Source organism: Anastrepha obliqua, chromosome 6 (genome assembly GCF_027943255.1).
Source record: "Anastrepha obliqua isolate idAnaObli1 chromosome 6, idAnaObli1_1.0, whole genome shotgun sequence".
Lineage (NCBI taxonomy): Eukaryota > Metazoa > Arthropoda > Insecta > Diptera > Tephritidae > Anastrepha > Anastrepha obliqua.
The window spans coordinates 49429590-49573768 of NC_072897.1; the positions used below are offsets into that span (position 1 = coordinate 49429590).

The window sequence follows — 144179 nt, forward strand, 5'->3', positions numbered from 1 at the left end:
CTCCGGCGTTATCTGGCTGCGGCCAGTCGAGGCCTGATCAGTCTTTCAAGGAGCTTGCCTGCTGTGTTGAGCATTCATAATGGCCGGTATACTGATGGGTTGCCTTTCCCCTTGCTTATTAGAACAATATGCTGCTTTTTCCAGATTTCTGGGAAAGTTTCCTCTCTTACTCAAGCGTTGTACATGTCTAGTAAGACTTGTGGTCGTATTTTTGTGATCTCCTTGAGGACTTCTGGCGACTTCAATCTGGTCCTGGGGCCTTGTTGTTTTTGAGTTTGAATAGTGGAGGCTCCTGTGTTTGTGTGGTGTTAACGAGTGTTGGGAGGACTTGTGACCATTCGTTTCGCCTGGTATGCGCTAAGTGTGGCCACAATAATAGCTCGTATAGCTTCGGTTGTACTTTTTGCGGCACTATTTTTTGTTCCTTTTTCTGCCGTCATCCAGTTTCGACGGTAGCTGCCAATGATATCGAAAATTTCTTCCAATTCTGAGACTGCGTCTTTTATGTCTATGATGACGTTCTTTTGCTTTAGTAACGCAAGCTTGATTTGATTTATTTTTTGTATAAACTCCTAATTCTTAGAACTGAGAGAGCACGACAGTAGTCCTTTGCCTTTTTGGACGATGAGCCGTGCTCAGGAATCGCAGCACTCTGCTGCTTCTTTTGAACACGCCTCTCTCGTCTACGCTTTCTTTGTTAATGTTTTGTTGTTATTGTTCCATTGTTCCATTTTTATTTCATAGGTCTCCCCTTCAAGCAGCTATCTTCGCATGTGACGTAGCATCGAACATACTTGAAGACCTGCCAGGGAGTTAGCGGGACATAGGCAATTGTAGCATTAACTTATCAGCCATTTCGGTGAGGTGTCACCCTCCTGTTCTAGAAAGCTACTTTCACCAGCCCTTTTCCAATATACCATAATCAGGACCTTACCTGCCGCTGGAGATTCTTGGGGTGTAAGAGGAGTTTTAAGCCGAGCACCTTCCTCTTCTGCCGAATTTTAGTCGCTTTACGACAGGCATGTCTTACCGCGGGTGTATTCTTTTTCCCGACCCGCTATTTTTTGAAATGCAAATATTTGAATTTCATTACTTGTTCTATAATGTTCCGGTTAATTTCCAGTTTACACCTTATTGGTTCCTTTTTCGTGATTCAGGCTTTATTAGCTCTTGTTGAAGATGTATTCCGCCATATTTCAACACCTCATTTGTGATGCTGTCATGGCCAGGTGCTTTTCTGTTCTTTAAATCGCATATTCAGTTTCATTAGGCGTTACAACTTCGCTTTCAGTTTCATATTCACAGCAAGAGTCAGAAGTTGTCATGGTGTCGTTTTTGTATAGCCTTTTTAAATACGTGTCCCATTTGTCAATATTTATTGGATGTAAATAATTTGTCAGTTTAATTTACTTCTAACTTCCTGTTTCTTAGCATCTTTCATGTTTTCTTTTTCTTTTGAAAAGTCTTCACAGTATGATTCCTTTATTTCTCTTATTCTTTTATTTGTAGCGTTTCTTTGATCTTTGCAGCGTTGATTACTTTTTCAGTTTTCCTCGACTTATACTCGAAGTATAAGCATTTTTCTCTCATTTGCTATTCGTTGAACTTCTTTCGTGAACCAAGGCGTTATATTTTATCCTGTTTTAGTGGTAGTTATTCTTCTTTTACCTGCTTCCAAAATATTTGTTTTGATTTTTTCTCTAGCTATATTTGGACTTTGTTCTTCATCCAGACTTCTTCCCTCGATTTTGTTGGTTAATAAACCTTCTTAAGTAAATATTTTATAATATCGTGATCAAGTAACTTTATATTATACATTTCTTGTTTACCACTCGGGTTTGAGATATTTCTAGCCCATTCTTACCATTTACATAATAGAAGTGAGTGATCACTTCCTTCGTTGGATTTTGAAACGTATATTTATAGATATTCAGCATTTATAGAAATTCAGCTGGTTTTGCAGATTTGCATAAAGTTCAATTCGTTTTTCTATAGGTTTTGTTATATCTAGCGCATACACGCCGAACAGGTTGATATCGTTTGGTGCATTTTTAAGCTTAACATGAAGTAAATGTTCATTCATGTATTATATTTTTTTCATATTCGATTTCAGATTTTTATGTAGCAGCAATCCTACTCCCGCTTTTGCTCTAACTTTCTTACTTCCTCCACTATATATCAAGATATAATCGTCGACCACAATGTTGCCCTTGCCTTTTTTCTTAGTCTCTGAAAGCCTACAAAGATTAATCTCTTTTCTTTCGACTCTTCCACTATTCTTGACCTTTATTTATCCATGCCTTTATGTTCCATTAACCGATTGTCATGATGTTTTTATGTTTTAATCTTTTAGTCTTTTGACGTCGACGGGTCGATACCGTTGATTTATTGTCATTGTATCCGATCTATGTGTAGTTCTTTGAGTAAGAAATTTTTAATGTAGTAGGTTGCTAGCCTCGCTACTTAGGATTTGGACGGGTTTATTGGCTCGCAGGAAGTATTTGATTTTAGTTTTCCACCTGAGCTTTCCCCAGTCCGCCGATTGGGGACGCGGCCGATGCGAGACTGTAAAACTTGTGTGTTTACTAAGTTAATTTCTTTGTTCGTATTTTTATTTAGAGAAAATGTTTATGAAGGTTTTTCAGTCATTTTTTGTTTTTTTGAAGAGGTTGTTGAAAACATCACAAACTTTCTATATTTTTTTGTTAACTATTTTACTTTGTGGTATAGACTGAGAAATTATGATTTGGGAGTAGATTTGAGGAAAACAGTTTTGTAGAGCTCTTGGCTTGTATTCTTTGTTGCTTCGCGAATGCTGAATTTGTCTATTTAAATTTTAAGAATTTCTTTGGTTTCAACAAATTTTGGGCAGCTGTTAGCATTTTATGGATGCTTACCTGAACAGTTTGCGCACATTGCTCTGGTACATTCGATGTTCAGGAGGCAGACTATAGGTTGTACAGATGGGGGATTTTTGAAGTGCTTCAAGGATTTCGAACTGAGAGCTTCCATCAAGCTACGTCGATTTCTTCGGAGAGTCGAAAGTTAGTAATAAGGCTCCTGTTGGACATAGGGTGTCGTTAATTCAATGTCTAATATAGTTTAGCACGATATCGCCGTTTTGATGTTTTTCGCGTATGAAGTGGTGACGTACATCTATATGTTTTGTACGCGAGTGATAAGCGCTGCTCTGCACTAACTTTTGTGCACTTTCGTTGTCATTATAGATCATAATCGAGCTATCCTTTAATCCGGTTTCCTTTAGTAGTTTACGCAGGTATATAACCACTCTCGTTGCTTCACATAAAGCCATATACTCGGATTCAGTGTTCGACAGTGAAACAGTCCTCTGATTGCGTGCCTTCCTCGATATTGCTACTCGATCGCTTATCAGCCATATTCGTGCCCAAATCCGCGTCAGCAATTGCATACAATTTTGCATTTCCTTCTTCGTAGAATATGCCGTAATTTATTGTACCTTTTAAGTACCTTAAAACACGTTTAGCTGCCTTCCAATGAGTTTTGTTGTAGTTCGAATTGAACTGGCTCAAAAAATTAATGCTGGAAGCCAAGTCAGGACGCGTTGTAACAGCCAAGTATAATAAGGCACCCATCACACTTTGATATGGATATTTTTTCATTTCATTTTCTTCACGTGCAGCGGGTTTTTCTAGTTTAGCGTTGAATTCTGGTGGAGTTTTAACTGATTTGTAGTCCTCCATATTAAAACGTTTTAAAATTTGTTCTGCATACTCACGTTGATTTAGAAACACACTGTGCTTTTTGAGATCTTGGTGAAATTCTATAGCCAAACAAGTTTTTACTGGACCTATATCCTTCATCTCAAAGCTTGCGGCGAGAGACTGTTAGCGACTGATCATTTGTAGCTTTTAATGAATCGTCCACATAAACGGTAATCAACGCAAGACTCGAATGCGCAAGAACGCATATTAAAAAGGCATGGATCACATTTAGATGAATGAAATCCCATTTCACGTAATTTAGTGCTCAATTTGTGGTACGACTGAAAACCAGATGGTGTTAAGCCATAAAGCGATTTTCGCAATTTGCGGGGTTCTTGTTTTCGGATAAAGCTGTCAACAATTTGTCTGCTATATGTCCGGAATCTTACCTGAGATGACCTTTATGAGAATCATTTCCAAATGATCACCATTCAAATAAGCGGTGATGACATCCATTTTGTGTATCTGAAAATTCATTTCCGCTCTCAAAGTGACCATTATTCTAATTGATGTCAATCCCGTGACTGGTGAGTATGTGACGTGGAAATCCTCCCCTCCTTTGTTCGAAAAACAAATCGATTGCCAGCAATCTTTCGCTTGATATGTTGCTCCACGATGTTCCATGTTTCATTCAAAATCTGTGCGATGTACTCATTTTCTACAGCTACTTGCCATGCTGCTGTTTTGTCGTTGCTAAATGCTTCTCCTAGTGTCACTGGATTTTCACACGTTGCCATATTAAGATTTTAACATATTCACAATCTTCAAAATCAGAGCTCGATTTTGACACACAGTCATTCGCTTGTTCGTTTGTGTGACTGACGGCTTTTTGATATATCTTTTGAGGTCGTCTCCTTAAGTCAATTCTCATTAATCTTGGCCTACCTTTGTCGTATCTCGATTTCAAAGATGGAGATGTTTCTTCACTTTCGCATTCACCGACTGATTTTTCAGCAATTTCTTCGCAATAAGTTTCGTTTCTAACAGCTTTCAATTCCAATTCTATTTCGAAATCTTGTTCCTCGTTATCAGATTTGTGAAACATTTCTTGAAAGATCTTGAGATTACTACTCACCAGAACTTCTTGCTTTTTGGAAGACCAGAGTCGATAAGCTTTGGCCTCATTTGAATATCCAACAAAATACATCGTGGGTCAATGTTACCGCTTTGGTTGCCTTTCATCGAAACGTAACACTTAGCACCGAGCGGTCTGAAATGATCAGCTGTGGGGGTTTTCCCCGACCAGAGTATCAACGGTACCTCATTTTTAAGAATATTCCTGTAATAGATAGTTCGCTGTGTTAATTGCTTCTTCCTAAAATGCCGCTAGTAGATTCGCCTGCGCCAACATGCATCTAGACATTTCCAAAAACGTTCTATTTTTTCGTTCTGCGATGCCGTTTTGCTGTGGTGTATAAGGCATACTCGAAAGTTACCGTTAATATATTATATTCTAAACCGTTGTCCGATTGGAGCAACTTTATTTGCTTTCCTGTGAATGTTTCGGCAAAATTTTTGAAAATTTTAAACATTGGCAGTACGTCGGACTTTCGTTTTATGAAATGTACTTCACTGTAGCGAGAAAAATCGTCCGTAAATGTCACAATATATTTCGCACCTGAGTGTGAGCAAGTCCTCATAGATCCACAGACATCACTGTGCCCAATTTCGAGCAGTTCTGTGGTACATTGCTCACTTTGCTTAAGAAAGCTCTCTCGTGTTGGCTTTTGGCCAACACAAATCTCACAAGTCGCTAATTTTTCATTGCTGTCAAAATGTATACCATGTGCCATATAGTCCGGGAGCCAGGGGTCATTTTGACCTCATCATTTCATGCCGACTGATTTTAATACTGCGAAATGTGTCAAAAAAAATTTTAACAACTCATTTAATATCGACTGAATTTTTTTTTGTGTATTGTTGACATTTAGTAGAATAAAAAAAAAATAGTCAGCTGCGCCGTAAAGGGGGGAACTTGTAAAATAAATTAAGAAGTAAAACTACTTTATGCCGATTGAAATTTTTTTACTTAATTTTGGACACATATGAAAATATAATAATGATGGTCAGCTGCGTTTATAGCGGTGGAAAGACCGTCAGCCGAAGCACTGAAAATTCCGCGCGCCGCCGAGATGTATGAACGCAATGATACATTTCAGCCGGAATTAAATGAGTTGGTAGAAATTTTTTTTTCGACACGTTTCGTACCCTTCCACAATCACACCCACCGCGGGTGCACCAGCTGACGTTCACTTTCGTTACTCATGAAAGCTAAATCACAAGTATAGTCAAGAATTTAAGGGTATAAAAACGCAGTCCAAAATCGACCCCTGGCTCCCAGACTCATACCTGTGGCACGTTTTAAACTGGTTCCATTGAAATGACCCATACGAACATGCCAGGTGTTAAGTTTGCTGTCGACTGTGAACTTTTAGTATAATACAACCCACCAATGCGTGTGGCAGTAAGTACTGATTTACCTTTCTCTATAATGAGTGCCTTATCTCGCTTAAAGATTATTTCAAATCCCTTTTCTGTAATCTTCGAGAGTGGAAGTAAACTTATTCTCAAATCTGGCACGTACATAACTTGTTCGAATTTTATCGGTGCCTCTAGCCCTTCTTCGTTAATAACAACACTGACGTTGCCCATACCCGTGATATTCGCTGTGTCGCTGTGTGCCAAACTAAGCGTTTTGCTTATTTTTTTGGAAGTTTTGTTATTTTGTTTTGATCGACAATTTCCCGAAACTGACCGATCTCGCCGCATTTATAGCAAGTTCTATGATCAACAAATTTCGTATTGAATTTCCTTTTCGTTTATGATTACTGCTAGTATTTCAGGTTTTGCTTGTGAAGATTTTTAAATTTTGGTTGAGGATTGAATACGTTCTGTTCCGCAGCTGCCTCCTTTGTTTTTCGCGATTGTTCGTCCTCCAGAATCTTTACACGAAGAACATCCGGCTTGGGGAGTTCATCAAGTGTCTCCAAGGCGCAACGAAAGTTCTCTAAAGAATCAGGCGAACTATATACAAGCAAAATTGTCAAAAGATCATCACCCACAGAAACGTTTATTTCTTTCAGCTTATTCACAACTTCAAAAAACTCATTTAAATGTTCACGGATATTATCCCCTTCCTTCATTCGTGCGAGGGCTGTGCGTTTCAAGAGTGTTGCTTTTCTTGCAGGACCTTTTGACTGAAAAGTAGACTCCAATTTCCTCCACATATAATACGACGTTTCACATTCGGAGATCAAACCGTGGAAGATATTACAAGAGTTATATTAGTACACGTCTTTTGGTCGAACTCTGTCCACCTTGGTGCATTCTCGCCAGTTGAAGAAGCTTTCTTTCCCGGTGCGTAGCTCCACAGGTCATTCTTTATTAGAATACCACGCATGTGCAATTTCCAGCGGACGGGCTGTTAAGAAAAAATTCTCGGATAGTTTTATCCAACGTAACTTGAAAATACTTATCTTAAAAAAATTACCAGTCTAACGGTTAGACGCGAAGGTAGTGAAACCTTCCGTAAAACAAACTGAGAGAGAATGAGATGAAAGCAGTGTTAGGAGCGGGATAATTATAGGTTCATTATAATATTGCTATAAAGTTCATATTTTATTTTCTTCATTTTATTATTATTCATTCTCAATGTTTTCAATTTCAACAAATGATACGAGTGGCTTATGATAGCTAAAATATGATAAAAATGCTTTGGTTTCGATGTTGTCAACATATCTTTGAAATACCGCGTCAATTATTGTTTTTGGTCGTGTTGTCGATTCAGTGCGATTGTTATACATTTTTAAATTGAATGTTGTATTGAGAAAGTCAATTAAAGGAACCGCTGTGTCCAATGCAAAATTTACGTTAAAATCGCCACTTAAAATCATTGGAACTTTATCGTAATCTTTTCTAAGTATCCGCGATACTTCTGGTGTATACTTTATTAAATTTTCGTGAATGAATTCCGTGATGCTATTTATTGATTGATTCGGTGAAACATAAATTGCCACAATTAAAACTGTTTTTCCATTGCTCAATCTGGTTTCGCATGCACATATTTCTCCCACTTTAGAGAGCTGAACAGACAGTGATTCTAGTTGCTGTGCATTCAGATCTATCTGTGGAGTTAAAATACGAGCACCGTCATTTTGATTGTGGTATATTGCAACACCGCCTGCAACTGCGGTAAATATTTAAAAATGAAAATTTTTACGAATATAAAAATACGGACGCAATACAGCACACGCAGCGTCGTAACGCGTATATTACACAGACGTACTAACATACACACAAACATTCGTAGGACGCTTGGTCTAAGCAAGTATTAGGTAGTGTAGTATAGGTATACATAATGCCTTCTCGCTCACCGTTGCTCCGTAATACGCAGGTGCGCACACATACGTACTAGCATACATGCACATACGTATGACGCTTGAACTAAACACCAAAGCAAGTAATAGGCAGTCAATTATAGATGGCGCAAGGACTCGCATACGAAATTGCTTTGTATTGTTACATTGCCCAACAGTGCTATATATAGAAGTAATTTTATTTTAATATTTATCTCAATATAAAAGTAGGTATTTTTGTACTTACATTCAAACATGTACATACATATTCGTATTTATCCATAAATGTTAATAAAAATATATGCCCCTTATTAATTATTAATGCAATGTCTAAATACTTGGTGGATAAATCAGCTTCGATTGAGGCATTGGAAGCCAACATTACTAAAGTTATTCACGAAATACCGACCGAGTTCTCCAGCGAGTCATTCAAACTTGGTGTTTACGGATGGCCGAATTACGGCGCAATTCCGGCTAATATTTGAAAGGGATTATCTTTAAAAAATATAGGACATGAAACGTTCTTTATCAAATTAATAAAGATTGCCCAATCAATTCGAATTTTCGTTGTTTTATTTCAATTTTATATCCGATACCTCTAAATTGGTCACCCTTTACAATAAAAAATATTTGATGCATAAACGCAAGCGCACATTGCGGCTTGTCAGCCACAAGAGTAACCATGACATCGTGTCCTTTTACACTCACTGATGTTACCATAGTCCCTGTCCTTTTGTCGTGAGATACACAAAATTGAGCAAAACTTGAGTTCGTAGAAAACCGCTGCTTTAGTGTGTTACATATTTACACAATACATCGGTTTGTTGGGGTTTATGTTTGGTTATATCGACACAATGTTGCCATTCATATTTTTGCATACACACTTCTACCCACATCCGCGTTACCAGTTACTATTTTTCATTGTATAATAAACCAAGCCAAAAACCAACAAATGCAAATAGTTCATTTATCTACATATAACTAACATTATTAAGCATCGTTTGTAAATTTTATTAAATTTCATAAACATTTTAATTTTTATAAGTTTAGTTTGTTAATGTTGGCAACAGTGTGTGGTGAGAGAGCAATCAGCTGACAGGTTTCAATGGAAGAAACCAAAATTTTTCATTTACCACGTCAACGATCTACGATACTACGGAACGGAACGGTGGTGATTTTCCATTTACATGGAGTTCTCATAAGGTTTTCGTTTCAGCGACATGGAACGTACGTTTACGTTGGGGAGTGTGAGCACCAATACACGATTTACGATACAACATAACGGAACGGTGGTGATTTTTCAATTACATCGGGCTCTCATTAGTTTATTCGTGTCAGCTGACACGGAACGTACGTTAACGTTGGTGAGTGTGAGCACTATAAGCACGGAGGAAGCCTACGGTAAGCGTACATATTGATGTACATATATTTATGAATATATGGCTTTGTACGGACAAATGTAGCGTAATTGAAGCTATGGCTATTTTTATTTTTGTGGAGTTTTATATACAAAATTTAATAGTTCTTTTATTTAAATATTTCTGCCACACAAAAGTTGCTAATTTTATACCTATTTATTACAATATTATTATACTATTATCATTAAACGCTATGGTCCAACCAAGAGTTAGTTATGTATGTATGATACACAGCTGCCAAGCTGGTTGTTTAAAACTAGTTCTTTCATAAACGTAAGCTCAAAGTAAGACTTGTTTATTCATAAAACGAACTGATCACATCTTTCTTCACGCGCCTGGGTCGTTATTAGCTTATTTTTTTGACGAACACAAAAATATTTGATGAAACGTGAATACAATACGAGGGGGGTTCGATAAGTGCCTGTGTTAAAAATGAAGACACCATTTTTTCAAATAATTTTTTTTATGCTTTAACATACCCCCTTCTAGAAAGATACACTTTTCCCAACGCTCCGGCCATTTTTTAACCCCTCCAAAAATAGGATTTGTCGAACTCTCCAAAATACGCGTCTGTCTCGGTAATGACTAAATTTTTTCCCGCCAACCATTCTTTAATGTTAGAAAACAAGAAAAAGTCGCAGGGAGCCAGATCGGATTAATACGCGGGGTGCGGCAGCAATTCATAACGCATTTCGTGCAGGTTGGCGGCGACAACTGCGGATGAATGTGTTGGTGCGGGATCGAGATGAAACAGCATCTTCTTTTTCGCCAAATGCGGTCGCGTATCCTTCAATTTTCTGTGAAAGCGGTTCAATAACTCACTGTGGTATTGCCCAGTGATTGTTCTTCCTTTTTCTTAACACTTCAGGAGGATGACGCGACTGTCTTCGGCTTCTTTAGAGCAGATTCACCGGGAGAAATCCATTCTTTTGATTGTTGCTTAGTTTCTGGTGTGTATGTTGAATCAACGTTTCATCAACGGGGACAACTCGACGCAAAAATTCATTCGGATCTCGTTTAAATTGCTCCAAATACTGCTGGGAAGTTAACAGTTGCAACCGCTTGTTGTCCACGTTTAAATTCGTTGAACCAATATCTAATTGTGGTCATAGATGGCGAAGTGTCCCCACTGACAGCATCCAACTGTGCTTTTATCTCCTCGCTTTTTTCCCATCCAAAAGCAAAAAGCGAATTACCGAACGATACTGTTCTTTTTCCATTATAGCGAAAATAACTAAACACGTTTTACTCGAATAGCTGCCAAATCCAAACTAACCCATCAATTAGTCTGAAATTTGTTTTGCCGTGGTTTAATAGATGGCAGCACACGATACTAAACCAACTTACCTCAGGAACGCCCTCTATCATCAAACACGGGTACTTATTCAACCGCATTCGTACATATATACCTAACTATATATTTGGGACAATAATTTTTTTGATTTTGGCCGCTCGGAAAGCACTATGCGAAGCAGCGAAGTAAGACCGAGCCGGGCGCATAGAAATTTAACACGATTCGGTAAAAATTCTCGAATTCGTTGCTATAAGCAAAATGTACATGTGAACATAGATACAAAAAAAAAGCAGAAAAGTGAATTTCTAGCTTCACGGCTATATTACTTATTTCATCCGGTTTTTATAACTGGGGAATCCCATGCGTAAAGGTACATATGTATTAATTAAATATTTATCCACTATAAGAGAGCAGAAAGCAATGGACTCGAAATTTTCAATAGTACAAACTGTTGAAAACTTAAGCTTGTTCTAAACTAACGGCGGCTTTGACACACAGCTTACATAGTACACTAGCAAACCCGGCCCCCTTCGCTGGGCACACTAAAATAGAATAGATATGGTTTAGAACAGAAAATATATGATTTTCATATTATTTATTTCTTTATTCTTTATTCAAGCGCTTTGGCATAAACAATATTTTTTGTTTTTCTATTTGTTTTTGAGTAAATATAAAATATAAATTGAAAATCAGGAAAAAAAAAGATTTTAAATTTCAAATCAACGCATATGAATAAACAATCGTCTTTTTTCCTAATCATCCATGAATTTTTCGTTTCAATTTATATGTTTTATTAAGCATTGGAGCTTTTTTAACCATTATCCATTTATATTTTTCAAAAAAAAAAACGAAAAAAAAATTTTTTTCCACGAACACATAATTTCATTCGGATTTCACATTAAATTCTCAAATTTCGTAAGAAATTCTTCACTGTTCCAAAATCCACTCCAAAAAAATTCACAAACAATTTTTACATGTTGCACTTACGTTTTTTCCATATGGCATCCAAATCAGAAAGAAATATTGACACATTGTAACTCACACTGTCAATTTGACAGTTCAGTTCCGCCCCAAGAGTTAAAAAAGTAAGCGACATTACGGCTGGTTCAAAAGAACGCTGTACCCGTTGCCAGTGCTCCGAATTACAACCAAACTTTACGAAACCCATTTTCAATACTTACTTAACAATGTGCGTAAGTTTGGTTTAATTCGGTGCAAAGACACGGCGGGTCCACGTTTTGGCATATATTTCCAGACCCTAGTCATCAATAGGTATGAAAATTACCCCGTATTAAAGCACTTATCAACAGCTTTCATTTGATACCCATATTGTACATACACAACCAAAGGTTACCCGGGTCCACGTTTTGACCTATATCTCGAGATCCCAGTCACGGAGCGGCATGAAAAATACTCTGTACTAAAGCATTCACCAACAGCTTCAATTTGATATCCATATTGTACAAACACATTCTAGGGTCCACGTTTTGGTCTCTATCTCGAGACTCTAGTCACGGAGCGGCATGAAAAATACTCTGGACTAAAGCATTCACCAACAGCTTCCATTTTATACCCATATTGTACATACACATCCGAAGGTTACCCGGGTCCACGTTTTGACCTATATCTCAAGCCCTATTTCCAAAATCAAATATAATCCATGTTACTCGTGAATGATGTAGCTTTCGAATGGTGAAAGAATTTTTAAAATCGGTCCAGTAGTTTTTGAGCCTATTCATTACAAGCAAACAAAGTTTTCCTCTTTATAATATTAGTATAGATATATAAGTATATACACCACACAAAAAAATAAGACCAACAATATGAAATCGAAATAAAAAGCACTTATAATAAATACAAATTCAACATTATAACTTACATTGTCAACTTTTAAATTAAACCAAATGCTTTTGGCCTTATAATTATTTAGAACTAGTATTTGCGCGTTACTAAAATACCAGCAATAAAGCGGAATATTTTCCGTTATGAAATTCCGTTTTAAACATATAATCAGCGAATTGATATTGGAACATTTTCTCATTATTGGTTAAGTAGATATCATCATAATCATTTTGGTCTCATAATTTTGGGAGTCTGGCCGAGATCTTCCTGCTGTTTGTGAACTCCGAACGGCAAATACTTTTTATGAGGAGTTGTTTCATGGCCGAAGTACGCTCGGAGGTTTGTCATTGCCTGCGGAGGTGCGACCGCCATTAGACGAAACTTTCCTATCATTTTGGTGTTTCGTGCACGGAAGTACGGGCCTACGTACTTCCCAAAGGTAGCCACGCAGCCATCCATTCGACTGCGGCGTCCGCCCACTTAGAAGACTTATTTATGTATGTACATACAGTTTGTCAAGAACGAGTTTTGACATTGAAAATAAAATCAGTTTTTCAATTTCAATGGAAAAAATATCATTCTTTATTTATCTTTGACTTCTTTTTTGTACAGATTCATGTTTATTCAAAGGATTTAAAGGGAATTAACAAAAATTAATAAATTCCTCCATTATTGCAGTTTTTAATACTGCTGCATTCTTGGGATGTCTATTAGCAACTCTTCTTCAAAAACGCCTACCAAGTTTCAATCACGTTTATGTCGGGACTCTAAGCTTGTGGAGTTATAAGTTTACCGCAATTGCATCTGCATATTATGCTCCTTATGCTTTGAATCGTTATTTTGGTAAAATCTAAAATTTAGTTTATTCTCAGCCCACATTTTTAGCACTGACGACTAAGTTTTTTTTTTCAATATATATTATTTATATTTTTTTTGGCGTTCATTGTCCCGTCAATTAACACCAAGGCCCTACTCCTTTACGTGAAATGCATCTTCAAACCATAACGGAATTTTTTTCCTAATTAACCATGGAAGTGTTATTTCGATTTTGTAAAGCCTTGAAGGGCTTACGCCATACTCTAGCCGGTCTATCGTTGTGATACAGAATTATCTTTGTCTCGTCGCAAAATATAACGCCGTCCCAATAATCTTCTGGTTCGGAAATGTGGTTCAAAGCAAAAGACAAGCGTTTTCCTACATTTTGCGCAGACAGCAATGGTTTGCGTTCTGCACGTCCAGTAAATGCTATTTTTTCTATTGAAGTCGAAAAATTAAATTTATTTTCTATCTCAAAACTAATTCTTGGCATACTGCATGCATATGTTGGCTCTTGCCGTGACAAAAATGGACGATTCACCAAATATTTTCTTGTCTTCGTCAAGAAAAATAGGCGTATGGGCGTCTCAGGGCGTGAGGGAAGATGTGGTGGGCTCGTTTTATCAATCAACGAGCTTTGCTTTGATAAATATGCGCTGCATTTATGAACGAAATAGTCTTTGTTGTATTAAAGGACATTTTAGAATGATTGGTGGCGAGTGGCCATCGCACTACGCATGGTTCTTCTTTTGTTTATGTAAGTGCAATATTGAATAAAGGGCATATATTTAATTTACATATATGGATTAAGGCAAATATGTATGTACATGTGTGGTAAGTATAAAGATACATATGTGGTAAATATGATATAAAGTTAAGTGCCATAAATATTTAAATATTACAAAAAACTTACAAAAAAAAGTTAAGAGAAATCTAAATATACCAAAGATTTAAATATGCCACATTTGTGCGTACAAGCAAATGTATGCATGAATATATGTATATGTGTACGTTATACATATATACGCAGACGTATACGAGGTAAGCGGCAGGTAAAGAGACGATACTTGACAAAGAAATATACTCTTAAGTCGATTTATAACAAATATGGTGGGAGGGGGTGGACAGGCCCAACTGGTGTGGCTTCCTTCGGAAATAAACAAAACTAGGGGAAGATTAAAGTACCTGCAACTTTTGACGGACTGCATGTGAAGAGTAACTGACGTTGAGCCTAGTGCTCAACCGCCTCCCGACGATTTACTTAACGGTAGTACCGGAAGGGGATCGATACGTTGACGAAAGGAGTTTTGGTTCGGGTTAAAGTCCCACACTGACGGGGTAAAGGCTTTCGATACTTCCTCCACGTAAAAAAAACAATGTACGTTTACAGTCCGCTTGCTCAGTATTTAGACAAAGACCGCACCGCACTTGCTTCAAGTCGATGTAGTTTTGTGTATATAGTACAAACAAAGGCATCATTCTTGCCAATTACAACTCGTCATGATGTTTTCCTTCCTCTTATTTCCACCCGATCGACCCGACCGTGATTTGTATAGTCAGCATAGTGATTGTGACACTATCTTATTATTTACTAAATGGTTCCACTTAAATATGTTTTGTGCACCTTTTTTATAAAGTAAGAAATATGAAATGAAGAGGAAAATGGATGTATTTTGATAAAAGTGTGTTCTTTAGTGGTCTACATTACGCTAAATCCTTTATATTCAGGTTTTTTGGCAACGAAGTAACTCAAGAGTAATCTGTGTTGTATATCACCAACACAATCTCAGTTTTTTCGTGAACAGGCTGCTGGCATGACCCCGGTTACGTCAGCCAATCAACTGATTCCCTCAAAATCACTGAGGGCCGGATAACGGTTTGATGTTGGCCATACCTCTGTATTGTGTACATCGTAGGGTTTGGTAATTAGACTTCGCCGTTCGCCTTAATTTTTAACAATTCACTCTATTCGATGACACTTCTCAAAATGAAACATTCTTTGCATGCAACTCGCAAAAAGTCAAAAACTAGAGAGAAAATAAAAGTTGTTGCCAGTTACTGAAAAATAAAAATATTTAAAACTGAACAAGTTTTGCTGTCATAGGCCTATATATATTTTTTCAATATTTTAGTATAAATTATTTGATTATAAAATACAAATTATGCAAATCCGTTATTTTAGGCGTCGTGCACTGAGAATATCTGATGGCATCGAACATATGGGCAATATTCGTTGGGAATTAGCCGGCACGTTGTTACTGGTATGGATTTTGTGTTACTTCTGCATTTGGAAGGGAGTCAAATGGACGGGCAAAGTTGTTTACTTTACAGCACTTTTTCCATATGTCTTGCTTACTATACTTCTTATTCGAGGCATAACACTGCCTGGAGCTTTCGAAGGCATAAAATTCTACGTCATACCACACTTTTCAAAGCTAACCGAATCAGAAGTATGCAATAAATATTACGTACATATATTGAACATGTTTATTAATGAAATGTTATAATAGGTATGGATCGATGCAGTGACTCAAATTTTCTTTTCTTATGGACTAGGTCTTGGAACATTAGTTGCACTGGGAAGTTATAATAAGTTTACAAACAACGTCTACAAGTATATCACTGGCTTTTTATCTACTATGAGCGACTATACAATAATAATGTATTTATTTTATTTAGGGACGCTTTGATTGTTTGTACAGTCAACTCGAGCACAAGCATGTTTGCAGGATTTGTGATATTCTCAGTTGTGGGTTTCATGGCGCACGAACAACAGAGGCCGGTAGCGGAAGTAGCTGCATCTGGTATGATTACAGAATTAATTAATTAATTTCATTATCTTTGTACATAAAGAACACAAAACTAGATTTGGGGATATGAGACAACCATACGCACGTGAATCCTTTTAGACGTTGGACTATCACAAGCTCTCATTCGTGTGCACCAACCACCATCCCTCAAAGAGCTTGAGTTTTTCCTTGAGGTCCCCATGATACAAGATAATCTTCTAATTGTCTAGAATATACGAGTACGACAATTGAGGTAGAGCTTAGCTACAAAAACAACAGCAATATCACCTGTTTGGGCTATGCCGAGCCAAAATGGCAGCGACGTTACAGAACAGTGTATACAAAGAAGTTCCTTTGGGATTTTGAAAAGTTGAAGTTCCAGTGCAATAACTGTGCCGACCTGGTTAATATAGTGTAATTTATGCTTCAGGTACTGCGGTTCAGCGAGACATTTTTTTTTAAGGGGTAACACCACTGTAGAAATTTCAAAAAATTGATTTTTTTTTTATAAGCTTAAAAAATTCTTTGAACCTTTTAAAATACAGAACAAAAAGTTTTATACGTTACCGAAGTCTATTTCATAAATATTTTAAGCGTTTAACCAAGCGTTAGTGACTGCTACCTAACGACTTCTCCAAATTTCCAAACTTTAAACTCGTTTTCCTCAAAACACGTTTTCTGAAATTGGCACGCAGCATAACTCAAACAATTTTAAATATTTTTAATCAGGTTTTTCATTACGTCTGTATAATAACCTTCTTAAGAGAAGAGCGTAGGGGATTTTCGATAGATTAATTTAAACGATTGTTATAATTATTTAAGTGCCGTTTTTTTAGTCCAAAATAGAGTTTTTTCCTTCAAATGCTTGCTAATTCCACAAAAATAAATATTTTTTAAATCCCCTACGTGTTTCTCTAGCTATTCTTATCTAGATTAAGAAAAAAAATGTTTCTTTGTTCCAGATTAAAATTTGCACCCTCTGTGCTGCGTGCCGCGGAGCTCCTTCAAGAGAAACCACATTACAAAAACGTCTCCAATGCCGCCATTTTGTAAAATTTTTCGAGCAAACTTTGTAGTTTTGTATTTTAGTATATAAGTAATAACTTCCCAAATCAGAGTGATTGTTTCCCCTTTCCTTCTATACAAAAAAATTCTTTAAAAATCGTGTTTATTTTACGCGTGTACAGTGGTGTTACCCCTTAATAGTTTATTCAGTAAAATTCAAAATAATAATGTTTCATAGTTACTCCGTCTAATGTCATATCTAGCAGTATTATTATACAGTGCTTTGCATACACAATCACAAGTAGTAAACAATTCTGGACCGCATAAGGAAAGTATCGTAATCAGGTGACTTTTGACAAAAAGTAGTCGAAATTTCAAACATAGGGACCATAGCATTCTAACGGGTGATTTTTTAGCTGTTATCTTTTTAAACAGTTGACGCACGTTTCGTGTTTTGCTTCACTGTCAAACATCTTCAGTTTGGTCTATAATTTAACCATGAATCGTCTTACAAACGAACAACGCTTGCAAATCATTGAATTTTATTATAAAAATGCCTGTTCTGTTAAGAAAGTTTATCCCGCGCTTCTTCCATTTTATGGTCAGTTTAATCGACTCACTGAAGCGGCTATTCGAGCTATTGTGACTAAATTTAGAACCAAATTTACATTATTCGACATTTATCCACCAACACGCTTACGTAGAGTGCGAACTGAAGAAAATATCGCAGCTGTATCGGGCAGTGTTAATGATGACCATCAATTATCGATTCGTCGTCGTCCGCAGCAATTGGGCCTCTGTTACTCAACAACGTGACAAATTTTGCGAAAGAATTTAGGTGTGAAGCCTTTCAAAATACAGCTGGTTTAAGAACTGAAGCCGAACGACCTACCGCAATGCAGAATTTTTGGTGAATGGGCTCTTGGAAAGTTGGGCGAAGATCCACTTTTTTATCGAAAAATTGTGTTCAGCGACGAAGCTCATTTTTGGATTAATGGGTACGTAAATAAGCAGAATTGTCGGTTTTGGAGTGAAGATCAGCCAGAAGAATTGCAAGAGCTACCAATGTATCCAGAAAAGGTCACAGTTTGGTGCGGTTTATGGGGTGGAGGTATTATTGGACTGTACTTCTTCAAAGATGCTGCGAATCGTAACGTAACTGTGAATGGTGAGCGCTACCGTGAAATGATATCCAACTTTTTTTTGCCCAAAGTGCAAGAGCTTGACTTGCATGACTTGTGGTTTCAGCAAGACGGTGCCACATGCCACACAGCACGCGTAACAATGGACTTGTTGAGAGGCGAGTTCGGTGAACATTTTATTGCACGTTCGGGACCTGTCAATTGGTCACCCAGATCGTGCGATATAACGCCTTTAGATTATTTTTTGTGGGGCTATTTTAAAGCTCATGTCTATTCAGACAAGACTGCTCCAATTAACGCATTGGAAGACAACATTAAAGCATTTATATGTGAGATACCGGCCGAAACATTGGAAAGAATATGCTAAAATTGGACTAAGCGGAAGGACCATTTGAAGCGCAGTCGCGGCCAACATTCATAAAATAATCTTCAAACATTAAATTATATGGCCTGCACTAACGATTTAAATAAAAAGTGCATGCATTTTTCTGAATTTTGAGTTGAGTTACTTAATATAACTTGATCATATCTCCCGTGTTGGAGGTATTTCTTAAATGTAACGACGCACTTAAATTTGCCCACTCGTTGACAGAGTTATTTAGGTTTTTAAGATTATTTAGGATACATCTATTAACGGAGTCAGGTAGCAACTGGGGTATGACTGCGCGTCACGAACATATAATATAAGTACAGCCTGTCTAATTGAAACGTAACCGCCCTAACCTGAAAATTATTTGACAAATTCGATTCTAACAAACTGTATTGCTTGAGCTTATAACATTGTAGCGATCTGAGAAATTTCGCGAACCCTCTGGTAACAATACCGAGCGAATGAGATACCAAAACAAAAACTTGAATTCGCCTTGACTCCAGAAGGCTAGACAGAAATCGCTATAAGATACGAGTTGCTACATCTAGAAATTACGATAGTTATTAAACAAATGTATATAAACAGAGGTGCGCGCATAAGGCATTCGGTCTTAAGTTAAAAGCGTGAACGTGCAAATGAAAGTACTAAAGTTATTTAATAAAGCAACCAAATTGTGTTGCATTAATTTGTGACTTTTATTTATGGTAAGGGGAATTATTGTTAGATACATTATTTCGGTAAAAACGTAGCAAATAAAAACGAAGAGAGGTAGAGGGGGTATTCTACTTTCTAAAAGTGAAAACCTCATTTCAGGGCGGCTTATAGTTTTTAAGTTATTTGATTTCAAAATTTGTAAAATTGCCCAAGAATCCTCCTATTTTGGTTATTTCAACAAGGCGAAGTGCTGCCAGACATCGTATTAATAAACAATTTTAGAAGATAATAAATGAATAAAAATACAAAATGTTACAATTTATTTCTATATTATATACGTCTATTCATATATATATATATATATATAGGTATATTTATGGATATATATATATTTATATACATATATATATTAATGCTTGATTTTCAGTAAAGTATGCTTGATTGTATGCATTTTGAGTTTACAGATTTGTATTTGGTGGGTGTATTTAGATTTGTATTCAAACTAAAAAAAAGTTATTTATTAAAATTTCATACATATATATGTTGTATTTGAAAAAATATCACATATTAATATTTGATATATATATATATTTATACATATATTTTATTTTAAACAAAAATACGTCATAAATATTTAATATAATATATATATATTTTATTAAAAAAAAAAATAGCGCCGTAGGCGAAAATTTAGAATTAAAAATCACGCGATTTTTTATTCCAAATTTTCACTTTATTTTGAATATATGATATATATATATGCATATATATATTTTATTAAAAAAAAATAGCGCCGCAGCCGAAAATTTGGAATAAAATATCGTGCGATTTTTTATTCCAATTTTTCACTGCATTATGAATATATGATATATATTCTTTTTTATATATTAAATATCTATATATATATAAAAAAGAATAATTAAAAATTTTTGCGTAAAACTTTTTTCTGCGTAGGCGGCCTTCGGCCGCACTTCAAAAAAATAACCCTTAATAGTCCAACACCGTCTCCGCTGCACACAGGAGTTTTACGTGAAGCAGAACTGTATTTCGAAAATCATATCGATATTGTATTTATATATATATATATGAACACAATATATACACCTTAGAGGTTTTAAACCTCTATTCCCTCATTATTCTAACAAAAAAGAGTGTGTGGAAATTATGTTACTATGTTGCTTCGTTTTGAATCGCATTCTATTTTGTTTTGCTTCTGGCAGCACTCCATTCAGCCATGCTTTTCAGTTATTGTTAATTTAGCTGGCGCGTCAAGAGTTTGCAAGTTATAAATGCACTTTAAATTGTTAATTTATGGTATATATAAATTAAAAGTGTTAGAAACGTGTGTGTATGTTAATGTAGTTTGAATAATTATTAAAATAAATGTGATAAGTGCACTTATTGTATCAATATTTAGTGGAGGTAAAACACAAATTTTATTAACAAATAACTTAAAAACTATTATTAACCGAACTAGCAAACCCGGCCTGCTTCGCTGGGCACACTAAAATAGAATAGATATGGTTTAGAAGAGAAAAGATATGGTTTTCATATTATTTATTTCTTTATTCTTTATTCAAGCGCTTTGGCATAAACAATATTTTTTGTTTTTCTATTTGTTTTTGAGTAAATATATAATGTTGTTGGCTTCCCAACACGTGAACAGCCAACGTATAGTTGACCATGGGTGAATACTGGTTCTTCTAAATTCATCCCGCATATTTCTAAAGTTTGTCCTTGTGATTTATTGATAGTTATTGCAAATGCTAAACGAATGGGCAGTTGCAAACGCTTGAACTCAAATGGCAATTCAGGTGGAATCATTGGAATTCTTGGTATTAGAACGTCTTCATTCTTGAATTTGCCAATTAAAATAGTTGCTTGGATAACATTATTCATCAATCGTTTGACTACTTCATTTTGTTCTTGACGTTCTTCTGATGTCGCGTTATTCCGGGCATTTCTCATGCGCCTATTATTATTTGTCGAACGACCAATATGATTATGTGATTGTCTTGGCATTTGTACTGTAATAAACATGATTGTAATTATGGTATTCTGAGATTTTAAAACATGTTTTTTTTTTCAATTTTGTGGGCTATATTTTCGATGCATATGTGTTTAAAAGCCCAAGTCCACATGGTCAGGATTATTTTATTTTGTTGTGATTTTCTTAAATCATCTCTTTTCTTCTGAAAATTGTTGACAATTTGCATTATAAGACTATTAATTTTTTCATCAAAGTTACGCATTTTTTGGGCTCTTCTTTTGCATCCTTTAACAATTTCTTTGGTTTTTTCATTTTTTTTACCATTTTTTCACTCATGGTGTATCGTAGCTTATCGCATATGAACCGAAAAAATAAATCCACAAAACATAATTTCATGTGAACATTCGGATTTCACATTAAATTCTCAAATTTCGTAAGAAATTATTCACTGTTCCAAAATCCACTCCAAAAAAATTCACAAAAAATGTTTACACTTTGCACTTACGTCTTCTCCTTATGGCGTCCAAATCAGAAAGAAATATTGACACATTGTAACTCACACTGTCAATTTGACAGTTCAGTTCCGCCCCAAGAGTTAAAAAAGTAAACGACATTATGGCTGGTTCAAAAGAACGCTATACGCGTTGCCAGTGTTCCGAATTACAACCAAACTTTACGAAACCCATTTTCAATACTTACTTAACAATGTGTGTAAATTTGGTTTAATTCGGTGCAAATACACGGCGGGTCCACGTTTTGGCATATATTTCGAGACTCTAGTCATCAATAGGTATGAAAATTACCCCGTATTAAAGCACTTATCAACAGCTTTCATTTGATACCCATATTGTACATACACAACCAAAGGTTACCCGGGTCCACGTTTTGACCTATATCTCGAGACCTCAGTGACGGAGCGGCATGAAAAATACTCTGTACTAAAGCATTCACCAACAGCTTCCATTTGATATCAATATTGTACAAACACATCCTAGGGTTACCCGGGTCCACGTTTTGGCCTCTATATCGAGACCCTAGTCACGGAACGGTATGAAAAATACTCTATACTATAGAAACCATCAATAGCTTCCATTTGATATCAATATTGTACAAACACATCCTAGGGTTACCCGGGTCCACGTTTTGGCCTATATCTCGGGACCCTAGTCACGGAACGGTATGAAAAATACTCAATACTATAGAAATCATCAACAGCTTCCATTTGCTACCCATATTGTACAAACACATCCTAGGGTTACCCGGGTCCACGTTCTGGCCTATTTCTCGAGACCCTAGTATCCGATTCTTAAAATTTTAAAACACAAACCTTCTCCACATGTGTCTCTTCAATGTGGCAAAGTTTGGTTAAAATCGGTTCAGCCATTCTCCGTAAAGTTCATCACAACGCGAAAAACGGCTGAGTTTTTATATATTATATATTATACAGTACGTTCTGTTTTTATGCGGCGTTTTTTTATGCGGTTTTGAAATAGTGCGGTTTTTTTTTAAATTACAAAATGTATGTCGACCTATCGGGAATTGTACATATAAACAAGATTCTAAACCAGCTAAGCAAAAACTCATCACAGATTACATCAGAAATGCTAACCCTACAAGTATGGAACCGCCTGCATAGCTATCTAGATCAGACGTGTACATTTCCTCAAGTGACGAAAGTGATTTTACGCCAAATCCTAAACGAACGCGCAACATGTGGGTATTGTCTGATTCTATTTCTGACTTAAATTTATTTTTCGATTCTGACGTTTCTTAAATAAAGATATAATTTTCAAAAATACAATATTTTGTTTATGCAATTTTATTTAATTATTTCAGATTCATGCGGTCTATGGAACGTATCTATAGTTATAATATGGGACTAGTGCCCTTTTTTATGCGATTTTATTACATTATTTCAGATTTATGCGGTTTTAGCACTTTTGAAACGTATCTATAGTTTTACTATAGAACTAGTAGCTTTTTTTATGCTGTTTTTTTTTTATGCTGTTTCTTGCGGAACGTATCTACCGCATAAAAACAGAACCTACTGTATATATAGATAGTGTTGGTGCTAGTTTTAGCAAAATAAGCACGAAATCAACATCACCTGTGAATTTCATTGGAAAATTCGTTATATTTCTCCCAAAACAAGTGAGGGGGCAGTGCAAGGAGTCCTAGCCCAAGGAACTCCATCATCCAGTCAGACTCGGTAAACGGTAATTTTTAAGCATAGGTTGGTTACAAGCTTCAGACAGCTAGAGGAGAGAGAGTTACGGTTTCCTGAAGGGTAGTGTGCGAAAACGTTATTGCAGCTTTGCCAGGAGTTCACACATTGTTACTTGCCGAAATCATGGATGAAGCAATAATGGGTGTGGATTTCATGCTGCTGCACGGATTTACTTCGGATTTGGGTAAAAAGATTTCTGTTGTCTCAGAATATAAAGATACCCCTGAGCAGCCGGAATGAGCGAAGTGTACAGTCTAGAAAGGTAACCCTAAGTCACCGTCAATGGATTCCGCCAAAATCTGAATCAGTCATAGGAGCTAGTGAGGAAGAAGGCTAGGGGACAAGCGAAGCGTGGATCATAGAACCTGCTGAGAAGACGGCGAACATAATCTTGGGAAGAACACAAAGGGAGACGAGAAAAGACAGAAGGGTTCCAGTAAAGGTACCAAATAATTCTAAGTCACCTGTTATTTTGGATAAAGGAGCAGTAATTGGGAAATTTCAGGCTACAAAAGCCATTATGAACTAAGACGGACTACATCAGGAAAATGAAGAATTCCAGGAAGCAGGAAAAAGGCTCCCGATCTCATAAGGACGTGATTGCTTGGAGTAAGAGGACTAGAGAAGGCGAAAGCAAAGAGATTGCTCGAGTAATACGGTTACCTATTTAACGGCGATTGTGTGAAGTCAAGGAGAACTGCTATCGTGAAACATCGAATAGATACAGGAGATACAAAGCCAATACCTCAAGTTCCAAGTCTAGTTCCACTAGAAAAAGGTAAAGAAGCAAATCAGATAATCCAAGATATGCAGCAAAGTAGATTTATTGGACCATCAGTAGGCCCATGGAGCGCACTAGTTGTGCTGGTCAAAAAGAACGATGGAAGCACGTGACTTTGTGTGGATTATAGAATCTTCATTCTGCATTCCGGCGTGAAATGGTTTTCCACTCTTCATTTAAAAAGAGATTAATGGCAGGTGGAAATTGAAGACTGCAATCGGGAGAAGGCAGCATTAAACATATGATTATGCAACGCCCTAGCAACCCTTGAGCGAGTGATGGAGCATGAGCTGAGGGAACTCCTCTCGAAAACGACTTTAGTCTACCTGGATGACATCATCATCATTATAGGTAAACGTTTTACTAACCATCTAAAAAATTTGGAAGAAGCACTTCAGTGAATTGCTTCCGCGGGATTGCGATTGACTTCCAAGAAGTGCTTCTTGTTTAAAACAAAAGTTATCTTGGGCAAAAGTTGATAACCGAGGGTATCAAGACGGACGAGGAGAAAATAAGAGCAGTAAAAGATTGACCACGATCAAGATATGTGCACGAAGTGTGAAGTTTTGTACGATTGCGCACTTATTACCGTCGTTTTGTTTCAGGATTTGCAAATGTCGCCCGGAGTATCCACAATATTACTAAGAAGAAGGACGGTTTTGTATGGCACAAAAAACAGGAACAGTTCCAGCAGCTGAAAAGGCTTCGTTACAGGTTACGTGGATACAGGTGCTAGCGCATACACAATAGGAGGAGTACTATGACAGATCATCAATGGGAAAGAAAAAGTAATCGCATACTATAGCAGAGTCTTCAGAAAGCCGAAGATGAATTACTGTTTTTTTTTTCTTTTAGGCGTTGTGGTAGCGCGCTACCCTCAAGTGGCTTGTTTCTCTCCATCACCTCCCGCCGCGGGACAACCGTCAAGTATTACTTCGCGGGGAGGGATGGCGATTAGTCGCCGTAGCTGTGTCGCAGTCTTTCCAGACGCCTCATCTCTTTCATAATCTCGGCCACTAAGTCGCATGCCACATTCCACTGTTCCTTCGAGCGCAGCGTGATACACGAATGTTTCCGGCGAAGGAGGTTCTCCAAAGGTTCTATAGAGTCTTTCTTTTCAGAACGGAAGCGCGGGCATGCGAAGTATATGTGGTGAACGTCCTCTAAAATTTTTCCATCCCAGTAGTTGCAATAAGGTTTGTCGTCGTGGTTAAACCTGTATAGATATGCTTTGAAACATCCATGTCCACTCAAAAACTGGGTCAGGTAGAAGTCCACTTCTCCATGTGGCCTCTTTAACTAAAGCTTTGGGTTGGGAATGCATCTGTGCGTCCAACGGCCTTTCACCGAGTTGTCCCACCTAGTTTGCCACTCGTCGATGCAATTATCTCGTAATGCGGCCCGAATAGACGGACTTATAGGTCGCTGTGCTCTCGCTATTTGGGCAGTTTCCATTGCTAATATGCCTAGCGGGTACATGCCAGTTATTACTGAGGCTGCATCGTCAGACACTGCTTTAAATGCGTTACATACTCGTAGTGCGCACAACCGGTAGGTAGACCGTAGATCTCGAAAGTATGATACATGATCCGTTTTATTCGCCCAAATTGGAGCACCATAAAAAGATTGGCTTTTCACGACATTAGCCAGAAGTTGATGTTTTGGTCCTCGTACGTTTAACATCAGCCTCGACAGCGCCGTCGTGGTGGTGGATGCTTTTTGACGTGATAACGTCTTATAATTCGATTTAGCCGGCTGCACGCACGAAAAAATGTGTCGTTACCTTGCTCATTTGTCGTTACCTTGCTCATTAGTGTTACCTTGCTCATTAGTGTTACCTTGCTCATTTGTCGTTACCTTGCTCATTTGTCGTTACCTTGCTCATTGCCGTTACCTTGAATGAACTGCAAGCGAAAGCGCGGAACGAACAAAGCAAACGAATGGCAACGTTCGACATCTTGCTCTCTCCTACTTAAGTGAGCGTATATATGTATGTATATGCGCATATGTACATATATAAATTCACGTATTTGTATCTGCATATGCCTTCTTATTGATTATTATGAATTTGATTTACTTGAAGAATTTAAAATAAAACCAAAAAAAAATAATTTTTTTATTATATATTTTTATATACAATAATATATTTACCATATACCTTATAAGATATGTTGTATACTAATATATGTAATATATATAAACATGCATATACATATACAATTTCGCGCAATTTTCAAAAAGAACAAATCTATATGTAAAGATGTGTACAAGTCATATGGACATATCAAATATACGAATCTATTCCGTACGCAAGCAAATGTAAGCTAATGTGCTTGAACTGCAAGCGAGAGCGCGGAACGAACGACAAAGAGCACAATCGGCCCCCGCGTTCGGCAACGTTCGACATCTGGCTCTGTCCACTTGAGTGAGCATATGTATTTATGTATATGCGCATACATACTTGTATTTGCATATGTCTTCTTCCTCTGTGCATGGTAATGAACCATTTCTCTGTTGAGAATAGGACGATGATAGAAAAAGTAGGAAATGAAAGGGAGTGTTTCGATTGTAAAGTGTCTTGAACAAGGCAAATCGATGATGGTGCCTCTTAGTGTTGTTGGCTTATTAACGTCTGATGCACAATCGAAATTGAAGATATCTTTCATGAATTTGATAAATGTTTCGTCATTTTTCACGTTTGTGTAAATGTAACTTGACCTATTCCATTGCCATTTCATTTACCTCCTCCTCTATATCCATACAAAATATCTATCAAACAAATAAAATTAAAATTTTGTTTTGAAAATTGCAACCATTCCATTAACATTTTCTTATGACGTTGTCACGTTAAACTATCGTCAGTAAACCGACTTTACAGACAACCTCTTTTTTGTTGGCATAATCGAAGTGTGCTTTGAAAGACAGCCTTTCGTCTATCATTATTCCCAAGTATTTGATTGCGGGAGTGGTCGTTATGTTGAAGTCTCCGATTCTAAAAGAGATCTCTTCTGGTTTTTTTCTGTTGGATATAAAGATTGTTTCGGTCTTTTGTTGCGCTAGGTCTAGCTTATTTTGAGCTAGCCGAGATTGCACGCTGAAAACCGCCTAGATCGCATTGTTGCGGATATCGCCTAGATTTTTAGCTGTTACCACAACGGCAATGTCGTCGGCAAAGCTAATTATCTTGGTTCTTTCTGGGACCCTGACACGGAGAACACCGTCGTACATTCTATTCCACAGCAATGGCCCGAGAACCGACCCCTGTGGAACGCCACTTGTTATTTTAACTTTTTTTCGTCCCTTTGATGCACTGTACCATAGAATTCGGCCATCGACGTAACTGCGCAATATTCTCCTCAGGTACATGGATACCCCAATTCGCTCTAGGGAGTCAAAGGTTTTCGCCCAGTTTGCAGAATGTATTTCTGACGTATAGGGTGATAATCAGGTAGTACTCTTTGGTGCCTCTATCGTTGACTTCCCCTTTCTAAATCCGAATTGATTTTCGGACAGGCCTCCCTTTGCTCTGACTTCCGCGTCTAGTCGATCGGATAAAATTCGTTCGAGCACCTTACCCGCAGAGTCGGTTAGACATATTGGTCTGTAGCTCGACGGCTCCTCCGCTGATTTACCTGGTTTTTGAAGCAAAATTAAATTTTGGCATTTGGTGCCCTCCGAAAGGCGACTACTACTTGTTGTTCGATTGCTAGCTTCAATCATTTATTTGGCACTCCATCCGGTCCAAGGGCTTTTGAGTCTGCTAAACTGCTTGTAGCCCTTATTATTTCATCCTCTGTAATGAAGTCGAAACTGGTTAACTTGGTGTGGTTGATTGGGGACACCAAACGTTTATGTTTTGGAAATAGCGTATCCACGATTTTAGCCATGAAAGACGGGCACATAGGCGCTGCGGATTTGCTAAGCTTTTGTTACTATCCTGTAGCGGAACCCCAAGGGTTTCTTTCGGCGTCATCGCAAAGTTCCAAAAAGCTGTTTCGCTTACTCTATTTTATAGCGTTTTTAAATGCTCTTTTTGCTGCTTTAAAATTTACCATTCTTTGTAGAAAGTTTACTCTCCCTCTAGACCTTTGGAATTTACGCATTTAGCCATGTTGTTGGCGGAACCCAAACAGGAAGCGTTTTGTAGCATTATCTTAAACACTTTAGTATCAAGCGTGTTGATCTTCCAACCAGATGTCTGCGAGTGGAGACTGAATGTTTGTTGCTAGTTTTTATGTCGCAAATTATCGCTTTGGGTGAAAACATCTTTTATGCTGAACTAGCAAACGTTAGATCGATGATCGAACCAAATCCGTTGCGACTAAAGGTGTGCTACGTACCAGTATTGAGAAGGGCTACGTCTAAACATGATATACTTTCGAGAACGATTTTCCCTCTAGGGCTTGCTCTTGGGCAACCCCATTCCTGCGCCCAGGCATTGAAGTCGCCAGCAATAAAGAATTTATTCCTACTCTCAGCGTCGATAACCATCTTCAAAACAGTCTGCGTATAGGTATGAATCGGAGTACTGGGTGACATATAGACACTATAAATATATAGGTCGTTTGCTTTGGCGCAGATAAATCTCGATTCCCTAATCTTGTACGTCATGGTATTTGTCTGGTTTTTGCAGCACCAAATAGCTGATTTTCCGCTGGTGTCTTGCAGCTAGTTTGATGCCTTTGGCTTGTAGGGCTCGCTGAGTACCGCTACATCAACGTTAAGTTACAAGACGGTTTGGCTTAGGAAGTCTTGAGCTATTCGTAATGATTTAAGTTGAGTTGTAAAACTCTCATTTTTTCCTAAGATTTTGTAAGGCTTCGAGATAAATATTTGCTACTCCCAGTGTAATGACCAATTTGGCTAGCATTATTTTTAATGCATAATATGCATTTTGGGGGATTGGTGCATTTTTTAAAAAGGCGACCTTTTTCACCGCATTTAAAACAAGCGTCTTTGAAATCGTCATTGCTCGTACAATATCTCGAAGTGTGTGTATTTTCATAAAAACGTAGGAAATTCATAACAATATTTACCATACGCAATATATTCATTAAAATGTATAGTCACCACCAGTAGCTATGTATAATGTCTTCACATCTTCGAGTCATACGTTTTTTAAATTCTGTGTAAGCTGTGGAGGTAATGGGCTCCAAATCTGCCGCGTTTGCCTTGACAACTGTTTTACCGTCCATATTTTTTTTCGATTGACTGCAATTCCATTCTGAATTTGCATAGGCCACACGTTTTTTTTTTCCAATGCGTTATGATGAGAGCAGCGGTTTTTCATTCGAGTATTTGAATACATCAACACCACTTTTCAGTAAAATAGCTTCAGCTTCACGCAACGACAGGTTCGGCTTTGTCACAAACAAACCTTGCTTTGGAAAGGCACTATTTTTGTTTGTTTTTACCTCATCCGCGGAAGTCGTCAACGTTTTTAACTTCGGTATAACATTGCACTTACAGTGGTCACACAGTTTATTCGTACAGCCTGGGTAGTACGTAAAAAATGTTAGCTTTGCGCAAGCTATGTGAATGAATATGAAAATAAAAACTCCCGTTATTTCAACTCACTCTGAAGGGTTCCAAGGAAAGCAGGCAGGCGTAGCAAAATGCTGCAAAACATTTATTCCTACATTTTCAACTCATGATAATTTGCAAATTGCATTATACGCTGCAAAGTGTAATTACTAATTATGTTAATACTGGTAAATTGGAAGCTAATTACCACCAAACCGGAAGGTGAATAAATTTACCCCATGTGAGGACGCAACATAGTAGCATAAGTCACGCAAAATCCAAAAATAACCTCCCCGATATTATACCGAAATATTCAAGAGTCTGTGCATAAAAACGTAAGTCCACAAACAGTCTGTAATTGTCTGCATAACGCTGGTTATCATAGTAGAGTGGTACGCCGCAAACCCAACATTTCAGATATTAACAGAAAGCATTCGTCAAATGCTCTAAAAATGAGGTAGATTCTTTTTGGGAAAACGTCATATTTAGTGATGAGTCGAAATTTAATGTTTTCGAGTCAGATGACCCCCCAAAAGGTTGGTGTAAAGAAAATACAGAACTGAATGAAAAAAATCGTATCCCTACCGTTAAGCATGGAGGAGGGAATGCTATGGTTTGGGGGTGCACAGTTGCATCTGGAGTAGGACAAATGGTTTTCATTAACGATAAAATGGGCAAACATCTGTATTTAAGCATTTTGACGAAAAATTTACATAGAAGTGCCGTTAAAATTGGACTGAATACTAAAGAATTCTTATTTCAACAAGACATTGACCCAAAACACTCATCTTATCTCGTGCAGCTTAAAACCACACCTGAATCACCTGATCTGAACCCAATTGAGTATGTCAGGTAGCTCTTGGAAAGAAAAGTCAGAAAACGTAAAATAACATCGTAGGCGTCATAAAAGACAGGTATTGGTATGAAATATGCATCGACGCGTCGACGTTTGGAAGCAGTTATGAATACTCGTTTTTTCCATCATTTTTTTAATAAAATATTCCTTATATGGCTATGTACGAATAATATTTTTGCATAAAATTGTGCCTTATTTCAGAAGTGTTTATTACTTAAATATTAAATAAAAGTGTTATTTTTTACGAATATATTACAATTTTGTTTTTTTGTATTCGAGTGTACGAATAAATTGTCTGAGCCCTGTATGTATTTATGAACGTTTCCGAGTTCTTCAAATGTTTTTTGACGCCAGCGCTGCGAGTCGCATCGTATTTCTAGAATATTTATTTACTGTACAAATAACCCAACGCCCGCAAATTCTACCAGAAAGTTGGGTGGCTTACAGAAGGTTTCAGACCGGGGCGTTTTCTTGTAAGAACAAAGACGGCGATCTGGTGACTGACATCCAGAGCATACTTAAATTATGGAGGGAACACTTTTCGAACTTGTTAAATAGCGTTAGCTGCGCATGTCACAGAGAATGTTAAGATCCCGATACCCCAATAGTTGAGGACGGAACTGTCGTTCCGCTACCCGACCATGGCGAAGTGAGAATAGTGATAACGCGGCTAAAGAACAACAAAGCCGACGGACTGCCAGCTGAGCTATTCAAACATCCCGGCGAGGAGCAGATAAGATGCATGCATCAGCTTTTATGCCAAATTTGGTCGGATGAAAGCATGCCCACCTTAACATCCGCGCTGTTAGTTCTGCCTTCTCCAAAGCGAAGAAAAGCGTATGGGTGAACGAGGACAAAACCGAGTATCTCCTGTCTTCAAACAAACAGTCGGCGCACTCGCGTATCGGCACCCACGTCACTGTTAACAGTTATGATTTCGCTTATTTAGGAATCAGCATTAACACAGATAACAATGTCAGCCTGGAAATCCAACGTAGAATCTCTCTTGTCAACAAGTGCTACTTTGGACTAAGTAGGCAAATGAGCAGTAAAATCCTCTCTTATTAAGCTCGGCCAAAATCGCGTAAGCGGTTATCGCGCCAATTAAGAATAAGAAGAGGTAGGGTTTAAAATGCCTTAGCACTTACAGCGACCGTCGTCCTCTTCGTCGGGTGGTGTGGCCACTAAAACGATTCCTCTTCTCCTTCTAAGGAGACACCCTTCCAGGAACTGCTTTCTATATTACTTCCAATGTCCCAGAACGGCATCCATAAAGGACCAATTCTATTCACCCACGTGAGCTTTCATGGTATAGACTCGTCTTTTTGTGTCTCTATCTGTGCGGCTTCGCTTTGTAGCACTGTGTCGAGGTCCATCTTGTTTTTCCGTAGTACGTTCTCGATGTATTTCGTTACCGCGTTCCAGCTGTCCTCGCGTTCGAGCATTTTGCTGATTATGTTGCTCGGTGCGATCTCGCCAATCTGCTCCCTCAGAGTATTTCTTTCCGTGAGCCATCTGTTACAACTAAAAAACGTGTGTTCAGCGTCATCGCCCAGAGCTTCGCAGTATATGCCCTTGGAATTGGTTACCTTGCCCATACGGTATAGGTATCTTCGGAAGTAATCGTGGCCCGAGAGGAACTGAGTTAAAAAGCAATTCACTTCCCCAAAGTTCCTTGGGACCCATTGGTCAATTGATGGAATAAATTTCGCCGTCCATCTGCCATCTACTTTTTGGGTCACTAAGACGTGTCGCCTACTTGCATGCTGACCTCGGTCATAAGGATGACTTCGGTCTATCGAATGCACTAGCACAGTTGCGCGACATATGTCCATATTCTAGACATCTATAGCATTTTTGTAACGAGAAACGTTCGCTTAACCGACAAACGACCCATCCAATTTTGACTTTGCCAATTTCCATTATCTTTTTGGCTTTAAGAGCTGGCAGGCTAATGGTGGCCGTTTGAGTGCCCGCATAGGCTGGTCGGAGTCCAGTTATATCTGCCAACTCCACATCGCCAAAACCAGGCAAAGATTTAATCGCATTGTGCACCTCTTCCTTGGAGATCACTTCATCGATGTCCTTGCATTCTATTGTGATGCGATGGATAAGCGCCTTCACTGTTGCTTCGCTACCTAAGATGGCACCCACGATAGTTTTGAAATCGTTAGATTTTTGGCACGATTTCGTCAGTTCGATTAAGAGATCGCCGTTTTGGGTTCTTCTTATGTTCGATACTGATTCAGCGAAGTTTTTGAATTTTTCGTTGCTTTTCACTTTCTTTAAATTGTCAGCGTAAGAACTAAATAGTACCCGTTGTTTTGAATTATTATGGCGTCGTGTCTTACTCTTTCCCGTATTTTTATTACTAGCTTGTTTCGCCTTGTTTCTAGGTTTCGCTTGGACTGGGTGAGAAGAAGCTGGTACATGAACCTTTCCCACTGGTTGCATTTTACCCACTGCTTCTGCTTTTTTTGTTTTGCATGTCGAGGAAACCTCACTGCCAGCCTTTTGGCGTCTAAGCTCCGTGGTAATTCTTAGCCTGGGAGATGTCTGCTACTCTTATGGCAGGGTATCCTGCTAGAGTTGCAACGACACATTCCTCGGCAGCCCGGTGGTAAAGGGATTTTATGCTAAAAATAACGTCCCTTATAGGTTGATGAATGGTACGGCGCTTTCCTTCGATTTCGTTTAGGATGTTCACGAAGGCTCTTATTTGTTCTCCCCAGCTAAACGAGTTTTCTGTTTCCAGATCTTGTTTCTGCGATGATCTTTTAGCGGGTGAGCCAGCACCCGTAATGCTCTGTGGCTCACCGACTCGGCAAGCCCAACCCGTGGTAGATCTTGCCGGTGAATGAGCCAACCGTGAACTTTTCCTGAAGGGATCTACGTCCTCCGAGGCAAGCATATTTTGTTTTTCTTGAATGTTTTGTTCATTATTCATCATTTGTTTATTACCAACTAAAACTATAGTAACTGAAGCGGTATGCAGACATAGATATTTAATGTAGAGTATAAGCTGCTTTAGCTACTTTTCCTACTGGGATGACGTGCACGATTCCTACTGGGTAACTCGGACAACAGTTCGTCATTAACATTGACTGCTCAAAAAGAACAAAAAATTACGTTGAGGTAAACAATAGCAAATTTTGCTAATGCCCGGTTCAGCGAGAGAAGTGAATTTAGAAATAGAAGTGACCGCTTAATTGTGCCTTTCTTTTGCTGAAAACAGTGAACGACGTAAACGCAGTCCCCTGTCAAATTCCTTCCTTCCGTATCGTACATTTTATTTCACGATATTTAAAAATTCCCGTAATACCCTGTCAGCTGATTGCTCTTTCACCACACAGTGTTGCCTAGCAGTAAATTTCGAAATCATTTACAAAATAATCTTAGAAAAATTATAATTTTTATTAAAATAACTTAAAAACACTGTTGAATAATGTTAATTACACTGTGGTACAAAAAAAAAAGTTGCAAAAAAACTTTGGATCGGATATGGTGAGGGTTGTAGCTTATGAAAAACTGAAAATAATGGTATAGTTGAAATTTCCAATACACCCCCAAAATCTCATTTTATGGCCATAAAACCGTTTTTCAGTAGGTTGATATGAACAATCACTCCTAACTTCGCCAATTTCCATCCGATTTCGAATTTGCTTTTTTAGTTCGAAAGAACAAAAACAAGCCTTTTTGACAGTGTGTTAACATTTTTTCTGAAATGACAACTGACGAGACTGTAGACGGAAGTATTTGGAATTTTTTTATTTTTTCTCTATTTTTTCGACTTTGACATAATTTTTACGATATTATCCGATATTGAGGATTTTTTTTAGTACACTACTGTTATAGTAAATTTAATTTTGCGTCAAATGAGCTATATTTGACTGTAATTGAATTAAAATTAATAGAGTTGTGTGGGTTTTAAGATTTTTTCTTTTTTTACTACGAGATTTGGTATGCGTTTCGAAGCATGAAAATAATAACAAGTGTCATTATAAACGCATAATATTTATTAGAGTATTGCGCAGTGCAGCACTGTACGGTATGGTACGGTGCAGTACACAACGGCACTGGTTCCAAACTTAAAAATGCATTGGAAACGGCCCTTTGGAGTTTAGTATGGTACGGTACATTTGTCATTTCTTCATCAGTTTTGAATACTTCTCTGTAAGAAATTCGATCATCATCATTCATCTGAAGTCGTCATCAACTAAATTCCATTGTTTAAATCGAGAAGCGAGCGTTTCAGATTGTCTTCCCGATAGAAGTATGTAAATCAGGAGAAAGATCCTGAAAATCTGAATTTGATACAATGTCTCGTTCTGAAAACTTAGAACCAGACGGAAAGTACTCTTCATTATCAGGTTTATTGTTATCAGTTTGATCATCATCAGCAATGAGATGAACTTCCTTCAGTTCATGACCTGCAGTTGAGTCAATCATATCGTCCAAGACTACGGGGTTCTTAACAGTTGCAACATCAGCATACTTTATGTGCTTTCGAGTTTTATAATGATGACCGTTTACGTCCGTTTTACAAAAATAACAATCATCTGGTTTATGATAAGGCTGATGATGCCATATCATCGGAGAATATTGAGAAATTTGACTTTTCTGGCAACGTTTTGATTTATATCTTTTGAATTTCAATGAAACAAACAATAAAACTTTGACGTTTTAATAAGGTTAAATTATAATAACAAACTTCTTTTGTTAATCAATGTACAGTGTGAACTTTGGCACACTTGGGAGCTTTTCCATATTTCTATTGAAAAAAATTTGCTATAATATGTCAGATATTTTCGTAAGTTCTAACCAGTTCTGTTGTATGCAGTACAGTGTACTCTTATGTATTCATATATACTCCAATAAATATTACGTATCTATAATAACGCATCAAAACACGTCCTTATTCCCATTTAGCGTAAGCTATACCAACATTCCACATTAGTAAAAAAAAAAACAAAAAATCTTAAAACTCGAACAACTCTACTAATTTTAATTCAATTACAGTCAAATATAGCTCATTTGACGCAAAATTAAATTTACTATAACAGTAGTGTACTAAAAAAAATCCTCAATATCGGATAATATCGTAAAAATTATGTCAAAGTCGAAAAAATAGAGAAAAAATAAAAAAATTCCAAATACTTCCGTCTACAGTCTCGTCAGTTGTCATTTCAGAAAAAATGTTAACACACTGTCAAAAAGGCTTGTTTTTGTTCTTTCGAACTAAAAAAGCAAATTCGAAATCGGATGGAAATTGGCGAAGTTAGGAGTGATTGTTCATATCAACCTACTGAAAAACGGTTTTATGGCCATAAAATGAGATTTTGGGGGTGTATTGGAAATTTCAACTATACCATTATTTTCAGTTTTTCATAAGCTACAACCCTCACCATATCCGATCCAAAGTTTTTTTGCAACTTTTTTTTTTGTACCACAGTGTTATAGATAAATGAACTATTTGCATTTGTTGGTTTTTGGCTTTGGTTTATTAAACAATGAAAAATTTTAACTGATAACGCGGATGTGTGAAAGTGTGTAAGCAAAAATATCAATGGCAACATTGTGTAGATACAACCAAACACATACACACCCAAACCGATGTATTGTGTAAATATGTAATTAAAAGAACGCAGTTGTTCTCAGATGATGAGTTTTTGTGTTCGTTAGGGGCTGCAGTAAGGGACTGCGTAAGTTTTTCCCTGTTTTTAGCATTTATTTTCCACCGTTATGCATTCTCTCAGCACTGAGAAGGCTTTTGGCGATGAAATAGAATTGAAATAGATAACATTTCGATACAAAAACAATTTAGAGGAAACAAATGGCAAAGTAATTTTAAGAGATATTTATTATAAGTACTTAGCTTATTTTGTTTCCATATTTTAGCTAGCTCGCTAATGCACACTAGGATGTCCCGAAATATTTTTTTTAGTTTTTCTAAACGCAAGACCTCTTAAAATTTGTGTAATTAATTGTAGATTTCAAAAATAATTTTTAAATAAAAATGAAATTATATCTTCAGGTCTCTACCGATCTTCAAACTTTAGAATATTTTACCTTTTTTTGTAATTTTTCGCATTTTTTAATTTCGCTGAACTGAATTGAATATACAAAAATATTAACTTTTTTATTACTTTCAAGTATAATATAAACATAATATTTTAATTCGCATGCATTGACAAGTTCCCAATCACTAAATCTTTGCTAGGTTTCAACCTGCAAATACCCTCAATTTTCAACATAATTCGAAGTGTTTCTTACCTTAACTAGGGAGTGTTTTCTTCAAAGCCACTCAGTTTCTTGTGTCGTTAAAGTGCAGTTGCGATTGTTTTATTTTTAAAAGTGGATTAAATAATGAGTTTGAGGCGTAGTGAAACTACTTGTGCTATATTGGGACCTTACGAAGAACTTGGCGATCGACAGCTGCCAACCATAAAGGACGTCATTAAATATATTTTATTCGTAAAACACGATCTAAAATTGAAGTACAATGGAAAAGATCCATCAAATTCAGATACATTTGCGATTGTTTCTGAAAAAATATGCGATATTTGGACCAAAGCTTCGATTCCAATCGTAACAAAAGAAATTATTATTCAATTACAAAAACAACATTTCGAAAAATATCTCCATTTAAAAAGATACCCCAAAAACAAAAGAAGTGATAGCTATGAAAATAAACTGAAATGTTTCTCAGTGTTATCAGAAAAACTCTTCGACGTTGCTGCTTGTAAATGCACTTCTTTCAAATTTTGTTCATGTTTAAAACCTAAAAAAGTTCCCATCAATGAAAGAAATTTTATGTTGGATCAGAGAAATGACAGGAAAATGGCTATTGGCGGAATTGATAAGAAGGAAACGACTAGATTAATGAAACGACAGCAGAGACAAATAGAAGAATCAACAAGGGCAACAAAAAAGTTCTGTTCTACTCAAGAAACCTATTCGGACTCAGTCTGTTATGAAGATGCGATGAGTGAATCTTTCCTGGAAATAAATCCGATATTAGAGGGATCATCGACCAGCATGCCCTCAGTAGAGGCGCCATAAACTTCAACGGCAAATCGAAACACACTGCCGTTGCCTACCGTGGCTAAGGTCTGTGACAGATACGGCTTATCGTTGCGATCTGCTGCGGCTGTAACTTCGGCGGTTTTGGCAGACGTTGGCTTGGTTTCTACCAAAGAGTTAACTCTGGTTATTGATAAAAACAAGATCCACAGAGCGGTATCTAAAGCCCGGACCGAAGCCTCAAAAGATATTGGAAGCACCGTTATAAGAAGCATTTACTTTGATGGACGTAAGGACAAGACTCTGATAAATGAGAAAATAGGGAATCGCTACCGTCGCAAAGAAGTTTTAGAAGAACACGTCTCAGTTTTGGCTGAACCTGGATCAATTTATTTAGGTCACACAACGCCGAATCGTGGGACTGGGAAGGAAATTCAGATTTCGATCACAACTTTATTAGAAGGACAACGTTGGAAGTTAGATGACCTGATTTGCGTGGGATGTGACGGAACTGCAACTAATACCGGTTGGAAGGGTGGCGTGATTCAAAATTTAGAGCAATATTTAAAACGGCCACTCCAATGGTGTGTTTGTTTACTTCATGCTAAGGAATTACCGCTTCGTCTTCTATTTTCTACTTTAGATGGTCCCACTTCTGGGCCTAAAGAATATTCTGGACCTATCGGAAAGCAATTAGTTGGCTGTGAAACTAAAACCCCCGTGTCTTTCTGTGCGGTGGCTGGTAATTTGCCTGACTTGCCGAGAAATGTGATCGATGATCTTAGTACAGATCAAAAATACCTTTATCAGATGAGTAATGCTGTATCAACTGGTTTCTGTGCTCCTGAGCTGGCAAACCGTCAACCTGGAAAAATGGCGCACTCGAGTATACTGCTAATCGTATACTCAGACTTTATATAAGTACTCTTCATCCAACAGAAAATTTGAAACTGCTTGTCAATTATGTTGTTAAAGCATACGCCCCGATGTGGTTCCTTATCAAGCAACAAAGTTCTTTTAAGGATGGCGCGAAGCATACTTACCAATTGACTCAGTACTCTCGATTTCTGCCAGAAAATTTGAAATCTGTTGTGGATCCTGTTATCGAAAGAAACACCTTTTATGCGCACCCAGAAAACCTACTTGTCAGTATGTTATTTGATGAGAGGGATCACATTCGGGAGCTGGCATTACAGAAAATAATAACAGCTAGAGAAAATGAATCTTCAACAAAACTCAGAATATTCAGGCCACCAAAACTTAACTTCTCGGCCCGAGATTACACTGAAATGATTCTATGGGACGAATGCCTAACTACAACACCCCCTGTTCTTCGTCACATTTCAGACGAGGAGCTAAAAAACATGGCAAAAGATAAGATCTTGGAAATCGATGACTTTCCTTGTCATACACAATCAGTGGAAAGGTGTGTAAAACTGGTAACAGAGGCCTCACAACGTGTAACTGCCGCAAGCTCTAGAGATGGTTTCATTAGAACCAGGCTACAATCTCGAGCAGAAATGCCAAATTTTGGGCACAAAAATCTTTTTAAATATTAAGATTCTTTTATTAATTGACCGCTTTACTTCGTTTATTTTATTTTATTGTTCTGTAGTTCACTAATTTGGATAATAAACCAGCTTATGAATTTAACTTTTGTTTTATTTTCGGCATATGGTTCATTCTTGTAAAAATGTAAGATTTAATAAACTTTAACGTTCTGTAGAGCCCTCAAGATAATATGTAATTCAAATTTTCTTATGATATTCGTAATCTGTGTAAAATTACGCAAATTTTGACAACTCTTGCGTTTGGATATCTTGAAAAATAAAAAATTTCATACATTGACGGGACACCCTAATGCACACTTAGATGTATATTCGCACCATTATTTCTTTAATTTCAGCGTTCAAAACCAATGAAAATTTAAAAATTAAAGCACCCCTTTCACATTCACGTCCACTCGCGACCATAACCTCGTAAGTATGTAGCTAAACGGAATTGTTGTTTTAAATTTTGCGTTAAAAAAAAGTTTGAACATTTCTGTAATAAGGTTGACCTTCTGAACAGAGTTAGAAACTTTAGAGATTGGTGGAGACTAGCTAATGCTCTGAAAAGCCGTTCGTCAACGGTTAATGGTAGCCTTATAATATCTGACTTTTATGAGCATTTTAAATCTTTGCTTTATCGTACAGGGGATGGACCTTGTATACATTGGGCAGAGCCTATGTTGCTGGCCCCTTTTCTTGACTCACCGTTTGGAATGCGCGAATTGCAACATGTACTCGAAGGGCTCAAAGACAATAAATCACCTGGAAAAGATCACATTGCTTACGAATTCTACAAGTACGCTCTGGAGTCTTTTCTAACTGAGTTGCTGAATAAATTTAATGTTATTTTCCTAACAATTTTCGTAACGCCATTATTACCTGCCTTTTTAAGAAAGGTGGTCCTTCCATGCCTTCAAATTATCACGGACTTTCATTGCTTGATACTAGTTACTAGTTTGCTGGCATTTTATTAAACCGTATAAAAGCGTGGTTAGAATGTAATAATGTGTTAAGTGAATTTCAAGTGGGGTCTCGTTAGAATTCCCCTACTAGTGATAATTTGTTCAATCTGACTAGTATCCATAACCTCAATTTTTGTGCAAAAAAGAAAACTTTTGCGTTCTTTGTAGATTTTTAAGTGCCTTTGACACATTTACACGTAATATGTTTTTTCATAAACTAATATGTATCGACCTCTCCAGCCATATAATTTCGATTATAAGTCTTATTTATTGCGACACCACGAATCAGGTCCGCTATAACGGATGGCTCTCTGACCCTTTTCTTGTTAATCAAGATGTTTGCTGAGTCATACCTTTTTTCCTTGTATCTTTATGACCTAAGTGACACTTTACAATGCGGTATTAAGGTTGCTGATATTACGGTCAAAGTACTGCTGTACGCTGACCGATATCTTTCTGCTTGTAGATTCAGCGACAGATCTTCAAAAAATGATTGCTGATCTTCACACTTATTACACACTATATATATTAATCGTCAATTAATATAAATATCTTGGTATTTTGTCAAAATATAAACTTAGTTACATAAAACCTTTGGATAAAAAACTTTCAGAAGCAATACTTGCAATAAATGCTACGTGGGTGAAATACACAATCAACCTGAGGACAAATATTTCCAAAAAATTGAAAATTTTCTACGTTCAGATCGATAATGTTTTATGGTGCTCAGATATGTTAAAATTCTACCTCCTAAAATACCTAACTATATGCTCCATCTAGAAACAGGAATGTTACCGTAGTTTTTCAATACTCTCTATACTCATATGACTTTTATTGTACGGTGCCTTAGTCTACCAGAAGGAAGCAATAAGACAGGGATCGCATTGGGTTAAGAAGTGGACTAAAATATAAAATGGTGTAGATATATATCTCCCCCGAAATAATTATTTTGTTCTTTATAAATACATTAGTAATTGTTTAAAGTATAGGGAAAACAAACAAACAAATCGGAAATTTACAAATTTAAACAGTTTAATATACGTAAATAGTTATATATAATAATATAAATAATTAATTCAAATATTACACATGCATATACATATGTATGTAGCCGCCGTAGCCGAATGGGTTGGTGCGTGACTACCATTTGGAATTCACAGAGAGAACGTAGGGTCGAATCTCGGTGAAACACCAAAACTAAGAAAAACATTTTTCTAATAGCGGTCGCCCCTCGGCAGGCAATGGTAAACCTCCGAGGGTATTTCTGCCATGAAAAATGCTAAGTGTAAGCACTTATGTAGCTGCGAAATCCCTTCAGCGACTGTCTTATAGTAAGCGGCTGTTGCGTCAGCGTCTGACTCAGAACGAGCGGCTGAACCACCTTTTAAGGTTGACTAAAAGTAGTCAAAACGGGCATTTGACGACCTCATGCTACAACAATGGATACTGGATTCTGAGCCCAGTAGGATTCTAGTATTATTCCACTGGAAGACGATTTGAATTGATTATGTGAGATGGCAACTGTAGTGGCTGTGCCAAAAGTAATATATGTGGATTGAAACCCCACAGAAACTGCGGTATAGATATTGCTGCAATTGCTCCCATTCCGGTAAAACCAATGCAGACCTTGAGGTACGTTCTCAGTTCGTCGCCGTAAAGTTGGTGGTACAGGTTAGGTTGAGCTTGCTCCCTATTAACGCTAACCCGGCTCTGAACACATGCACTCATAAGGTCATGTGTCAACCCTCGCGTCGGCCTCCCTGCATTGGAAAGATAACCACGGGGTCATGAAGGTGACTGTACGTACGAACTGGGATAGCGGCCTCAAGGGGGGACCCAAAAACCATGAATATTTTAAAACAACCATACAAGAATAATCCTCTGAAGCAAACAATGGCGCACCTAACTTAAGATATCGAGGTAACGTCTCCATTTTAAAAAGGCACAAAAACAGCCAAATCCCCTGTACGTGTAACCGAAAGCAATCCAGAGGTGGAAGTTATCATCGCGAAGACACCGAATACGATTGCTGCCTCCACTAGAGAATGCTACACTACGCCAAGGAGTACTCACATTGACAGCTTTTTGGGACTGTGTCGGGTATGGACGTCAGAGTTGAATTGGGCACACAACAAGATATGGAACTTGCATAACCGCAGCACAACCAGTAGGAAGTGCAGCCCTTATCCAACCGCACACGGTGACCCAGCAGCCCCAATTGATAAAAGCACGCTTAATGTCTCTAGGAAGAGAGTTGCAGAAGCTCTGCACATCGCAGAGAAATATGCGTAAAGATGTAATCAGGCGGTGTAGTATCATCAAACGACTTCATACTGAAGTCATACTGGAGATGGACAAAGGGGAAATGCGTAAGGGGTTGGAATACTTCAACATAAGAGAAGAAGGCTCCCTTTGCAGAATGACTAGTAGAGATCACCCAATACGCTAAGAGAGTCAAGACGAAGTCTAGCCCTAAGGAAGCAATAAAACTAAATCCTCATCTGCTAAGAAGCAAAAGTCCCTTGACGCGGAGACGGAGATAACCCCAAGGATAAGGGACGAGAAGGAGGAGTGGATCAAGGTTTAAAAAAGCCCAAACAGAAACCCTCGAAGAAAATAATTCGGACGAAAACTGATGCAATCCTCATTGCGACTAAATCAGAAAAGATGTCATATGCTGATATCCTACGGGCGGTCAAAGCCAATGATGCCACAAAGTCGCTGATTGAAGAAGTCCGTACAGTGAGATGCAGCATACATATCGCTCCCTGCAGAAGACGCCAAGATGGTTCTAGACCTAAAACATCTCCGTGTAGTATGGGTCCGGTGCTCACTGTCGGAAGCAACATCCCCGATTAATTGCTACATATGTTGGGAGTATGATAGATCAAACCTTTGCAGAAGATGAGGTGAGGTGGGAGACAAAGGTGAAACATTCAAGAACCTTGAAAGATGTGCACTTTGCTGTGGTGCACATAACGAAGGGAGCACAAAATGTTCTAGATTCCAAGAGGCAGTTAATAAAAAGTGCGCATGAGGATCGTACAAATTAACATAAACCATTGCAGAACTGCTAAAGATATATTGTGGAGGAATATGAGTGAGCTTAAAGCCAACATCACTCTAATCTCCGAACCATGTTCTGCTATTGACATCTATAACTGGTTAGCTGATGGAATATACGGGGCTGCGATCTGGATATCGGGAAATAAAGCGCTGCAACGCAAGCTAGATGGTTCGCAGAAAGGATATACATGGGCGAAAGTAGACGGCCTATTCATTGGAAGCTGCTATGCACTACCGAGAATGACCTTAGAAGAATTCGCGTATATGTTGACGCGGATAGCAACGGATTTCCGACACAGAGAATCTAGCATCATTGCAGGTGACTTTCGTGATCGACTACATGGGAAAGCCTACAGACCAACCGCAGAGGAAGAATACTGGAAAAAACCTTTGCTAGTCTGGATCTGACGCTTCTTAACACGCCAGGAGCCCACACGTTCCATACTGGTACTAGACGATCAGTCATACACCTTGCCTTCTCCGATCGATCCATGACAACTCGCGTGCAGTGGCATATTTTAAACATGTACACCCACATTGATCACCATGCAATCATAAAGCACCTGTACACAACTCGCATGTCCAAGCCGACAAGAAAAGTGCAAAAAGTGTCTTGAAAAAGGAATGATTTTGACGCAGAATCTTTCCTAGCGATCTGGAGCGGGGCATGCCTTGTAGCAAAGCGATTGGAAGAAGCCTGCGATGAAGCGATACCAAGACGCAGAGGAACTTCAAACCGGGAGCCTGTATATTGGTGGACAGACAAAATCGCGAAACTCCGAAAACGCTGCAATAAAACTCCCAGAAGAGTTCAAAGAGCGCGTCGCTGCCCATCTTGTCCTCCTCAGCAAGCCCTTAATAAAGAAGTCCGACAGGCGTTGCAACAGGCAATACAGCAAAGCAAAATCCGTTGCTTTATTGAATTAAGAAACTCCGCATACACAGACCCATGGAGAAAGCATATCGAACAGTTACGAAGAAATTGAGGGGATCAAAAATCTCCCAAACCACATGTCTTGCTGTGCTCCTTCACCTATTTCCACCCCAGGGCCCTGTAAAAGTGACGGATTTACATCATTTCCCTGCCCTATTAAAAGGACGGGTGGGGCATCCGGCTCTATGAAATATTGCGCTGTAATAACGCTGGACATAGCAAAAGACTTTGCAGCAAATTGGACGCTAATTCTTTCAGCACTGAGTGGTCTTGGAGTGCCTTCGTACCTGCTTGGGATTATCCGGAGCTACTTCGATGGCATGATTCTTTAATACGACACCGACGACGAACCTCAGAAATACACAGTGACAGGCGGAGTACCGCAAGGCTCGGTTCTCGGCCCTACTTTGTGTAACGCAATGTAATATGACATCCTTAAAATTGAGCTGCCCATGAATGCGACACTGGTAGGATACGTAGACGATATTGCGCTAGTTGTAACGAGGAAACAGGTAATTGATGTGGAACTCACCTGCAACGATGCGATAGCGAGGATTGAGCGCTGGTTATCCAATGCCAAACCCCAGCTAGCAGCGCAAAAAACTGAAGCAGTATTGTTGAGCAAAAAGAAGAAGAGGGAGAGTTTGATGGTAAATATAGGAGGTCTCTACATCCAGCCCAAGCCGGCTATACAGTATTTAAGGGTTATGATTGACTCGCACATGACTTTCAGAGAGCACGGGGTGAAAGTCAGTACGAAAGGCCCCGTAGTTGCAAATGCTATAACACGGTTACTGCCGAATATTACTGTCATCCTGTTATATGGTGCTCCCATTTGATCTCAAGCCCGAGAACCCACCTACGAGGGGCCGATTTATAGAATGAGTACTTTGCGAGTAGTCTGTGCATACCGTACAGTATCGGATGATGCAATTTACGTGATTGTGGGAAAAACTCCACTGGATATCCGAGCACGTGAACTAAACCGTCTCTATCCAAGGCAAGTTGCAAAACCAACAAGGGACCAAAAGTTGGCACAGCGAATGGCGTCACTTGACGAATGGTAGCGAAGATGGGATTATTCTTCTAAAGGCCGCTGGACGCACGAACTTCTCACTAGCCTTGACACGTGGTTACGGCGAAGACACGGAGAAGTGGATTACTTCCTCTCCCAGAAGCTGAGCGGGCACAGGTGCTTTCAATATTACCTGCATAGGTTTGGTCTCTCCGCTTCAGTACTTTGCCCTACCTGCCCAGAGGAGGTTGAAGACGCGCGACACGTACTCTTCTACTGTCCAAGAGGACGTAAGGAGATAGCCACTATCCTTGGAATACAGCCAAGGGAGACTAATTTAACTGGCAGTATGTGCATTTTAAAACATTGCTGGGATACTGCATCCATGTTTTCCAAGCAAGTATTGGGTACGCTACACAAGCAGGATGAAGAAAGGAGAACAATAAGCTGTTTCAGTACCGGCAGTTAGACCAAAATAATATTAACGCCCTGTGTCGCGTCTGGTCACACCGAACTTCCCGACAAGTGGCAAAGCTGACATAAAACAGTGTTCCAGAGGAGGTCGACTCGGACATACCGACAACAATTACGGACGCTTGAGTTAACGACTCACGACCATATCATACGCAGATAAGACCGTAATGCACATGACATAACCGCACACTTTCGAAGTTCCATTTACTTCTTAATGGAGTAATGGAGACTATCAGCGACGTATAACCTCCATACGTCATAGGCAGAAAGCCCGGACGCAGGTTTCTTTTGTGGTTGTTATCCACAATCACGGCTCCACCCTCGATGTAGTGCAAGTGCGGTCCCGGGGTGGAAGTCAGCCGAAGAGTGGGAGCATGCCCCACATATCATTGGCGCGACGGTATCAATTGAATGTTTCTAACGTTCTTATCCTCCCCTACCCAAAACCAAAAAACAAAAACAAAAAAAACCAATTGGGGTCGTGCCACCAGAGTTTGCAGTTCAGAATTTTCGTGGGCTTGCCAAATCTGCGGTATTTTCATGGTATTCGACACGAAGCCAGCTATTGATTTGAAGTTTTTGTGTGATTTTTTGTTTATCCACGATAGAACTATAGTCGAGTCCGTCCAAAAATAGTTCCTATACTGCTCTAAGCTTAATTGGAGTATGGTAGTGTCCATAAGATTAGCTAGTTTACCGTCTCCACAGAGTTCTTTTGATAATAGATATACGCGTTTCGACATTCATTGCAAGAAATTTTTGGCATTATTGAATAGATTGTTTTTTTTTTGCAAATTTGGCATTAGAATAGAATAGATTTTTTGAGAAAATAGGAATTTTTCTGTTCGGGTATTGGGTTTTTGGAAACGTTGACATGAAAACTGTTATATCGTTTTTCATCGCATTTCTTTATTACGGTAATTTCTTACGGGTCAAAAAACTATCGAAAGTTGCCCATGAGGATATTGTGGAGTTATCTTCGAGGTGGTATTCAAAGAATTCTAGGGTTTTCTTAGGTAATTTTGAACTACAAAGGCATATTAGGACCTGCTTATTGTGTCTATCCCGAAATTTGTTAAGTTTGTTAAAGAACTGTTAACTGGTCAACTACATTTTTCCATGCTTGTATGAAAGCATCATTCTTTAGGGGTGCGCCTCTAATTGCTTTTCGTGCTTAGCCTGAAGTCTTTTGGCTTAAGTGGAACCTCTGAACATCTCTCCTTGTTTGTTTCGGTGTTGTTAGAGTTCTGTAAAATGTCCACATCTTTATTTATTGAAGCTAAACAGTTAGGGACATCTAATAGCATTTTTTATGGATGGTCTCGTAGGCGCTATTAGCAGCTCTGCGAAATGCTTTCTTCAATTTATCGTAAAGAAAATCGAGTTCAACTCTTTTTATTGCCAAAGTGTAAACTGACTCGCTTTCTGGAAATGATCATACACGAATTCGATGAAAGCAGAAATTGTTAATTTGAAGTCCTCCGTTTGAAGTCCGAATTTCGTTTAATATTTAGAGGCTAAAGTTCGAGGGAACTCTTCTATTCGCCACTTCTCTGCTCGCTATCTCTCTGCCCGACTAACTTGACGAAAAATTTGTATGCGAAACAACAACAAAGTTATCGAGCAAGATTCGCCGCTTGCGAGTTTGATTATACTTCATAAAACTAGTGTAACCCACTATCTTACAAACACATGTAATTTTAGGCAGCTCTATTCCAGTGTTGCCAAGATATGTTCATTTATACCAGTTGCTTCATCTATTAGCCACTTACTAACGCTTGGCGAAAAGAAGAGGCCTATTGTAGATGTGGTGTTTATTGTAGGGCGTTGCCAGCTTCTGATTAAATGTGCGAATGCTTCTGCTGTTGAATATTATTAGTATATTATATAAATAATGATCTGCCGTTCGAAGTCGGCTTGAAACTGTAGGAACAACATCGAGACGCACGCCACAAATAGGAGGAGGAGCTCGGCCAAACACCCAAAAACGGTGTACGTGCCAATTATATATGCCATATATATAAATACCTATTTACGTATATTAATCTGTTGAAATTTGTAAATTTCCGATTTGTCTGGGTAGGTCTGGGTGTTGAATTTATGTTGATATTTTCTTCTTGGATATCTTTCGGCCTAGTTAGCTTAAAAACTAAAAACTTTGTACGAGTACTGATTTTGGCGCGGTTATTAATTCCTGCATTGTCCTTCTTACGCTTTTCAGAATTTAAGAGGACAATCCAGGGATGTGTTTGTTTGGAATAAACAGTTTTTTTTAGTATTCAATATAATATGGAATAAATGTACGTTTCTGAAAAATGAATAGTATATAGAGTATCCGATTTAATGAATAATATTGAAGAGCGGCTGCGCACTTCTCTCCACAGAGATAGTTAAGAAATAAAGGGTGTTTTTTTTAGAGGTTAGGTTTTCAAGATGAAATAAAACGTATATAATTTAATGTTATGGCCAAGAATTTAGCTTTATTATAAAGATAAGGGTTTGCCATTATGTTTTAAAAATGATTTCGGGCACCTGGCCGCCGCGGCTGCCTCGAATAAATTCCAGTCGAGAGGCCCAATTTTCGACCACTTTTTGCAGCAATTGGGGCCGTATGTCAGCAATAACGCGCCGAATATTCTCTTCCAAGACGTCAATCGTCTCGGGCTTATCTGCGTAGACAAGCGACTTCACATAGCCCCACAAGAAATAGTCCAGCGGTGTTATATTGCACGATCTTGGAGGCCACGCCACAGGTCCACGGCGCGAGATAATGCGCTCTCCAAAAGTTTCCTTCAATAAATCGATTGTTGCGTTGGCTGTATGGCATATAGCGCCGTCTTTTTGGAACCAAAGGTCGTCCACATCAACATCGTCCAATTCAGGCACGAAAAAGTCATTAATCATGGCTCTATAGCGCTCTCCATTGACTGTAACATTATGGCCGGCTTCATTTTTAAAGAAATATGGACCAATGATTCCCTCTGCCCATAAAGCACACCAAACAGTGACTTTTTGAGGATGTAACGGCGTCTCAGCAATGGCTTGTGGATTATGTTCACTCCAAATGCGACAATTTTGCTTATTGACATACCCATTCAAACAAAAGTGAGCTTCATCGCTCAACAAAATTTTCTTATGATGCGTCGCGCGAACCGAACCATTATTTTCGTAATAAATTTGCACGATTTGCAAACGTCAATTTATGGTTGGAATGCAAAGCATGATACAGGATCTGATTAGAAATCAAACCATTTTAATGCAAACCCTTTTAAATAAACCATAATGTACACAATCAAAATTTGTCATTGGAACGCAAACGGTCTCACCAAGCACAAGCTCGAAGTCTATAATTTGCTATTATCAAATAACATTGACATTATGCTTATATCTGAAACTCATCTTACAGATAAAAATTATTTTAGAATTCCGGAATATCTTTTCTATGATACAAAACATCCTAGAAACATGGCTCGTGGTGGCACAGCGATATTAATAAAAAAACGTCTAAAGCACAGTGTACTTGAGGAATTTAATGAAGAATACCTTCAGTCCACTATTATTCAACTGCAAGAATTTTCCAGTACAATGGCTATCGCAGCTGTGTACTGCCCTCCTTCTCAAATTATAACCGAACAACAGTTCAAAGATTTTTTTGCCAAACTTGGGCCAAAGTTTATGGCTGCAGGGGACTTCAATGCCAAGCACCACTATTGGGGCTCTAGACTGGTCACACCTAGAGGGAGACAACTTTTTAGTTGTATACTAAGATCAAAACTTGATGTTGTATCTACAGGACAGCCAACATATTGACCATCTGACCGCCAGAAGATGCCTGACCTGATTGACTTTAGTATATTAAAGGGTATTGATCGCAAGATTGTAACAGCGTCCTCATCCCTGGAATTGTCCTCCGACCATTCTCCGTCTATTATAACCATGGAAGGTAGTCCTTGCACCAGAACAGCGGGTAATCATCTCCCCCATCCCAATCTCATAAACTGGCTTAAATATAAGAAATACATTAGCACTCATATAAAAACCAATGTTCCTTTAAAGAATGATATTGATATCGATAGGCAGATATATACATTGACTGAACTAATGCATGGAGCTACTAGGGCAGCAGTGGCCACAAATAATAAAAGTCGTGTTAACTCTCAGCGAAACATTGATGAGACTATAGAAGATTTAGTTAAAAAGAAACGAGAGCTGAGAAGGTCTTGGCAACAATATCGTTCTCCAAAATACAAGAAACTATTGTATGAATACACAGTTAAGTTGCGTTGCGCCCTTAAAAAAGAAAAGGAGAGGCATCTTCATGATTTCCTTTCTAATCTTACTCCGACGGACCAAACAGATTACACATTGTGGAAAGCCACAAAAAATATAAATCGGCCCATACAGTACGAATCACCAATTCGGCTAGGAAATGGTAATTGGCAAATGGCACGTACGGATTCTGAAAAAGGGTGTGTATTTGCTGAACATCTGCAATCTGTCTTCACTCCCAATCAGTCTTCTGCAACTACTTGCTTACCACTAGACATATTGCAACCACCAAAAAAGCCAATAAAGTTTAAAAAAAATAACATAGTCTCAGTTATTAATCAACTTAAACCTAAAAAAGCACCAGGTTACGACAAAATCACCCCAAAAATGCTAAAAGAGCTTCCCAATATTGCCGTTCTTCATATCAGGCACATATTTAACGCCATCTCTCGTACTGCCTACTACCCAAAAGCTTGGAAATTATCTCAAATCATTATGATTGGTAAACCTGGGAAATACTTAAGCCAAGCATCCTCATATCGGCCAATTAGTCTATTGTCCATACTTTCAAAGCTATTTGAAAAGTTGCTCTTGCAGAAAATAATGCCCTTTATTCAAGATAACAATATTATTCCTCAACACCAATTTGGATTTAGAGCAAAACATAGTACAACTGAGCAAGTTCATCGCATTGTGTCATTTATACGAAAGTCCTTTGAGAAAAATCAGTACTGCACTGCACTGTTCTTAGACGTAGCACAAGCATTCGATAAGGTATGGCACCGCGGCCTAATTCACAAAATTACTAATTTACTGCCTACGAATGTACACCTCTTGCTGCAGAACTATATCACTAATAGAGAATTTGTTGTAAAGCAAAAAGATTTTTTCTCTCGGCATTGTAGAATAGACGCTGGAGTTCCACAAGGCAGCGTTCTGGGCCCTATTTTATATGTATTATACACATCTGATATGCCAACGACGAGCCAAACAATGACATCAACATTTGCCGATGATACTGCAATACTTTGCACTCACACAGACCCAAAAGTAGCAACGTCTATATTACAAAGGCATATACTTGAAACAGAAGTATGGCTTAAAAACTGGAGAATAAAGGTTAATGAAACCAAGTGCGTGCATATTACTTTTACTCTAAGAAAAGAAACTTGCCCTGCAGTTACAATAAATGGTCAGAATATACCACAGCAAAACGAAATAAAATATCTTGGAATTCACTTAGATAGAAGACTCACATGGCGGAATCATATTGAAAAGAAAGTGTCGAATATCAAGCTTAAAATGAAAAGCCTATATTGGATGCTTAATTCGAAATCAGCATTACCTCTAGAGTACAAAGTGCTACTATATAAAGCCATGCTAAAACCAATATGGACATATGGTATAGAAATGTGGGGAACGGCTACGCCCTCAAATATCGAAAAACTTCAGAGAGTGCAATCTAAAGCCTTGCGGATAATCACGGGAGCGCCATGGTATATAAAGAACGTTAACATTCACAGAGATATTTGCATACCTCATGTAGCCGATGAAATAGTACGGTTGAGCAAAAAATACCTACAAAAGCTAGAAGACCATCCCAATAAACTAGCGCGAAATCTACTTTTAGATGAAGGTCACACAAGATTGAAAAAAAGAGACATCTTCAAGTCTGCAGTATCTTAATGATCTCATCTCACGCGAGAGTCCGTCCGCAACTTCCTCCAACCACATCTATCACATTCGAAACAAAAACAACATCATTTTCACAATCGACATGAGAGACAACGGAAGCTCTAAGGGAGACTGGAAACTAGGCCTTTCCGGCTCCCAGCTACGAAGAATCGGAGACTGGAAACCCGTCCTTTTCAGCTCCCAACTACTTTTAGATGAAGGTCCCACAAGATTGAAAAAAAGAGACATCTTCAAGTCTGCAGTATCTTAATGATCTCATCTCACGCGAGAGTCCGTCCACAACTTCCTCCAACCACATCTATCACATTCGAAACAAAAACAAAAAACAACATCATTTTCACAATCGACATGAGAGACAACGGAAGCTCTAAGGGAGACTGGAAACTAGGCCTTTCCGGCTCCCAGCTACGAAGAATCGGAGACTGGAAACCCGTCCTTTTCAGCTCCCAACAACTTTTAGATGAAGGCCACACAAGATTGAAAAAAAGAGACATCTTCAAGTCTGCAGTATCTTAATGATCTCATCTCACGCGAGAGTCCGTCCACAACTTCCTCCAACCACATCTATCACATTCGAAACAAAAACAAAAAAACAACATCATTTTCACAATCGACATGAGAGACAACGGAAGCTCTAAGGGAGACTGGAAACTAGGCCTTTCCGGCTCCCAGCTACGAAGAATCGGAGACTGGAAACCCGTCCTTTTCAGCTCCCAACTATGAAGAATTGGAGATTCACAACCGATTTCATCATATATGTAAATATATGTTCATTTGAGCAAATAATTCGTTTCTTAGCACTGGCAAGGAAACATATTACTCTAGTATATAAGATTTGTAAACTTATTGTTAGTTTCTTATAAAAGAAAGATTCAATAAATAAAGAAAAATGGAAAAAAAAAAAAAATTTGCAAACGTTGTTCAGGTGTAAGTCTTTTCATTATGAAATGACAAACCAAACTGAGCATAAATCAAGTGACAGCTGTCAAAAAGACCATCTACGAAACAAGTAGTGCCAACTTGAAAACCTAACCTCTAAAAAAAACACCCTTTATTACAGAAAACTCCTTGAATGATTAACTCGATTGAAAATTATAGTTAAGATTTCATACGATAAAGAAGACATTTTTCTTCATAAGAAATTAATATTATCAAATTTAATGTTTTGCTTATTTCTATATTGTCTTTGTTTTACAATTTAATGGTGCATCTCAGGACCAGGACTAGCATTTTTAGTGTATCCTTCTGCCGTACTACAGCTGCCTGGATCACCATTATGGTCCTGTTTATTTTTCTTTATGCTACTTCTCATTGGACTCGATTCGCAGTTCTGTACCATGGAAGGTTTCATTACTGCCATTATTGACGAATGGCCACAATTGTTACGCAAGCGTAAAGAAATATTTATTGCCGTGGTCTGTTTACTCAGTTATCTAGTGGGACTTACTTGTATATCCCAGGTGAGTATCTTATACAAATAGTGCAAATAACTAATTATATATGCAGAAAGCAATAAATTATCCTTAAACTTATCATTTTTAACATAAACACGTAAATGTATATTTAGCAAACATTTAACATCATTTGTAAACATTAATTAAAATGTTTAGGGAGATAAGCATTTTGGCAAGTTGTAGAACTAAAAAATTTATTGGGTTTTAAAATTGTATTTTTTTGTCAGCAACTTTCCGCAATTAAACTCTGACACTTAGACAACTATTTCATAGTTTTTTTTTTTATCAAACACAAGTTTTAAGAAAGTCTTTGTTTGTAAATCTCTGTAAATATCCGTAGATGAAGAAAATGTGTAGAAACTCGAGTAAGTAATAATGTAGAAGGTCTTCTTTTTTCGCCAAGGTCTTCTTTTAGCAAGTGGCGAATAGATGAAGCAACTGGTATACATACATGAACCTACGAGGTGTGTTCAAAAAAAATGGTTTCATATTTCGCGGGCTACGTACATTCGACATTCGACATTCGACTTTCGATTATTTTTTATTTTTTTTATGTTGGTGCACTCGTCTCGAAAATATGTTCACGGCTTAACATTATAGCATGTTTAGTTTGTTCGTGAGAGGTATACGAATTTTTCGAAAAAAAATGATCAAAGAAGTTGCAACAAATTTTGAATAAAAAATAGAATTATGTGCTAAAAAATACTTGAAATGTTGATAGTGGTATACGATAAGAGTACTTGAGTAAAAAACAAATATTAATAATATTAAATATAAGCTTTTCACAGAAAGTCGAGAAGCTGTGAATGACGACACTCGCTGTGGACGCCCCAGCACAGCAACAACCGATTAAAATGTTGAGAAAGTGAAGAAAATTGTTATGGAGAATCGTTACTCAAAAATTTGGAAATTTTGGGCATGAAGCGTGTGGCAGCGAAATACGTTCCAAAATTGCTGAATTTTCATCAAACACAACGTCGCATGAGCATCGCTCAGGAATTGTTGAATGACGTTAACGATGATCCAGATTTGCTTACAAGGGTCATAACTGGTGACGAATCATGGGTATATGGTTATGACATCAAAACCTAAGCCCAATCGTCCCAATGGAAGAGTCCAGGAGAGATAAGACCAAAAAAAGAACGCCAAGTTTTATCAAATGTCAAGGTTTTGCTCACTGTTTTTCTTACCACAAGGTCGTACGGTAAATAAGGAGTATAACCTTGAAGTTATGCGCCGTTTGCGCGAGGCAATACGAAAAAAATGCCCGGAATTGTGGAAAAAAATGCATAGCCTTTGCATCATGATAATGCACCTGCTCACTTATCTTTGCTTGTGAGAGATTATTTGGCCAGAAACACCACCGTGATCATGCCTCAGCCACCGTATTCACCAGATTTCGCCCCCTGCAACTTTTTCGGTTTCCCAAGATTTAGGAGATCCATGAAAGGACGTCGTTTTGCGACTTTAGATATCGCAGAAAAGAAGAGGAAGGACATCGCGACGAGCTGTAGAGGTGATCAACGATGCCTTTGCTCGTATACACAAAATGAATGCGTTGTCAATTTGTCCTTGTTTAGGCACTATCGAAGCTTACGGTAAACGTATGCACTTAGTTGTGCCCTAAATTCTTTGACAAATTTTGCTATGCATGCGGAGAAAAATTCGCAAAAAAAGTTCAGAGGTTTTTGCTTTTGTTCGTATGGATTGTCTACTTTTAAATTATACTTATTTTTTAGGAAAATTTCGTTTATTAACAGTGGAGTGGGGAGTTGAGGACTATCGTATTGTAGTGATTGCATTTCAAAAGTGTGGTAAAAGTGCATGGGAGATTTACGAATTGCTGAAAAAACTTATAATATTTCGAGAATGTTTGTTTACCGCACGATCAATCGTTTTTCCAAACGCCTGAAGTGACAGAAAAAGAAGTGGTCGTCCTCGCGTGGTTCGAACCAGTGCAGCCATAAAAGCCGTTGGCTGCAGAAGAAGATAATTAGACTCCACAGATGCATAAGAAATATTATTTTCACAGATGAGAAAATGTTTACGGTTGAAGAAGTATTTAATAAGAAAAATAACAAAATCTATGCCAAAACTTCTAAATATGCAAAAAATGTTGTTCCAAGTGTTCAGCGTGGCCATTATCCAGACTCCGTAATGGTTTGGTAGGGAGTGTTTTGTAAAGGCTTTACATCTCTTTATTTCTTTCAGAGGTTAAGACCGCGCAAAAGTGTACCAGCGGGATGTCTTGGAAGGCATGGTGAAGCAGTTGAGCAGTTCTCCCTTCAATGGAGAGCGTTGGATCTTGCAGAAAGATTTCGCTCCTGTCCATAATGCAAATACCACCCAGCAGTGGCTAAAAAACCATATTCCGGGTTCATAGCCGCAGGAGATTGGCCGTCTGGAAGTCCAGATCTGAATCCATTGGACTACAGTTTGTGGTCAGCATTAGAGAACATAGCCTGTCGAAGACCTCACAGAAATTTGGAGTGTCTCAAACAATCTTTGGTTCGAGCAGCGACGTCAATATTCGTGGAAATCGTGCTGCAATAGCTGAATGGCCTAATTGTTTAAAGGATTGTGTAAAAGCAAACTGCAAATGAAAATGAAAGTTTTTTTTAATATTTACATAATTAAATAAAATTAACTTCATTAAAAAAGTATTATTATTAACTTATTAACATATTAACTTTTGGCAGGACCGTACATTACAATGAGAGGTCCTATGCTCCAACTAGGAGTTAGAGAATCTTATGTATACACATACCTATTTGCATTTATCTATAAAGATTAATAAAAAGATATGCCCTTTATTTATTATTTCATTGTGCAGAAATTCGCCGTCCCCCAGTCAGCATTCCAAATATTGTATGATACTTATAAAATACCATCATGGGCTCACGAAGCATACTAAAATTTTCTTTAATACAACAAAAACTATTTCATTCATAAACGCAAGCGCATATTTCTCAAAACAAAGCACGTTCATTCATACAACGAGCCCATCATAGCTTCCCTCACGCGCTTGAGCTACCCATTTACCTATTTTTCTTGAGGAAGACAAAAATGTTTGGTGAACCGTAAATTTTTCCGTGGAAAGTTCTCGCATTTTCATATATTCATTTATGTACATATATATATACAGATTGTCCAGAAAGAGTTTTGACATAGACAATGAATTCAATTTCCCGATTTCAATAGAAAAAATAACACTCTTTATTTATATCTGACATCTTTTTTGTATTGGTTCATAATTATTCACAGCATTTAAAGGGAATTAACAACAAAAACTTAAAGTTCTTTGGGAAAACAACAACTTAAGCATTAAAATTAAATAACACAATATTTTGTTACAGTCAATAAATTGTTTTACAAACTTTAATAAAGGCTTTGTAATTAAATAGACAATGTGAATACGTAATTTTTTAATCATTTAATATTTGGTATGATAACTACAGCATTATTGGATGTCTTTTATGGTCTCTTTTCTTCAAAAAGGCCCACAAATTTCATTGTATTTATAACTTTAACGCAATTGTAGAGAAGCCACATCTGCACATTATGCTCCTTATGCTTTGGATCGTTATCTTGGTAAAATTTAAATTTTGTTTATTCTCAGTGATAACCCCAAATATTTTAGCACTGCCGACTAAATTTTTTTTTTATATATTTAATGTTTAATATATTATATTATATTTAAACATTATTTGAAATACTCTATGTAACTATGTAAATTTCTTCTATAAATCCTGGACAGTCGTAGCGAATGGTAATTGTTTTAGCTACTGTGCACCAAGTGCGCGCAGGCATACATTCTTCTTAATTGGCGCGATAACCGCTTACGCGATTTTGGCCGAGATTAACAAAGCGCACCAGTCGTTTCTTTCTCGTGCTAACCGGCGCCAATTGGGCACACCAAGTGAATCCAAGTCCTTCTCCACCTGATCTTTCCAACGCAGAGGAGGCCTTCCTTTTCCTCTGCTACCACCAGCTGGTACCGCATCGAATACTTTCAAAGCCGGAGCGTTTGTATCCATTCGGACGACATGACCCAGCCAACGAAGCCGCTGGATCTTTATTCGCTGCGCTATGTCTATGTCGTCGTAAAGCTCATACAGCTCATCGTTCCATCGTCTGCGATATTCGCCGTTGGCAACGTGCAAAGGTCCAAAAATCTTACGCAGAATCTGTCTCTCGAACACTCCAAGCGTCGCTTCATCGGATGTTGTCATCGTCCAAGCTTCTGCGCCATACGTTAGGACGGGCATGATGAGAGTCTTGTAGAGTGTTAGTTTTGTTCGACGAGAGAGGACTTTACTGCTCAATTGCCTACTTAGTCCAAAGTAGCACTTGTTGGCAAGAGAGATTCTACGTTGGATTTCAAGGCTGACATTATTATCGGTGTTAATGCTGGTTCCTAAATACAGGAAGTCTTTTACAACCTTAAAATTATAACTGTCAACAGTGACGTGGGTGCCGATACGCGAGTGCGCCGACTGTTTGTTTGAAGACAGGAGGTACTTCGTTTTGTCCTCGTTCACCACCAAACCCATTCGCTTTGCCTCTTTATCCAGTTTGGAGAAGGCAGAACTAACAGCGCGGTTGTTAAGGCCGATGATGTCAATATCATCGGCATACGCCAGCAATTGTACGCTCTTATAAAAAATTGTGCCTGAGCGATTAAGTTCTGCGGCTCGTACGATGCTCTCCAACATCAGGTTAAAGAAGTCACACGAAACCTCGTTTGGTATCAAACGGCTCGGAGAGTACCTTCCCAATTCTGACGGCGCTGCTGGTGTTGAGCAACGTCATCTTACATAGCCGTATTAGTTTTGCGGTGATACCAAATTCAGACATAGCGGCATACAGGTAACTCCTTTCCGTACTGTCGAATGCAGCTTTGAAGTCGACGAAAAGATGGTGTGTGTCGATTCTCCTTTCATGGGTCTTTTCCAAGATTTGTATTCGTATTGTGAATATTTGGTCGATGGTAGACTTTCCAGGTCTGAAGCCACACTGATAAGGTTCAATCAGTTGGTTGACGGTGGGCTTCAGCCTTTCACACAATACGCTCGCTAGAACCTTATAGGCGATATTTAGAAGACTAATCCCGCGGTAATTGGCACAAATTGCAGGATCGCCCTTCTTATGGATTGGGCAGAGCACACTTAAATTCCAATCGGCAGGCATGCTTTCATCCGACCATATTCTGCATAGGAGCTGATGCATGCACCTTACCAGCTCCTCGCCGCCATGTTTGAATAGCTCAGCCGGCAGTCCGTCGGCGCCCGCGGCTTTGTTGTTCTTTAGCCGTGATATTGCTATTCTCACCTCGTCATGGTCGGGTAACGGACCGACAATTCCGTCGTCAACGATTGGGGTATCGGGATCTTCACATTCTCTATGACATGCGCAGCTGTCACCGTTTAACAGGTTCGAGAAGTGTTCCCTCCATAATTTAAGATTGCTCTGTACGTCAGTCACCAGATCGCCGTCTTTGTTCTTACAGGACAACGCCCCGGTCTTAAAACCTTCTGTAAGCCGCCGAACTTTCTGGTAAAATTTTCGGGCGTTGTTCCTATTGGCCAGCATCTCAAGCTCCTCGCACTCACGTATTTCGGCCTCTCGTTTCTTCTGTCGGATAATACGTCTCTCTTCCTTTTTCAGCTCTCTGTAGCGATCCCACATGACTCGCGTTGCGCCCGATCGCAGCGTGGCTCTATAGGCGGCATCCTTTCTTTCTGCGGCAGCATGACATTCCTCGTCGTACCAATTGTTTTTTCGGGCTCGCCGGAATCCGATTTCTTCTTCGGCGGCGGTACGTAGGCAACGAGAAATGTTGCTCCATTGCTCGCGCATGCCGGTTTGTTGGGCAGTGCTCTCCGAGAGCAGGAGTGAGAGTCGAGTGGCGAATCTTCTAGCTGTCTGTTGTGATTGCAGCTTTTCGATGTCGAACATTCTTTGCGTAAGTAGATGTACGTTTTTTGCTGCATAGAGGCGGGTGCGCAGCTTGGCTGCAACAAGGTAATGATCCGAGTCGATGTTGGGTCCTCGGATCGTGCGTACATCTAATACACTAGAAGCGTGTCATCCATCTATCACAACATGATCGATCTGGTTTCGCGTTTTTCGATCAGGAGACAGCCAGGTATTGAGGTTGTAAAAGACTTCGATTATTTGCGAACCAGCATTAACACCGATTACAATGTCAGCCTTGAAGTAGAACGTAGAATCTCTCTTGCCAATAAGTCTTTCTTTATACTAAGTAGGCAATTGAGTAGGCAAAGTCCTCTCTCGACGCTCAAAACTAAGGAGCACTACTAAGGAGCACCTTTTTATCAAAATTTATAAATTTTTGCTTACTGTTTATATGGAACGTTGACTCGTTGTGTTTATAAGCAATGCCATCTGAAAAAATCCTTAATCTTTTTGAAGAATATAAATTTATTACTTTGTCACTTTATTTGGAGAGTGCGCGAATAACAAAAAATTGCCTGGTAATACTTCGTTTAATAAGACGTGCGCGTTCGGTTATACTTTTTTAAGTGTGTTCTTTATTTTTTACTTCATGTTTATATAGAATTTCTTAGCCTATACTTAACTAACGGATTATATATATAATTAAAGGTAAAACTATTATTTATGTATGTATGTTATGTCACGTTATGTTATATATGTGCCTTTACATATTGTACATTGTGGTATTATAAATTCCACAGTAAAGTAACATATAATAATGTTTATCCTTAAATTATTATATATTACAAGTAAATTATTATTAAAAAGAATTTATAATTAATTATGAAAAAATAACTAAATGAAACGCCATTTGGCGTAACACCGGCCACCTTGACAGGATCATGAACCTTCAAATGCTGATGGCAGCACGGCGAGCTTATGAACGGGGTTCTTAACTACGCCCGCTTTGGTTGCCACGTTTGGTACGTGGACCTTGCCGCCTTGGCCTGGTACAATTGCGACGATGCTCCAAGCACCCATTGCTGTGGTGGTGTGTTGTGCTCCTGGAGCAGGACGAGGTCGTCGAGCTCGAGGTTGCGCTTCCAATGCAACTACTTGTGCCTCTGTTGAAGACACCAAGTAGTTCTTGGACCACAGTCGCCAATACTGTTCCTTGAGAAAGCAAATAAGTTTGCATCTGTCGCAGCAACGCATTGGGTCCATCGACACTTGCGCTGGCGGCAGCGCTCTAAAAGGGCACCCTATTAGTAGGTGCGCTGGTGTTTGGGTCTCTCCGTCGTTCGGGTCCTGACTCAGTGGTACCAGGAGTCGTGAGTGGTCACCTCAACTTCGACGAGCAGAGTCTGCAGTTCTTCGGCGGTGAGCATCGCGTTGCCTTTTGCGCGCACGAGATGTTTGGCGAATTTTACTGGTGCCTTCCATAACCCGCCGACGTGCGGCACCCTAGGTGGTCCTTCCACCGTTGCGTAATTCTCGATTGCTGTTTGTTGGGCCATGAATGCTTCCCTCAGCTCGCGATGCTTGCGATCGGCGCCGACGAAATTGGTGGCGTTGTCGCTGTATATTTTCTGCGGCATCCCTCGGCGTCCAATTAACTTTTTTAGGGTGAAAATAAAGCAATTAGAAGACAAGTCTGTTACTAGTTCTAAATGTACTGCCTTGGACGTGAAACAAACGAACTTTGCGATATTTGTATCTTTTTACTGGGGGTCTACCGCATATTTTTAATGTAGTATACACGGGACCACAAAAGTCTACTACACATATTAGAAAGGGTCGTAGTGCAAGAAGTCTATCGGCAAGCAAATTTCTTATTATTTGGGCTGGCAGCTTCGGCTTATAATGAAAGCAAAGTGCAGTTTCGAACGGTACGACCACAAGCTTCTCCAGTATTGACCAGCCAAATGCGGTTTCGGAGAAGCGCTACCAATGCTTTTGTCCCAGCGTGGTGATTTCGAAAATGTAGGTACCGCAAGTATGTGGTAACGAAGTGCGAGTTCTTGCTTAAGAGCAATGTTAACTTGGCATCATAAGGGAGAGGCGACAATTCCGAGTAGTTGTGCTAAAACGTATTTAGTTTTTGCAAACTTGAGGTTAGGTTGGTACTGTTGGTGAGTTTCGTAATTTTTCACAATATTCAACATGTAAAACCACCCAAATGTTGTTGAGGAAACTCAATTTAAGGTGCTCAGCCGTCAGTACTTGTGCAAATGTCGCATATGGGTCTCTTATGAGTCTGATCCATCGTAATATGTAAGCGACAATAAGAAGCAACTCTCTTTCCCAGAGTTCCATAATTGGATGCGATTTATTCTCTTGAAAAAATAAAATTGTTGCGTTTCGCTTCTTCTCTAATACTTAGACATCTGGAGAGAGCTGGAAGTGGGTGTTTGTCGGCCATAACGCAGTGTCTTCTTGGAGGAACTATGGACCGCTAAATCAGATAAAATTATTCAATTCGTTCACGTTACAACCGCGAGACATTTGATCCGCGGGATTTTGGTTAGTGGGCACATGTCGCCAAGTTGCTTTATCCGTCAACTTTTGGATTTCGGACATTCTGTTTGCAACAAAAGTGTGTAGTACAGATGGATTCGTTTTGATCCAATGCAGAACGATTTCAGAGTCTGTCCAGAAGTTTATATTTTCGATTGGACAACTCAGCATTGGCGCTATTCGTGACCATAATTTGGCCAACAGATGGGCTGCCGAGAGCTTTATACGCGGAAGAGATTCAGTTTTCATCGGAGTCACTCCAGACTTTGCAGTAAGCAGCGTTCATTCCGTTCCGCCAGCCAATTTGGTTACGTATGTATACGCAGCAACCAAACGCTCGTATTGTGGCATCAGCGAAGCCATGAATTTGGCAGCTTACACTGAACTGTATGTACAAACCGAAGAATGCTTACTGATTGTAGCTGCAGTAGATTGGCTTTGAAATTTCCCCAGCTGGTGTCGAGGCGCAATGAAATCTGTTCATCTCAATCTAGCTTTTGAAGCTAAAGCTCTTGTAATAATATAAGATTTTTGGTTTTGTAACTAGTGGGTCAAATAAACCAGGAGAATCGAAAAGACGAACCGAAACTGGCAATATGTTTCGCTGATTAACTCGCAAACTGGGAGATGTTGTCATCTAAGACAAACCGGAACAAATCTTTCTTCGGCAACCAATGGATTCCAAGTGTTTCTGTGGAGTATATGTCATTGAAGTTTAAGGCCTTCTCAGAGTTCTCACAATCGAGAAATGTTGGTGATTTCAAAGCCACTTAGATAATTTGAATCCTTCCGAGTTTAATATTTTAACTAGCTGACTTCTAATAAAATCTAAAGACTCGAAACTTTCGGATCCTGTAAGCAGGTCGTCGACATAAAAATCTCTTTTTATGGCTCTTGAACCGAGTGGATACATATTTGCATTAGCATCGCCGAGTATTTGTAAACACTGTGTAGCGAGAAATGAAGCAGGCGCAGTGCCTTAAAGACACTACGGCAGATGTTGCCCTCTCCGCATGCAAGTGGGGTTTCTGTATGCTGTGACTGATTGACGCCTTTAGCCTCGACGTTGAGGCTTATTCGGCAGATAAATGTTGGTAGCGTTTATTTAATGCTACCTCACACTCACGCCATAACGGCAGCTTATCACAATCCAACTGTTCTTCTCACTTCGACCGAAGTTGTTATGTTTATATGTTTATTGTTGTAAACACCAGACACTGTATCAATCATTGTGCGCAATGAAAGTGCAGATGGCTTTGGGGTCCTTGGCAGCTCAAAAAGTTTGAAAATTGTGTCGAAAAATTTTAATCACTTATTATCATAAACTTTTTGAGACTATCCAACGCCTTCGAATAATTGTCGTTCGATATTTGAAAGCCCTTTACCGTCCCCAAAGCTTCACCAGACAGAAAGTTAACCAAGTGATGAAATTTCTCGATGTCTGGGATTATAGGATCGTTGTGTACTAAACTCTCAAACAGACTCATACAATTTTTAAATTCCGAATATTCTCCTTTGAATTTAGGTAGGGACATTTTCGGTAGTCGTGAGTGTGAGGTGCTGTTTCGGCGATTGACGATTTATTTCTTGCCATAATAGATTGTACGACGGACTTAGTTTCCACTATTACGTCCTCTAACTCCAGTTCGCTGGCGCTTTATTGATTTCAATTCCATCATCTCCCTACTTACAGATAGACTTGGAATTGCTGTCTTCGGCTTGCTAATTTTAAATTAAATTATGTAAAGTCCCGAAGAATTTGCTCAATCTCCATAGAAACGAAACAAATATCTGTGAAAATTTGTGGTTGAAAAAACGAAAACGAAAAAGTGGCTGAATAGCTTCACAAATCTCAATCAGAAAAACGAAAAATAGCTATTGGACAAGACTATAGATGCTTTCCATTTCAATTCAACCGGGCTATTCGGGACATGTCCTTCGATTTCGATGTAACTCAGATAAGTTGCTCTCTGGTCAAAAAAATGAGACACGTATTTTTTCGTTCGCCCGAAAAATTTTTTTTCAAGACTTATCGGCAATTTTTTTTCGCCTCAAAATCGATTTTTTTTAATTAATTATATAAGAAATTTTTTTTCAAATGTTCATAACTTAGTCAAAAACGAACCGATTTTAATGGTTCTGGGTTCAAAATAATCGTAATTACTTGCACGAGCGACTTCATGTAGAAACAATTGCACAAAAGTGCTACTGTGCTTCTTCTACTTCTATGAAAATCGTTCCACAAATTAGCGAAAATCGTGTATGGTTATATGTATATATCTATACTATAAAGGTGAATGTCTGTACGTTGTCCGCGCATCACTACGAAACGACAACACCAAATGACGTAAAAATTTTTATACATTCATATTTTCACCCAATGAAGGTTATAGGCAAGTTTTTATGATGGAACTCCCTTCACACAGCCCCCATGCTGCGCCATCACTCTCATTCGTCAATAATAATCGAATATTTGCTTAAATTTAAACTAAAAAATCGTAGTTTTTCCTATTTCCCACTATTTATAGCACACTCTAGACTTCATAATCCGCATAAGCTGTTCAATTATGAGCCAAATGCAAAGTTAAAAAACGGTTTCAGATAGAAAATTAATAAAAATAATTTTGCTTAATATTTTTCTGATTGGTTGTTTTGATTTTATTCAACGAGGCATAGCAACGGATGCCGGGTATTGTTATATTATTGTTATTAATAAAAAATTATTTTCTATGAAACTATTGTTTGTAATTCTTTTTTTTTTTTTTTTTTTTTTTTAACGGGCTTTTAAAACTTTTGTTATAGTATAATATTTATAAATTGTACTGCCTTATTTTTGGCCGAACACTTGTACCACTGTTTTGTTTGGCCGCTAGCTCTATGTATTTTTATTTACCTTCACAGTTCAGTTACCTTGCAGATCACTTAACCACAAGCTTATGTTTTATAACACTTTTTCATTGCAACTGTTTTATTATGTATTTATTATGTATTTTTGCTGCTTATAATTTTATGTGTTTTGTTTTCAATATATAATATAATTTAAAAACATATTTTTTGTTTTATCAACCGCACTGTGTCCGTTTTCTAATACACACCACTGTTCGGTAATACCTCTTTTAATTTTATGTGCTTACATTTAGATATTATCTGCATATGTATGTATGTACTTGTTTTCTATACTTAACCCTTTCGCGATATTGTTGCCATATGGCAACAGTAAATTTTAAAAGGCCGTCAACACTCTCTTGTAAAAAATATTTACTTTTTTGTTAGATATTTTCAAAAATTGAAGTTTAATGGTTAAACAGAAATAAAATAAATAAAACGCCCATTATATATCGGTAATACAACATTTTTAAAGAAAGCCTTCTGACATATAGCACTTCACTCTGAAATTTGTATTTTGCATTTTTAGATTTTTGAGGCATTTTGGGCAAATGTTTTCAACAATTTTTGAATAAAGTATATTATATAGAAAAATGTTCAATCTGTCATTTGGCATATAAATATTTTTTTGCTCGCAGCTTTAAGAGCTGTGCTAATTTTTAAAACTAAGCTTGTTGCCATATGGCAACAAATTTCTCGTAAGGTGTTCACTTGCATTAGATTGCAGAAGAAGTTTATTTGCGATTGAAACGAATACAAAACATTTGTTGCCATATGGCAACATTAAAAAAAAAGCACTTAACAAAAAAAATAAAAAATAAAATTTATTTGTATTGTTATTGGTCCTAAAATAAATACTCAGACAAAAATTTGGATTTTTTGGATGGCGCAATAAAAAGATGTAGCGAAAGGGTTAAGTTAGTCACTGAACCATTTTCTGTGAGGGTTGTTTTTATGTTAGTTTGTTTGCTTTTGTCACTGCACTTGACGCGAAAAAGGACTTGCAAATAACACGCGCAAGCAATTGTTTTTGTACCATTACCATAACATTACATACACTTATTGTTTTTTATATGGTTTTTGTTTTTTGTATTGTTATTTGGCATTTGGAAATAATTTCCGTTTGCTTATGTTAACAAAATTGTTATTTAGCACCAACTGGTTTATTTATTAATTTTTTATTATTATAATTATTTTTTATTTTTAATGCACTCCCCACTCGGGCGCTATGAAAAATCCTTAAGCTTTTTTAAGAATATAAATTTATTACTTTGTCACTTTATTTGGGGAGTGGGCGAATAACAACAAATTGCCTGGTACTACTTCGTTTAATAAGACGTGCGCGTTCGGTTATATGTACTTTTACAAGTGTCTTCTTTATTTTTTACTTCATGTTTATATAGAACTCCTAAGCCTATACTTAACTAATGGATTATATTATATATATAATTAAGGGTAAAAATATTATTTATGTATATACATATGTTTTGTTACGTTATGTTATTATATATATGTACTTTTGCATATATAGTGTTATTTTAAATTCCACAGTAAACTAACGGCAATATTAAAATTTAAGGTAAATTATATTAATATTCAATTATTATTAAATTAAATTTATAATTAATTTCGAAAAAATATGGAAAAAGTATAGAAAAATAACTAAATGAAACGTCATTTGGCGCAACACCATCATTGGTCGCCGTTATTACTCGACACGATGATTTGCATATCATCTTATTTTTATAATCCTTACTTCATGTAAAAAGAAGGCGTACAGTTTATTTGAGTGGAAATGGGGTGCCCCACATGCAAAATAATTTTTGTTCGAGATTGTGACTCTATCTTATTTCTATTACTTTATCTATTACTTGCTCAATAGTTCCGTTTTTTCGAAAACAAAAGATCTAGATGTTAGAGTTTGTATTTTTTTTTATTTTTTAGGCTTAAAATAGCGGAGTATGAGTCTAGTCTAGACAAAGTAAAAATTATCCCACTGGAATGGACTATGATTTTGTTTTTAAATCAAATTTTAAATTAAAAACAAACTCAATTAATACAAACCATTTTTTCCTAGGGAGGTATGTACATATTCCAAATATTAGACTCGTATGCAGTAAGTGGATTCTGTTTACTATGGCTCATATTTTTCGAATGTATATCCATATCGTGGTGTTACGGAGTTGATCGTTTTTACGATGGTATCAAAGATATGATCGGTTACTATCCCATCGTGTGGTGGAAGTTTTGTTGGTGTGTTACAACTCCTCTTATCTGTTTGGTAATAAAAAAGATTAGATGACCTACCTACCTATATACATACATCTAATTTTTCATTTATTTCGAAGGGAGTGTTCTTTTTTAACATCATACAATGGAAACCAATTAAATATTTGGATTACAATTATCCATGGTGGGCACACGCGTTCGGTTGGTTCACGGCGTTGTCGTCAATGCTTTACATACCAGCCTACATGTTTTGGTTGTGGAAGCGAACACCTGGCGATGCAGGCGAGGTAAGTGGTGTAAACTTTTATGGCGTGATTTTTTCTGAAGTTAATATAATACTCGTATTTATAGAAAAGGAGTTAGCTATTATGGCTTATCCAAATTAAAGTATTCTCATAAGTTTTAATTATTTAAGTTTCAACTGCACCTGAAAAATTTACTGAAACTCTAGGAAAATTACAGTAGATATTTGTGGAAAGCCTTTATGTGGATAAATCGTTATTGGAATGTTATAAAGGAACTGCAAAAGTTTCCCAATTGAACTATGCGTAAATAGCAAAATTATCGGTTTTGTTTAGAATGGAGATCATATACAAGTATATATAATATATTCTTTCGAACAACTGCAGGAGGTTTAGAATCACGATTTCTGACTAAAATATGGGTTATTACGGTTCATTTTTGTTCTCCTTTCGGGATTCAAGAGCAGCTTGAGTGAAGATATACAGTTATGGTAGTATGGTGCCTCCATTAATAGACCGCATATACTAGAGGTCCAATGACTGAACTTCAAATAGTTTCTTCGGGCCACAATAGAAGTTGATGGATGGCTCATTGGTGAAATGCAATGTACATAAATACGGATGTTTTCAACGAAAAATGGGCAGGAATTATAGGATCCTACAGTGAACTGGAAATAAGTACGCCATTAGTGACCCCTGATAAATTCAGTTCCTTTCGAGCCGAAATCTTAGTTGTAAAAATTACAGTAGAGCTAAAAACTAATTGTATTATAGAAAGCCGCCGTAGCCGAATGGGTTGATGCGTGACTACCATTCGGAATTCGGAGAGAACGTAGGTTCGAATCTCTGTGAAACACAAAAGGAAGAAAAAGTTTTTAGGCGTCGATGGACGAGCGAGAATATATATATATACATATATATATATATACATATACAGTAGGTTCTGTTTTTATGCGGTTTTGAAATAGTGCGGTTTTTTTTTTAATTACAAAATGTATGTCGACCTATCGGGAATTGTACATATAAACAAGATTCTAAACCAGCTAAGCAAAAACTCATCACAGATTACATCAGAAATGCTAACCCTACAAGTATGGAACCGCCTGCATAACTATCTAAATCAGACGTGTACATTTCCTCAAGTGACGAAAGTGATTTTACGCCAAATCCTAAACGAACGCGCAACATGTGGGTATTGTCTGATTCTATTTCTGACTTAAATTTATTTTTCGATTCTGACGTTTCTTAAATAAAGATATAATTTTCAAAAATACAATATTTTGTTTATGCGATTTTATTTAATTATTTCAGATTCATGCGGTCTATGGAACGTATCTGTAGTTATAATATGGGACTAATGCCCTTTTTTATGCGATTTTATTACACTATTTCAGATTTATGCGGTTTTAGCACTTTTGAAACGTATCCATAGTTTTACTATAGAACTAGTAGCTTTTTTTATGCTGTTTCTTGCGGAACGTATCTACCGCATAAAAACAGAACCTACTGTATATAATTGGTGCGTACACCCTTTTTGGGTGTTTGGCCGAGCTCTTCCTCCTATTTGTGGTGTGCGTCTTGATGTTGTTCCACAAATGGTTTCAATCCGACTCCGAACGGCAGATATTTTTATGAGGAGCTTTTTCATGGCAGAAATACACTCAGAGGTTTGCCATTGCCTGCCGAGGGGCGACCGCTATTAGAAAATTGTTTTTTATTAATTTTGGTTTCACCGTGATTCGAACCAACGTTCTATCTGTGAATCCCGAATGGTAATCACGCACCGACCCATTCGTCTACGGCGGCCGCGGACGAGCGAGAATGGAGAGTAAAATTTCAAGGCCATGCAACGTTTTGTGCATTTTCGTTCCGCGAGAGAGAAAAAAGGTATAACGTAGAGGAAAAGGAGAGAGAGAGCTATACCTTATATATATCTTAGATACACTGTAAGCTATTTTTCCTGAGTTTTTCCTTGTGGTTGCTAATTTCTAGTGAGAAATAGCACTGCCTACTTTTTGGCGCTTGTTTGTTGGTGCAAGCTTGAAGGAAATATATTTTGGTGCCTACTTTTTGGCGTTATATTTCCTTGGTGCCTAATGTTTTGGGTCGTTTTTTGGTCCCAATTTTTTTGGCGTTTGTTTTTTGGTGCCTACTTTTTGACTCTTTTTTCCGTTTCCTGGCTAGTGCACTATAAAGAGCTATCCATTCCGGCGTTGGATTTATTGGTATTGCCTTGCGGTAATTTGTGCCGTTGCTGCGGTCCTGGAATCGCTGCGTTTGTGAGGGTGATAAACGCTTGGAGGAGTGCGTTTGCCATGGTTTGTGTCCGGCGTTTACCTACACCGGGGTACCCTTCTCCGTTTTTGTAAATTTTCTCTATTTGTATTCTCTGCAAATGTTGTGAATTTATTTAGATATATATTCTTTCTCTCTCTCATTCTCTGTCGGGTCTCTCCCTATTTCTTTGCCTGGCTCGAAAGTTTCTCTTCAGTTATGTGTATTACGCTACACGCACTTTTTTTCTAACAGCGGTCGCCCTTCGGCAGGCAATGGCAAATCTCCGAGTGTATTTCTTACATGAAAAAGCTCCTCATAAAAAAATATCTGCCGTTCGTAGTCGGCTTGATACTGTAGGTACCTCCAATCAGTGGAAGTTTAAATCCTTTAATAGAGTATCGCACGAGTTGTATATGTATCTACACATTTAGCAGGAAATTGGAAGGAAGACAGCTACTGACAAACGGCTAAAGGGATTGCTCTAGCTCGCCAAGGGACAGCAATGTTATTCAACATAGCTTCTGGCTCATGAAAAAAGGTTGTAATATCCTCTGGAAACCTACACTAATATTTCTTTTTGGTTCAATAGAAATTTTTTTTTTCCATTTTTCTTTATTTATTGAATCTTTCTTGTATATGAAACTAACAATAAGTTTACAAATCTTATATACTAATTAGAGTAATATGTTTCCTTGCCAGTGCTAACAAACGAATTATTTGCTCAAATGAACATATATTTACATATATGATTAAATCGGTTGTGAATCTCCAATTCTTCATAGTTGGGAGCTGGAAAGGACGGGTTTCCAGTCTCCCTTAGAGCTTCCGTTGTCCCTCATGTCGATTGTGAAAATGATGTTGTTTTTTGTTTTTTTTTTTCGAATGTGATAGATGTGGTTGGAGGAAGTTGTGGACGGACTCTCGTGTGAGATGAGATCTTTAAGATAGTGCAGACTTGAAGATGTCTCTTTTTTTCAATCGTGTGTGACCTTCATCTAAAAGTAGATTTCGCGCTAATTTATTGGGATGGTCTTCTAGCTTTTGTAGGTATTTTTTGCTCAACCGTACTATTTCATCGGCTACACGAGGTATGCAAATATCTCTGTGAATGTTAGCGTTCTTTATATACCATGGAGCTCCCGTGATTATCCGCAAGGCTTTAGATTGCACTCTCTGAAGTTTTTCGATATTTGAGGGCGTAGCCGTTCCCCACATTTCTATACCATATGTCCATATTGGTTTTAGCATGGCTTTATATAGTAGCACTTCGTACTCTTGAGGTAATGCTGATTTCGAATTAAGCATCCAATATAGGCTTTTCATTTTAAGCTTGATATTCGACACTTTCTTTTCAATAAGATTCCGCCATGTGAGTCTTCTATCTAAGTGAATTCCAAGATATTTTATTTCGATTTGCTGTGGTATATTCTGACCGTTTATTGTAACTGCAGTGCAAGTTTCTTTTCTTAGAGTAAAAGTAATATGCACGCATTTGGTTTCATTAACCTTTATTCTCCAGTTTTTAAGCCATACTTCTGTTTCAAGTATATGCCTTTGTAATATAGACGTTGCTACTTTTGGGTCTGTGTGAGTGCAAAGTATTGCAGTATCATCGGCAAATGTTGATGCCTTTGTTTGGCTCGTCGTTGGCATATCAGATGTGTATAATACATATAAAATAGGGCCCAGAACGCTGCCTTGTGGAACTTCAGCGTCTATTCTACAATGCCGAGAGAAAAAATCTTTTTGCTTTACAACAAATTCTCTATTAGTGATATAGTTTTGCAGCAAGAGGTGTACATTCGTAGGCAGTAAACTAGTAATTTTGTGAATTAGGCCGCGGTGCCATACCTTATCGAATGCTTGTGCTACGTCTAAGAACAATGCAGTGCAGTACTGTTTTTTCTCAAAGGACTTTCGTATAAATGACACAATGCGATGAACTTGCTCAGTTGTACTATGTTTTGCTCTAAATCCAAATTGGTGTTGAGGAATAATATTGTTATCTTGAATAAAGGGCATTATTTTCTGCAAGAGCAACTTTTCAAATAGCTTTGAAAGTATGGACAATATACTAATTGGCGATATGTGTATGCTTGGCTTAAGTCTTTCCCAGGTTTACCAATCATAGTGATTTGAGATAATTTCCAAGCTTTTGGGTAGTAGGCAGTACGAGAGATGGCGTTAAATATGTGCCTGATATGAAGAACGGCAATATGGGGAAGCTCTTTTAGCATTTTTGGGGTGATTTTGTCGTAAGCTGGTGCTTTTTTAGGTTTAAGTTGATTAATAACTGAGACTATGTTATTTTTTTTAAACTTTATTGGCTTTTTTGGTGGTTGCAATATGTCTAGTGGTAAACAAGTAGTTGCAGAAGACTGATTGGGAGTGAAGACAGATTGCAGATGTTCAGCAAATACACACCCTTTTTCAGAATCCGTACGTGCCATTTGCCAATTACCATTTCCTAGCCGAATTGGTGATTCGTACTGTATGCAGTGGCGTAGATAGCTTTTTGTGATGGGGGGGGATATAATTTGACAATATCTTTTTTTTTACATTCAATATATTTTTATCGGGTTTCTTTTTTTATAATCATTGGATGCCCTCAATATGCAAAAAATTCTTGCATCAATTAAAGAAGAAAATCAAGTTTTCGGGATTTTTTTGATAACTCATCTATGACTTCATCAGCTGTGATTGGAATATCATGATGAATAGCTAGAGCAGTCAATCCGTTCAAGCGATCCTACAATAAAAAAAAGAGACAAAAATAAATGTCTAATTTTGTAATAAAATTTATAGATCTTAGAGAAAAGATTAAGATCTTAAAGAAACTTACTTCTTTTGTCGTGTTTCTCAAAATCGTCTTTATCCGTTTCAAACTAGAGAAAGTGCGTTCCGCAGTAGATGTTGATACTGGTAAAGTAGCTAATATCCTTAGCAACACATTGATATTCGGAAAATTTTCTTCTGGACAATGATCAAGTGCATCCAATGAGTTTCCAGGTTTGATATCGCCCTTACGAATTACATATCTCTTCCACACTTTTAATTCGACAAGAACATCATGTGGCCCCGCAGTAAGAAATTCCTGGTAAAACTCGACTGTTTTGATGAATTTATCAGCTACTTTGTCGATTTCATTCAAATCATGCTTGAATAGGGCCGAAAATCCTTCTAATATATTTTCATGTTTGGTAAATCTTTCTCCAAGATCCATGATGTAAAAATCTAGAAAAGGATTGAACGCTGTCACACGAAAATAATCTTCCGTGCTTTGAACTTCAGGATTTGCCCGATTTTTTTGTCTGCGCGCTATTCTTTTGTGTTTGATCTCAATGTCAAGATTTTCAGGAATTTTTTTCGAAGCTTCGTAAATTGCAGAAAAAACGTCTTCTTTAGCGCGCATCTTTTTTACTTCCTCGCGCAAATCCTTGGCGAGATCCATGGCTTGGACCAAATCTAAATTAACCTTTTGCAATTCACGTCTCAAAGGCAACGAAAGTTGAAAAATTACATCGATAATATGTAAACATATTAAAAATTCGAAATCCATGGCGTTTTTCAGATTTTTGGCGTCTTTTTCCGAGGTTCTCATTGCATCTAGAGTTTCGTAAGCAAACGGGAATAACTCAAAAAAGTCGTTGACGGCCTCATATTTCGAAACCCATCGAGTCAGATTCAATCTTTTCAAAGATTTCGCTCGTGGAGTTTCATCAGATTCTTCAATCGTGTTTTCCAAAATGGCTTTTCTTTTAGGGGTATGCAAGAAATTGTAGACATTTTCGAGGGTACCGAAGCAATCTCTAATGGCTGGTACGTTGCTAGTGATGGATATAGCAAGATTCAAAGAATGTGCGGCACAATGAACGTATATAGCATGAGGCGCATAATTATTACGTATAATTGCCTGAACACCTTTATATTGACCGGACATATTACTTGCCCCGTCAAATCCTTGGCCCATCAAGAAAGAAATATCCAATTCAAAATTTCGAAGATTTTCTACCACTAGCTCGGCAAGAGCAGCACCTGTAAATTTGAACATCATATAATTAATGACATAAATATATATATAAACCTCTCAAGTAGCATACACTTGGATCTGGCCAAAATCTTGATCAAAATCTAAGCATTTCATTGAAGATCTTGGCAAGATCTGGCCAAAATTACTACTAGAGCTCTTAATGCAGTTGCTTAGATGATTCAAAGAATCATTTCACTTTCACCTGTAGTGGTTTCTGTTGGGATAAACCTCAAAAAATCTTCACACACAATATGATGGCCTTCGTTTTTCTCGCTCACATATCGAATGCACAGTGTAACCTGCTCGATGGTAGTCACATCTTGTGTTTCATCCGTCAAAATTGAGTAAAATTTTGCAGCTTTGATTTTAGATATCGCTTTTTGGGTCAAAATTTCATAACAAGCGTCGATAATTTCATTCTGTATAGACGGACTCGTAAATTTATCCCGTTTTCCTGGCCCCTCTAGGTGGCTACGAAGAATTGGATCTCCCTTAGCTCTATACTTCAATAAAGCTCTGAAATTTCCTTCGTTCGGTCCAGTGAAGTCGTTTTGAATAACAATATTTCCACTGTCACGATGTCCGCGCAAAGCCAACTCTTGCCGTCCAAGAACTATGATTGATTCAACGACAGGAATTATATTTTGTCTATTCTTCAAGATTTGCTGTTTCCGGGACTCATCGATTAGATTTTCAATAGATTCATCCCGATTTTGCACGATGCGCAAAAAATTATCACGGTCAGCAATCGCATGTATATGATAAGTTTTTTTTTGATGTTCTTGAAAAGTCTGTAAAAATCAGAAAATAAAATGTTTCCGTCAAATTGTATTTTCAAAACCTTAATATTGTAATTATTCCTCGTCAAAATTCGTACAGATTCCACCTGTCGATCCACCTAATTCACCCTGATGTTGAAGAAAAGATGAGAATCTCATATGAATTTTTGATGTAAGATTTTCACATGTGATTCTGGTATGTCGTCTCACATAAGAATTTCGTGGAATTCTCATGTAAAAATCTCACATGAAAATTTCACATATGCGAATAAAAGACCAAAATTACATGTGAACATCTCGTAAAAGAATCCTTTATGTAATTCTCAACCGTTTCTAAAATTCTGGGTGGTGCTTCTAAAAGTATTTTTAAAAGGTGATAATAATAATACAAATAAAATGAAATCGATACGAATTATTTGACTGGGTGAGTTCAAAGAATATTGAAAAGTCATGGATAAACTTATCAGTAATTTATGATTGAAAAGACATTATGTATTTTATAAAAAAATGCTCGAAACTTACTTCCTTTGCTTTTTTCCAATTGTCGAATTTCGTTTTCACTAACTGACCCAAAGTTTGCGATCCCTTGCCACCACTTTTAGCAAATGCTACACACGAAATACAAAATGCCCCTTAGTGTAATTCTGAGTAGGCAAGCCAGGAAAATTCTTCCAGCCATTTATAACAAAACTTTAATCCTCGAGCTTCAAACTTTTGCAGCAACGGAAACGCATAATTTTTAGAAGGGGCCCAAACATTTTTTAATAAATCGAACCTTTGGGAATCATTCAAACGTGTGTTCGCAAAATTTCCGATGTCATTTTTATTTATAACTTCTTGATGGATGCATTGTTCAACACTCTTTCCACTTTCATCGAGAGAATTTTCTTCGACTGTATTTTCACTGCCTGACGCTTCACAACGAAGTTTCTTCGCAGTCATTTCAGCAGATAATTTTGCATTTTCTTCATTTTCGCTATTCTTAGCAAAGGGTGTTCTTGCCACTAAAAATCTTTTCATCATGAGATGATAAACAAATAACGATGCAAACGTGATTATGGAATAGGTTATACTAAATCCGCAATATTGACTTTATGTTCGATTATCGAACTTCAATACGTCCTTATCGATGACAGCGCCATTTCATGCCTTTCAATTTGTTGGGAACCCCCGATTTTTTGTAAAATTATTTGTTCTTGTTCGTGTACATATGTACAAACGCGCATATATAGAATTAGCGCTAATCTTGTATATGAATACCGCAGTGTGTCCTTCGCCGAATTTGCCGCTGCGTTAATGACTGGTTCAATTTCAAAAATCAGTCATTGGCCAGCAGAAGGAATGGACACACTGCGAAATAAACGAAAGTTAAGTTCGCAAACGCATAAATTTTACTCCCTCGATTTTTTACACAATTGGTAAGCCCGTTTAGGCGCAGGAATTCCATTGTGTTCAAATTCAAAACTATTATAAAAAGATTTTTTCTTTCTCAAATGATGTCATACTGCAAAAAGGTTGAAGGCATTTCGAGAAATGGACCTATACATGTATAAGTACAATTTTTCAAAAATTTTAGTTTCAATTTCTCATGGGGGGGGATTGATCCCCTTGATCCAACGCCCCCCCCCCCCCCCCCCCCTTTCTACGCCACTGACTGTATGGGCCGATTTATATTTTTGTGGCCTTCCACAATGCCTAATCTGTTTGGTCCGTCGGAGTAAGATTAGAAAGGAAATCATGAAGATGCCTCTCCTTTTCTTTTTTGAGGGCGCAACGCAACTTAACTGTGTATTCATACAATAGTTTCTTGTATTTTGGAGAACGATATTGTTGCCAAGACCTTCTCAGCTCTCGTTTCTTTTTAACTAAATCTTCTATAGTCTCATCAATGTTTCGCTGAGAGTTAACACGACTTTTATTATTTGTGGCCACTGCTGCCCTAGTAGCTCCATGCATTAGTTCAGTCAATGTATATATCTGCCTATCGATATCAATATCATTCTTTAAAGGAACATTGGTTTTTATATGAGTGCTAATGTATTTCTTATATTTAAGCCAGTTTATGAGATTGGGATGGGGGAGATGATTACCCGCTGTTCTGGTGCAAGGACTACCTTCCATGGTTATAATAGACGGAGAATGGTCGGAGGACAATTCCAGGGATGAGGACGCTGTTACAATCTTGCGATCAATACCCTTTATAATACTAAAGTCAATCAGGTCAGGCATCTTCTGGCGGTCATATGACCACTATGTTGGCTGTCCTGTAGATACAACATCAAGTTTTGATCTTAGTATACAACTAAAAAGTTGTCTCCCTCTAGGTGTGACCAGTCTAGAGCCCCAATAGTGGTGCTTGGCATTGAAGTCCCCTGCAGCCATAAACTTTGGCCCAAGTTTGGCAAAAAAATCTTTGAACTGTTGTTCGGTTATAATTTGAGAAGGAGGGCAGTACACAGCTGCGATAGCCATTGTACTGGAAAATTCTTGCAGTTGAATAATAGTGGACTGAAGGTATTATATTTTTCATTAAACTCCTCTAGTATACTGTGCTTTAGACGTTTTTTTATTAATATCGCTGTGCCACCACGAGCCATGTTTCTAGGATGTTTTGTATCATAGAAAAGATATTCCGGAATTCTAAAATAATTTTTATCTGTAAGATGAGTTTCAGATATAAGCATAATGTCAATGTTATTTGATAATAGAAAATTATAGACTTCGAGCTTGTGGTTGGTGAGACCGTTTGCGTTCCAATGACAAATTTTGATTCTGTATAATACATTATGGTTTATTTAAAAGAGTTTGCATTAAAATGGTTTGATTTCTAATCAGATCCTGTATCATGCTTAACCAACCATAAATTGATTAAGAGTTTGCACGAGTGTTTGAAGCATAGATTCTATACTGCAATTATTTATGTTATTTGCTTCCACATTTGGGTTGGTTTTCAGGACGTTTGCATATGATTGGTATTGTGGTTGTGCTATTGGTTGGCGACTTGAAGAATTTAGATTTGTTACTGTTGTAGGTGGGACAGGTTTTCTATTTGGCAGCAATTCTTTTTGTTTTATTGATAAAAATACAGGACAGCCCCGATAATTAGCAGTGTGGTTTTCTCCACAATTGCTACATTTTTTAACACTTGCATCTTGTTTTGGTTTGCTACACGTAGATGTGGAGTGTAAGTCACCGCATATCACACACACGCTTGGTAAATTACAGTAGCTACGAGTGTGGCCAAATTCCTGGCAGTTTGTACATTGTACGGGACTCTTACGTTTTAGTGGTTCTTCTATTGAAATTTTACGATGCAGTAGATAACGCAGGTTGTAAATAGGATGCACTTCACCTTTTTTTAATAATTTTGCTGATGGCTCAAGTTCTATACGAAACATTGGTTGCGGAACTTTGTTCCGGGTTTTTATATTAAATATGGACTTTATTTCGAATCCCGCTTCTTCAAGTGCTCCCTTTATTTCGGACGGATCTACATTATGCTCAACTCCTTTCAAAATTACTATAAGGCCCTTACTGCTTTTAAGCTGATACGTGTAGTACTCTTTCTTAAGCAAATCGAAATTATTTACTAATTTTCTAAAATTTTCTTCCTCGTAGATTTGGATTTTGGTCTCATGTATGTTGCCTTTCATAACAGAAATAACATGAAAATTGTTTGCACCCAATAACTTTGCTAAATTGTTTACAAGACTGTTCGAATTTTTTTCTCTTAAGTATTATATATTGGGGGCGGTTTAGACTTACTGCCTGTACTTTTACTCTTGGTTATTTCCTCACTGTTGTCTAGTATAGCAAGTCTATTCTGGCGCAGGGAGCCGTCTTCACAAATTTTTTTTATTTTTTCTCTTTGTTTATCAACTGTTTGCTTTTGCGGACTTAGTTTACGATTTGGCTGATTGTTCATGTAGCGGTCTAACCCCGTCTGTATGACCGACTGTTTTATTTTACTCTGGTTTGGGCAGTTACTGATTAGAGCTTTCGTGAGAGAGCTTTTCTTCTTGAGCTGTGGCTGTAGATCTGCTCACAGAAAAGCTTTGCTTCGACCACGGATTTGCTGATTCTGTAGAGTCTGTAGAGAGTGTACTCACAATTCGATCAGAAGTTTTTCCGTTGGTTTGCGAAATGTCTTCTGACTGCATCTGCGAAACAGAGACAATTTCGTTTGCGCCAAAACTACTTGTAAGCGGGGAGATTGTACGCCCGTTTTTGTTCCCGTTGATGAAAGCTGCTGCATCGCCGTTCTCATCAATGCTGGCTGAGCGAACGCGCACTGGCGGCGGAAAACGTCGGACACTCATATGTTTGCACTTTTGGTTTTTTGGTGTTTTATTTTCGTTGATTTAGTTATTATTTAATTTATTTTGTTAATCCCGGAGTAAACCAATTTCACTTAGGCGAAACACGACCGGTTTAATTAGGGATCTTGGTTTTAAATACTTTGTATAATATATGCGGTTGTAAGCGATTTTTTAGAGAGCGTTTTAAAAACACAATAAATTTTATTCATCGAAATTACATTCGAGTAATTTATTAAAATATTTAATTTGTTTTCAGAAAATCCGTGCGATTGTGCGAATAGACGAAGATGTTACACACCTCAGAGAAAAAATGCAGCAGGAAGCAGCTAAAAAAGTTGAGCTCTATACACTGTAGAAAAAATTAATCAGAATAGAAAATTATACTTCATACACTAGCATTATCATAAACTAAAGTAATAATTTCACTCATTCATGCACAAACCCTCTATGTAATTATTGTAACTACATACATACATATCTGCTTCAGTATATATGTATATTATATGATCCAAATATTTGATTCACATAGTACTCGATTTTTGCTTATTAAGGGTTTTCCATATAAAATTACAACAAACTCTTCTTATTAATGTAAGGCTTTCTTTTATTAAATATTCTCTGTAGATTTAAATTAAATACAAATATACGGGCATATGGGGTAAGGCATCAAGTGTACTTGTGTAGAATATTTATTATTCATTGCAAAGGAACCATGATGAAATTTTGTTTTATCAATTACATAACATAAAAAGTTCAAACAAGACGTTTCTAGATCTTTGTGAAGCGATTTGTCATGAAAGTAAACACCTAAAAGGCAGAGAACTTTTTGGGAGCAGCAACTTCAACTGATTGTCGTCAAATTTATATACCCTAAACATTTAAAAAAGAACCTTAAAAAAACGTATAACAAGCTACCAAGTAAATTCGTATATTCTTATGATTTCTAGGAATTTGAGATCGACATTAAATTTCGCGTAATGAGCAGCAATTACCGCAACACTAAATATGTTACCATATAAAAATGTTATATAAATCTTTTTATGCGTGACTTAGCAATTTTTTCTTCAGGAACGGATAAAAATCGAGTTTTTTCATGAATGAAAAAAGTGGGCATGTTCTAAAATTCCCAAAACACTTTTTTATGATTACATATATATATACAGGCATATTTGCCTTTCTTGTTATGCAAAAAACCAAAACCATAGTTTTTCTTTCACGGATTATGATAATTCTTTTTTAATGTTAATTTCTTTGAAAATAAAAATATAATGATAACTAGTTTAGTCTAATAGATATTTTTGTAGTTTTATTCTTTTCCTAAAGAACAATATATATTTTCTTATATTTTTTCTTTTGACCATTGGGCATTGATTACACGGTGCAACACTGAAAATACACCTGATAAATTACACACTGTAGGTTGTTTATATGGTCGAATAATGCATAAAAATATTTTTGTTATATTTTTTGTACCCTCCAATTTTTATTTATTTATAAAAAACCGTTTTTCAGACTTTGCGCGGTAATCTACGGATATCTCAGTCATTTTTTCACCGATTTTCAATATTTTATATGTTTTGAAAATGATATTGTCAGACCTTTCAAATGATATACAACAAGTAATTATTCAAACTAGTTAGTTGTGATTTTTATTTGATTAAACCTGGAGAAAGTGCTTTTTTTATCATTATTTTAACTTTAACAATTTTTTATTGCATAGTTTTACAATAAAATTAAAGATGTTTGTTAATATTCTTTGAGTGCATTTATTAACGAAGAAATTAATGTATTACTTTCAATAATCAGATAAAAATTGCGTAAACTACGCTAGTTTTCCGTAAATAGAAAAAAATGCCTTGAATATTTATCCATTTGTGGAACCATAGTTTTTGTCTTTAATGATTATTTACTTGGAAAAATCACTGCATTCTTTATGTATTGACAATAAATGTTTGACAATGACAATTTATCATAAATTACAAATGAAAGGTTTACGTGTTTCTACATAATTTTGCGACATAACTTTCGCGCGATTTCTGAGGCGCAGAGACCCTCCTCCTCCCACGCAGTAATTTTACCTCTCTCTAATTCGGTAAGTTTTGAACCGCGTGGCATATTGATATTTATTTACTTAAAAAACGATTTAAATTAAAAGTTGTACTCAGCGAACACATAAATGCACTTTAAAGCTTCAATTCCTAATGCGTTCTATAGTTATGAAACGGCAAACGTAGTAACGAATTGCTCTGACTCGTGCTCAAAGTAACGGTACAAACAAACACAAAAACACCACGATGAAAAGTTGTTGTTTATTGATACTAAGAAGAATAACGGTATTATTCCATATATTCATTTATTTTTACAGAGTACCTACATATTTTTGGAGTAAAGATTGTTCTTTTTACTCCAAGTCAGAACAACTTCATCTCAATTTTCAAAGTTGACAAAAAATGTATGACCAATACATTGTACACACCGCAATACACATGATGGCCCATATTTTCTATTAACGAAAAACTAGCGTAGTTTACGCAATTTTTGTCCGATTATTGAAAGTAATACATTAATTTCTTCGCTAATAAATGCATTCAAAGAATATTAACAAACATCTTTAATTTTGTTGTAAAATTATGCAATAAAAAATTGTTAAAGTTAAAAAAATGGTAAAAAAAAGCACTTTCCCCAGGTTTAATCAAATAAAATCAGAACTAACTAGTTTGAATAATTACTTGTTGTATATCATTTGAAAGGTCTGACAATATCATTTTCAAAACATATAAAATATTGAAAATCGGTGAAAAAATGACTGAGATATCCGTAGATTACCGCGCAAAGTCTGAAGAAACGGTTTTTTATAAATAAATAAAAATTGAAGGGTACACAAAATATAACAAAAATATTTTTATGCATTATTCGACCATATAAACAACCTACAGTGTGTAATTTGTCAGGTGTATTTCGTTTTTTTTTTTTTTTGTAGCACAGTGTTATTTATTTTTTTTTTTCTTCAAGCGTAATAATCATTTCTTAATTTTTTTATAATGCATTCACAAAAAGTGAAGGTTGTTTTAGTGGAGATTATTTCGGGCGAAAATTAAAAATTATTATATAATACTATTTCCGATTAACAATTAAAAAAATAATCTGCACTACAATTAAACTTTAGCACCGTCGTGATGGCCATTGAATATATTATGTTACTGCGAGTTACGTTATTAGGGAGTGTTACGTAATATATAATAAAACACCATTTTTAGAATCCGGAACAAATGGTTCAAATGAGACTTTTACTGATTCATAGAGCAATTTTCTCAGAAGGCTATAACCTACTCGGTTAAGGTTAAAATAAATTAGGTAAATAAAATCTACAGGGATATTAGACCAAACTATTAAATGTTGAGACTTTTTTCAGCATATATTTCACCTGCTCCACTTTGGGGATTATGAGTTTATGAGATAAGTAGTATATCGATTCGTTTGAGTTGAAATCTCACGTACTTGCCCTTCAAATAAAGGGGAAAATAATCAGGTGTAATGATTGCTAGGTATCCGTTTTTGGAAAAATTATAGGCCTTCACAGGCAATTTGGTCCTTTCAATGCAAATCAGCTATTCTAAACTTCTAGTTTCGATTTTTTTACGCTGAATCGGCCTCGATCATATTACTTATGTATATATCTATATAGTACAATATAATACAATATGAAGTTTTGAAACATTCGCAGATTTATCTACTATTTATTCATAACCTAAAAGTGAAAACTTTTACATGCATAAAATGAAAGCTTTTAAAACAAAAAAATAGCTAAGCTGTTTCCATTTAAATTAGAAGCAGAGCAAACTTTAAAGGAAAAAAGCAATTTTGAGCTATTGAACCGCTATTTTAACAGAAGCAACGTGCGTCGGGTATGGCTAGTATTCTCATCAAAAATATACATATGTATAACAATTATTTGCTACAAAGTTATGTGTAAAAATTGATTTCAGTTATTAAGTTAATTACTTTAAGTAAACAAAAAATAAATAATATAAGCTACAGACCCAGGCAAACTCAGTTGTTAGTATGCTAAAAAAGTATTATAAACAACGAAATCACGTTTCTTGAGGAAAAGTATAAAATTGCTTATTTTTTTTGGAATAAATAATATCAATAACAATAATATTTTTGAGCGAAAAATTTAAATCAAAAGCTACGTTACTCTGAACAAAAACTATTGACAATAATGATTTTTTGATAATCGAAGCACTATTGTATGACCGAGAAGTAAACATAAATTTATTTTTGAGGAAAAAATGGGGAAATAATTAGTATTAATGTTTAAAAATTAAAACAAAGTAAAACATTGATTAATTATTTATTAAAAAAAAAATTAAAAACTAATTGTTTTGAGAAAAATATTTGCAAGATCAACTATTAATAATTATTTTTGAACAAAAAAGTATGAAATAATCAATATTATTGGTTAAATAGTTTTTAGCATATCCTATCGTCTAATTTCGATTATTACTATTTAAGTTTTCAATACTACCATTCTTGTCTGGTTTTAAATTCCATGCTAGTTAAGAACGTTTGAAGCTTGTGTAGTCGTTTTTCATGTATTTAGGTCTATTGCGGTAAATATTTAAGTCTAAAATCTTAAAAATCAATAGAATAGGTAACTTTTCCGTTTTTCTCAAGAAACATACATTTTGCGTTGTATATCCATTTTTTACACTTTTGATGTATTCAGTTTCAGCAGATTTAGTTTTACTTTGATGTATGTTGTCTCATCTGTTTAAATGTGTTAGTAGCTTAGGTCTATATGCAATGTGTATTTGAAAGAGCATTAGAAAATGCATAAGAAATTTGTACAATATATCAAATCATACGAGGTATGTTTCCAAAGATAATCCTTAAAGAACGACAATCCTTATCAAACTAATTTTGTATAGAAATGAATGAATGGCAATACACAAAAAGTGATAATCGCAACGTACGTTTTATATTTTCAAATTTAGTTAAGGTATGTATGTATAATTTGTACTTTAATATTTGCTGAACAAAAAGAGTAAATTTGAGCTTAGATTATTTATTGGTTTTTGTAATAGCTGGTTTCGTATATTACTTTAAATTACTTGCCAATCTGATATACAAATCTTACAATGAAATTTTATTTGGTTGATTTCCACTTGCTACGTTTCTTTTACCAATTTCTTTTTGAATGAGAAAATGCAATACTTAATTATACAACTTAAAACTTTTTTTTTATTCTGATTTATTTTAGCAACGTCCGAACCTTATAACTATTCCGCAAGTATGTATGTAATTATTTTTTAGTTATACACGCCATTATTGCCTGTCTGTTATTTAATGTATCATTTAAAAATTATAATAAAATAATAATAAAAAATTATAATAAATAATTTGCTGATGCTTTCTTAGAACTTAAATGTTATTTTTAATTAAATGAAAGTTATTATTTTCATGGTGTAATTTCAAATCATAAGCTGTTTAGTTCATAAGCACTAAAATTTGTAAATTTTCGTCACTTATTCAGTAAATTGTAAAATATGTTGTCAAAATGAAACGTTTTTTCATTTAAATTTGTTGAAAGTATTGATTGGGTGAGACGGTTCTATTATGCGTTTTCTCCTTGATGTAAAATCGGAAATTTTGACTAAGGAGGCCAAAAGAATTTGTTCCCCTTACAATAAAGGAACTTTCATGCAATTCTACGGTTTCTTACTAAAAGTAACTTTTTCTTCTTCCGCCCCTCAATCCCTCGTGGACAAAGGCCAGCAACCACTCCTACGCGCCATCTTGGGAGATTCTTGGCAATGTATTTTAATTCGCTCCAGCTCTTCCTGATGCTTCTAGCTTCCCTTTCGTCTATTCACCTCCAAGTATCCCTTGACCTAACAGGTTTGCGACCAATATTCACAAGAGTATATTTCGTCCTTGCGTAGAGGTGACTAATTTATCTCTATTGTTGGCGTTTTATTGTATAATGACTTCGACTAACTCCATTTGGAGCTACGAAATAATGGATTTGATCACTTTCCATGTGTAGCAACCGTAAAGCAAAACCGATACCAAGTTGGATATTATTATAAAAACCTCAATTTTGTGTGAGGCGGCCCTTTCCTTGCTAATTCGATATTTGGCACCTTCATTCGTACCACTAAAAGCTACAACCTCGCTACGAAGATATGCAAATGACTTAACACTTCTTGATTTTGAATTGGTAGATGAGCCTCAAATTTTTGTTTTGCCGTAGCTAATGTTTAAACATGCACTGGTTGCACTTTTCTCTAGCAACTTAACCAAGCTGTTCAATTTCGGTATTTTGAATGCCAGGAAGTAAACATCATCAGCATAATCGAGATTTCGAACAGGCAAAGAAAACAAACCGTTCCAGATTACTAAAAAAGGTACGTGGATTTATTGCACACTTTTTTTTTTGGTAGAAATAATTTAATTAACAAAAAAACAAAAAGGGTCAACGACTCCGTCTGTCCGCAAACAGACAATTATAAGTGCGCGCGGGAGGTATTTTCAAGCTAAACTACTTAAAAGCGCGTTGTTGGGAATTTTTCAATTTTTCTTATTCCTTTCTTTTTGCTTGTACATTCCCCAGAGAACGTTAATGTATAGAGAAGTCTTAATGACAGGAAAGTGTTCATTTTCGAGGGGTACTCGTCTCGCGAAGACAATTTCACCATAGACACATTTTTCAACAAAAATTAACAGTAAGGGGCTGAATTATGTAAATTTAGCAGCAGTCGATAAGAATTTCTTGGTGATTAGAAGCAAAGAATGTTAGGTAGCTTTTTAAAATGACCAAATCATCCAAAATTATATCATATGTATGTTATGTCTATCTGGTGTCTGTAAAACTTTGTTGAATCCCTTCAACTGAATACAAATCCTCTATAGAAAACGCTTCATTACCAGGCGCACAGGAAGATGGCATATGCAAATGTAAATTTGTGAATTTATATACATTTGCGCATATGTATATGCTGTGTGTATGTATGCTCACTAGCGACAGTTCAAAATAAAACGGTAGATTTCTCATTTCGCGCACTCATAGGCGCTGCGCACATTCATAGGCACAGCATTGTACATATACACATATTTACATACATATATTGCTGCATACATATGTACGATGCCGCGGGCACTCGACTTGACAAAAATTCAAGATTTATCAAATATTGGCAAATAATTATACGCGAAATATTCCAATATTGACTATTTTCGAATTGTCGAGAAAATTGGCATATGGGCGGCTCGTTTTATGAATGAAAGTTCTTGCTCTTACAACTATGAGCTCGAATTTATCAATGAATTTTTTGATGATGAGTTTTTGTTGCACAGTACAATAGTTGAAACTGTTCGGCGCCGCCGCGACTGTTCAGCGCTATGGCAACTAGAATGATGGCCACTACGCCTGCGTCTAGGACCGCATTTTGTTCTTGTAGTCGCTAGGCATAGAATTTTAGCTTTGAACGACATACGCATTTTGAGGAATAAAGCGAGTGCCTTGTGTGTGCGGTTGTATGTACATGCATATGTGTATATTAATAAGCATTGTTTTGCTTGAATTCAATTCACATATTTATATTTGCATATGCTATCTTCCTGTGTGCCTGGTAATGAAGCGTTTTGTATACAGAATTTATTGATTTGATCAATTGATATAGATATAGATAGGTATAGTAGGGGCATTTGCAGGAATTCGATCATTCGAATATTTACTCCCTAATTATTGCATGAAATATGATAAGGCGATGCTCGTGAGGTAGGTCATGTTGCTTCAGTGCATACATATGCGTGCAACACTATATTTATTAAAGATGCAATAGAACTTAGTTGTCCCAAATATGTATGTATGCAAATACGTTTCTTTGAAGTTTTCTTTTATTTATTTTAAATTTCAAACTTTTGTACTATCTATAAAATGCATACATACATGAATTATTCCCTGTAATATACATACATATGTATGTAAATTGAAAAAAATTTCGTTTGGCAAAGGAACAAAAAATGCATATTCAAATGTACATAAATATGATAAGGCAATGCGTCGTGAGATAGGTCATTGTTGCTGCAGTGCGTGTGCACATACATCACTATAAGAATTGAAGATGCAATTGAACTTTTGCACAAATATAACTATCATAATATATGTATATATACATATATTGATATACATATACATATATTCATCAATATACCAATATGCTCTTTGAATTTTTGTCTAAAATTAATTTCGACTCGAAAAATTAGTAAAAATTTTCATCAAATTTACTAAAACGCACACAACAAAATGTGTGCATTAAAGTTACTTTGATTTTAAATCTTGGATTTTAAATCTTTATTTAGTTGTATTTGTTTGAAAATATAAATTGAATAAATTTTCGTTTATCAAGGGAACATAAAAATGCACAAGCAAATGCCTTGCAAAATGCCGTCGGCATTTGTCAATTTGATTTCATACAGAAACCAAAAACTGAGCAGAGCCGATGTACTTGTACATAATTCACTGTAATCAGGTCTGTTAAGAACTTCCCCGCCTTCGAGTTGAGTGAGGTGAAATAGTGTTGGCGGTTTCACTTCATTTTTGACAATTCACACTATTCGTAGCTCGTGAGAATTCTCTATATTTAACGTTCTCTGCATTCCCGCTGTGAAGTTGAGTACACAACTACACAAACAACGCCGCAGTAAATTAAAATCCATCCCAGCGCACTTTTTGCTACGGTATATACATACCACTGATTATTGTGTGGGTGGCGAAATTCACATATATAGATATAAATATATTATCCTTTTTGTTAATAAATATATATATAGATACATAATAAATATTGTCATTTTAATCTCGGTGGTGCATTTTGGGCTTGGGTCTCGCTGTAAATTCGTTTCCATTTCGCGAAGGAGCATTTTTGTAATACCGCGTAAGTTTTTGTATCCCATACTTACAATATGGATACCTATATTCGTTTAGTCGACGCCGTGACGGAGTTCGAAGCCGACTTTAATGGCACTCCGTCATGTGAACATTCGAAATTTTCACGACGGATCCAACAGGAGGAGTTGAAAGCAATGTGGGAAAAGGCCAAAGCAGCGTACGACCACTTGCTTTCAACAGAAACTCCTTCTCCTAAGGATCTTGCCGCGATAAAGAAAAGGAACAAAATATGTTACCACACATATTTGCGCGGCATGTCGACGATGGCTGACCTCTCTGCGAGGCTGGAAAAGGCAGACCGGGAAGGCGAAGAACTAGCAGTACGACAACATAATATTCACCTTCCACCGTGCGATACGGAGGTTTTAAAGGCGACTACGTATCTTGGCCAACATTCCGCGATATGTTCACGGCCATTTACATTTTAAATAAGCGCCTTACCCCGGTCGAAAAGCTGTTCCACCTCAACCAGAAAACGCAGGGTGAAGCCAGAGACATCGTGAGAAAGTGCCCGCTCACTAATGACGGGTTTTCTACGGCGTGGAAAAATCTTTGCGAAAGATACGAAAATAAACGGATTCTGGTGAATACGCAGCTGAAGATCCTGCTTAACCCACAGTCAATCGAAACTGAATGTGGCAGTTCAATAAAAAACTACAAAGAGACATTAATAATTGCATTTCCTCCTTACAGAATCACCAAATTGACATTTGAAACTGGGATGCAATTATCACATACTTATGCTCAACGAAATTGCCAGAAAGTACTCTATCGCTTTGGGAACAAACGATAGAGAATAAATCTGAAATTTCAAAGTGGACTGACATGGACAAATTCCTTTCCAACAGGTTTCGGACACTTGAAACAGTGTCAGGCTTAAAAGGAATTAAAGCCTACAAAGCGCCCAAGGCGCAAAGCTTACTACAGTTCACGGAAACTACACCAAAAAGGATGGGTAACTTTCAAGTAAGTGTCGCCAAACAAATGTGCAAATTATGTGTCAATGATGACCACAAATTGCAAAGTTCCGCAAGTTGAAGGTCACCGATAGAATCGCGTGCGTCAAGAGCAACAACTGTTGCTTGAACTGCCTGTCGTCAGGACATACGGTGCCAAGATGTACGAGCTCGTATAACTGCAGCACATGTCACTCAAGACACAACACTCTCCTGCACATTACAGCAGTTCAACCAAAAGCAGCAGCTCTTAAGGAAAGCAGAGATCCCGCTGATGACCTGCCCTCAACATCCAAGGAGGCCCTAAAACGACTCGATTCCAATAGGCCAAGGGATAGCAGAATCCATAATTTTAAATCGTGCTATTCCAATACGGACAAAGGGTTTTTACTAGGAACAGCCATGGCAAATATATTCCACAACAATGAAAACTTTGCGGCACGAGCCGCTGAACGACTCAAACGTAGAATCAACCTGCCATCTAAACGCTTGCATGCCCAAGTCTCGGGCATCAGCAATTCAATATCTGCGCAGGTAAGACAAGCGTGCTCAATACAACTGCGGTCGCCTATCGACCCTTTTGTAAAAATAAACACAATTGCGCTAGTTTTACCGCAATTAACTGGAAATCTGCCAACTTTCCTAGTAAGCGCAATGACAAGGCAAGCATTTCCAGATCTCACTTTGGCGGATAAGAGGTTCTTCGTCAATGAACCAGTGGACCTTGTACTTGACGGAGACATTTATCCCCAAATTATTTTAAGCGGCTTGAAGAAAAATGTACTAAGTACACTTCTTGGCCAAGAGACTTTATTCGGGTGGATACTAACTGGTCGAGCCGAAACAGTCAGTCCACCAAACAAAATAGTTTCTTTTTTCAGCGAAGTCACACTGGACAAGCAACTAGCTGCCTTTTGGGAACTGGAACCAAGAAAAGAAAGGCAGACTGAAGATGACGTGTATTGCGAGGAGTTATATCGGACCACTATGAAGCGCAAACAAGATGGAAAGTATGTCGTTACCTTACCCTTCAAACGGGATTTTCCATCAAACATCAAGCTGGGACCATCACTCAAGAGCGCCTGCTCTCAATTCTTCCGGAATGAGACGCGTCTCGCGAAAAATCCGTCCCTGCAAAAGGAATATACTAGAGTGGTGGCAGAATATGAAACGCTAGGTCATATGGACAAAATTACAACCAACATACCTGCAGATGCAACTGACCATTATTTTTTACCTCATCATGCCGTCATGAAGGAAGAGAGCACCTCCACCAAAGTGCGCGTGGTATTTAACGTCTCATGCCCGACTGCCAATGGAATGAGCCTCAACGGCGTCCTTCATCCAGGTCCGGAACTGCAAGCAGATATGACTGTCCTGATTCCTCGCTGGCGATTATACAAGTATGTCTTCAACAGCGATATCGAGAAGATGTACCGTCAGATAATGGTAAGCAATACACATACTAAATATAAGCGAATAGTTTTTCGCACTTGCCCGAAAGACCCAATTAGTCTATACGAATTAAAGACTGTTACTTTCGGCATAAATTGTGCTCCTTATCTTGCGATGAGGACATTACTTCATTTAGCTGATGATGTTGAAAACTCCTTTCCAACAGCATCAAACATACTTCGAAAATGCATGTATGTTGACGACGTTCTTGCCGGGGGTCATAGCATCGACTCTGCAATAACAGCCAGAAACGGAATTATGCAAGTTTTGCAGTCCGCTGGATTTCCATTGCGAAAATGGACCTCCAACTGCAACAAAGTTCTAAAGGGCATCCCAAAAGCCCATTTGCTCAATGAAAACTTTTTAGATTTCGAAGATACGAGTTCGGTAAAGGCACTTGGCATAAGATGGAATGCTCATTGCGACCATTTTTATTTTATGACAAAGCCAATAAAAAACCATGATGTTCTTACGAAAAGAGCAATCCTCTCGGCAATCGCCAAACTCTTTGATCCACTAAGGTGGCTCAGCCCAATAATAATTACCGCCAAGATTATTATGCAAAACATTTGGTTAGAAGGCACTGATTGGGACGACACCGTGTCTGCGGTCACATTTGTGCAGAATTATGGGGAAATAGATAATATCCGCATACCTTGTTGGGTGCACTATTCATCAGCAGACGACTCCGAAATCCATGGGTTCTGCGACGCTTCGGAAAAGGCATACACGGCTGCTGTCTACTTGCGTGTGAAAAAACAGGATCAAGTATACCTCAACCTACTCCTCGCGAAAACCAGAGTGGCACCTGTTAAGACGATATCCCTTCCCCGTTTGGAACTATGTGGTGCCGTCTTATTAGCGGATATTATAGAAACTGTCACGGAAAATCTTAGCCTAGCACATTTGGATGTTCATCTGTGGACAGATTCGACAATCGTCCTCGTATGGATTCGCAAACCGCCCTGCTCGTGGTCAACCTTTGTGGCACATCGAGTAACCAAAATAGTGGAAAAGGTCGGAAACAATAACTGACGTCATGTGGACGGCATCAAATCCAGCAGACTTAGCAAGCAGAGGACTTCCGGCCAAGGAACTGGTTCACAATTCTTTGTGGTGCCAGGGTCCTTCTTACCTACAAGAAGACAAATCACGATGGCCGACATCAAAATGTGACTATGACACAACGATGGAAGAGAAAAAGGTAAAGGTATATTTAACAACAACAATCAATTTCAGCGATATTCTTGACCTTTTTTTCAATTTACCAAGGGCTTTGAGAGTTTTATCATATATTATGAGATTCTCTCAAAGAACCCATCCTAATACGAAGACTGCATTTCAAGCAAAGTCTTGCTTAATTTCACCTGATGAAATTAAAGCAACGACACAACGCTTAATCATAAACAGTCAAAAGCAATATTACGGTGGAGAGTACGCGAAATTGAAACAAAAGAAAACAGTTGACACAAAAAGTGAGATATTGCCCCTCAATCCATTCCTCGACAAAGATGACATTATGAGGGCAGGCGGTCGTCTGGGCGCATCCCTCAACTTATCATATAACAAGCGTCATCCTATTATCCTTCCATACAATAGCAGTTTATCACGCCTTATAACCAAATTCATTCACGAAATATCACTGCATGGCGATGCTGATGTTGCGTTTAATTCGAACACAGTACTGGATTCCCCGAGTTAAAAATATGATCCGATCCATCATCCATAATTGTAAGATCTGCACGATCTATAAAAAGCGATCGCAAACCCAACTCCTTCCTCAGGTACGCACCACCTTTTCGCGTGCTTTCACTAATACAAGTATAGATTTCGCAGGTCCATTTGACATCAAAAGCTTCCGCGGCAGAGGATGTCGCATTTCCAAAGGCTACGTCTGTCTATTTATCTGTTTCGCCACCAAAGCCATCCATTTAGAGGCCACCAATGACCTATGTACCCCATCCTTTCTAGCAGCCTTCTCGAGATTCGTTGCTAGACGAGGGTGTCCAAAAAATGTTTACTCCGACAATGATACCAACTTTGTAGGAGCTTCACGATCTTTACGATCAGAATTGAAAGCGTTTATTGCGGATGCACGCAATAACACGCTTTCAAAATATGCCCACCACGCATTAACATGGCACTTCATACCTGCAGCAGCCCCTCATATGGGCGGACTGTGGGAAGCAGGTGTGAAAAGCTTCAAAGCCCACTTCAAAAAGACTGCCTCTGGTCTGAAATACACTTTTGAGGAGTTTAATACCCTGCCGAATTGAGTCCTGTCTCAATTCGCGACCCTTAAGTCCCTCTTCAAATGAGCCATCTGATCTAGAGCCTCTCACACCTGGTCACTTTCTGGTTGGCGGACACCTCCTAGCTCCGCCAGAAATAGAAACCAGCGAGAATCCTGCCTCAATTGTTAATCGGTGGCAGAAATTGAAGGCCCTCCATCAAATCTTTTGCAAACGATGGAAAAGGGAATTCCTCATCGAATTGCAAAAACGCACGAAGTGGAAACATCAAAAACCTAACATCAAGGTAGGGGACCTTGTCGTCATTAAAGAGGACAACCTACCCCCAAACGAATGGAGAATGGGACGAGTAGTAAAACTACATCCTGGACTCGACAATCAAGTACGCGTAGTGGACATCACGACACAAAGGGGACAGGTGACTAGACCACTAGTCCTACTTTGGCAAACGAAATTTTATTCAATTTACATTTTATTACAGGGAATAATATCACCCCTATTGCGAGTGTCGACTAGCAGTAGAAACGACCTTTGTCGATCGAGACGATTATATTTTAATTTGGTATTGCCTAACCTGATCGACCAAAAATTGCACTACTGTGAGTAATTCGCTGAACTGCGATCAGCTGTTTAATATTATATTTGCTTAAATTTTCCTTTTTGTGTGATAAAACTAAAATATTTAAAGTATTCACTTGATGCTAATAAATAAAAATGGATAGTGTGGAGCTGTGGTTTAGTGAAAGTGAGGAAGAGGGAGATACGCGTTCAAGTTTACTGCTGCTGTCTAGAGAAAGAAGAAAAGTGCGGGATTCTTCCAATCCTCTAGAGCTGGAAGAGCAAATGTATGTATTCAGTTTTTATGTTCATTAAAGTTAAAAAAGAATTAAGTAGAACTTTCATTTATGCAGATTTTTAAAAAATTTTCGTGTACCGAAAGCTGCGTTTAGGAATTTACTTACTTTGCTAGATAGCAAACTGCAGCCTGTAGTAAGAAAAACGTCGATACCAACAATTTTAAAGCTGGCAGCTACTTTAAGGTTCTGTGCTCAGGGATCATACCAACTTGTTGTAGGAAATGAAAGCTGCATTGGTTTTGGACAATATACGGTATCCCTAGTTTTAACTGAAGTTTTCCTACCGTTGGAAGAACACGTTTGTAGAGCTTGGGTGACAATTCATTACACTGAAGAAGAAATACGGCAAGCAAAACTTTATTTTTTTGAAAAAAAGTGGAATTCCTGGCGTGATAGGTTGTATAGATGGAACACATGTAAAAATTGTTGCCCCAAAAAAAGAGCTACAGCATTTGTGCTACAATCGTAAGGGATTTTTGCCTGAATGCAATGATCGTAAGTATATAAAAAGTAATTTTAATGGAGTTGATAATATCTTCCACTCATAGGTTTGTGACAACGCTCTGAGAATCCGATATGTCAACGCGAAGTATCCAGGAGCAACGCACGATTCAAATGTTTTCAACATGTCTCAGTTGAAGCAACATCTAGAAGATGAGCACCGTAGCACACTGTGACTTTTTATCGTTTTGGGATGCCAAAATTAAAAAAAAAAAAGTTCTGCGAAAATGATTTTCTTTCGGTATGTTGTGCAAAATGACCAAATTTTACGACAGTGTACTCAAAATTTATCAAAACAAAAGTTTTAAGAAAGATAACCGTTTACAAACACAAGCCAGTGCGTCAATTGAATAATTTTTATTTATTATCCGAATATCGCTGTGAAGTTTGTCAAACGATATAATGCGAATAAGTATCAATTTCATTAAATTGAGTATTTGCTGATTAAATTTCAACAAGTTTGTACTTCAGGGGTAAGTAAGAGGATTATAAAGTTTTTACTATCGATACAAATCCGCTCAGTAAAATATCACTAAAACAGCCATAGCTTAATATTATTTTTGATATTTTACTGAGAAAAACTTATATTGGTCCATCGAGTTCCGTCCATTCTTTAACAGCGAAACGACCTTTAGGACTCTGTGTATCAGATACTGGAATAAAATTTTGCTACAATTTGCTACCACAGCTTTAAAAGAAGTTTTCATGGCGATTCCTCGGAAAGAACTTTTTGAAATTTGGCTGACGAGCTCAAAAGAAAGGCGTCGTGATGCGGTGTTAGAGAAAATTTTTGCGGTGATCGGAAGAGACGTGGATACTAAAAAGCTAGGAGAGCGTATAAGAAAACTGTGTTACCGATTTTCTTCAAAGTGGGAGGGGTCTTGCCGAGTTAAGGCCCGTGTTCTAGCCCGTAATTATAGTTGGTTTTCCAAGAGTGAAGACTTTGGAAAATACCGTCTTGATGTTGGGCCATCAACTTCATCCTCTATTAGATCCAATGTAGGTAGACCACATGTGGCGTTTTCCGATTCTTCTCTTCGCACAAAGAAAAGAAAAGCAAAGAGTCTTTTAGCAGTATCAAATAGCGAACAAGTGTTAATGACGGCAGAAATGGGACTTAGATCAAACGGTAAGAGAAATTTCGCAATATTGTTTAAAGAGCTGTGTTTGTCTTCACCGTCAAGAGGTACTGTGTTGAAAAAGTTTCGACTTTTGAAGGAGCGCAATAAAAGTTTATCGCCAGACCAAGCACTTGCGCTGATAATAGATGCAAATGATTCAACACATGACTATAATATACATAGACAGCATACAGCAGAAATAAATCCCAAATTATATCCGTCGTATAACTGCATAAAAAAGTCCAAAGCTTTATGTTACCCAGAAAAAATCACAGTAACCGAAACGTATGCCGAAATTGAGTTGCAAGCGCTTATTGATCATAATATAAAAAGGTTGTGTAACGCACAAAAAGAAGTACTGCTGTCGATTCCCAGTATTCAAGAAGTTTTCGTGACTTTCAAATGGGGTTGCGATGGCTCGGAGCAAAAACGGTATAAGCAAAAGTTCAGCGAAGAAAATCAATCTGATAGCAGCATGTTTTCTGTTTCACTCGTACTTCTCCAAATGTATACTCTAGTTAATGAACGTAGAGTTGTTATATGGAGGAACCCTGTTCCATCATCAACCAGATATTGCCGCCCCATTAAATTTTGGTTTGAAAAAGAAACGCGAGATGCTATTGTGAGAGAAGTAAAGATTGTGGAAGACCAAATTTCTAATCTTCTTCCTACAATAATTAAGATGGAAAATTTAAACTTTAAAGTTACTAGTACACTAATTTTGTGTATGATTGACGATAAAGTATGTAATGCACTTTCAGCATATACCCCATCTCAAGCGTGTTATATATGTGGTGCTTCAGCGAAGGATATGAATAATTTTAGCGCTTTGTCGCTAAGATTCGGCATTTTCCACTTCACTCATGGATACGGTGCATGGAGTGTATGTTGCACATTGCATATCGGTTGGAACTAAGGACATGGTGTGTAAGAGGCGCCGAAAATAAGGAAAAACTGAAACAGAGGAAGGAAAGCATTCAAAGAAGAATTAGAAACGAAACTGGGCTTTTAATTGATATGCCAAAAGAGAAATATGGCAATACAAATGACGGAAACACAGCACGACGTTTTTTTAGTAATGCAGAAGTTACTGCAGATATTACATAACTGCATTAACTTATGTCTCTTAAAAAGGCTTTTCACCATATTGTCTTGCTTAGGGTGTGAATTTCAGATAAATGCTGAGGCCTTTGAGGTATACGTGAGAGACACTCGCGATCTTCATTTGAGGGAATATGAGTGGTACAATATGCCAGCCAGTCTGCATAAAATACTGTTCCATTCAAGACATATAATATCGTCATGCATGGTTCTTATTGGTAAGCTTTCCGAAGAAGCGCAAGAATCGAGAAATAAAGATGTTCGCGAATGGTATACAATGAAAAGTTCACGAACTCAAACCAATGAGGATTTATTGCACAGGCTTCTAATATCATCCGAACCCTACATTTGCAGCTTACGTAAGCCATCGAAAACCAAGCGCGGAACTTTGCCTCAAGATGTAATTGCATTGCTGGAAGAAGTATTATGAATAATTGCTTTCGAATAGGTGTTTATGTTTTGTTATGTTTAATCTTTAGAAATTGTTTATTGGCTTACTATTAATAAAATAAAGATTAGTGACATATTTATCATTGAAACAATTTGTGATTATCTCCTTCATTGAGCAGTATAATGTAGTATAAAAAGGTACCCAGGGGCTGAATGAAATCTTTTAAATATTAGTCATAAGCCTCTAAGCTAAAGTTAAGAAATCTAAACAATTTGTATTTAAATTGGCACTGGAAAATGCTTTTAAAGTAGAAAATATGATTATGTGAAATTTTACCTTATATGTGGGCAAGGAGAAAAAGTGGGCGTATCACGCCCATTTTTATTCTCAAATCAGATTTAGGTATCTGCAACCACACTGGAAAATTTGAAATGAATTGCTCCATTGGTTTGGCTGTTATTAATTTTGGCATCCTAAAAGTGAAAAAAGTCACACTGTGCGTAGGGGCGAAGGAAAAATGTCGTTAGGTATATTATGCTTTATTACTATTAACATTTGCACTATCGTTAAATAAATATATAAACATTTAGGTGATGCAGGATATGCTTTACAACCGTATATGCTTACGCCATATCGAAATCCTGAGGCCGGATCGCCAGAATCTATGTTCAATAAAAGACATTCGCAAGGAAGGAACATTGTGGAACGCACTATTAGGGTGCTTAAAAATCGGTTTCGGGGCTTATTAGGTGTTCGAGCACTTCACTATGAACCGAAAAAAGCTACCCGAATAATTAACGTGTGCGCAGCTCTTCATAATATTTGCATTTCTTACAATGCCCAATTATCACTTGAAGAAATTGATGAGTATCAGGAACCAATCGACAAACTTCAAGATGCAACTGTAGGCAGTAGTACAATAGTGAGTGAACAAGCCAGGACAATAAGAAATAACATTTTACAACATATGCAGTTCCAACTTTAATTCTTTTATTATAATTAAACTTTTTTTAAATTTATATTCAGTTTTTATTTGATAGTCAGCTCATTTTACATCACCTCAGTCTTAAATTATTAATTTAAATAATTGCACACATTTTACATTTCACAATGTGTTACAAAAAAGTCTCACTTCAAGGGTAAATTATAAAATAAAAAGGCTGTTAATATTAAAATTATAAACTATATAAGGTATTAATTCATTTCACAACAAAATTAAATGGAGTTCATCTCAATTGGTAAGTTATTTTCTAGCCTTAAATCTATATTCACATTATTATTGCAGACTCATTTTCTTTTTTCTTTTTGCAGCTCTAACCTTTAACTTCAGCTTCTTCCTTCTTCTTTCATTTCTACTTGCAATATCATCTTTTAGGATTTGCAGTTTTCCCCTTTTTAAAGCAATTTTTTCCTTGTTTATTGCAAAGTTTTCCTTCTCAATGCTTAACAGTTGTTCTTGATTGGCATAACATTTCCTGACAGTGCTTTCAATGTATCTGATACTTGTTTTTATTTCTCTTGCAGTTTCTTCCATCGCCTCAAAATGCTTTCCTTGATTGCTGACTTGAGTTTCTGGCAACGCCATTCTCCTTTCATCAGACCTTGTATTTTTTCTTTTCTCCTACGTGTTTCCCTATGCTGAGCTTCAGGTACTTCGGTCTGCTGTGTCTTAGTTGTACCACAATCTTCAATACATATTTCTATTAATCCACTAGCACACGTTTCATTGAACGCCCCCGCGGTTGTAGCACTGTGACCGATTTCTTGGCCCGGTACATTGGTACACGTTTCAAAAGCAAGGAAATTCGAAATTGCTTCTTCAAACGGCGTAAGAATATGAAGGCTATTTGGCCAACCACCTGTTGCACGAAACTCGGCTCTGTTTGTTAATAATTTCTTTTTGTTTTGCTTTTTAAGTCAGTTCAAACCTGTACAAAGCATAGCAATTTATTTTATGATTAAAGGATTTATATTCTTTAACTTACCTTAAGCCATTTCTGCCATGAACGTATTGGAGGCCCCACGCTGTTAAGCTCCACAGCCATAGCTTCCCATCTAGGTTTTGTAGAAATTTTTCCGCAAATTCCCTTTGCAATATCTTCGTTTTCCTGCATTAACTGCTCCAATCTTCGATTTTGCCTTTTGTTGCTTATAACTTTCGATCTGAAATTCAGATGTAAGGAATATACAAATGAAACCATTTTGCAACAAAATTACTTTTTATCCAATTTCGTTTATTAACACGCTTTCATTAGCTCGGGTTATATGTATGTATGTATGTATGTATGTATGAATGAATGTAATGGAATCTTTGAGCTTAATTTTCACTGGCTTCTAAAAATCTGATCGACTTGGAATTTTGCACACCTATGACAATGCAATAATTTGATAAAAGTTTTCCATTATCCTTATTAGGATTGCCAGGATTAATATTTTCTTTTTTAGATCTTCTGTAGAAGAGTAAGAAAGACAAAGCTAACGCGCGGTCTGCGCATGCCTGCACTCTCCGAGTTACTCTTACTGATTTCGGGAGCCTACGACTTACTCTTTCGAATTCGAACTTGCTCGGGCACGCGGCACTGCAGTACGAATAGAAGGCTAAAACGTTTTCAGGGTAGTTGCATTCTCACTTTGTATAGTCTTTACACATGCGTAGATACTACAAGTCTCATACACGCAAATTTACTCTATTCAATTTTCATATAAGATGTAATTTTGTTAATTACAATAAAATAATCAAAACATAAATTTTGAAATTATTTTACGGAACAAAATTTTGGCAAATAAACAAGGAATTTATCATGACCATAATTTCATTTATAAAATTGTATCGATTAAAGTACAATTCACAACAAAAATGAACTAAAAAAACCAAACTGGAACTTTACATCTCGTTTTGATTGTGTCAATATAATGCACGGTCTCCTTTTTCTGTGCTGAGAGTATCTAATCTGTGTCAAGGCCAATGCTGGCCTATCTTTGGACATATAGTCGGTAAAGAAGGAATTAAATATAACACAATTAAATCGAACTATAAATTACTGACTAAATGAAAACAATAATTTTCATTCAGAAAAAAGGAAGGCTCGACCTTCAATCAATGATCTATATGCATGTATATGTAAAGTAATATATGTAACATATTGATTATGTCAGTATATTTAGTCGTTTCTCAGGCTCCCTCCACGAAATAAGTTCTTCATTACGATTACTTGTTTATCACGACCGATAACTGCATAGCTTTAGACTCACAGTCGATAAGAAAGGAATTCAATATAACTCGAATATATCGAATCATTAATTCACTGACTGAAATGATAACAATAATTTTCATTCATAAAAACCAATCTCGACCTTCAATTAACTATTTAATGGAAAAAAGTCTGTTGAATGTTAATTATGTCAGTATATTCTGTTGTTATCTCTATATTTCGGGAGTGGGTAATTTGCGCGCCCGTTGCCTTCTTTGGATGGGGTAACCGTTTCTCAGGTTCCTTCTCCGAGAACGAAGTTCTCTCTTCCGATTACTTCTGTATGAAGGTCGATAACTGCATAGATTTTCAAACGATAAATATAATATTGTTAAAAAAAAACTAAAAAACACGCTTTTATTGATAATCGAACTAAAAAGTAGAAAATAAAAAATAGTTAAAAAAAAATAAAAAACACGGTTTTATTGCTAATCGAACTAAAAAGTAGAAAATAAAAAATAGTTAAAAAAAACTAAAAAACACGCTTTTATTGCTAATCGAACTAAAAAGTAGAAAATAAATTTTAATGACAAGGAGACCTATAATGAGTAATAGCAAATCGAACGATCAGTCATAGTCAACTACCTCAGAACAGAATTATAACAAAAATTAAGATACAAATAGAATAATTCAAATTAGAGTTCAAAGCGTGGGATGCTTGATATAGTAAATATTACAATCATTATATTAGCAACTACCTATGTACAGAGTGAAAGTGAAGCAAAAGGCTTACCACCGCACAATTTACGCCTAAAAGTTGGCACCGTAGTAATCATGCTTCGAAACATAAGCCCACAAAACTTTGTAACGGTACGCGTTTGGTGGTAAATAAATTGATCAACCATGTGATTTACGCGACGATACTCAAAGGAAAATTCGAAGGTGAAGAAGTTCGCATTCCGAGGATCCCGATGATCCCAACCGATCTTCGTTTGAGTTTTGAGTCTTCCATTTGTCATAACCATTAACAAATCACAAGGCCAATCCTTGAAAGTTTGTGGTCTGAATCAAGAAAATCAATGTTTCTCACATGGTCAATTATATGTGGCATGTTCACGGGTCGGAAAACCATTTGCGTTGTTTGTTCTTGCACCTGATAATAAAACAAAAAATTTCGTGTATTACAAAGTGATTAACTGAAGAGTGCAATCTATTAAAGCTTCATTAAAATATTTGATTAATAAAAAAAAAGAACTTAATAAAACCAAAAATCTGCTTTTTTATTGCCTCTAGGGTGAAACAAAGTTCGCCGGATCAGTTAGTTTAAAATAAATAAAAGAAAAATTAAAAGAAACTTTTTGGCATATGTAATGGGTTTTTCAGTAAGAGCGCTTCAACTTTTGAACGTTTTTGAATAAAACACAAACGGTTTGACTTTTTTAACTAATTTTTTTTTATTATCGAGTTTGAACATATACATTTAAGTATGAAATTCGATTTCTTTTGCATGACCACCGCGGGCACGTTTTACGAAGTCCAATCGTTGAACCCAATTTTCGACCGCTCTTTTGCATAAATCGGCCGAAATTCCAGCAATTTCGCGTTCAATATTGGCTCTGGGCTCACAAATTGTCGCCGGCTTGTTACTGTAGACCAATGACTTCACATAACCCCAAAACGGGACGGCTTTTTAAATGGACCGTAAAATGGCCGTAATGCTCTTAAAGTAGCAGCAACAGAACGATTATTTTCATAAAAAATTTGCACGATTTGCAATCGTTGCTCAAGTGTGTAGCGTTCCATGATGAAATGTATACTAATGAAGTTTACAAATGACAACCGAAAAATAAAAAATATTGCGTCGTTCGCCCTCCCTATCAGTAAAAAGTTGAAGCGCACCTATTGAATAACCCTATATATGGGACAACTAAGTTGAATTGCATCTTTAATAAATATACTGTTGCACACATATGTATGTATGCACTGAAGCAACCATGACTTACCTCACGAGCATCGCCTTATTATATTTACACATAATAATTAGGGAATAAATAACCGAATGCTAAAATAACTTTATTTTGTATATGAGTACACATATTTGTATGTGCGTATGCGCACTTGATGCCCTAGTCTACTATATGTACGTATATATATAATATATAATTGGCGCGTACACCCTTTTTTGGGTGTTTGGCCGAGCTCCTCCTCCAATTTGTGGAGTGCGTCTTGATGTTATTCCACAAATGGAGGGACCCACAGTTTCAAGCCGACTCCGAACGGCAGATATTTTTATGAGGAGCTTTTTCATGGCAAAAATACACTCGGAGGTTTCCCATTGCCTGCCGAGGGGCGACCGCTATTAGAAAAATGTTTTTCTTAACTATGGTGTTTCACGTTCTCTCTGCGAATTCCGAATTCCCATTCGGCTACGGCGGCCGTCAAGTATGTACCTATTTGCTTTCCAAGCTCGAGTAAAACTATGATTATTTGTATAGGGTTTTCCAATAACAGGTGTTATATGCGAAGGGATTGCGCTATCGAGAGATGAATAACGTTTTTTTATGGCCAGAATTGGATGGCATTGATCTGGACAACGTTTATTTTCAACAAGCCGGAGCTACATGTCACACAAGCAACGAAACCATTGATCTTTTACCGGAAAAGTGTCCGGACCGTGTTATTTCTCGAAGAGGTGATCACAATTGGCCACCGAGATCTTGGGCCGATTGAAGACTTCAAAGGTGGAATTCGTGAGGCTATCGAGAACTTAGAGCAGCCACTTTGCGATTCGGTTATGGAAAATTTCATGAAAAGGATATTGTGCTGTAACCGTGGTCCTGGTGGTCATTTTCCCGATGTTATTTTCGACTATTAACAGCACACCTTCCTCTTTATAATGAAATAAACATCCGATCATTTATATTAAGGGTGCAGATACCTTTAACGGCCATATATTCCCTGATTTTCATTAAAATTACTTAAAATGAAGAAGTCAATATATTTTTTCAAAATTGGCATACAGTCTATTTATACACTAAAATAATATTTTTTTTTTATTTTATTCATTTTAAAATGGCGAAAGAACACTTAATTCTTTCAGGAAGGTCGCAGCGGGGCTTCTCAATCGGCGGGCATTGTAGCATAGGCGTCAGAATACAAAAAACCAAACATTTTTTGGGTTCATTATTGTCATAATTTCTATATGAATTACAAAAAGTGAAAAAAAGGAAACATTCACGGAATAAAAAGCTTCAAAAAAAAAATTGAATTTTGGGGCGAATTTTCCTACTATTTTTACTTCGAAAAAATTAGGTAGGTCATGGTTGCTTTTTTTATGAGGAGGAAGCATCGAAAGCCTTATCCCGTCAGTGTGGGACTTTAACCCGAGCTAAACCTCCTACGGTCAAAGTACCGATCCCCCCATTACTACCGTCAAGTATTTCGTCGGGAGGCGGTTTGAGCGTTGCACTTAACGTCAGTTACTGTTCTGATGCACTGTTAAGTCATATCTGAAAAGAGTCACCACTGTCGGATTTATACGCCCCCTCCCCTCATGTCCCTATTCGCTACCATACAAAAGATAAGTTCTAACAGTGGTATCGTCAGTTTATCTGCATCTTCATCTCTGGATAGGTGTGCTGCTTCACGTGCTTATTTCGCGTTCGCGCATCCGTCTTCCCTGCTCGCCATGTCGGAGTTGCTGCATTAATTCAGCAGCCATGTGTTGAGCTTTGTTCCATTTGTCCTGGCTCTTCGGCATCAGTGGCACTAAATTCGCGGGCGTGATGCTGCTGCCAAGGCTGTCTTCCGGTTTAGCCCTTACCTTTCTGAAGCGGGGACACGTGAAAAGCACATATCCTGCGTCCTCTTCAACTGCTGGTGTGCACTGCTCGCAGTATAGACTTTCTTCGTGTCCAAAGCGGTGAAGGTACGCTTTAAAGCAGCCATGACCACTTAGGATTTGGCAGAGAAAGTAGTCTACTTCTCCGTGCTTTCTCTGGGACTTAGCTTCAACATTGGGGATGAGACGGTGCCTTTGTTTGCACTGCCCCATCACGTCTGCTACCAGTCCACGCAGTGGTTGTTTATGAATTTTCTCAATGCCAGCTGATCGCATTGGTTGTTGGTTGTTTCTCATACTTTTCATATCGTATATCTTCTGCGCTATCAAGTCGAGTGGGCATAGACCAACTATGATGAGCGCCGCATCTTCTGAGGCTGTCCTGAAGGCAGAGCAGACTCTAAGAGCACACCAGCGGTACGTGGAGTTACTACTTCGTACGTATGAAGCGTGTTTGAAGGCATCACGTCAAACTGTCGCGCCATATAAAAGAATAGATCTCACTACTCCAGTCAGGACCTGTCTTGTCTGCTGTATTGGTCCTCCAATATTCGTCATGGTTGCTTCAGTGCATACATATGCGTGCAACACTACATATATTTATTAAAGATGCAATTCAACTTAGTTGTCCCATATTTGCAAATACGTTTCTTTGAATTCTTCTTTTATTTATATTGTATTTCAAAGCTTTCTGCCATATGCATACATATATTTTTCCCTGTAACAAAGTGTTAATTTAATAAATTTCGTTTGCCAAAGGCACAAATAAATGCATATTCATATGCCATCGGCAATTTGATTTCATACAGAAGCCAAAAACTGTGCAGAGCTAATGTACTTATACCGAATTCACTGTAATCAGTTTTGTTAAGAACTTCCCCGCTGTCGAGTTGGACGAGGTGAAAAAGGCTTCGCGGTTTCACTTCATTTTGACGAGTCATACTCTTCGTAGCCCGTGAGACTTCTCTATACATTAACGTTCTCTGTAGAAAGTAACTAACTTGGCAATGTTCTTTTCAGGCCATTTTGTTCTTGTTCCCCCATTTTTAGCCTACGTACCTGACTTTCTGTATAAATCAAGCGCAATTTTTGTGTTCCCAATTTCTGCTTCCCTCACAGACATGCACTTTGAGGGTTTCCATCTCCCAGGCATGCTTCTTCTGATGCAATTCTAATTGCCCACCGACATTGATTCATGGGTTCATTGATTCACCGGCTGTATGGCAAGTAGCGCCCTCTTGTTGTGGAGATCACTGGCTTCAAATTCCGGCATCAAAAAGTAGTTTATTATAGCGCGATAACGTTCGCCATTTATTGTTACATTGGCGCCAGCCTCGTCTTTGGAAAAATATTGGCGCATGATTCCTCCAGCCCATAGGCCGCACTAAACGCATTTGATTGAGTGCTGAATTTTGACTGGGTGTGAAGCGGGAGAACACGTTTTGATTCCAAGAAACCCGATGATATCGGCGGATCTTTTATTTTAATTTTTGTTTGTTTTTGTATTGCTTCCAAAAAATATTAGATCTGTATATATTAACAATAAGAAATTAGTTTTAAAGATATTTGGATATATAAGTGATACTGTAAGGTCATTGCTCTTCAGGATCATTTAGGAATATATAATTCTTTTGTAAAATATTTACTATGATAATTTAGATAAGTACATAAATATAATTCTTATTATTATATTACAAAAGATCAGTTGGTGTTTTACGTTAAAGTCTCTTCCTTTTGAATTTTTCTACATCAGGAAGCTTCCTCATCGTCGGATTTGTGTGCGTCAAAAGTCTGCTTATGTGCCTTCTGCTCGCAGTTTGTATGACTTCGTCAACTGTGTCGATGTTTAAGTGCCCATTTACACACGGAAACATTTGCAAGGGAAACATTTTGTTCGGTGGTGAAGGACGGACGCGGAAGAGAGAAGGGAATTTGTCTCCTGTACTGGCGACATGCGTTGCTCTTCTTATTCGTATTTTTGACAGTTGCTTCATTTGTTTTCTTCTTTTGTGGGAGAAAGTTCTGAATTATGTGTTGGTTTTCAATCAAACGGAAGATAACAACGATGACAAACATCCGAACGGTGTTTGGGAAATGCACGATTATTTTTGCTAGTAAAGTAGGTATAATTTAAAATATATTATGGGGCATGTTTATGTGGAATTCCAATTTTCCCTGCATTTCTAGATACTCAAGTTAATTATTTATATATGAAGTATTTTTAATTTAATTTTTTTTATTCAAGTACAACAATTTATAAATATATTTAAATAAAAAAACAACAAATTATTTATTATTTAACCAGTTTGCATTTTTCATTCATATATTTAAGAAATTGTTGACAAACGTTTTCCGCTTTGCATGTTAGCGGGTTGTAGAATATATACGAACCAGAAGATGCTAAAGTAGTAAACGTCAAAATGTCAGCGTTTGGTATATACCATGGTACATTTGTTATTGTCCTAAGTATCGTCGACTGGGTGCGTTGCAGTATTATCAAATTGGATTTAGAAGCTGTGCCCCAAACTTCCAAATTGGTGCAATTGTCGTTTTGTAAATTAAAGTTTTGTTTTACAGCGAGAGCTTTGACTGGGGTCCTAGCAGCCGGTACAATTACCGAAAGCGATTTTTAATTTATTTTTGTTTTTCATTATATGGTCCTTCCAGTTTAGTTTAGAGTCAATTGTAATGCCTAAGTATTTAGCTTTCATATCAGTATTCGCATCAGAGCTCCCAATCGTCAACTGCTCAATGGTTACCTTTCTGTTCGTGTAATTGACTTGAATTGTTTTGTCACCATTAATTTCTATATTCCATTTTTTGAACCAATCTGTGTGTGTTGAGCCAACCAGGGTTTTATTGAGGTAGTTTTGTAAATTTTTGGGTGTTATATTCCGGTCTCTATGAGATGCCATTAGTACAGTGTCATCTGCAAACATCGCAATCATGCTATTTCCTGAAGACGGTTCCGGTAAATTAGCGTGGTTGATGAGATACAGAGTGGGCACGCACCTAGCGTTCAACGTATGAACATGCGTCGTTATACTTAATATAAAATTTTCTATATTGGATGTAACTTTTTAGCATTAGAAAGGAGTCATATGGCAACCAAGTTTGGAGTTTGTGCAGTAATCCAGGGTGCCATACTTTGTCAAAGGCTTTAGCAACGTCGAGATGTACAGCCACGCATGCTTGTTTATTGTTGAAGTCTTTATTAATTTTGTGAGTGACTCTGGGCACTTGCTGGATTGTCGAGTGTTTTCGCCTGAATCCGAACTGATGTTGGGAAATTAAATTTATTTTTGTTATAATGGGCTCTTTACGATCAAAGAGTAGCTTCTCAAATATTTTTGATATTGTTAGCAGCAGACTTATTGGTCGGTACGACGATGCAAACGTGGCGTCTTTATTGGGCTTTGGGATCGCAATGATTTCGCCAATATTTGAGCTTTATAGCAGCGTTGAAAACGTTCCTAAGATAAATTGTTGCTCTGTCGAGCATATGCTTTAAAATTTTCCCGAGATGAGGTCATATGCAGGGGATTTGCTGTTTTTTAATATCAAAATTAATTGTTTAATCTCTGTTATGAGTTTTTTTGATGATTTGCTCGTTGTATGCGTCTAATCAAATTCGGTATTATTTTCATTTTGAAATACATTATAGTCGCTTTTCTGATGATGTTCGTGCCCTTTGCCCATTTGTGGTTCTTATTGGTGGGAGGTGTATTGTACCTCCGACCTTCTTTTAGTTTGTAGATTTTGTTGCGTCAATAATTTTAATGGAAATTATTTAGTTTTTTTGTCTTTTTCATGTTTCAATAGGTCTTTAATTTCTTTAGTTAATTTGTTAAGTGGTTTTTTGTCATCCGGAAATCTTGTAGTCTGCCATTTTTTCTTTTGTTTTAGTTTCTTTTTTATTGCGTCAGGAATTTTATATTTTGTAGTTTGAGGTTAAAGAGTTGGTGTGGATCGGCTTAGTGACATAATAGTCGTGTCATCAAAAAAAGCTATTGCAGTTTCAATATCGGCGGTAGTTTTTAAGGGGATTTTCCAGTCCAGGCTTTGTTCCATTATTTCCATAAATGCCTCCCAGTCTGTTCGATGGGTATCTGACTAAGTGTTAGTTGCAGGCGTTTTTGAATTGTCAGGATTATTGGTGAATGGTCAGACGAAAGTTCAAGGCAGGATTTAATTGTCACAATTTTTAAATTTATAGTTTTTGTTATGAAGAAGTCCAGGAAGTCGGTTATGTTGCTAACACAAGCTGGTCAGTAAATGGTTTCCCCTGTGCTTGTAAAGCCACATTTTATTTCTCTGATGGCGTCAAGTAGACCTTTTCCTTTAGTATTGGTCAGTTTTGAGACCCATGTCATGTTCTTTGCGTTGAAATCACCTTCGGCTATGAATTTGTTCCCACGTGTCTTAAGGTAGTCAACATAATACTTTATTTGGTTATTAAATTTTGGTGGACAGTATGCAGCTAAAATAGTCAATAAGCCATGAGTGTCATTAATTTGAATTGTCGTTGCTTGTAAGGGGGGTTAAGTTTCAAGGGCCGGTGTTGATTTTGAATAAAATACAATTTTTTTGAAAATTGTTGTCATTTTTCTTTACTGTGATAATACTGGTATGGCTCAATTACGTATAGAACAAAATATTGACCAAATGGCCGCCGCGGCCTCGGCGGCACACCTCCGTCCTATGATCCAAATTTTCGATCTCGCTGAGGTATAATTGAGGTTCTATGCCGTTAATATGCCGAATTGTCTCATCCTTTAGCTCTTGAATTGTTGCTGGCTTATCGACGTACACCTTTTCTTTCAAATAACCCCAAAGAAAGCAGTCCAACGGTGTCAAATCTCATGATCTTGGCGGCCAATTCACATCGCCGCGACGTGAGATTATTCGGCCATTAAATTTTTCGCGCAAAAGAGCTATTGTTTCGTTAGCTGTGTGACAAGTGGGACCGTCCTGTTGAAATTACTTATCGTCCACATCCATATCTTCCAATTCGGGTGATAAAAAGTTCGTTATCATCTCACGATAGCGAACAGTATTCACAGTAACTGCCTGACCGGCCTCGTTTTGGAAAAAATACGGCCCAATGATGCCGCCGGCCTATAAGCCGCACCAAACAGTCACTCTTTGTGGGTGCATTGGTTTTTCGGCTATCACTCTTAATGGATTATCATTCGCCCAAATGCGGCAATTCTGCTTATTGACGAATCCACTGAGGTGAAAATGTGCCTCATCACTGAAATCACGAAGTACGCGATATGCATTTTGATCTGAACGCCCGTTTTCATAATAAGCCTGAGTAACTTTAACGCGTTGCTCGATTGTGTATCTTTCCATGGTTCAAATTGACTTAGTCTGAAATAAAAAATGTCTAATGAAATGCAGAAAAAAGCTTGACGTTTAGATGTGGTTTACATTCAATATCAGCCCTTAAAATTTAACCACCCTTTAGATGGTCCATTTTGGGTTCCTCCATTCCGTTACATATAATATTTTGTCTTAATATAATAGCTGTACCTCCGTGTGCTTTATTGTCAGGATGATTGGTACAAAAAATGTTATATCCTGGAATTCTTACAAAGGATTTATCACTAAAATGTTTTTCAAGTATGTACCTATTTGTTTACTAAGCTCCAGCAAAACTTTGATTATTTGTAAAGGGTTTTCCAGTAACAGGTGTTACATGCGAATGGATTGCGCTACCGAGATATGAGTAACGTTTTTTTATGGCCAGAATTGGATGGTATTGATCTGGACAACGCTTATTTTCAACAAGCCGGAGCTACGTGTCACACAAGCAACGAAACCATTGATCTTTTACCGGAAAAGTCTCCGGACCGTGTTATTTCTCAAAGAGGTGATCACAATAGGCCACCGAGATCTTGTGGTTTAACACCTTGTCCCGGGTCGATTGAAGACTTCAAAGGTGGAATTCGTGAGGCTATCGAGAACTTAGGGCAGCCACTTTGCGATTCGGTTATGGAAAATTTCATGAAAAGGATATTGTGCTGTAACCGTGGTCCTGGTGGTCATTTTCCCGATGTTATTTTCGACTATTAACAGCACACCTTCCTCTTTATAATGAAATAAACATCCGATCATTTATATTAAGGGAGCAGTACTTGAAAAGTGGGAACAGTGTCGAAGCTATCATAGTTTCGGCCTACCTACCCTTCGACTCTTTACAGCCACCTCCTTCGAGGGAGCTAAGAGAAGTGGTCAAGTGCGCAGAATCCAATAATCTGGGGCTAATAGTGGGCTGTGATGCAAGTTCACAGAACATTGTGTGGGGAAGCAGAAAATGCAACCCCAGAGGTCTCAAGTTACTGGATTTTATCCTGTCATCCGATCTGGTCATTCAAAACACTGGTAACAAACAAACTTTTGTGACTGGAAGGAGACTAGAGGTGATTGATTTAACACTTACCAATAAGTCAGTTGGAAATCAAATCAACCGATGGCGAGTTTTGGAAGAGGACTCTCTTTCTGATCATCGTCTTATCGAATTCCGACTGGGAATTGACACAATATCAATACCTTCCGGTAGGAATCCTCGAAATGTGGACTGGGACAGGTATGGTGAGCTTGTAACAGAGCGATTACCAAACCTGAAAAAACTCAAATCAGCAGAAATTATTGAAGATGCTACTAAGAAATTAGAAGGTACTTTAATCAATTGCTTTGAGGAACGGTGTCCACTCAGGCAAAGCAGACAGGGCAAAGCGGTTCCTTGGTAGAACCCTGAACTATCGAAGCTTCGTATACGGTCCAGGAAACTTCTTAATAAGGCCTTGAAGACCAAAACAGAAGAGGACTGTGCTAATCATCGACTTACACAGAGAGAATATAAGAAAAAAGTACGGCAAGCCAAACTTGAATCCTATAGAAATTTCTGCAGTAACGTCGAAGAAATGAGGGAAACAGCGAGACTTTGTAAGGTCCTTTATTTGGACCGCTCAGTAAGGCTGGATTCCCTTCGAAAACCTGATGGTTCATACACCATTTCCAAATCGGAAACGTTTAATGCTCTACTCGAAACCCATTTTCCGGGTAGTAGAACTCTCTCTGAAGTTGAGAGTGGCATGAACAATAACGGTAGCAACGGTGGAACCTCTAGGTACAGCTGGTATATTGCTAGTCGGATAGTGACAAGGGAATCGATAAGGCTTTCCTTATCTTCCTTTGAGAACTTTAAGTCCCCTGGACCTGACGGAATATATCCAGCAATGCTTAAAAAAGGAGGAGACAGGCTGATTGAGGCCCTGAAAAGGATCTTCACAGCCTGTCTTGCATTTGGAGTAGTATTTATTCCGAAACCAGGAAAAGATGACTATTCCCTAGCAAAAAGTTTTAGACCAATCAGTTTGACATCGTTCATGTTGAAAAGTCTGGAGCGAGTGGTGGAGAAACATATTCGAGTGGGGGTATTGCCGAGAAGTCCACTTAGTAGAAATCAACACGCTTACCAGAGTGGAAAATCTTGTGAATCAGCCTTACACGATCTTGTTAGCAAGATTGAAGCCGGGCTGGAAGCTGACGAATACACAATGGGCGTGTCCGTGGACATTGAGGGGGCTTTTGATAATGCCACTTTCGGCTCGATATGTTTTCCTGCCGAACGACACGGAATTAATCAAACCATTATAAAATGGATATATTCCATGCTCTCTGAGAGGCTGTTTACCGCTGGTGGGAGCAGTGACGAACAAATCCAAGTCAGGGCCAGCCAAGGATGTCCCCAAGGGGGTGTTCTTTCTCCGCTGCTGTAGTGCTTCGTCGTAGACTCTCTATTAGTGGAGATGCAGGAACTCGGTTTTCACGTCCAAGCACATGCGACGACCATAGTCTTGCTTACGAGAAAACGGAAATTGGATGGACTCAGTCTTCCAACACTGAAAGGTGTGACACTTGGTCTTCCAACGAAGTTAAATGTCTAGGAGTAGTCTTGGATAAGAAGCTGACTTGGGAGACACACGTTTCACTGAAGGTGAATCGTGCATTGAAGATTTTCCAGCAATGCCGTAGAGCCTTTGGCAAAACTTGGAGTCTGAAACCTGCTGTGGTCCTATGGACATACACAGCACTTATCAGAGCAATCATCACTTACGCTTCTGTGGTCTGATGGCGACGGAGCATGATTAAGTCCACAATCCGCGAACTATACAGGCTGCAAAGAAGTGTATGTTTATGCATCACTGGTGCCATGAGTACAACCTCTGGTGATGCCCTAAATGCTGTGCTTGATTTGCTCCCCCTGGATCTTAAGATACAACAGGAAGCAATAAAAGCAATGTGTAGACTCCATAAATATGGTTTCTGGCACGAAGATGGAACTTCGGGACACAGAGAAATCTTTAAGTTGCTGTCAGAGCAGTATCCACTGTTTTTGGCACCTAAAGATGACCTGATACCCACAGTTTTATTTGGAAGGAAATTTGCTCACGCAATGGAGCAATCCAGAATGCATGCAGGGAGGTTTGACGGATATTTTCTTTACCGATAAGTCCAAGACTGAAATAGGGTCTGGAGCCGGATGGTACTTAAACGATAGTAATAAGTATCACTATGCTATGGGGGGAATGGCAACTGTTTTCCAAACAGAAGTTTTTGCCATCCTAAAAGTAGCCGAATGGATAATCGAGAGGAGATGGAGCGGGAAACAGATTGGAGTCTTCAGTGACAGTCAGGATGCATTGAAGGCCCAAACCTCAAAGATTGTTCAAGAATGTAAGAAGAAGCTTAATTCTGTCGCAAGACAAAACAGGCTTGTACTTATATGGGTTCCGGGACACTCCGGTGTTCAAGGAAACGAAATTGCCGACGAATTGGCCAACCGTGGATCAGCGGTGCCCCCACAGGGGCCAGAGCCAATAATCGGAATCAGTCCCGCAGGAATCATGAATTGGATCAACGATTATATAGGCAATCTACATAAAGAGCGATGGTCCTGTCTAGAACGCTGCAGAACTGCAAAGTGTTTTGTGACAAGTCCGAACAGAAAACTGTCAAACTTTCTACTAAAACTTAGAAGGAAAGACATTCGGTTGATGGTCGGCATCATTACAGGACACAACCCATGGGGTCAGCATATGACCACCATTGGAATCATCGAGGACCCGGTATGCCTGTCATGCTTGGAGGAGGCGGATAGCACTGAACACTTTCTCTGTGAGTGTCCTGCCTTTGCTAGAGCGCGACTACGAGTATTGGGTTCCGATGTCATGAGAATGAGTAATATTCGTTCTCTGAAACTGGAGGATATTTACAGATTTGCCAAAGAATCTGGAAAATTCTCACAGGACTAACTATCTCTATCTCTGTCTCTATCTCTGTCTCTATTCTTTCCTATATGTCAATATATTTTTTCAAAATTGGCATACAGTTTATTTATACACTAAAATAATATTTTTTTTTATTTTATTCATTTTAAAATGGCGAAAGAACACTTAATTCTTTCAGGAAGGTCGCAGCGGGGCTTCTCAATCGGCGGGCATTGTAGCATAGGCGTCAGAATACAAAAAACCAAAAATTTTTTGGGTTTATTATTGTCATAATTTCTATATGAATTACAAAAAATGGAAAAATGGAAACATTCACGGAATAGAAAGCTTCAAAAAAAAACTGAATTTTGGGGCGAATTTTCCTACTATTTTTACTTCGAAAAAATTATTATTTCGAAAAATGTTCGAAAACTTGTATTCACATAGAAAGGGAGATCGGTCAATAACTTTTCGAGTTATCGTGTACGCCTATTCTAAAAATGATTGAAAAACGCGTCTAAAGTTTGAATAAAACGTAACTATACCTCTTCCAGCGCTCGAACGCAAAGAATAGAGTCACGGTTGACGATCTATAATATAAGAAATACTTAAATTTACGTTTTAAATTTTTTTTTCCATATTCTTAAAGGATTTTATGAAAAACAAAAAGTTGAGGGGTACTCGTCCCATGGGCGTCTCGTTTTATGAATAAAAGTACTTTGCTTAACATAATTGTTTTACTATTTGTAAGGCAGGAATGTGATCATTTAGGTTATTATTCCCTAATTATTGTATGTAAATATGATATGGCGATGCTCGTGAGGTAGGTCATGGTTGCTTTTTTTATGAGGAGGAAGCATCGAAAGCCTTATCCCGTCAGTGTGAGACTTTAACACGAACAAAACCTCCTACGGTCAAAGTACCGATCCCCCCATTACTACCGTCAAGTATTTCGTCGGGAGGCGGTTTGAGCGTTGCACTCAACGTCAGTTACTGTTCTGATGCACTGTTAAGTCATATCTGAAAAGAGTCACCCCTGTCGGATCTATACGCGCCCTCCCCTCATGTCCCTATTCGCTACCATAGAAAAGTTAGTTTCTAACAGTGGTATCGTCAGTTTATCTGCATCTTCATCTCTGGATAGGTGTGCTGCTTCACGTTCTTATTTCGCGTTCGCGCATCCGTCTTCCCTGCTCGCCATGTTGGAGTTGCTGCATTAATTCAGCAGCCATGTGTTGAGCTTTGTTCCATTTGTCCTGGCTCTTCGGCATCAGTGGCACTAAATTCGCGGGCGTGATGCTGCTGCCAAGGCTGTCTTCCGGTTTAGCCCTTACCTTTCTGAAGCGGGGACACGTGAAAAGCACATATCCTGCGTCCTCTTCAACTGCTGGTGTGCACTGCTCGCAGTATAGACTTTCTTCGTGTCCAAAGCGGTGAAGGTACGCTTTAAAGCAGCCATGACCACTTAGGATTTGGCAGAGAAAGTAGTCTACTTCTCCGTGCTTTCTCTGGGACTTAGCTTCAACATTGGGGATGAGTCGGTGCCTTTGTTTGCACTGCCCCATCACGTCTGCTACCAGTCCACGCAGTGGTTGTTTATGAATTTTCTCAATGCCAGCTGATCGCATTGGGCTTGGTTGTTTCTTATACTTTTCATATCGTATATCTCCTGCGCTATCAAGTCGAGTGGGCATAGACCAACTATGATGAGCGCCGCATCTTCTGAGGCTGTCCTGAAGGCAGAGCAGACTCTAAGAGCACACCAGCGGTATGTGGAGTTACTACTTCGTACGTATGAAGCGTGTTTGAAGGCATCACGTCAAACTGTCGCGCCATATAAAAGAATAGATCTCACTACTCCAGTCAGGACCTGTCTTGTCTGCTGTATTGGTCCTCCAATATTCGTCATGGTTGCTTCAGTGCATACATATGCGTGCAACACTACATATATTTATTAAAGATGCAATTCAACTTAGTTGTCCCATATTTGCAAATACGTTTCTTTGAATTCTTCTTTTATTTATATTGTATTTCAAAGTTTTCTGCCATATGCATACATATATTTTTCCCTGTAACAAAATGTTAATTTAATAAATTTCGTTTGCCAAAGGCACAAATAAATGCATATTCAAATGCCATCGGCAATTTGATTTCATACAGAAGCCAAAAACTGTGCAGAGCTAATGTACTTATACCGAATTCACTGTAATCAGTTTTGTTAAGAACTTCCCCGCTGTCGAGTTGGACGAGGTGAAAAAGGCTTCGCGGTTTCACTTCATTTTGACGAGTCATACTCTTCGTAGCCCGTGAGACTTCTCTATACATTAACGTTCTCTGTAGAAAGTAACTAACTTGGCAATGTTCTTTTCAGGCCATTTTGTTCTTGTTCCCCCATTTTTAGCCTACGTACCTGACTTTCTGTATAAATCAAGCGCAATTTTTGTGTTCCCAATTTCTGCTTCCCTCACAGACATGCACTTTGAGGGTTTCCATCTCCCAGGCATGCTTCTTCTGATGCAATTCTAATTGCCCACCGACATTGATTCATGGGTTCATTGATTCACCGGCTGTATGGCAAGTAGCGCCCTCTTGTTGTGGAGATCACTGGCTTCAAATTCCGGCATCAAAAAGTAGTTTATTATAGCGCGATAACGTTCGCCATTTATTGTTACATTGGCGCCAGCCTCGTCTTTGGAAAAATATTGGCGCATGATTCCTCCAGCCCATAGGCCGCACTAAACGCATTTGATTGAGTGCTGAATTTTGACTGGGTGTGAAGCGGGAGAACACGTTTTGATTCCAAGAAACCCGATGATATCGGCGGATCTTTTATTTTAATTTTTGTTTGTTTTTGTATTGCTTCCAAAAAATATTAGATCTGTATATATTAACAATAAGAAATTAGTTTTAAAGATATTTGGATATATAAGTGATACTGTAAGGTCATTGCTCTTCAGGATCATTTAGGAATATATAATTCTTTTGTAAAATATTTACTATGATAATTTAGATAAGTACATAAATATAATTCTTATTATTATATTACAAAAGATCAGTTGGTGTTTTACGTTAAAGTCTCTTCCTTTTGAATTTTTCTACATCAGGAAGCTTCCTCATCGTCGGATTTGTGTGCGAATTATGTTTTTCCTTACTGGAATAACATTTTTTTAAAAAAGACGTGCTTCAGTTGAAGACGGAGTAAAAAAAAAACTTTATTCTATAAATTCCCTTATTTATATCTTTACAATTTGTTTACTTAAATCTATGTGTTTCACAATGATGGTTTGGCATTGCATCAGCCTGGTCAAAGAAGATATCAATTTCATTTTCAATTAATTTTTATTACGCAGCAGCATAATGCTGAGCTGGCGGATTTGTAAGATGCAAAATATGTTTTCTCAATTGTGTTTACATTTAGCATTGTAATGGGGTAAGTGGTCTGCCGTTAACTCCCCCTTCTCTAAAATGAATCGCCCTCGATTCAACGATTTCTTTTGATAGAATATTTATTTTATTTTGCAACTCAAAATATAATTTTTCTTGATTTCTTTGGAACTTTTCTTGCTTTTTCATTTGTATAAACAATATCAATTTATGAACTGTATATGCTATTATTGCCAGTGACATGAAGGTCAATAATGACATTGATTTGGGATTTTCAATATACGAATTTCCAATTTTTTCTAAGAAATTTATGTTAGTGAACTTTAAAGTGTCGTCATTTGAGTTTACAAATTCAAGTATTTCATAATTTTTAAAATGATTTTGTTTTATAAATTTTACAATTTTTCCTGTGGGGTTTTCATATGTTTTGTTATCTATATTCACACTTGTATTAAAAGTTATTAAATATGTACCATTTATTACAATTTTATTAACTGTATGTTTCCCTGAAACTAATATAGCCCCATCTCTTATTTTATCTATTTGTTTATTATTTTCTTTGATTTTAGTGCAATTAGCTGGCTTTTTATTTAACAAATTTATAAAACATGTATTTTGTAATTTTTGCTTACAAAAAATATTACTTATTTCAATTTTACATTCTTCAATAGATATAAATGTGTTATTACATAATGCTACTTCATTCTCAATTATTAATTTCCCATCATTTTGTGATATTGGTCTGGTTTCAAATAACGTAAAAATATTATTTATTTTGGGATATTTAATATACAATATAATTAGATCTGATTTTTGTATGATTTTAAATGTTGAAACGTCTAATAAGTCTGTCAAGGTTACTGCTTGTAATTCGTTCTGAATTATTTCTCTTGTTTCATCTGTATGAAGTATATGTGAGTTTAATATTCCTCCTTTTGCTAATGTAATAGTTTGCAAAATATTTTGTAATTCATATATTATCATTTTAATTCTCTATTTACGTATTATTCTTTCATGCGAAATTCCTGTGATACTGTTTACTAAATTCGTTAAACGTCGTATTTCATTAAATATTTCAGAATTTGTCGTTAGTTGTTTATTGCTATTTTCAATTAAATCATTAATTTTATTTGAAATAAAAATGTAGTCGTCATGGTCAGGTGTGCCTGCTATCCACTTCCATACTGTACCTATTTCATTAATTCCTCTCTTTGTTCTAGTTTTTTCCAATTGAATTAAAGAAGATTCTATAATTTGGAGTTCTGATTCTATTTCTAGAAAGTCCGATGTAGAATAAGAATGTTTTTCTTTTTCTTGTAAAAAATATATTTTTTCTTCATTATATAAAGTTTCATAATATGTTAAATTTGTAACATGGAAAATGCTTCCAAACGATTCGTATAGCAATGCTTGTTCATTCTGTATTAAAATATATTCGTCGTTTGAGTAATTGATTATGTCCGCCTGGATGAGAGTAATAAAAGGTATGAAAAAATACCCCAAGTAATATACATTTCCTATAAAATAATATAAAAAAAATTTTAACTTTTAATGTTATCCTTATGTATTATTCTGTTTCTGTTATTAATTACTACCTTATTTGCTAAGTTCTCTTTTACTTGTTGTCTCTTATATCTGGGCTTTAACTTATTTCTTTCACCTACAATTTTTTCATATATTACCTGACCAGAGTGGTATTCCTTATTTAATCTATTTTTGTTATGAATCGCAAGCATTTTCTTTTGCGCCTGCTCAAGAGTATCATGTAATTTTTCATGATCTATTTTATTATGAAAAATATCTGTTGGTCGGAATTTTGTAACGGAATGTATTGTAATATTATATTGTTGTGCAGCTCTTAGAACTGTTTCTAAATCACTTACTATGTTGTATTCCTCTTTTATACATCTAGCTATCTCTATTATCGTAGAATGAACTCTTTCAATTTGTCCATTAGTAATACTATGCCTTGGATTGCAAAAATATATTTCAATATTTAATCTCTGCATTAACGATTTGAATTGAGGTGTTGTAAAACGTGGCTCATTATTTAACGTTATTCGTTTCACATCTGGGAAAGTTTGAAGAATTTCTAAAACCTTTTCCTCAATATTAGATTTGTCTTCTATATTTTTTAATATTAAAAATTTTGAATAAGCATCAATACATGTGATAAACTTCAACCCCTGAGCATAAAAAATATCTAGGTGAAGCTGCTCTCCCTCTTTTTCTGGAATTGGAGCCTCTTTTATTGGAATTTTTTTCGGATGTCGATCATATTTGTTCCTATTGCACGTTATGCAATTGCGTACATATTCCTTCATTTTCTTTCTCATTTCTGGCCAATAGTATAGTTTTTCTATCTGTTTTATATTTTCATTGTAATTTCGATGCGCTCTGTTATGGGTTTGCTCAATTATACCTGCTTGATCTTCCCTATTGGGAATGTCCATAGGAAATAGCTTAGTATATACAAATTTATTTTGAAATGTTTCTTTTAGAGGTCGCTGTATCTCATACAAATCCTCTACTGTGCAGTGTATTGCTGTTACCAATTTAGGTTTTATGTATTCTTTTAAAATAGTAAGTAGATTCTCAACTGTATCATATTCAATCAAATGTCTTTTTCTTCCAAAAATTTCTATCATTTCATGTATAGTGAACCTATTTTTACATAATATAATTTGTTGTTTAAATTGATTTACAGGTTTGTATGTTTCCTGTATTTGATCATTTTCGCTACTTTCCGCTCTCACTTGACAAATTGTTTATTTCAAGGCGTGATAATGCATCAGCCACAACATTCGTTTTGCCTGGCCTATATACAAATTTTGGAGAAAACTCCTCAATTAAAGCATGCCATCTTTTCATTTTAGAATTCGGGTTGCGCGTAGATAATGCAAATGTTAACGGTTGATGATCCGTGTGAATTTCAAGATTAGTTACTCCATAAAGATAATTACGAAGATTCTTCAGTGCCCATACAATCGCAAAAAACTCTTTTTCATTTGTAGCATAATTTCTTTCTGTCTTATTAAGAGTTTTGGAAACAAAAGTAATGGGTTTATTTTCTTGAGAAAGGACTGTGCCTATTGCAACATTCGATGCGTCAGTAGTTAACACAAACTTTTTTGAATAATCTGGTTGCGTCAATTCCATTGCTGATGCTAAACTTTTCTTTAGCTTTTTAAAAGAAGATATCCCTGCTTCATCAATTTTCACTAATACCTTTTTTGACATATTTTTAGAGACTCTGCCATTTTCTGCGGATAAGTATTTTGTCAATGGCTTTGCAATCGTTGCATAATCTTTAATGAATTTCCGGTAATAACCGGTAACACCTAAAAATCCCCTTAATTCCCGTAAACTTTTGGGTAGCGGGTAATTAAGCATTAATTGAATTTTATTTGGATCTGTTTTAATTGTATTTTGAGCTATAATGTAACCCAAAAATTCTATTTCAGTTCTGAAAAATTTAGATTTTTCAAGAGAAATTTTCATATTAGCGCTTCTTAATATTTCAATTATCATTTGCAAATCCTTCATATGTTGCTCTAAACTTCCTGAAAAAATTATTATATCATCCATATATACATGACATGTCTTTCCTATTTGATCACGCAATATATTGTCCATTGCTCTTTGAAATATTCTGGGAGCATTTTTTAGACCGAAAGGCATTCTTAAAAATTCATATTTTCCGTTATTAACGGAAAAAGCTGTTTTTTCTATGTCATTTTCCGACATTAAAATCTGGTGAAAACCTGACTCCAAATCAATGCTTGAAAAGTATCTTGATTTCCCTAAATTTGACAAAATTATATTCGTATCCGGGATGGGATAGCGATCGGGAATAGTATGAGCATTCAATTTTTTGTAATCTATCACCATTCTAAATTTTGGTGAACCGTCTTCGTTAGTACCTTTTTTTGATACCACCCCAATGGGTGAATTATAAGGACTTTTACTAGGCCTTACAATATTTTCACTCAATAATCTTCCAATTTCTTTATTTACGAAAGAATTCACAGACAGAGGATATGGGTACTGTTTACTCCATATCGGCTTTTCATTTTCTGTTCGTATTTCCGCTCTTACATCTGTTCTAAACGGAAAACTTGTATCAATATTTGCGTGTTTTTCCACTATTCTCTGCTTTATTAAAATTCTAAATTCCTCAAGGTTTTTACCCTGATTTCTCCTTTCTGGAGTTTTATAAGCTCTTACTAAGTGAGAGTCTTCACTGTTTTCATCAAAACTTTCATTGACTGCCTGATCTGAACCTTTTTCAGTTTTCATGGAATAGTTATCCCTTATATTACCTGAATATTCATCAGCTATTGCTTTAGGATCTTCAGGTGCCAAAGACAAACATTTATATGGCATACTATTACCGGTAAATCCCTCGGTATATGCTGTAGAAATTTTCTGATCCACAGTGTTTATTTTATAATTAATTTTTTTATTATTTTTTCTTTTCTTATTGCCGGTATTTTCTTCGGCGGGCGCCTTAGGATCCTTTTGTCCCAAGGGGTTAAAATTTTCTTTTTTCTCACTTTTATTTTCATACTTTTCTTTTTTGTTGCAGGTACTATCATCTGCTGGCGCCTTAGGACCTTTTTGTCCCAAGGGGTTAACATTTTCTTTTTTCTCTGAGTTTACTCTTTCTTTATGGATGTTAATATTCATACTTTCATCCACCTTTTCGTTCTCATATTTTGTTTTGTAAATTATTTTGTTGCTACGTATATCGATACGTGCTTCTATTTTCTTTAAAAAATTATATCCTAAAAGGATGTCCGAATCCAAATTATCTATTTCATAGAATACTTGTCGAACTCCGAATAAATTTATTATATGGTAATATTTTATAATAGAATAACCATTTACAGTTCTCACTCTTTTATAAATGGCTAATTCATTTCTATTTTGATATACTCCCTGCTTAATATAACAAGAAGTTGCTCCGGTATCTACCAGTGCTTTCAATCCTTTATTGAGTTTTTTATCATAAACTATGATGTAGGGGAGGTCGTTCCCCTTTTCCCTAAAAAATGTTCTTCATTTAAATTGTTTATTTTAGGAGTTTTTCCTTGCGGTCGAAAGCTATTATTACTTTCTCTTCGTCTCTTGAAGCCTTGCATATGTTGGTTCTGAGGCCCTGAACTTTGTTGAGTAGTATTTAACCCATTGCCTGAACTACTTGTCTGGGGTTTGTTATTCTGATTAAAATATCTGCCACCTTGTTGACCAAAAGGGTTGTAATTCTTATTGTATGACCTGGAGACAGATGGATCTACGTCCATTGGTTCTGGTTTTGGTACGTTATTCCTTGTTGGGAACCTCAAATTATTATTGGGATAATTTGTTGTCCTAGCTCTGCTTCTTTCATTTGCAAAATTTTTAGCAAATAATGCCCTTTGGTTGTTTGATTCTAGTTCCTGTGCTTTTGCCAAAGCATCAGGCAAATCCTGAGGATTGAGAGAAAATATTATGTCTCTTAAAGGTGCATTGAGACCAGTTACAAATATTCTTAAGGCATGATCCCTATTCTTTTTATTAAGTTCTTTGGCTATATCGGATGAGCTACTATGAGTCATTATTGTTTTATTTATGAGTAAGGTCAATTTTCTATTGACCCAATTATAATACTCGACAACTGTCATTGATCCCTGGCGTAAGACACTCAGTTCCTGTTCTATAATGTGCATCGGCCGTTTGTCTGAATAAGCAAAATCTAATCGCGCAATTATTGCATCAAAATTCAACACCGTACCATGATTGGTGAGCGTGTCATTCGCATCTTGTGTGATCTTGTTTCGCAAAATAGTAAGGGCTGCAAAGTATCTTCTACTTTTCCTTATATACAGGCTCATAGCATTATGTGCTGCCTCCCTCCAACTAACGTAAGAATTTAATTTCCCTGAAAAATCTGGAAGGGATTTAACAACATCAAGAGATTCTTGGCACTGTATATTTTCGTCAATAGACTCAGTCAGATAATCCGTCACCCTACGAGTATCTATCTCAACTTGAGATCGTAATCGTTCAACTTCCTGCCTTAAATTTATTGTGCTCTCCGCAATCAATCTTGTAATTAAATCAACTGTTAAGTCAGCCATTTTTATATCTTGTTCTTTTGTTCACTTTTCTTAAAATTTTTCTTAAATAATATAGGGCACTTTTCAATTTTATGATCCCCACTACATTAAATCAACTGTTAAATCAGCCATTCCTATATTTTATTATTTTGAATACTTTTTATTCTTTTGTTCACTTTTCTTAAAATTTTTCTTGAATAATATAGGGCACTTTTCAATTTTATGATCCCCACTACTAGATTCACAATATAATAATTTTGAATATTTTATTTCACTGGGAGTATTCCCCATTTACTTATTATATGTATATGGTATAACTTACATATGTATATCATTTTTTATCTTCGGTGCATTTGTGTCTCCTCTTCTGCGAAGAACGTGCTGCGCCAGGAAAATGCTCGCTACAAGGAGCGCTGCCAAATCGGGCAAAAATGTCTTGTCGTTTCTATCACGGGGAGTTGCTGCAAAAGCTGCAAGCCAAGCCGCTGCTAGTGTTAATGGCAAAATTGTTGCTGTTATTGTTCTTTGCTACTGAGTCGCTGTTGGTAACTTCGCTGAAGCTGCTTAGTTGAACCGGAGCTCGATGCCTGCACTGCGATCACTTTTAAACGCTCTGTAAGTGGAGAACAAGGCCCTTTACGTTGGGCGCCAATTATGTTTTTCCTTACTGGAATAACATTTTTTTTTTAAAAAGACGTGCTTCAGTTGAAGACGGAGTAAAAAAAAAAACTTTATTCTATAAATTCCCTTATTTATATCTTTACAATTTGTTTACTTAAATCTATGTGTTTCACAATGATGGTTTGGCATTGCATCAGCCTGGTCAAAGAAGATATCAATTTCATTTTCAATTAATTTTTATTACGCAGCAGCATAATGCTGAGCTGGCGGATTTGTAAGATGCAAAATATGTTTTCTCAATTGTGTTTACATTTAGCATTGTAATGGGGTAAGTGGTCTGCCGTTAACTTGCGTCAGAAGTCTGCTTATGTGCCTTCTGCTCGCAGTTTGTATGACTTCGTCAACTGTGTCGATGTTTAAGTGCCCATTTACGAACGGAAACATTTGCAAGGGAAACATTTTGTTCGGTGGTGAAGGACGGACGCGGAAGAGAGAAGGGAATTTGTCTCCTGTACTGGCGACACGCGTTGCTCTTCTTATTTGTATTTTTGACAGTTGCTTCATTTGTTTTCTTCTTTTGTGGGAGAAAGTTCTGAATTATGTGTTGATTTTCAATCAAACGGAAGATAACAACGATGACAAACATCCGAACGGTACTTGGGAAATGCACGATTATTTTTGCTAGTTAAGTAAGTATAATTTAAAATATATTATGGGGCATGTTTATGTGGAATTCTAATTTTCCCTGCATTTCTAGATACTCAAGTTAATTATTTATATATGAAGTATTTTTAATTTAATGTTTTTATTCAAGTACAACAATTTATAAATATATTTAAATAAAAAAAACAACAAATTATTTATTATTTAATCAGTTTGCATTTTTCATTCATATATTTAAGAAATTGTTGACGAACGTTTTCCGCTTTGCATGTTAGCGGGTTGTAGAATATATACGAACCAGAAGATGCTAAAGTAGTAAACGTCAAAATCTTGTCGAAAACAATTTTGCTCGTGTGGCCACGAATGAGGCATGAAACGAGAATTTCCAGTGTCTCCCTTCCAGATGTCTCCGTGTGTAAATCCGGTGTAAGTCGCGGTGAATGTCAGCGTTTGGTATATACCATGGTACATTTGTTATTGTCCTAAGTATCGTCGACTGGGTGCTTTGCAGTATTATCAAATTGGATTTAGAAGCTGTGCCCCAAACTTCCAAATTGGTGCAATTGTCGTTTTGTAAATTAAAGTTTTGTTTTACAACGAGAGCTTTGACTGAGGTGAGCAGCCAGTACAATTACCGAAAGCGATTTTTAATTTATTTTTGTTTTGTATTATATGGTCCTTCCAGTTTAGTTTAGAGTCAATTGTAATGCCTAAGTATTTAGCTTTCATATCAGTATTCGCATCAGAGCTTCCAATCGTCAACTGCTCAATGGTTACCTTTCTGTTCGTGTAATTGACTTGAATTGTTTTGTCACCATTAATTTCTATATTCCATTTTTTGAACCAATCTGTGTGTGTTGAGCCAACCAGGGTTTTATTGAGGTAGTTTTGTAAATTTTTGGGTGTTATATTCCGGTCTCTATGAGATGCCATTAGTACAGTGTCATCTGCAAACATCGCAATCATGCTATTTCCTGAAGACGGTTCCGGTAAATTAGCTTGGTTGATGAGATACAGAGTGGGCACGCACCTAGCGTTCAACGTATGAACATGCGTCGTTATACTTAATATAAAATTTTCTATCTTGGATGTAACTTTTTAGCATTAGAAAGGAGTCATATGGCAACCAAGTTTGGAGTTTGTGCAGTAATCCAGGGTGCCATACTTTGTCAAAGGCTTTAGCAACGTCGAGATGTACAGCCACGCATGCTTGCTTATTGTTGAAGTCTTTATTAATTTTGTAAGTGACTCTGCGCACTTGCTGGATTGTCGAATGCTTTCGCCTGAATCCGAACTGATGTTGGGAAATTAAATTTATTTTTGTTATAATGGGCTCTTTACGATCAAAGAGTAGCTTCTCAAATATTTTTGATATTGTTAGCATCAGACTTATTGGTCGGTACGACGATGCAAACGTGGCGTCTTTATTGGGCTTTGGGATCGCAATGATTTCGCCAATTTTCCATGTCTTTGGAAAGTATTTGAGCTTTATAGCAGCGTTGAAAACGTTCCTAAGATAAATTGTTGCTCTGTCGAACATATGCTTTAAAATTTTCCCGAGATGAGGTCATATGCAGGGGATTTGCTGTTTTTTAATATCAAAATTAATTGTTTAATCTCTGTTGGGAGTTTTTTTGATGATTTGCTCGTTGTATGCGTCTAATCAAATTCGGTATTATTTTCATTTTGAAATACATTATAGTCGCTTTTCTGATGATGTTCGTGCCCATTGCCCATTTGTGGTTCTTATTGGTGGGAGGTGTATTGTATGTACCTCCGACCTTCTTTTAGTTTGTAGATTTTGTTGCGTCAATAATTTTAATGGAAATTATTTAGTTTTTTTGTCTTTTTCATGTTTCAATAGGTCTTTAATTTCTTTAGTTAATTTGTTAAGTGGTTTTTTGTCATCCGGAAATCTTGTAGTCTGCCATTTTTTCTTTTGTTTTAGTTTCTGTTTTATTGCGTCAGGAATTTTATATTTTGTAGTTTGAGGTTAAAGAGTTGGTGTGGATCGGCTTAGTGACATAATAGTCGTGTCATTAAAAAAAGCTATTGCAGTTTCAATATCGGGGGTGGTTTTAATGGGATTTTCCAGTCCAGGCTTTGTTCCATTATTTCCATAAAAGCCTCCCAGTCTGTTCGATGGGTATCTGACTAAGTGTTAGTTGTAGGCGTTTTTGAATTGTCAGGATTATTGGTGAATGGCCAGACGAAAGTTCAAGGCAGGATTTAATTGTCACAATTTTTAAATTTATAGATTTTGTTATGAAGAAGTCCAGGAAGTCGGTTATGTTGCTAACACAAGCTGGTCAGTAAATGGTTTCCCCTGTGCTTATAAAGCCACAGTTTATTTCTCTGATGGCGTCAAGTAGACCTTTTCCTTTAGTATTGGTCAGTCTTGAGCCCCATGTCACCTCCGGCTATGAATTTGTTCCCAAGTGTCTTTAGGTAGTCAACATAATACTTTATTTTGTTATTAAATTTTGGTGGACAGTATGCAGCTAAAATAGTCAATAAGCCATGAGTGTCATTAATTTGAATTGTCGTTGCTTGTAAGGGGGGTTAAGTTTCAAGGGCCGGTGTTGATTTTGAATAAAATACAATTTTTTTGAAAATTGTTGTCATTTTTCTTTACTGTGATAACACTGGTATGGCTCAATTACGTATAGAACAAAATATTGACCAAATGGCCGCCGCGGCCTCGGCGGCACACCTCCGTCCGATGATCCAAATTTTCGATCTCGCTGAGGTATAATTGAGGTTCTATGCCGTTAATATGCCGAATTGTCTCATCCTTTAGCTCTTGAATTGTTGCTGGCTTATCGACGTACACCTTTTCTTTCAAAGAACCCCAAACAAAGCAGTCCAACGGTGTCAAATCTCATGATCTTGGCGGCCAATTGACATCGTTGCGACGTGAGATTATTCGGCCATTAAATTTTTCGCGCAAAAGAGCCGTTGTTTCGTTAGCTGTGTGACAAGTGGGACCGTCCTGTTGAAATTACTTATCGTCCACATCCATATCTTCCAATTCGGGTGATAAAAAGTTCGTTATCATCTCACGATAGCGAACAGTATTCACAGTAACTGCCTGACCGGCCTCGTTTTGGAAAAAATACGGCCCAATGATGCCGCCGGCCTATAAGCCGCACCAAACAGTCACTCTTTGTGGGTGCATTGGTTTTTCGGCTATCACTCTTGGATTATCATTCGCCCAAATGCGGCAATTCTGCTTATTGACGAATCCACTGAGGTGAAAATGTGCCTCATCACTGAAATCACGAAGTACGCGATATGCATTTTGATCTGAACGCCCGTTTTCATAATAAGCCTGAGTAACTTTAACGCGTTGTTCGATTGTGTATCTTTCCATGGTTCAAATTGACTTAGTCTGAAATAAAAAATGTCTAATGAAATGCAGAAAAAAGCTTGACGTTTAGATGTGGTTTACATTCAATATCGGCCCTTAAAATTTTACCACCCTTTAGTACAAAAAATGTTATATCCTGGAATTCTTACAAAGGATTTATCACTAAAATGTTTTTCAAGTATGTACCTATTTGTTTTCTAAGCTCCAGCAAAACTTTGATTATTTGTAAAGGGTTTTCCAGTAACAGGTGTTACATGCGAATGGATTGCGCTACCGAGATATGAGTAAAGTTTTTTTATGGCCAGAATTGGATGGTATTGATCTGGACAACGCTTATTTTCAACAAGCCGGAGCTACGTGTCACACAAGCAACGAAACCATTGATCTTTTACCGGAAAAGTCTCCGGACCGTGTTATTTCTCAAAGAGGTGATCACAATAGGCCACCGAGATCTTGTGGTTTAACACCTTGTCCCGGGTCGATTGAAGACTTCAAAGGTGGAATTCGTGAGGCTATTGAGAACTTAGGGCAGCCACTTTGCGAATCGGTTATGGAAAATTTCATGAAAAGGATATTGTGCTGTAACCGTGGTCCTGGTGGTAATTTTCCCGATGTTATTTTCGACTATTAACAGCACACCTTCCTCTTTATAATGAAATAAACATCCGATCATTTATATTAAGGGAGCAGTACTTGAAAAGTGGGAACAGTGTCGAAGCTATCATAGTTTCGGCCTACCTACCCTTCGACTCTTTACAGCCACCTCCTTCGAGGGAGCTAAGAGAAGTGGTCAAGTACGCAGAATCCAATAATCTGGGGCTAATAGTGGGCTGTGATGCAAATTCACAGAACATTGTGTGGGGAAGCAGAAAATGCAACCCCAGAGGTCTCAAGTTACTGGATTTTATCCTGTCATCCGATCTGGTCATTGAAAACACTGGTAACAAACAAACTTTTGTGACTGGAAGGAGACAAGAGGTGATTGATTTAACACTTACCAATAGGTCAGTTGGAAATCAAATCAACCGATGGCGAGTTTTGGAAGAGGACTCTCTTTCTGATCATCGTCTTATCGAATTCCGACTGGGAATTGACACAATATCAATACCTTCCGGTAGGAATCCTCGAAATGTGGACTGGGACAGGTATGGTGAGCTTGTAACAGAGCGATTACCAAACCTGAAAAAACTCAAATCAGCAGAAATTATTGAAGATGCTACTAAGAAATTAGAAGGTACTTTAATCAATTGCTTTGAGGAACGGTGTCCACTCAGGCAAAGCAGACAGGGCAAAGCAGTTCCTTGGTGGAACCCTGAACTGTCGAAGCTTCGTATACGGTCCAGGAAACTTCTTAATAAGGCCTTGAAGACCAAAACAGAAGAGGACTGTGCTAATCATCGACTTACACAGAGAGAATATAAGAAAAAAGTACGGCAAGCCAAACTTGAATCCTATAGAAATTTCTGCAGTAACGTCGAAGAAATGAGGGAAACAGCGAGACTTTGTAAGGTCCTTTATTTGGATCGCTCAGTAAGGCTGGATTCCCTTCGAAAACCTGATGGTTCATACACCATTTCCAAATCGGAAACGTTTAATGCTCTACTCGAAACCCATTTTCCGGGTAGTAGAACTCTCTCTGAAGTTGAGAGTGGCATGAACAATAACGGTAGCAACGGTGGAACCTCTAGGTACAGCTGGTATATTGCTAGTCGGATAGTGACAAGGGAATCGATAAGGTTTTCCTTATCTTCCTTTGAGAACTTTAAGTCCCCTGGACCTGACGGAATATATCCAGCAATGCTTAAAAAAGGAGGAGACAGGCTGATTGAGGCCCTGAAAAGGATCTTCACAGCCTGTCTTGCATTTGGTTATATACCATCCCAATGACGACGCGTAAGAGTAGTATTTATTCCGAAACCAGGAAAAGATGACTATTCCCTAGCAAAAAGTTTTAGACCAATCAGTTTGACATCGTTCATGTTGAAAAGTCTGGAGCGAGTGGTGGAGAAACATATTCGAGTGGGGGTATTGCCGAGAAGTCCACTTAGCAGAAATCAACACGCTTACCAGAGTGGAAAATCTTGTGAATCAGCCTTACACGATCTTGTTAGCAAGACTGAAGCCGGGCTGGAAGCTGACGAATACACAATGGGCGTGTCCGTGGACATTGAGGGGGCTTTTGATAATGCCACTTTTGGCTCGATATGTTTTCCTGCCGCACGACACGGAATTAATCAAACCATTATAAAATGGATATATTCCATGCTCTCTGAGAGGCTGTTTACCGCTGGTGGGAGCAGTGACGAACAAATCCAAGTCAGGGCCAACCAAGGATGTCCCCAAGGGGGTGTTCTTTCTCCGCTGCTGTAGTGCTTCGTCGTAGACTCTCTATTAGTGGAGATGCAGGAACTCGGTTTTCACGTCCAAGCATATGCGGACGACGTCTGTGCGCTAACATCAGATAAATCCTTAAGGGGCTTTGCACGAAAGTGCAGAGGATTCTTGACAAAATCCTGGTGCATGAGACAAGGTTTTTCCGTTAACCCGAACAAAACAACCATAGTCTTGCTTACGAGAAAACGGAAATTGGATGGACTCAGTCTTCCAACACTGAAAGGTGTGACACTTGGTCTTCCAACGAAGTTAAATGTCTAGGAGTAGTCTTGGATAAGAAGCTGACTTGGGAGACACACGTTTCACTGAAGGTGAATCGTGCATTGAAGATTTTTCAGCAATGCCGTAGAGCCTTTGGCAAAACTTGGGGTCTGAAACCTGCTGTGGTCCTATGGATATACACAGCACTTATCAGACCAATCATCACTTACGCTTCTGTGGTCTGATGGCGACGGAGCATGATTAAGTCCACAATCCGCGAACTATACAGGCTGCAAAGAAGTGTATGTTTATGCATCACTGGTGCCATGAGTACAACCTCTGGTGATGCCCTAAATGCTGTGCTTGATTTGCTCCCCCTGGATCTTAAGATACAACAGGAAGCAATAAAAGCAATGTGTAGACTCCATAAATATGGTTTCTGGCACGAAGATGGAACTTCGGGACACAGAGAAATCTTTAAGTTGCTGTCAGAGCAGTATCCACTGTTTTTGGCACCTAAAGATGACCTGATACCCACAGTTTTATTTGGAAGGAAATTTGCTCACGCAATGGAGCAATCCAGAATGCATGCAGGGAGGTTTGACGGATATTTTCTTTACCGATGAGTCCAAGACTGAAATAGGGTCTGGAGCCGGATGGTACTTAAACAATAGTAATAAGTATCACTATGCTATGGGGGGAATGGCAACTGTTTTCCAAACAGAAGTTTTTGCCATCCTAAAAGTAGCCGAATGGATAATCGAGAGGAGATGGAGCGGGAAACAGATTGGAGTCTTCAGTGACAGTCAGGATGCATTGAAGGCCCTGGAGAACGCGAAGCAAACCTCAAAGATTGTTCAAGAATGTAAGAAGAAGCTTAATTCTGTCGCAAGACAAAACAGGCTTGTACTTATATGGGTTCCGGGACACTCCGGTGTTCAAGGAAACGAAATTGCCGACGAATTGGCCAACCGTGGATCAGCGGTGCCCCCACAGGGGCCAGAGCCAATAATCGGAATCAGTCCCGCAGGAATCATGAATTGGATCAACGATTATATAGGCAATCTACATAAAGAGCGATGGTCCTGTCTAGAACGCTGCAGAACTGCAAAGTGTTTTGTGACAAGTCCGAACAGAAAACTGTCAAACTTTCTACTAAAACTTAGAAGGAAAGACATTCGGTTGATGGTCGGCATCATTACAGGACACAACCCATGGGGTCAGCATATGACCACCATTGGAATCATCGAGGACCCGGTATGCCTGTCATGCTTGGAGGAGGCGGATAGCACTGAACACTTTCTCTGTGAGTGTCCTGCCTTTGCTAGAGCGCGACTACGAGTATTGGGTTCCGATGTCATGAGAATGAGTAATATTCGTTCTCTGAAACTGGAGGATATTTACAGATTTGCCAAAGAATCTGGAAAATTCTCACAGGACTAACTATCTCTATCTCTGTCTCTATTCTTTCCTATATGTCAATATATTTTTTCAAAATTGGCATACAGTTTATTTATACACTAAAATAATATTTTTTTTTATTTTATTCATTTTAAAATGGCGAAAGAACACTTAATTCTTTCAGGAAGGTCGCAGCGGGGCTTCTCAATCGGCGGGCATTGTAGCATAGGCGTCAGAATACAAAAAACAAAAAATTTTTTGGGTTTATTATTGTCATAATTTCTATATGAATTACAAAAAATGGAAAAAAGGAAACATTCACGGAATAAAAAGCTTCAAAAAAAAACTGAATTTTGGGGCGAATTTTCCTACTATTTTTACTTCGAAAAAATTATTATTTCGAAAAATGTTCGAAAACTTGTATTCACATAGAAAGGGAGATCGGTCAATAACTTTTCGAGTTATCGTGTACGCCTATTCTAAAAATGATTGAAAAACGCGTCTAAAGTTTGAATAAAACGTAACTATACCTCTTCCAGCGCTCGAACGCAAAGAATAGAGTCACGGTTGACGATCTATAATATAAGAAATACTTAAATTTACGTTCTAAATTTTTTTTTCCATATTCTTAAAGGATTTTATGAAAAACAAAAAGTTGCTCAACATAATTGTTTTACTATTTATAAGGCAGGAATGTGATCATTTAGGTTATTATTCCCTAATTATTGTATGTAAATATGATATGGCGATGCTCGTGAGGTAGGTCATGGTTGCTTTTTTTATGAGGAGGAAGCATCGAAAGCCTTATCCCGTCAGTGTGAGACTTTAACCCTGCTCGCCATGTTGGAGTTGCTGCATTAATTCAGCAGCCATGTGTTGAGCTTTGTTCCATTTGTCCTGGCTCTTCGGCATCAGTGGCACTAAATTCGCGGGCGTGATGCTGCTGCCAAGGCTGTCTTCCGGTTTAGCCCTTACCTTTCTGAAGCGGGGACACGTGAAAAGCACATATCCTGCGTCCTCTTCAACTGCTGGTGTGCACTGCTCGCAGTGTAGACTTTCTTCGTGTCCAAAGCGGTGAAGGTACGCTTTAAAGCAGCCATGACCACTTTGGATTTGGCAGAGAAAGTAGTCTACTTCTCCGTGCTTTCTCTGGGACTTAGCTTCAACATTGGGGATGAGTCGGTGCCTTTGTTTGCACTGCCCCATCACGTCTGCTACCAGTCCACGCAGTGGTTGTTTATGAATTTTCTCAATGCCAGCTGATCGCATTGGGCTTGGTTGTTTCTCATATTTTTCATATCGTATATCTCCTGCGCTATCAAGTCGAGTGGGCATAGACCAACTATGATGAGCGCCGCATCTTCTGAGGCTGTCCTGAAGGCAGAGCAGACTCTAAGAGCACACCAGCGGTATGTGGAGTTACTACTTCGTACGTATGAAGCGTGTTTGAAGGCATCACGTCAAACTGTCGCGCCATATAAAAGAATAGATCTCACTACTCCAGTCAGGACCTGTCTTGTCTGCTGTATTGGTCCTCCAATATTCGTCATGGTTGCTTCAGTGCATACATATGCGTGCAACACTACATATATTTATTAAAGATGCAATTCAACTTAGTTGTCCCATATTTGCAAATACGTTTCTTTGAATTCTTCTTTTATTTATATTGTATTTCAAAGTTTTCTGCCATATGCATACATATATTTTTCCCTGTAACAAAATGTTAATTTAATAAATTTCGTTTGCCAAAGGCACAAATAAATGCATATTCGAATGCCATCAGCAATTTGATTTCATACAGAAGCCAAAAACTGTGCAGAGCTAATGTACTTATACCGAATTCACTGTAATCAGTTTTGTTAAGAACTTCCCCGCTGTCGAGTTGGACGAGGTGAAAAAGGCTTCGCGGTTTCACTTCATTTTGACGAGTCATACTCTTCGTAGCCCGTGAGACTTCTCTATACATTAACGTTCTCTGTAGAAAGTAACTAACTTGGCAATGTTCTTTTCAGGCCATTTTGTTCTTGTTCATCCATTTTTAGCCTACGTACCTGACTTTCTGTATAAATCAAGCGCAATTTTTGTGTTCCCAATTTCTGCTTCCCTCACAGACATGCACTTTGAGGGTTTCCATCTCCCAGGCATGCTTCTTCTGATGCAATTTTAATTGCCCACCGACATTGATTCATGGGTTCATTGATTCACCGGCTGTATGGCAAGTAGCGCCCTCTTGTTGTGGGCTGGCTTCAAATTCCGGCATCAAAAAGTAGTTTATTATAGCGCGATAACGTTCGCCATTTATTGTTACATTGGCGCCAGCCTCGTCTTTGGAAAAATATTGGCGCATGATTCCTCCAGCCCATAGGCCGCACTAAACGCATTTGATTGAGTGCTGAATTTTGACTGGGTGTGAAGCGGGAGAACACGTTTTGATTCCAAGAAACCCGATGATATCGGCGGATCTTTCATTTTAATTTTTGTTTGTTTTTGTATTGCTTCCAAAAAATATTAGATCTGTATATATTAACAATAAGAAATTAGTTTTAAAGATATTTGGATATATAAGTGATACTGTAAGGTCATTGCTCTTCAGGATCATTTAGGAATATATAATTCTTTTGTAAAATATTTACTATGATAATTTAGATAAGTACATAAATATAATTCTTATTATTATATTACAAAAGATCAGTTGGTGTTTTACGTTTAAGTCTCTTCCTTTTGAATTTTTCTACATCAGGAAGCTTCCTCATCGTCGGATTTGTGTGCGAATTATGTTTTTCCTTACTGGAATAACATTTTTTTAAAAAAGATGTGCTTCAGTTGAAGACGGAGTAAAAAAAAAACTATATTCTATAAATTCCCTTATTTATATCTTTACAATTTGTTTACTTAAATCTATGTGTTTCACAATGATGGTTTGGCATTGCATCAGCCTGGTCAAAGAAGATAGCAATTTCATTTTCAATTAATTTTTATTACGCAGCAGCATAATGCTGAGCTGGCGGATTTGTAAGATGCAAAATATGTTTTCTCAATTGTGTTTACATTTAGCATTGTAATGGGGTAAGTGGTCTGCCGTTAACTCCCCCTTCTCTAAAATGAATCGCCCTCGATTCAACGATTTCTTTTGATAGAATATTTATTTTATTTTGCAACTCAAAATATAATTTTTCTTGATTTCTTTGGAACTTTTCTTGCTTTTTCATTTGTATAAACAATATCAATTTATGAACTGTATATGCTATTATTGCCAGTGACATGAAGGTCAATAATGACATTGATTTGGGATTTTCAATATACGAATTTCCAATTTTTTCTAAGAAATTTATGTTAGTGAACTTTAAAGTGTCGTCATTTGAGTTTACAAATTCAAGTATTTCATAATTTTTAAAATGATTTTGTTTTATAAATTTTACAATTTTTCCTGTGGGGTTTTCATATGTTTTGTTATCTATATTCACACTTGTATTAAAAGTTATTAAATATGTACCATTTATTACAATTTTATTAACTGTATGTTTCCCTGAAACTAATATAGCCCCATCTCTTATTTTATCTATTTGTTTATTATTTTCTTTGATTTTAGTGCAATTAGCTGGCTTTTTATTTAACAAATTTATAAAACATGTATTTTGTAATTTTTGCTTACAAAAAATATTACTTATTTCAATTTTACATTCTTCAAAAGATATAAATGTGTTATTACATAATGCTACTTCATTCTCAATTATTAATTTCCCATCATTTTGTGATATTGGTCTGGTTTCAAATAACGTAAAAATATTATTTATTTTGGGATATTTAATATACAATATAATTAGATCTGATTTTTGTATGATTTTAAATGTTGAAACGTCTAATAAGTCTGTCAAGGTTACTGCTTGTAATTCGTTCTGAATTATTTCTCTTGTTTCATCTGTATGAAGTATATGTGAGTTTAATATTCCTCCTTTTGCTAATGTAATAGTTTGCAAAATATTTTGTAATTCATATATTATCATTTTAATTCTCTATTTACGTATTATTCTTTCATGCGAAATTCCTGTGATACTGTTTACTAAATTCGTTAAACGTCGTATTTCATTAAATATTTCAGAATTTGTCGTTAGTTGTTTATTGCTATTTTCAATTAAATCATTAATTTTATTTGAAATAAAAATGTAGTCGTCATGGTCAGGTGTGCCTGCTATCCACTTCCATACTGTACCTATTTCATTAATTCCTCTCTTTGTTCTAGTTTTTTCCAATTGAATTAAAGAAGATTCTATAATTTGGAGTTCTGATTCTATTTCTAGAAAGTCCGATGTAGAATAAGAATGTTTTTCTTTTTCTTGTAAAAAATATATTTTTTCTTCATTATATAAAGTTTCATAATATGTTAAATTTGTAACATGGAAAATGCTTCCAAACGATTCGTATAGCAATGCTTGTTCATTCTGTATTAAAATATATTCGTCGTTTGAGTAATTGATTATGTCCGCCTGGATGAGAGTAATAAAAGGTATGAAAAAATACCCCAAGTAATATACATTTCCTATAAAATAATATAAAAAAATTTTAACTTTTAATGTTATCCTTATGTATTATTCTGTTTCTGTTATTAATTACTACCTTATTTGCTAAGTTCTCTTTTACTTGTTGTCTCTTATATCTGGGCTTTAACTTATTTCTTTCACCTACAATTTTTTCATATATTACCTGACCAGAGTGGTATTCCTTATTTAATCTATTTTTGTTATGAATCGCAAGCATTTTCTTTTGCGCCTGCTCAAGAGTATCATGTAATTTTTCATGATCTATTTTATTATGAAAAATATCTGTTGGTCGGAATTTTGTAACGGAATGTATTGTAATATTATATTATTGTGCAGCTCTTAGAACTGTTTCTAAATCACTTAATATGTTGTATTCCTCTTTTATACATCTAGCTATCTCTATTATCGTAGAATGAACTCTTTCAATTTGTCCATTAGTAATACTATGCCTTGGATTGCAAAAATATATTTCAATATTTAATCTCTGCATTAACGATTTGAATTGAGGTGTTGTAAAACGTGGCTCATTATCTAACGTTATTCGTTTCACATCTGGGAAAGTTTGAAGAATTTCTAAAACCTTTTCCTCAATATTAGATTTGTCTTCTATATTTTTTAATATTAAAAATTTTGAATAAGCATCAATACATGTGATAAACTTCAACCCCTGAGCATAAAAAATATCTAGGTGAAGCTGCTCTCCCTCTTTTTCTGGAATTGGAGCCTCTTTTATTGGAATTTTTTTCGGATGTCGATCATATTTGTTCCTATTGCACGTTATGCAATTGCGTACATATTCCTTCATTTTCTTTCTCATTTCTGGCCAATAGTATAGTTTTTCTATCTGTTTTATATTTTCATTGTAATTTCGATGCGCTCTGTTATGGGTTTGCTCAATTATACCTGCTTGATCTTCCCTATTGGGAATGTCCATAGGAAATAGCTTAGTATATACAAATTTATTTTGAAATGTTTCTTTTAGAGGTCGCTGTATCTCATACAAATCCTCTACTGTGCAGTGTATTGCTGTTACCAATTTAGGTTTAATGTATTCTTTTAAAATAGTAAGTAGATTCTCAACTGTATCATATTCAATCAAATGTCGTTTTCTTCCAAAAATTTCTATCATTTCATGTATAGTGAACCTATTTTTACATAATATAATTTGTTGTTTAAATTGATTTACAGGTTTGTATGTTTCCTGTATTTGATCATTTTCGCTACTTTCCGCTGAATGTTCTGATTCACTTGACAAATTGTTTATTTCAAGGCGTGATAATGCATCAGCCACAACATTCGTTTTGCCTGGCCTATATACAAATTTTGGAGAAAACTCCTCAATTAAAGCATGCCATCTTTTCATTTTAGAATTCGGGTTGCGCGTAGATAATGCAAATGTTAACGGTTGATGATCCGTGTGAATTTCAAGATTAGTTACTCCATAAAGATAATTACGAAGATTCTTCAGTGCCCATACAATCGCAAACAACTCTTTTTCATTTGTAGCATAATTTCTTTCTGTCTTATTAAGAGTTTTGGAAACAAAAGTAATGGGTTTATTTTCTTGAGAAAGGACTGTGCCTATTGCAACATTCGATGCGTCAGTAGTTAACACAAACTTTTTTGAATAATCTGGTTGCGTCAATTCCATTGCTGATGCTAAACTTTTCTTTAGCTTTTTAAAAGAAGATATCCCTGCTTCATCAATTTTCACTAATACCTTTTTTGACATATTTTTAGAGACTCTGCCATTTTCTGCGGATAAGTATTTTGTCAATGGCTTTGCAATCGTTGCATAATCTTTAATGAATTTCCGGTAATAACCGGTAACACCTAAAAATCCCCTTAATTCCCGTAAACTTTTGGGTAGCGGGTAATTAAGCATTAATTGAATTTTATTTGGATCTGTTTTAATTGTATTTTGAGCTATAATGTAACCCAAAAATTCTATTTCAGTTCTGAAAAATTTAGATTTTTCAAGAGAAATTTTCATATTAGCGCTTCTTAATATTTCAATTATCATTTGCAAATCCTTCATATGTTGCTCTAAACTTCCTGGAAAAATTATTATATCATCCATATATACATGACATGTCTTTCCTATTTGATCACGCAATATATTGTCCATTGCTCTTTGAAATATTCTGGGAGCATTTTTTAGACCGAAAGGCATTCTTAAAAATTCATATTTTCCGTTATTAACGGAAAAAGCTGTTTTTTCTATGTCATTTTCCGACATTAAAATCTGGTGAAAACCTGACTCCAAATCAATGCTTGAAAAGTATCTTGATTTCCCTAAATTTGACAAAATTATATTCGTATCCGGGATGGGATAGCGATCGGGAATAGTATGAGCATTCAATTTTTTGTAATCTATCACCATTCTAAATTTTGGTGAACCGTCTTCGTTAGTACCTTTTTTTGATACCACCCAAATGGGTGAATTATAAGGACTTTTACTAGGCCTTACAATATTTTCATTCAATAATCTTCCAATTTCTTTATTTACGAAAGAATTCACAGACAGAGGATATGGGTACTGTTTACTGCATATCGGCTTTTCATTTTCTGTTCGTATTTCCGCTCTTACATCTGTTCTAAACGGAAAACTTGTATCAATATTTGCGTGTTTTTCCACTATTCTCTGCTTTATTAAAATTCTAAATTCCTCAAGGTTTTTACCCTGATTTCTCCTTTCTGGAGTTTTATAAGCTCTTACTAAGTGAGAGTCTTCACTGTTTTCATCAAAACTTTCATTGACTGCCTGATCTGAACCTTTTTCAGTTTTCATGGAATAGTTATCCCTTATATTACCTGAATATTCATCAGCTATTGCTTTAGGATCTTCAGGTGCCAAAGACAAACATTTATATGGCATACTTTTACCGGTAAATCCCTCGGTATATGCTGTAGAAATTTTCTGATCCACAGTGTTTATTTTATAATTAATTTTTTTATTATTTTTTCTTTTCTTATTGCCGGTATTTTCTTCGGCGGGCGCCTTAGGATCCTTTTGTCCCAAGGGGTTAAAATTTTCTTTTTTCTCACTTTTATTTTCATACTTCTCTTTTTTGTTGCAGGTACTATCATCTGCTGGCGCCTTAGGACCTTTTTGTCCCAAGGAGTTAACATTTTCTTTTTTCTCTGAGTTTACTCTTTCTTTATGGATGTTAATATTCATACTTTCATCCACCTTTTCGTTCTCATATTTTGTTTTGTAAATTATTTTGTTGCTACGTATATCGATACGTGCTTCTATTTTCTTTAAAAAATTATATCCTAAAAGGATGTCCGAATCCAAATTATCTATTTCATAGAATACTTGTCGAACTCCGAATAAATTTATTATATGGTAATATTTTATAATAGAATAACCATTTACAGTTCTCACTCTTTTATAAATGGCTAATTCATTTCTATTTTGATATACTCCCTGCTTAATATAACAAGAAGTTGCTCCGGTATCTACCAGTGCTTTCAATCCTTTATTGAGTTTTTTATCATAAACTATGATGTAGGGGAGGTCGTTCCCCTTTTCCCTAAAAAATGTTCTTCATTTAAATTGTTTATTTTAGGAGTTTTTCCTTGCGGTCGAAAGCTATTATTACTTTCTCTTCGTCTCTTGAAGCCTTGCATATGTTGGTTCTGAGGCCCTGAACTTTGTTGAGTAGTATTTAACCCATTGCCTGAACTACTTGTCTGGGGTTTGTTATTCTGATTAAAATATCTGCCACCTTGTTGACCAAAAGGGTTGTAATTCTTATTGTATGACCTGGAGACAGATGGATCTACGTCCATTGGTTCTGGTTTTGGTACGTTATTCCTTGTTGGGAACCTCAAATTATTATTGGGATAATTTGTTGTCCCAGCTCTGCTTCTTTCATTTGCAAAATTTTTAGCAAATAATGCCCTTTGGTTGTTTGATTCTAGTTCCTGTGCTTTTGCCAAAGCATCAGGCAAATCCTGAGGATTGAGAGAAAATATTATGTCTCTTAAAGGTGCATTGAGACCAGTTACAAATATTCTTAAGGCATGATCCCTATTCTTTTTATTAAGTTCTTTGGCTATATCGGATGAGCTACTATGAGTCATTATTGTTTTATTTATGAGTAAGGTCAATTTTCTATTGACCAAATTATAATACTCGACAACTGTCATTGATCCCTGGCGTAAGACACTCAGTTCCTGTTCTATAATGTGCATCGGCCGTTTGTCTGAATAAGCAAAATCTAATCGCGCAATTATTGCATCAAAATTCAACACCGTACCATGATTGGTGAGCGTGTCATTCGCATCTTGTGTGATCTTGTTTCGCAAAATAGTAAGGGCTGCAAAGTATCTTCTACTTTTCCTTATATACAGGCTCATAGCATTATGTGCTGCCTCCCTCCAACTAACGTAAGAATTTAATTTCCCTGAAAAATCTGGAAGGGATTTAACAACATCAAGAGATTCTTGGCACTGTATATTTTCGTCAATAGACTCAGTCACATAATCCGTCACCCTACGAGTATCTATCTCAACTTGAGATCGTAATCGTTCAACTTCCTGCCTTAAATTTATTGTGCTCTCCGCAATCAATCTTGTAATTAAATCAACTGTTAAGTCAGCCATTTTTATATCTTATTCTTTTGTTCACTTTTCTTAAAATTTTTCTTAAATAATATAGGGCACTTTTCAATTTTATGATCCCCACTACATTAAATCAACTGTTAAATCAGCCATTCCTATATTTTATTATTTTGAATACTTTTTATTCTTTTGTTCACTTTTCTTAAAATTTTTCTTGAATAATATAGGGCACTTTTCAATTTTATGATCCCCACTACAAGATTCACAATATAATAATTTTGAATATTTTATTTCACTGGGAGTATTCCCCATTTACTTATTATATGTATATGGTATAACTTACATATGTATATCATTTTTTATCTTCGGTGCATTTGTGTCTCCTCTTCTGCGAAGAACGTGCTGCGCCAGGAAAATGCTCGCTACAAGGAGCGCTGCCAAATCGGGCAAAAATGTCTTGTCGTTTCTATCACGGGGAGTTGCTGCAAAAGCTGCAAGCCAAGCCGCTGCTAGTGTTAATGGCAAAGTTGTTGCTGTTATTGTTCTTTGCTACTGAGTCGCTGTTGGTAACTTCGCTGAAGCTGCTTAGTTGAACCGGAGCTCGATGCCTGCACTGCGATCACTTTTAAACGCTCTGTAAGTGGAGAACAAGGCCCTTTACGTTGGGCGCCAATTATGTTTTTCCTTACTGGAATAACATTTTTTTAAAAAAGACGTGCTTCAGTTGAAGACGGAGTAAAAAAAAAAACTTTATTCTATAAATTCCCTTATTTATATCTTTACAATTTGTTTACTTAAATCTATGTGTTTCACAATGATGGTTTGGCATTGCATCAGCCTGGTCAAAGAAGATATCAATTTCATTTTCAATTAATTTTTATTACGCAGCAGCATAATGCTGAGCTGGCGGATTTGTAAGATGCAAAATATGTTTTCTCAATTGTGTTTACATTTAGCATTGTAATGGGGTAAGTGGTCTGCCGTTAACTTGCGTCAGAAGTCTGCTTATGTGCCTTCTGCTCGCAGTTTGTATGACTTCGTCAACTGTGTCGATGTTTAAGTGCCCATTTACACACGGAAACATTTGCAAGGGAAACATTTAGTTCGGTGGTGAAGGACGGACGCGGAAGAGAGAAGGGAATTTGTCTCCTGTACTGGCGACACGCGTTGCTCTTCTTATTCGTATTTTTGACAGTTGCTTCATTTGTTTTCTTCTTTTGTGGGAGAAAGTTCTGAATTATGTGTTGATTTTCAATCAAACGGAAGATAACAACGATGACAAACATCCGAACGGTACTTGGGAAATGCACGATTATTTTTGCTAGTAAAGTAGGTATAATTTAAAATATATTATGGGGCATGTTTATGTGAAATTCTAATTTTCCCTGCATTTCTAGATACTCAAGTTAATTATTTATATATGAAGTATTTTTAATTTAATGTTTTTATTCAAGTACAACAATTTATAAATATATTTAAATAAAAAAAACAACAAATTATTTATTATTTAATCAGTTTGCATTTTTCATTCATATATTTAAGAAATTGTTGACGAACGTTTTCCGCTTTGCATGTTAGCGGGTTGTAGAATATATACGAACCAGAAGATGCTAAAGTAGTAAACGTCAAAATCTTGTCGAAAACAATTTTGCTCGTGTGGCCGCGAATGAGACATGAAACGAGAATTTCCAGTGTCTCCGTGTGTAAATCCGGTGTAAGTCGCGGTGAATGTCAGCGTTTGGTATATACCATGGTACATTTGTTATTGTCCTAAGTATCGTCGACTGGGTGCGTTGCAGTATTATCAAATTGGATTTAGAAGCTGTGCCCCAAACTTCCAAATTGGTGCAATTGTCGTTTTGTAAATTAAAGTTTTGTTTTACAACGAGAGCTTTGACTGAGGTGAGCAGCCAGTACAATTACCGAAAGCGATTTTTAATTTATTTTTGTTTTTCATTATATGGTCCTTCCAGTTTAGTTTAGAGTCAATTGTAATGCCTAAGTATTTAGCTTTCATATCAGTATTCGCATCAGAGCTTCCAATCGTCAACTGCTCAATGGTTACCTTTCTGTTCGTGTAATTGACTTGAATTGTTTTGTCACCATTAATTTCTATATTCCATTTTTTGAACCAATCTGTGTGTGTTGAGCCAACCAGGGTTTTATTGAGGTAGTTTTGTAAATTTTTGGGTGTTATATTCCGGTCTCTATGAGATGCCATTAGTACAGTGTCATCTGCAAACATCGCAATCATGCTATTTCCTGAAGACGGTTCCGGTAAATTAGCTTGGTTGATGAGATACAGAGTGGGCACGCACCTAGCGTTCAACGTATGAACATGCGTCGTTATACTTAATATAAAATTTTCTATCTTGGATGTAACTTTTTAGCATTAGAAAGGAGTCATATGGCAACCAAGTTTGGAGTTTGTGCAGTAATCCAGGGTGCCATACTTTGTCAAAGGCTTTAGCAACGTCGAGATGTACAGCCACGCATGCTTGCTTATTGTTGAAGTCTTTATTAATTTTGTGAGTGACTCTGCGCTCTTGCTGGATTGTCGAATGCTTTCGCCTGAATCCGAACTGATGTTGGGAAATTAAATTTATTTTTGTTATAATGGGCTCTTTACGATCAAAGAGTAGCTTCTCAAATATTTTGATATTGTTAGCAGCAGACTTATTGGTCGGTACGACGATGCAAACGTGGCGTCTTTATTGGGCTTTGGGATCGCAATGATTTCGCCAATTTTCCATGTCTTTGGAAAGTATTTGAGCTTTATAGCAGCGTTGAAAACGTTCCTAAGATAAATTGTTGCTCTGTCGAACATATGCTTTAAAATTTTCCCGAGATGAGGTCATATGCAGGGGATTTGCTGTTTTTTAATATCAAAATTAATTGTTTAATCTCTGTTGTGAGTTTTTTTGATGATTTGCTCGTTGTATGCGTCTAATCAAATTCGGTATTATTTTCATTTTGAAATACATTATAGTCGCTTTTCTGATGATGTTCGTGCCCATTGCCCATTTGTGGTTCTTATTGGTGGGAGGTGTATTGTATGTACCTCCGACCTTCTTTTAGTTTGTAGATTTTGTTGCGTCAATAATTTTAATGGAAATTATTTAGTTTTTTTGTCTTTTTCATGTTTCAATAGGTCTTTAATTTCTTTAGTTAATTTGTTAAGTGGTTTTTTGTCATCCGGAAATCTTGTAGTCTGCCATTTTTTCTTTTGTTTTAGTTTCTGTTTTATTGCGTCAGGAATTTTATATTTTGTAGTTTGAGGTTAACCCTCCCTCGGTGCCTTATGATGCGGTAAGTGCATCATAAGGGTCTGCCCAGACCCATACAAATAATGCAAGAAATACGGTTTTAAAAATAATTTTATTTATTTATTTGAACGGATTAGTATTAATTACGAAGAGCAATTGGGTTTACAACTATATAGTTGCATGGAATGTTCATTAAGACATATGGGACGATTACATTTGCTGCAGTTATAACGAGTTTTACGTCGCTTTTTCGAAGAAGAAGCAGCAAATGGTTCCACGATGACCGTGTTGAAGCAACTTGAGCATATTATTGTTGATGTGCTGCATCTGATGTCGATGGACAAGATTCCGGTACCTAAAAGTAGCGAAATAATTTATTTTAAATTAGTAAAGATGAATACATGCATACACATATCTTTATACGCGGAGATATATGTAGGTGTGTATATAATTCATACTCACCTTGATATTGAAAAGATTCATTGCTTGTCTTATATGAGCCATACTAATGGGTTAGTCGCCCGTTTCGTCATATGTGGGATAACTAGCTTCCGTGCCAATTCAATGATAAATGAGCGCCTCTTATCACTCTGCTTTGCCGGATTCAGCTCGTCATAGATGACGAATGAGGCCAAACCGGCAATATCAAGCATATTATAAAACATTACCAGTGGCCAACGGTTTGTCGAGCGTTTGCACGAATAGACAGTCAACATTTGATCCATTGTATCTACCACCGCTTTAAATTTATTGTAGTCCAAAATTTGATCTAGCTTGAATCTTTTCAATGGATCGGTGCTTTGACGGTAATGGGCAGTGGATAACATAATTGTTGGCTTTTTCGGCTTTGCCATATACGAGCACAGAGCGATATTATTATTGTGATAACAAATAACATCACGCTTCGGGTTAAGCAATTCATGCGGAATGAAGGTCTTATTTTTTCTTACGGTACCGACGAAAGCCACTCTACGATCCATCAATATTTCTGCTAAGTTGTATGTTGAAAAAAAATTGTCAGCATAAACAGTCCTACCGCTGTCCATATAATTTTCCATCAATTTCATGACGACCCGTTCACCTTGATTCGTTTCTCGCTGGCCACCTGGTGGTTTTCCGGTATAAATTATACCTTTCAAAGGGTAGTTTGAAACAGAGTCACAAATCCACCACACTTTCATGCCATATTTTGCCGGCTTCCTCGGAATATATTGAGTGAATCGAGTGCGCCCACGATATGGAAATAACTGTTCATCGACGGTTACATGACAATCCGGAGTGTAT

The 144179-nt window shown here is 37.1% G+C and overlaps 3 protein-coding genes across 3 annotated transcripts; 2 read left to right on the plus strand and 1 right to left on the minus strand.

Moving 5' to 3' along the window:
• Positions 1–3323: 3323 nt before the first annotated feature.
• Positions 3324–3842, minus strand: LOC129250498 (uncharacterized). The gene has a single exon (XM_054890122.1). The coding sequence runs from the start codon at positions 3840–3842 to the stop codon at positions 3324–3326; it is 519 nt and encodes a 172-aa protein (XP_054746097.1).
• A 9052-nt stretch (positions 3843–12894) lies between these two features.
• Positions 12895–78969, plus strand: LOC129250500 (sodium- and chloride-dependent GABA transporter 1; the record flags this gene model as incomplete). The annotated part of the gene is made up of 8 exons (XM_054890123.1): positions 12895–12902; positions 15651–15918; positions 15979–16082; positions 16148–16272; positions 53009–53253; positions 66686–66889; positions 66957–67124; positions 78741–78969. Coding segments are annotated over 8 exons (1221 nt in total), but the record flags the coding sequence as incomplete, so codon positions are not given.
• A 9829-nt stretch (positions 78970–88798) lies between these two features.
• Positions 88799–90886, plus strand: LOC129250501 (uncharacterized). Its single transcript, XM_054890124.1, has one exon. It carries the CDS (start codon positions 88799–88801, stop codon positions 90884–90886), a length of 2088 nt encoding a protein of 695 aa, XP_054746099.1.
• The last annotated feature ends 53293 nt before the right edge of the window (positions 90887–144179 follow it).

What these genes read in the sequence shown, in the direction of transcription:
- LOC129250498 (XM_054890122.1), bottom strand. Translation starts at nt 3,842, where the DNA reads ATGAAGGATATAGGTCCAGTAAAAACTTGTTTGGCTATAGAATTTCAC.
- LOC129250501 (XM_054890124.1), top strand. Translation starts at nt 88,799, where the DNA reads ATGGCAAATATATTCCACAACAATGAAAACTTTGCGGCACGAGCCGCT.